Genomic DNA, 121,362 nt, shown 5'->3' with positions numbered 1-121,362 from the left:
AAGTTTGGAATACACATTCAGGATATACCAAATCTGGAAATGTTAAATTTGATAGGTACGGATATTTTTGAACCCTTCAGAACTGTGTGAGGATGATTTAGAGAGAGAATGTAAGCATAGAAAAATAGGGCCATAGACTTGAGGGTGTGATTACACCCTAGGGGAGCTGCTGGCCCGGATTAGAAAGAGATTATCCATGGCTCCAATTCAGGCTACTTAGAGAAAGGGGAGGGCTTAAGTGATAGCAAGAAGTCTTTATGATTTCTATCCTAAAGAGGTTAGGAAGCCTAAGGTAAGTGATGTTGAGACTCCAGTGTCACCCAGATAGACCCAAAGGGTAGACTTACCAAGAACTACATCCCCGGACTTCGGGATGTTGGCTTCTTTGTTCTGCATGAAGCCAGAAGGATGCTAAATTGCTGATTTGTTTTATAAATCTGTAAGGACCTCAAGAATGTAAAAATGACATGCATATTCCACATAATTTAGGATCACAGGGCCCAGGGAATCTGATTATAATGTCTAATTCTTCCCCGGCCACTCTATAAACAGATTTTCTAGTCAAGAATAGCTCCTACCTGAGTCAGCCAAGCCTCCAAAATCCTGATTCCTGAGCTTAGGGTTTTGGCCTCAATAATCTTGTTCCCCTTTATTATTTCTTTTTTAAAACTCTCAAAGAAGAGATTTTTGTTGGTAGTTTTATTCCATCTTCTCTGAGGCAAAAATGGTATCACGGTTAACTAAAAATTTAGGAACAAAGACCAAAAATATAATTGCAACGACAGTGGTTGCCATAAAGCTTCCCCGATACATGGTTTGGGGGAAAACCCTTATATCTCAAAGTACCTAGGAAATGACCACCTAAATGAGTAAGATTCAGATAAAGGCATTTATTTGTCAATAACTGATTAATTATATCTCTAACTGTCCATCACCTCTGGGACTCATTGAATGCCCCCCTTAGGACTGGACTGGGGGATTTCTTTTATCATGTAAGTACTCAGAGCTGAAATTCAGCTGGTTTGTACAGCAGACTCAAAGCAAAAGTCTTGCAATACCTTCATAGCAGTAAATTGCGGATGCACCATTTCTCCAAATCCCAACCTGTTCCTGCCCCTGTCCCTTCCTTGGGAGTCCCGGTCACCTCTACACCCAGTAATTTCACTGTGTGTCACAGGAAGGGGCTTCCGTCATGCGCCAGTGCTGCATCTGGAGTCGTTCTGACGGATTGATGCCCACTGGCAAAATAATTAAGCAATTCAGTTAAACAATTTGAATACCACCTCTCTTCACTTCTATTTTATTCAGTCACTTATTTTAAGCTCTTTAAAGGTATGATTGCTTTGTCCTGTAACTCAAAATTAGAACTAAGTGTGGGAAGTCACTGGAAAATCTAAAATAGCTATTTTAGTCATGTCTTCTGCCACAATACACAGGAGAGTCTGTGTGTTCATCACACACTGAGGGGCTACAGCATGGATAAAGCGGGCTGTGGTTCATGCCCAGCTGCAATTCAATCATTGTTTTGATTATTATTTTTGATTATTATGTCCTCTTGTTACTCATATCTGTTATCTGTAGGCATCAGAATTCTTGTTTACCTCCTTTGGTTCACGTTAGTAGTTTGTGTCTTTCTGAGAAGTGATGTCATTCCACTCTGGAGAAAAGAAAAGAGGCAATGCTGTGAGTTGCTCCTGAATTTGTCCTTTATAGCATGACACATTTATATTTCCTGCAGCTTGGTCCCTGCCCATAATATCAGAATAGCCATAACAAAGTTCAATGAAAATATAATGAAGTATGATGTGCTTCCAAACAAAAAAGCAAATTTTTACACATGCCCTTTGGAGATTAGCCAAACTGACACTCACTGGGAAAAGAATCAGTGATAGATCATATTGACCAAGCAGCAGAAAAGAGCCCTTCCTAGCTCACTTGTCTATTTGATGATTAAATGGTACTTTGAAGGCATATTCACAATCCACAATTGTTTTTATTTTACAATTCTTCTGCTTGAAAACCGCCTAACAAATGACCAAACTCAACATTAACGAATTCCACAATCCTGAGCACCTTGGGAAACACCATTAAATGAATCGAACAAAAAATTCTAGTAATGACTGATTTTCTTTATCAGAGATTTCGATATTCCTATTTAGAAAGTATTTGTAATAGCATTTCTCTCTACCGCATGTCTGGGTAGAGCGGTGGTTCTCAACCAGGGATGATTTTGACCCCAAAGTGGGTGGTAGCAATGTCTGGAGGCCTTTTTGATGGTCCCAGCTTGGAAGGGCGGAGGAGGGAGTGGTGCCGTTTGTATCTAGTGGCTGGAGACAGTGGGCATTGTCAAATACCTTTCGGTTCACAGGACAGCCCACCACAACAAACAATCATTGGCACAAAATGTCAGTCATGCCGAGGTTGAGAAAACCTGATATAGAACAGGCAACCTCTTTAAGGATAATCCCTTGAAAACTACAAAAGCCAAAAAGTAAACACTAGGGGTCAGTACGAAGTCATGAAATGTTGCTTCCGAAGCACTCTCCGACCTGTCAGAGTCCACACTGATTCTAAAACTTTTCTTGTATGGATTATAGGAAACAAGTAAATGTATTGATGTTAGCAATCAGGGCTTTTCACTATGGGGGAACAGAGATACATACAGGAAATGGGGCTAGGTGAGAATGAATCCTGTGGGATTGGATTTGATTTGTAGGTAGTGTAAATACATTAATATATTGTGTTATATGTCACATTTTATCCTATCTTGTCTTATTCTAACATGTTAATTTCCTAGCTCTGTTCAAACAAAAGGCTTAGAAATGAGGACTCTAATAAACAAGTAATAATTCTGGACCCCAAATCTTGTTTTTAGATAATACCATTCTCTATTAAAGGGAACTAGAGCTTCTCAGAAAACTGGCTGATTCCAGAATGAGATAGGATGAGCCTGGGATATCTTGTTGGGTAAGACAGTAAGGAAGCACTCAAAGCATGATACAGATGCCTCAAAAGAACACAGTCTTTTGAAGGGGCTTCTAAATTTGGGGCAATTTGTGCATGATAAAAAAAAATTAAAAAGCTGATGGACATAATATATTGAATTAATTTGAAAGGTACACATTAATGAGGGAGAAAAAAGCTATAATTTATAGGAGAATGTTAGCTAAATAAAATAGAAGAAGGGATAGAATGTTAAGATATGATTTCTTTTCTTTTTTCTTTTTTTGAAATGGAGTCTCACTCTGTCATCTGTCGCCCAGCTGGAGTGCAGTGACACGATCTCGGCTCAATTGCCTCAGCCTCCTGAGTATCTGGGATTACAGGCATGAGCCACCACGCCCAGCTAATTTTTTTATTTTTGGTAGAGATGAGGTCTCACCGTGTTGCTCAGACTGGTCTTGAACTCCTGTCCTCAGGTGATCCACCCGCCTCAACCTCCCAAAGTGCTTGGGGTGAGCCACCATGCCCGGCCAAGATATGATTTTTAATCCCAAATAGATTTGTTGCTTCTTCAGCAAGGATTATCAACAGAATGCAGAACCACTAGGTGTAATGTTGTTGGGGGAGAGTACTATACTGTTTCAAAACCCCATGGATTACTTATTAATGACAAAGGGAAAATTTTTCTTTTAAAACAGAAAGATCTGCCAGTCATCCCTGCACTGGGTGGTCAAACTTAGCTCTATCAAGAGCAGACTACCTGACATCATGTGTCCCTGATTTAATACACTGAGGATGACACATCACCCATGTAATCATCTTGCCAAAATGTTTAACCTGAGTCTCACTATGAGGTAACAATCAGATAAATCTAGGATGTGGAGCTTTATACAAGACTGCTGTCCAAACGTTTCAAAAATGATCAAGGCCAGGAAAAACAAAGGAAAACCAAAAAGTCAGGGACAGATCCAGATCAAAGTGATTAGTGAACTATATAACCAAACGCAATGCGAAAATCTTTGTTGGATCCCAAATTCTCCCAAAATAACTGCAAGTGGAATTTTTAAGACAATATAGAAAATTTAAGTATGTACTATATTTTATATGAAACATTTAATTAAGGCTTATTTTCTCAAGTGAAGTAACGGTATTGTGGTATGAGGGAAATGTTCGTATTCTCAAGAGAAGCATATTATGGTATTTAGGGAAAGTATCACGGTGCATGCAACTTTCATTCAAATTGTTCAGGAGATAGATGACACAGGGATAATAGATATAAACCATATGTAACAACATATTAACAATTCCTGAATCTGGATAAAGTGTGTGCCAGTGTTTACTATGTAGTTCTTTCAACTACTCTGCAATTTTAAAACTTTCAAAATAAAGAAAACGCAAGGTTTTTACACCATTCAATGCCAATTTTTTAAAATGAAGAAAGTTTTTAACTTTCGTTACCACCATTACTAGAATGGTACTTTTTTTTCTTAAACTCTATAAGCTTTGGAAGAACTTTAGTGTCTACATAAATGCATTTTAACATAGAAGACAGTGCTTTGCCTCCGCCCCATTCTGCCAAAGATGAATGGTCTTAAGTTTTAAAATATGAAATGAGATTTGCAAACTCCTGACCTTTAAGGAAGTTTCAAATGCTCCATTTGAGACACATGGCTTTTCCAGTCATTTTTATGGGTAGTTCATGGCTTGAACAATGACAGTCTGCAGTGACTTACCCAATGGAAGGAGACAGAACGGCCAAAGAAGCTCCAGAAGGGGTCCAGGCACACCTGCAGCTGCTGAGCCAGGATTTATGTTCAACTAAAGCTACCGACTCTGAGAACATTCAAATTAACTGATTAACATGATCCACTGCTTGCTATGCATGGCTCCCTTTCCACACAGGGGAAGCAATTTTATGGTAATCTTCACACTGTACAAGACAGAATTCAGATATTCACCCAAATTAGGGTCCCATTTCTAATTCATTTATTTTTCTCAGGGAAGCTTCTCTGAGATTTCACTCTGAGAAGATTCCATCTTTGATTTATTTCCTAATACGCTTTAATTTTCCTTCATAATGCTTATAAAAACATACGATTGTATACACATTTCTGTATTTGCTTTTTAAAATGTTTCTAAGTTCTTCAAGGACAGGGGTCAGATCTTTTTCATTCTCACTGTGTATTCAGTCCCTAGCCCTGTGCTGGGACCTATGCCTGGCACCCAACAGGCATAAATAAATATCTGTTGACCGAATGACTTTGGGGGTTGGTCAGGCTGCTCCCAAAGGGGTGTGTTTGAGACCTCAGGTGAGCAGAGACATTAATTTAAAGCTGAAGGGGCTCCAAACTCCCAGATGTGGAAGCCACCTTCAGATATCTATAGCCACAGGATGCAAGTGAAACTGCTGAAACGCAGGGACAGACTCCAAAAGACAAAGGATCGATGATAAAATTCCATATGATTTTACTCAATATTCAAATGTACATCTCCGTTCTTCCTTAGGAAATCACTGCTTTCTGTATTTGCTCATTGTTCCTCAGCCAGGCTTTCATAGAAGCTACAATTGCAAAGTAGACCAATGTGTTCTGCAGAAAACTGGCAGTCTTTGAAAATTATCAGAAAACAAACCAGCAAGCCAACGTACGTTAAATGCAGGAATAAAACTCTATCAGTGTTCAAGTTTTTCTCCTAGAATGTATACATATATTAACATTTTGGGGTTTGCCACTGCCTAAAACAGTAGCAAAGAACTATTAATAAAAGAACTGAGGCAGCCAATTGTATTTAATTCCACTGCTGTTTAGTAATGTAAATGATATCATACATTTTAGTATATATATAATATTGTCATATACATATATATGTACTCATAGTATCCATTTTTTAGAGTATATGATGGAATACACAGAGAAGATGTCCCACAGAAATTATCATAATGTTCAGATGTACTGCCACCTGGATGGGCTTGAGAACTATGAATACAAATGTATATGTACGCCCTTCAAGACTTCTTAGCCTGGGATCCATGAACAATTTAAAGAGGTCTGGGACACCATGTGAGAAGTTGTATGTGAATGTGTATGTGTGCCTTTTCTAGCGGGAAAGGTCGATAGCCTCCACAAGACTGTAAAAAGGAGTCTGTGAGTTTAAAAAGTCCATGGGAATCAAGAGCATTCCACTAATGCATAGCTCCATGTATTTATGCTAAGTGTGTGTTTGATGGTTTAAGCACTTTGCTACATGAATGTGTAGATGCACTGTTTAAGTCTCGGAAACTCTTTGAACAAAATATATCGTTGCTCGTTGAAATAAAATCATTGTGTCTTTGTGTTACCCTTAAAATAGAAACATTTTAAAATTGTATTTGTACTTGTATTTCAGTCCACCATTGTACAGATTGCTGGGTGTTTTTTTTTTATGATTTGGTAAATTTGAAGGATCCTCAGGCTCAGGGGCACTAACGAATTCCCAGAGTAGGCCATTTTTGGGGTGCGAGGTCTCTGCCCGTTTATTCTTTGAGCCTAAGACCATTAAAAACAAACAAACAAACAAACAAACAAACCCTGCTACATTTCTGGATCTGGCATTTTGCAGGTATCACATAAAGAAAATCCATAGTTTATATTCAGTGGGACTGCTATGATAAACAGAAGGAAAATAAGTTAACAGCATAAAGTTTTCTTTTGTTTTGTGAATGAAAATGAAAAGCATATACACATTCTGGCTTAAAGCCCACAGGATTACTTTTGACACCCTTTCGATTCTCTGTGTATGATGCGGGGAGGGGGAAAAGAGTCCTAATAAGATATTTTACACAGAAGCAGCTTTCTCTTATTCTGACCCAGATGCTACGACAATACTTCATTAAAGAGAAATCCAGTCTTTAGCTAGTGTTGTCATTCATTTTTCCTAATCTTCCCTAACGTTGTCTGAGTCCAGATTGTGTTTATGAGCAAGTATGACCACGCCCTACTACTAGGTGATAGATGCCTGAAAGATATGATTAAAAACAGGACTACTCTCTGGGCGTGGTGGCACACGCCTCTAGTCCTAGCTACTTGGGAGGCTAAGGCAGGCGGATCACAAGCCCAGGAGGTCAAGGCCACAGTGAGCTATGATCATGCCACTGCACCACAGAAGCCTGGTAAACGAGTGAGATCCTGTCTTCAGAAAACCAAAACAAAGCAAAACAAAACCAGGACTACAGAGATTAGAGCCTGAATAAAAATAAATTGTGTGGCCAGGCGCGGTGGCTCACACCTGTAATCCCAGCACTTTGGGAGGCCAAGGTGGGCGGATCACAAGGTCAGGAGTTGGAGACCAGCCTGAATAAGAGGAACATCGTCTCTACTAAAAAAAGAAAAAAAAGAAATTAGCCGGGCATGGCAGCGCACGCCTGTAATCCCAGCTACTAGGGAGGCTGAGGCAGAAGAATTGCTTGAACCTGGGAGGCAGAGGTTGCAGTGAGCTGAGATCGCACCACTGCACTCCAGACTGGGTGACAGAGCAAGATTCCATCTCAAAAAAAGAAATAATAATAATAATAATAGATTGTGTATTTGAAAATTCTCTCTCCTCGAATCGCTTGAACTCAGGAGGTGTAAGTTGCAGTGAGCTGCGCCACTGCACTCCAGCCTGGATGACAGAGTGAGAGTCTGTCTCAAAAAAGAAAAAAGAAAATTATCTCTCCTCTCAGTTTCTGTATTTTCTAAAAATAGCATATAAGCTGTAACTGAAATGATTTTTCACATTGAAAAAGGATATGTCTTCAGTTAAAATGGAAGTGGTCATAATTACAAAGACATAGACCACCTTAAGTATAGCCTTGGTGGATAAATGCTTTGAGAAAAAAAATTTTTACTGGGTTTTCTCACTGATTCCTCCTGTTATACACCTGATTCCACTCAGTTTGCTAATTAATTTGTCAAAAGACATGATAATGCTGTACTAATAAAATACAGATAATGTACACATTACACAATAATTTATATAATATACTATAGTAATAGATGATATCACAAGATTGAATATATGGATTCTCACAGATTCTACTAGAGCATTTTATAAAAACGAACCACACAAAAATTAAACCATTTATAAACCGGGAATTATCTCTGAAATCTGTATGCTAAAGGATTCATATTGTAGTTTTAAACCTCTTTCCTCACTTCATTAATTAGCATTTTATTAATTCACTGGGAGTTACAACATAATGAAAAGAACATTGTAACTTAAATAAAGGTCCCTAGTCAGTTTGGAAATTAAACTTACATGCCTGGGTTCTCTTTAAAAGTGAAGATGACAGGCCACCAACCGAGTGCTTTCACCTCCTCAAGGGAGCTGTACAATCGCAGGGTATTTGCTCATTTCACCCTTCTTATTTTACTTCCTCTGTGTCTCTTCAAAAGTCTTACCCAGTTTTAGAAAACTGGTGCCAGCCTCTGATGCAAGCGGATCATGACACAGATGAAACTGTTAATTAAAATCAAAAGCAAATAAATACCATTCCTCTTACTTTTGGTGTATTATCTTTATGCTTATTCTTATAGTTATTACCTACACTAGAATTGCTCATTAGTATAATGGTAGAATATGTGGCATGGGTTGTCACAATTCCATATCACAGTTACAGGAGTGGAGGGATGGCTTCTAGAAAATTCTATGCTTCATTAGGATAAGAGTGAGGTTGCAATGAAAGCCCATCGCTTTTATGACTCTTGGTTTTAAAAACAATCCTAAATAGACTACTTGTTTCTAGACAATATACTGTTATTTATTTCTCAAATTGGATTATTCCCTCATACAGAAATACATGATTTTCTACTCCGAACTTTTAATTATTCTCTAAAATTAACTACCAGGGTTTACTACTGATCTTTCAGGAGTCTCTTGGTCTTTGATAGCACCAGGTGAAGCTTGTGTTAAGGGTTCAATTTAATGATTGGTTTATTATGTTGGGCATCTGTTCTCCCCTCATGTCAAGATCAAAGAGATTAATTCATAAAATATTTCATCTAAAATTTTCTCTTTCATCTTATGCCAAAGTTTTCTTAAAACTGAGACACTCACAATGATTCAGCATACATCTGCCAGAACAGAGTTGCGCACAGAACTGCCCTCAGGCAGCCTCTGGGAGTTACCCCAGCAATAACAGCTGTTTCAGGGAGCTGAGGCTTTCCTTCTCGTGGGATGAAGTCTCCTGGTGCCATGTTGAAGGCTGAGATCCTTGGGTGGCGCCATGTTCCCTAGAAATGCTCAAACTACAGGATATGACTGACTTCCCAACAAACTTCCTTCACACTTTTATCTGTCATTGTACAGATCCAGGTACAGTTACACATTCAGAGAGTGAGTAGGGTGCATACAAGGTGCAGCACCTAAAGAGGTCAATGTTGATAAGGCATTTTTTATCAAGTGCAACGTAAGGAATTTCTTTGAACCACAGGCATGTACTAAAAACATCAAATGTTATTCTGCTTCATAGCTGCCTTTGCCTGGCTGTGTATTTTTCACACATTTTAAACTCTTTCGAAATGTATCTTTTTTTTTTTCTTCTTTGAGAAGAAGTCTTGCTCTGTCGCCCAGGCTGGAGTGCAGCGGCACCATCTCGGCTCACTGGAAGCTCTGCCTCCCAGGTTCAAGCCATTCTCCCGTCTCAGCCTCCCAAGTAGCTGGGACTACAGGCTCCCGCCACCATGCCCAGCTAATTTTTTTGAATTTTTTAGTAGAGATGGGGTTCCACTATGTCAGCCAGGATGGTCTCAATCTCCTGCCCTCGTGATCTGCCCGCTTCAGCCTTCCAAAGTGGTGGGATTACAGGCATGAGCCACCGTGCTCGGTGAAATATTTCTTTTTTTATTTGAAGTAAAGGCATTTTCCCTTAACCTATGCTATCTATCACACACCACTGTTAGTTTTTAAAGAAGCATTTATGTTCAAAAAATCAGTGTTTGTTAGGAATAATACTAAATAATATTTAGCTTTTTAAATTCTCTTTTTTGCTTTTTTAATGGTTGATTTGGGGGTCTGTCCTTTTGCCTTTTACAGATTCTCTCTCTCTGTTTTACTGGGTGGATACGTTCCTTCTGTTTCATTTTACTTGCCCTCATTAGGCAAATTTAATTCATAGAATTCTATTTACGATTTTAGTCTTTGGAAATTAAGAAATTTGGTGTATTCATGCGTAGTGGTTAGCTTATGTGACTTTTGGCGTGTCCTGTGTGCAACGTTCTTATATATGCCTGTTTTCAAGAAAGAGAAACTGCAGTCTAATTTTGATTACATTGCGTTTCCTTCTAGCAAATGAATCCCGTGCTGTTTAAAACAAAATATATTAATCAAAGATGTTAAACTACTTATATACTCAGCAATGATTTTGTGATTAAAGTTACACGCTACCAGGTTACAGTGAAAGAAAATTTTCTTATTCTTACATAAAGTAAAATTTCAGTTTGGAAGATAGGTCCATAAGGGAATTAGTGATATTCGAGTAGACACAGAACAATTTCTTTCTCCTCCAAGAAGCAGCAGAAAAGAAAAAACAAAGCAAAGCAAAGGAAAATGGAAGAGTGGAGGATGGCAGAAGGAGGATAAAAGATGAAGAGTATGGAAATGTACTGAGAGGGGTGAAGTGAACCAGAGTGTAGAGGGAGAAGGCAGAGGAACTCAAGGAATAAAATAATGAATGTAAAGACAAAATTACAACCCACACTGTCCAATCACCATTGAAATGCAAGTCCAAGGCCAGGCACAGTGGCTCATGTCTGTAATCCCAAAACTTTGGGAGGCTGAGGCAGGCGGATCACCTGAGGTCTGGAGTTCGAGACCAGCCTGGCCAACATGGTGAAACACCGTCTCTATTAAAAATACAAAAACTAGCCAGGCGTGGTGGCAGGCACCTGTAATTCCAGCTACTCGGGAGGCTGAGTCACAAGAATCGCTTGAAACTTAGAGGCAGAGGTTGCAATAAGCTAAGATTACACCACTGCACTCCAGCCTGGGCAACAGAGTGAGACTCTGTCACAAAAAAAATAAAAAAGAAAAGAAAAGCAAGTCCAGGAAAAAAATCAGAATGGTTTGAATTTCAGAAGAGAAAAAACGTACTCATGGAATACTACAGCTGATCAGTTAAGTGGTGGCATAGCTCATATAGAATTCAGATAGAAGATAATCAGTGGATTCATTCAGGGACAAATCTATGCATTTAGGGAATTCATTTATGAAAGAAGTACTAAAATTATTTCAACATCTCTTCTTCTTATCGACAACATTTATGTTTCTGTGACTAGAACCAAAGGCACCACATAAAAATCATGGCCAATTAACTTTCATGATTCTACCTGTTGGGAGTAGAAAGGACTGGCATCCTACGACCAATGATATTCCTTTCAGCAGAACTGGCTGCTTCGCCCTCCGGAAACATGTCCCTGGCAATGAAGAGCCTTCGGGAGGAGTATCCAATTTTTCACATCATTCAGTTCTTGGGAATCTGTTTATTCTTTTTTCTTGTTTGTTTTGTTTACATTAGAGAAAGAATGGCTTTGTGCTCAGTCTGTGTGTTCCATTTGAACTAACCATTCCAGAATTTTATTTTTGCAGGAAATAGTTTCTATAATTATATGAGTCTCATTTCCCCCAGTAACATTTTTCTTTTTTTCCTTATTTTCCTACAGACTTGACCAGGGACATAGGTGTAAATTAAAAATAAATAAATAAAAGCAGAAAGAAAGAAAAATTTTATCAGCATAAAAATGAGAAAATCAAAAAGTTGCAATATTTCAATGTATTATATACTTTCCCCTTGCTTCCCACTCCTATTTTTTTATTTTTATATTTTTAATTTCTTGGCTTGAGCAGCATTAATTGTCATCTTGTATCTCTTTGGCTGCTTCTGGAAGTACTTAATTTGGAAACTATGGTGACACAGATATCAGCTTAAGCACTAGGGGGAATTTGCAACAAATTCTGGGACTGTGTTATTAGAGTCTACCGAGTCATTTGTATAGCATGGGGCACGCAGAGTTACTCAATGAGAAATACTCTAGGCAACTAGTAAATGTTTAATAGTACAACATTACCAATACTTCCCAAGTAGTCACACAATACAGATTATTGTTTAGTTATGTCAAAATATAATTGCTATATCCCATCGAAAGCCATTAAAATCTAAATATGAGGTAGAGGAAATTGACAATCTCATTGCATTGCACAGGCATCATTGGAATGATTCACCTGACCAAAGTGACCAATGAAATGGATTAAAGGAAGTGGTTAACATTAAATTTATTGTAGCAGTAAATTTAAGCCGAATGGTAAAAAAAAACTTCTTTAAAGTTCTGATAGGAGCAGAGATTGAACTAATTGTGAGTTGAACTGTGACCCTGCCCCCGAAACTCACTTAAAAGGAGAGATATAATTCAAATTTTTAAAATCTGGGACAAATACTCAAAACTGTTTCTCTGAATCATTCCCACCTGATAAAATCAGAAATGCAGAATGAAGCAAGATGATATCCCAAGGGTAAGTAAGTAATTGTCGTTAGATAATTAAGCCTGCAGACAACATGACGCAGGAATAAAATTCTTCCCATAGAGATAGAAAGCAAAGAGGAAAAAGGGGAGAGACACAGCAAACGAAGGGATGACCCAAAGAAGATTCTTTGGACTCCTTGCCCAGGGCTCCTAGACAGGTGCACATTTTGGCTGCGTATTATAAAGTTAACAACTTAGCCAGCGTTTTCTTTTATAGAAAGAAACTTTTGATTCTCCTAACCATCTTGTAAAGGAGGCAATGTTGAATGTCTGTTTTGCAGAGGAGGAAATTCACCTCTGAGAGGTCACTGCCTTGCCCAAATTTGTCAATTACTAAATGCACCGATTTAGGATTTCAATCTGGATCTGCTGACACTAAATTCAGCGCTTTTCCCATCATGTTTTCAGTGGGATCCCCTGAGGGGAACCACGAATACCTGGAGGCAAAGGGTAAACAGAGCTGGATGATAAGAAGGTAGGAAGTGGGGAGAGGAGAGGAGCACAAGCAAAAAAAGGATGAGCATAAAATAAAAACACATTTTGCCCCTTAAGTGATTTCAAGTATGGAACTTCTTTGTAAACTTGACAATGTTTCATGAATGTATTTGTAAATGGTGTCCAGTCTTATACAAGGAAAACGAGGGCAACCACTCCCCTGCCTTTTTTTCTGCTTCATCTTCTGCCATAGGAGCCCTGGCTCTGGGGCTCAAAATGAAGGTGGGGGAACTGGTGAATAGAACAGGGCAGGATTGTGGTCACGAGTGGAGGTCTTTCATCCAAACTTCTGAGTTTGACAATTCAGTCTGACCCTTTCCACTTGTGTGTTAAATTATAAACCTAAGCCTCCGTTTCCTATCTTTAAAATGAAAAAAAAAAAAAAAAAAAATAGTGCCTCTCAGGGTTTAGGTGAGAATTAAATCGGGTCATTTCTGTGACATCCTGTGCAGAGTGCCTGGTTGACACAATACACCCGGTGAGGGCTAGCTTAGGTAAACAAGTTTTTGTGAACTAACTTGGTAACCTAATCACACAATAATATTGTTTTATTGGAAACGTCATTCTAAATTTTGACAACCTATAAATGAGGTTTTGAGTAAGTTATAAACTGCCTAAGAAATTGTGTTGATCTTAATTTTTAAATAAATGCAATTAATAGTATGCTCTAATTTTAATCCCTGGAAAATGAACCAAGGAAAAATGAGAGGGCTACCTACATGAGACGGTTGAAAGAAAAACACTGCTGAGAAGCACAGTTTAGACCGAGTGTGGTGGCTCATGCCTGTAATCCAAGCACTTTGGGAGGCCAAGGCCAGAGGATCACTTGAGCCCAGGGGTTTGAGACCTGTCTGGGCAACATGGCAAATCATCGTCTCTATGAAAAAGTACAAAAATATCCAGGTGTGGTGGCATGCCTGTGGTACCAGCCACTTGGGAAGGAGATTGCCCTGTTTCTCGTCCACTCCCCACATGTTATCTTTTCTGGCTTTTCTTCATTCTGTTTGTCCTTACTGGAAGGAGGCTCATGTTTGCAGTGACTCATTTAGACTTTTTTTGGGGGATGGAATTTACTGGGAGAGAGGCGTTTAGACATTAACCAAAGCAGCATCAAGAAAAAAAAAAAAAAAACTATTTGCATGGAATTTACATTCACCATATACCAGTGAGTAACTATCTGTAACTCATAATCATTTCAGAAACCAGGGATGACTGTCTTCATTTAGAGTGGTGAATCAATGTTAGGCATTCTAACAGGAAAAAATTAGTTGGCCATAAAGATCTATACTCATCTCTCTGCCCTACTCTTCACTCCTTGAGATCATTGTATCAAACTGTACTCACACTTGAGAATTTACCTACTTTTCAGAGATCTTAACATTGTTCTAAAATGTTCCGTTTTCATGACTCAACCCAAGGATATCAAAGTACACCCAGAGTGTTGAGAATGTAATTATGTAGCTAATATGAGTTTGTGGCAAAATTGTGCTCAGATTCCAATTGTGCCACCAACAAATTTAGTGTTCCTATAATAACTATGGGAAAGAAGCCTTCAATAGTAATAATATATCTAACATTAATCATCATTAATTACCAATAATAACTCAAATATCACTTTGTAAAAGAGGTTTTCCCTGATCATCCTACGTAAAATAAATACTTTCCAACCCTGTCACTATCCCATGTCCATGTTTTATTTTCATAGCATATAGTAATCATATTATTTCTACAATTGTTTATTTGCTCGTATATAAATATGTTTACTTACATATAAGAGCTGAGATTTTGATTTTGTAGCCATGGTCTTAGTGAGTCTGAGCAGACGTTTTAACAGCAAGCCTGGAGGGGGCTGAGAAGCCAGAAACAGGCCTCTAAGATGTCACAGACACTAACTTGTTACGAAAACTTAAGCAAATCATAGAGTCGCCTGGTCTCCAGGTTTCTTTCTTTGCCAAACGAGCTAGTAGTGCCGGCCCAGCCTGCCTCGCAGGCTCAGTGAGGATCCTGGGACCAAAGATGGAGACAGGGTGGAGGGGAGGACGAGATGTTCCCAGCAGGAGAGAAACAGCTGTGAGCAATGAAGAACCCAAGAGAAGCCCAAAAAGCAGATAAACGAAAGGAAGGCAGGGATTTAAAGAAAGCTGCTGAGGAGTGCTTAGGTTGGTCTAGATCACCACTTCCCAGGGCAAGAACACACAATGTGGCACAGCTGGGGCTACAAGAGACTCAGAGGAAAGTGTCAGAGAAGCAAGAAAGGGGCAAAGATGAGCATTGCATCTGCACGTTGCAGCCTTGAGTGTTATATGGAAATAGATTCAGTTGGTTGGCAACAGGTCCGAAGGAGATGCCAATATGTAATATGTCAGAAATGCATGTAGAACCACAACAAAAACCTGCAAGGACCAAAGGAGAAAAGCACATGACTATGTTTTGAACACCTAAGCTTTAAAAAGTACAAGCAACACATTCTAATATGTGGGCATTTACTTTATTTGGGGGTTCTGCTTATTTTTTTAAATGGACAGGCCGCCACAGGAAGTAGGAGTGCACGCGGTTACTTTAACCTCAAGCTTTCTACATGTGTCATTCTCAAGCACAGAGCCTTTCTCTTGTAACTACAGCTGTGGAAGCTCAGTGGTTTATCTGTTCCAGGTGGATGTCCTTGCTGGGTAGGACAGTGATCACATTCAGGTGATCCTCCATGTTGGGCATCTCAAGGACTTGTACAGGAAGGTCCTTAATGGAACCTCCTTTTAAAGTTAAATGGAGCATGTATCATCTCCACAGGTTTGCTCTGAGACTACAAAAGTAAAAACAGTGAAATAATAAAGCCAATCTCTTTTTCTTTTGCCATTTAGGACATAGAAAATTTATGTTTATATTCATCCTCCAAATTGCCTACAGTTGGTGGCAAAACAAAACCGTCCATCCATCTTTAGAAATATCTGTGATTGAACGTTATTGTGATGACATAAAGAGGGGAGGAACCTAAACAAAGCTGCTACTAAAGTCCAAAGTATTCAAGTTCCCTTATATATTAATTTCATTCGAGTGTACTTTTTTGACTTCCAGATGCAGTTAATTCACTTCAAAGAGCTGGGAAATACCCACACCATAAGATCTTATCAGGATAACGATTTTTAAAGGACAAATCCGTCCTTTCAATAACATAATTTAGAAGCCTCTCCAGCTCAAGTAAAATCTGACTCATCTTAACTAGTCTGCAACGTTGAGCTGATTCTGATAATTTCTGGAGTTACTAAATAGCTAAGAATGTGACAATGCACTAGGTGAGTTCTCATAATTGGACTACTTTAGGGAAATTTTGTTATGACCATAATGATACTTTGTTTTTCTCTTTGAAATGCTAGTTAACAGGTATATACACCTGCATTGTGTATATAAGCCAAATGGATGAGATTTTTCTGTGAAATAAAATATTCTGTTTTGTTAGCTACTTTCTCTAGCAAATCTATTTGCTGTGGGGTATGCTGACCCCTTTAAGCATCTCTTTATGAATCCTGCTAAAATACCCCATTTCCTACACGCTATGATTCCCCAACCGGGCTGATCCTTGGAAGGACCTGAAGGGACTCTTCAAAAATATGTATACTGAAGCTCATCTTACAAATCAGAATCCCCAGGAAGGTGGCCCTAGAATCTGCATTTTCAAAAATCACAGCCATGACATCTATATAATTTATTGTTCATTTTATAACCTCAAAATGTGAATGTGATTGTAATATTATTGGTAAGGGCATTACTACATACTTCCAGATATGACCCATGTGTTTGGCTAGAGGTTTATGTTTCTCCTTAAAGTAATTTGCTACTTATTTTATATGAAAAGTATTTATTCAGAAATAGAAAGGCTATTCTTACAGTTGACAAGAACAAATGTTAAATTTACCTGTAATTTCAAGCATTCCTTGGTGGGCTGGAATAAATGCGTTTGATAGCACAGTGGCTTAGTCATTGCATGCAGATCCGTTCCTTCTTGTTAAATAACATGTCTTATTTTGGTTGTGGCCTGATATTTGGGACATTTTTGGACACTCAGAAAAGTTGGGAAACCTGAGGGTGCTAAGTAGAAGAGCAGAGAGCCTGGAACCTTCCACCTTGACTGTGCATTTTGTTCACCAGTTCAGCTTGGCTTTGTAAGGAAATCATACTCATTTTACAAGTGACCTGCTGGTGCAGCAAACCACCATGGCACATGTATACCTGGGTAGCAAACCTGCACGTTCTGCACATGTATCCCAGAACTTAAAGTATAATAAAAAAAAGTGACCTGCCTGTTAGTTCCTCAGTTGTCTCTTGTTGTTTTTTCCTATTGCCTGACCTTATTTCCAGTTAGCAAGAAGTAAGTGGCTTGATAGTAGTTTAAGCGGTCTTAACCAAGGCTTATTTTAAACACTTTCAAGTTCTATATTTCATATCATTTTTTAATTGTGCAATTGTATTGGTAAAATAGGATTTCTATTTTTATACAGGGTAAAAGACAGTGGAAATTTTTAAAGAAAGATTCAACAACAAAATAAATATTTTATAAATCAAAATCTACTTTTTATTACGTATGTAGCTAGGATAGCCACTTGGAAATTAATTTGCCTCCCTAAGGCCAGAAATAATTTAGCAATTCTTAAGGACAAAAATTTTGAGGAATACTTTTAAGAGATAAACAAATTAAGCTGGAAGACTACAAGAGACCACCTTATCCAACCTGAAAGCCATTGCTTTTGTTTGGTCTTTCTAAGGTGCATTTTTTCTGGTTCTCTCTGAAGGAGATGGCATTAACCAACACCAGCTGATTGGAAGATGTGAGGTTCTTGGGTGATAAGAGATCCTAGATTTCACCCGTGGGAAGTGAAACGTATGTGTGCATGTGTCTTTATAGTAGAATGATTTATGATAAACTGTATTTGTCCATTCTTGTATTGCTCTAAAGAAATACCTGAGACTGGGTAATTTATAAAGAAGAGATTAATCGGCTCACAGTTCTGAAGGCTATACAGGAAGCACAGTGGCTTCTGCTTCTAGGGAGGCCTCAGGAATCTTCCAATCATGGCACAAGACGAAGGGGGAGTGAGGCGTCTCACATGGCAGGAGCAGGAGCAAGAGAGAGAGATGGGGGAAGCGCTACTCACGTTTAAACAATCAGATCTCATGAGAACTCACTATCGCGAGAATAGCACCAAGGGGATGGTGCTAAACCATTGATGAGAAACTGTCTCCATGATCCAATCACCTCCCACCAGGCTGTACCTCCAACGCTGGGGATTACAATTCTACGTGAGATTTGGTGGAGACACAGATCAAAACTATATCATAAACTATGAAAAATTCATGCTTCAGTCGGGTCTGCCTAAAATACAATTGAAATTGTTACAAACTAGCACCTGAAAGTTAGAATCCTAAACTCTTTTGTATTTTATATGAAACAAATTCTTGTATAAAATATATTTTATATTCTATATTAGCATGTATATTTCTATCTGTAATATCTTTTTTATTTTCCCATAGTTTTGCATGCATTTATCTATCTGTAAGATCTTTTTTTATTCTGCCACAGTTTTGATAGCACAGGCAATTCTAGAGTAGACTAAATAAAGACAGAAACAAGAGGTTTCCACTTTATTTATGGAAACATGTTTTATTGTAACTTACCAAGAGAAGTGGATGAGCTGCTTCTGCAAAAATTCCACTTGCCATGTGGACTTGATTGCAGCTGGAGTTACTGATTTCAGACAGGAATGCTTGAATATGTGAATAGACTCTTGTATCTTGATCACATAAGATAGAGTTAGAAAATGCTTGAAAATGGGAATTGTGGTATCTAGTACTTTAGTATTAACTGAAGTTGACAAAAAAAATTAAATACTATTAATTCCATTATTTGTACATGTTTATTTTATATGAAAAGTATTTATTCAGAAATAGAAACTCTAATTTTACACTTGACAAGAACACATTTTAAATTTACCTATAATTTCAAGCATTTCTTGGTGAGCTAGAATGAACATACTTGATAGCACAGTGACTTAGTTATTACATACAGATCCATTCTTTCGTATTAAGTAGCATGTCTTATTTTGGCTGTGGTCTGTTATTTAGGACACTTTCTGGGCACTAGAAGTAGAGGTTGGGAAGGCTGAGGGTGATAGAAGGGTAGTAAACCTAGAGTGTTTTGTCCATACTGTGAATTTCGTTGACCAGTTCTGCTTTACTTCTGAAAGAGATAATGTTCATTTTACAGGTGACCTGCCTGCCAGCTCCTCTCTATGTCGTGCATTGCTGTTATTTCTCATTACCTGACTTTATTTTCAGTTTGCAATAAGTAACTTAAATTCTTGCTTTTCACCAAAATGTGCAGCCTGACCATCTGAATAAACGTGGAGAGCAGGCGTCAGAGCAACACGAGAAGTAAAGGGCGACTTGGTACATCCCTGCCTTAGACAGAATTCATCCTATCTTCCCCACCAGCTGGCCCAGAGCAAACAATACTGACATATTAATTTTAGTACCGTTGACATCAGGAATATGTACTTGCTGTGTGTTTTAATAAGAATTATGAGCCATAAAATTTTGTCTTATCAGCCCCCACCATGGATGATACTGGGGAAGCCCACATCTTTTATGAAGTGACAGATGGCTGTAGACAAATGAAGGTATATGTTATACATTTCCCCCAGAAATTAACATATATCAATAAAACTCATAAAGTCAAACCATCTTTATACAATTTCAAAATATGATCTATTTGTCTCTTTGTGGCTAGCATTCCCATATTCATCTATATTTTTTGATCCTTGTATTTGTTGAACACTCACTATCATCTAGGGACTGTTTGAAGCAATTCCACCTTCTGGGTGGCTTTTGGGATTGCATTATGAAATGTCTGTGAGAATAATCTCCCTTTTGCACTTACTGTTCGTGGGAGAGAATAGCTCTTTTTCTTCAAGGCACATTGTGTCCAGCTTAACTATTTGAGTTTTTTACTTTGTCACCTCTTATTTCAAATCTCAACATGATGAATCCTTTTAAAGAAGCAGAGTAGGAGTTTGTGTATATATCTACATTCTAGACACAAAGGACAAATACTAGAAGAAATACTGTTTATTTCTGTAAACATTTAATCCTCATGGATTGAAGATGGACTGCTGTAATCGAAGTAAAAATGAAAGCAGAAACAATATCTACCTCCTCATTTGAAGAACTTGAAGTTCTTGTTAATTCATCCAAGTGGAGCACCTACAATAGAAAACAAAGAACCATTTTCAAAGGCTTTGGAAATGTTAGGCCAAAAGACCAGATAGTGACATAGCAGGCCATTTTCTTGCCATAAATGATACACTTTTTACATTTTTATGAATTTTCTGTTATTCATTCCACCTGTCCTTTTTCTGTTTCTTACTTTTGTTCCTCATTTTTTAAAAAATCATATTATTTTAAAGAAGAAAAGTGAGTTTGAAAACAAAATCCTTCAAGTGCTCTTAGGCAGTGTTCTGAGTGTCGGAAAGTTAAGAATGGGAGGTAGGCATTAACTCATATATATGTATATTCACCATTATAACCCTTGTGTGAGAAAGCAAACTGAAGGTTTAAAAAGGTTTTAAAATAAATTCAGGCTTGCTTAATTGTATTTCACATTGACCTCAAAATTATATGCTGGGTGTAAAGAAACAGGACAGAAGAAAAAGTACTTGCTATATTATTCCATTTATTTGAAATTTTAGAATAGGCAACCCAATCTATGATGGTATAGAAAAAGCAAACTGAAGGTTTAAAAAGATGTTTTAAAACCAATTCGGGCTTGCTTATTTGTGTTTCACTTAAATTTGTTCATCTGTGCTTTGCTAGTTGTAAAACATAGTAGGAACCTCATAAATATTTGATGAATGAAGGATGAATAAATATTGAATGGATAAATGAATGCATTTTAATATCATTTGCAGGCAGTTAATATTATTTATTATTCCCTGACCATATACAAATAGTGACTTGAATTCACATAATCGGTAATTATTTTCTGGTTACCTTCACAAATATTATCTGATTTGCTGTGCACAGTATCCCTTTGAGACTCCAGGAGCTGATATGATGTTTCTTCACTACTATTAACATGTTTCCTGTAGTACTGTAGTCACAAGGCAACTTGATATGGTTTGGATCTCTGTCGCCACCCAGATCTCACATCAAATTGTGATCCCCAGTGTTGGAGACAGGGCCTGGTGAGAGGTGATTGGATCGATCATGGGGGTGGATTTTCCCATTTGGTTTTGTTCTTGTGATAGAGTTCTCAGGAGATCTGGTTGTTTAAAAGCGCGTGGCCCCTTCCCCTTCACCCTCTCTTCCTCCTGTTCTGGCCATGCGAAGTGCTAGCTTCCCCTTCACCTCCCACCATAATGGAAGCCACGCAAATGCTGCCAGGCTTCCTGTACAGCCTGCAGAACTGTAAGCCAATTAAACCTTTTTTAAAAAAGTAAATTGCCCAGTCTCAGGTAATTTTTTTTGGAAATGGAATCTTGCTCTGTCACCCAGACTGGAGTGCCGTGCACGGTCTAGGCTCACTGCAACCTCCAATTCCCTGGTTCAAGCAATTCTCCTGCCTCAGCCTCCCGAGTACCTGGGATTACAGGTGCCCGTCACCATGCCAGGCTAAGTTTTGTATTTTTAGTAGAGACAAGGTTTCACCATGTTGAACTACGCTGGTCTCAAAACTCCTCAGGTGATCCGCCAGCCTCGGCATCCCAAAGTGCTAGGATTACAGGCGTGAGCCACCATGCCTGGCCCAGTCTCAGGTATTTCTTTACTGCAGTGTGAGAATGGACTAATACACAACTACTTGGCTTACTTGAGGTATAAGCATAATTTCCTAAGGTCTCTATCAGAGAACAGCTAAATCAAAAACCTGCAGATCTCTTCAAATATTTAAACACTGGGTGCTTTTATCATGTTTTGTGTAGTTCTTAAGAGTAGGAATGAAATACACGGGCAGCAGATACAGAACAGATATAATAACCGATATTAAAACAAACATGAAAGAGAGCTTGGTGTGCATGTGTCTTTAAAGAACAAGAAAATTATAATGGAGCGATAGTTATAGAGAGGTAGACACTAGCTCAATGTGAGCAACAGCTTTCTAACCTTTAGATCTGTCTGAATGTTTTTGAAAGTCTCCTAAGTGTTAGAAGACACAACACTGCTCCATAATCTAGAGAATGCATGAATGGTGCTCCCTGCCATTGCTTCCATCATCATCATCATCATCATCTTCTTCTTCTTCTTCTTCAGCTCCATTACCGCCAGCATCAAAAGAAAAGTACAATAATTAAGCCTACAATTTTAAGCATTTGGCTCAATCTTTGAGCGTTTTGGGGAAGAATCATTAAGAAGAAAAATATGAGAATTTTTCTTCATTTTGCATGGGAAGAAGAGAAGGAAAAGTTTATATTATTTGGTTCTGTTCTTACCCAGCCAGCTTGGCTGTCAGAGACAAAGAATTATTTCCACTCTAGACTCTCTGCCTGACTTGTGCCCACAGCACTGCAGGCCACACCATATCTCTGGTTGCAAAACCTGAGGCAGCACAAGTGCAGCCAAGGCTCCCAGCCAGTCTCTCACGATGAAGAAAGGGGGTGAGGACAGAGGGATTCTACCCTATGCGTCCACATCCCAAGATGATTGCAAAGATTCCCACAGCTTCCTCATTCTCAACTATGTCTCTGTCTCCACAAATATATACTTACCAAACACATATTATGGGTGAGTCACTCAGGAGCTATTCGAATGCATGGAAAGAGAAACAAATGAAACACACAACAGCTTTTACACTTAATTTTTCTTTTTCTTTTTTTTTTTTTTTTTTTTGAGACGAAGTCTCACTCTTGTCCCCCAGGCTGGAGTGTGATAGTGCGATCTCGCTCACTGCAACCTCTGCCTCCTGGGTTCAAGCGATTCTCTTGCCTCAGCCTCCCGAGTAGCTGGGATTACAGGTGCCTGCTACCTTGCCTGGGTAATTTTTGTATTTTTGGTAGACACAAGGTTTCACCATGTTGGCCAGGCTTGTCTTGAACTCATGACCTCAAGTGATCCACCCACCTCAGCCTCCCAAAGTGCTGGGATTACAGGCGTGAACCACCACCCCTGGCCAATTTTTCTTGTTTTTAAAAATAACATTAAATGCCGTATTCGATTACAGCTTCTCAATTAACTTCCAGTTTAAAACCCAAATTGGGAGAAGCCTTGTTCCACTAGTTAATTATTCCCTCTAAAATAAAGTACAGAGATAATTAAGGCAAATTGAAAGATCCCTACTAAGAAATATCTTCTCCACTCACCTGAAATTCTCAATTGAGTTGCAGCACTATTTACTCTTAGAAGTGTAATTGTGTGGATTGTAAATTCTTTCATTAGATTATAAGCCTCTTGGGGACAGAAGCCTTGTAAAATATTCTTTATGTGATCTGTAGTCATTTGTTTATTCATCCAGCAATTATTTAGTCAACGGGCAAAAATAGTTTTTTAAAGGCTCCTTAGTACTGGGTGCTAGAGGCACTGGTCATTTACGATGCACAGAGCACAATTTTGCACATTCCTGAACATTGTATACTTATCATCTGACTTGAGTTATCCACTTGTGTCTTAAAACACATTAATTTCAGTCCACCTGGCACCCAGATTGTGTTTTGAGAAAACGGAACACATAAGAGGAAGTAGAAGAGAGGAAGTTAAAAGGGCCTGAATTTTGGGAAGCATTTTGGGCTGCTGACTCATAGCAGGATGGCTCTTGGGAGCTAAGAATGTACAGGAAGGGACGGAGCTGGGGACTCCCAATTTTCCATGGGCCAGGTTGGCCTCATTGAGTGTGTCTCCTCCTTCCAGCCTTGGCTATCCCTTCTTCAACTGCTCCACAGAAGAAAGCTGGGGACACTCTTACCTTTTACACCCTTTTTCGAAGGAGGCAATTTCCTAGGAAACTTTAGGTGAGAGTGGACCTTCTCTTGTGTTTACAGAGCCCAGCATCCATAAAATCTCCATACCATGACAATGTTTGAAATTGTAACCTGATTGTCTTCTAGACATGACTGAAAGTGTGTTGCGATGCACCTTCTCTGTGTGAGATACACTGTTGCCTCTGGCTCCAAAGAGCCCCACAGCCAGGAGAGACAGGACAGTCAAGGGACAAAAGAAGAGATTCTCAGTTGTGTGGCCATAACTCATTTCTTTAAAGACATGAAAGCAGAATTGTGCATTTGCTGCACTGAAAGAGCCTCTTTCTCTACCTCCATCTGGAATACAAAGGCAAACATCAACAACAACAACAAAAATATAAATTGAAACACCACTATTTAACAGTTTATTTCAAATTAGGGCAAGACTTACTTTTATTTTGTCAACACAAGTGCTCGGAGAGGGACTTTGGGGAAACAAAAATAATGCAGATTTTATAACTAAATGCATTTCCAACTCTGCCATATTCTAATTTTATGGCCAGTTACCTAAGATCTTTTGGCCTTTATTTCCTTTTCTGGAAAAGTGCTTAAATAACAACTTCCTTATAGGATTAGTGCAATGATTAAATCATGTGATATTTACGGAGTTCCCAGGACAGTGCCTGCAAATGGTGGTCAAGTATGGCCATTTTGTTACTATTGCTGTTGTTATTGTTAGCTTAGTTTATTTCCCTTTGTCAGAGTAGTAACAAAAAAGACAATGTTATAATTTTGATTCCAATAGACACATGACTTCACTGCATCTTGCAGAAGTACACAAAAGGTGCTAAAAGAGAGGGTAAGTATGCACCAGCCAAAGCGAATTCCCATCCCCATTTCCCATTGGAAAAACATCTCAAAGTGCACATCCTTTCACAGTGGGTTGGCAGTGCCATCAACATAAATAAAGGAGTATACTATTTTATCTATATTTTTAAGGTGGGGAAAAATATAACTAAGCATATTATCATCCTATAGAATGAATATTCTACTTTCTTCTTTGGAGTCATCTTCAAATGTTTACTGAGAGACAGTTTCCTGGTCTAAGGTTTTTGGAACTGGCGGAGCACACCTGGGCTTAATGCCTTTCTGAAGTGGTTGCTCACAGCCAAACTAGGGTTTTGGAACTCTGAGTCTCTTCAGAGAGCTAACACAAAGCCATGTGAGAGAATTCCAGGAAGAACATTCCTTCATTCCTGCCTTCCTCCATTCACTGAATCCTCCCTTGCACTGAGCACTGTCTGGAGGAATAAGGCTAGATAACAACTCGGGAAGTTCAACATTGCTGCTGCTGCCTGGCGCCTGCACTGAAGTCAGTTGCAGATGGAATCAGGCAATGGGAGCCCATGTACTGTGTTCCGCATCTCCCTTCCTTGCCTGCAGCTGTTGTGTTAAAGAACCATGGTGGGGTCTATGGCCCGTTGGGATTAGTACTGGGACTAAGATGAAGGGAGACCCTAGGGAGTCCCTGCTATACTGTGTGGACCCTGTCCTTGCAGGGCCCTGAGATGCTGAGAGTGAGCTTCTCTTTAAGAATGAGTCACACTTTGTATAACATTTAAGGAGGCACTAACACTCAAGGTCATAGAGTACAGGGCTGGTACCTGAGAGTCAGTGTCTCCTTAAGGTTTGCACCTTAGCAGCCTCCTTTGCCTCACCCTATTCCTGGCCCTGCTTGAGACACCTGGTCAGGTCTTTGGATACAGCAGGGAGCAAATCTTTTGGTGGCTGTATTTCTGTCTTACGTCACATCACAGCTCCAGTGAGCTCCTAAAGTATCAGAAGTAAAGTGTTTCTGCCCTCTGCTGTTGATGCAAATGGAGCACCTCAGTCAAGCAAAGTCAAAAGGTCTGAGGAAAACAGGAAAATGCCTTGTTCATCCTGCAGGTTTTAAAACGGGGAAGACACTCATTATGAAAGATTCCTTTAAAAAAAAAAAACATGAAAAGGAAAACTTGTGGTTGCTGGGTTTGGGTGAGAATATGAATGGGAAAGTCATAATCCTTTCTTCTGAAAGATTTAATTTACGTTGTGTCTTGCCAGCATCCGGAGGCCCTGCAGCAACTCTCTCAGCATAGGGATGTGGTTCCAATAAAACTGCCTTAAGAATTACTACACAGACAAGAGTCAGCTTAAATACTTTGACTGGCTGGGTGGTTGACATTTCGCAGAGACCAGAAATTTTACCACTTGTTTGGAAAGCTAACACTCTGGTCACATCAACACAGAAATAAAAGCCTCTAAGACACCATGTGTCTCTGTTGCCTAGTTGTCCCGGGACTAGAAGGTCATGCAACTGGGAAGAAATGGGAGAGAAGGAAAATTGGGGGTCAGATAGGGTTCAAGTCACAAGAAAATATAAATAAAGGTAAAGGCATGGCCATATTTCTAAGAGCTTGCAAAATACCGACTTATTGGTTTTTCCTCTTCACTCAACTGAGAAGCCTGTCCCTTGCTAACTCATATGGATCATTCTAATTAGACCCACAGAATCCCAGAAGCGTGTTTGCTCTGCTGTAGGGACAATCAGTTGAAATGCCCAGTCTTGGGTCCTTATAATGGAAAGCTTAAATCAGGCAAATTTGAGTTCTAATACAAAACCTGTCTTTTGCTATGTATGTAGCAACTTACTTAACTTTTCTGCACCTGTATACATAAACTAGGGATAATAGAAGATACCTTACACTTCTACAGTGTTTGTTAAATGTGGCAATGAATAGACAGCCTCCAAAGAGAAAAGTCACTCAATAATGTTATCTTCATTCGCCCTTCTAAGAAATATAGTTTAACCCAAAGAGGAGTTATGGATTTGAAAAGAAAAGGATTTGCCCCCAAATCCTACAAGTGGAGAAACTGAAGGGAGCTTAGGAGGGCTACCTGACTTGCTCAAGTCCACACATCTAGAAAACACCAAATTCAGAATTAAGAGCCAATTTTCCTCTAATTTTCCAGCACCTTTCCCTCTAATTTGACAGATAGAGACAAAATGGCCAACTGAACACAGCCAGTAAGCATTGCCCCCACGAAGAGAGAACAAAATATTCAGTAAACCGACATACTTTGAGGAGATCTCTGGAGTAGCAACACTAACAGTTGATAGAGAAAAGATGCAGACACCAAGCCTGAAGAGGAGGAAGCTAGGAACCCTGCATGGGGTTGCTCAATGCTAGGGCTAATTTCTAGGCCTGAGCAGTTTCTAGGGAAGGGGTGAGTGTAGGGCTGGAGGGGCATCCCACTCTTGCCACAGACCTCTGGGATCTTAGCTACAAGAGATCTCATGCCCCTTATAAACATTTGAGCTGGCAGGAGGAGCTCCCTGGAGAGTAGGCAGAGACCCAGCTCCAACCTGGGCAGAATCCAGGGAGTTTTGCACATGTTGCAGCTGCAGCAGCAAGATGTCAGAGGTGCCAATCCCCAAGGGGACCCCATCTCCCTCTGAGTAGCTCTAGCCCCAGCTGACTGCAGGGCCAAGAGAGAGTGGGACCGGTTTCCCAGCAGGACTGGGGTACTTCTGTTCTGCAGGGTCTCATGCCTGACAGCGCCCCCCCCCCCCGGCCAGGGACGCTGCCTGGCCACTCCCACAGAAGCAGGTGCACAACACAGCCTCCACTACTTAGTAAGAGTGTTTTACCAGTGGCTCCACCTGAGTATTTCCCTGTGGCCAGGGAGCACTTCACATCTGTTGCCTGGGGTCCAGAAGACAGAGCTTCAGGCCAGTCCTGGCACTCCAGGGCTGCAGTGATCTATGGCTAACACTCAGTTGGAGAAGGACACCCCACCCCCACTCTCATAATACTGAGAGGGGTGAGACTCATGGGTTTGCAGGCTGGCATGGGAATAGGGTATGCCTCCCTACGTAAGACCAGACCAGGAAAAGTGTGGCCTGTCTCCTAGCCATGGCATCTGCCTGAGGGAGCCCCACAGCCCTGTTAACCCAATAAAAAAACACAGACACAGTACCAGTGTTTGGAGGGGGCTCTCCTGAGGCCCAGGAGTGAACCTAGTGAGGGGGTCATCTCTCTGCATCCCCACCACAGAGCATGGCTACTAACACGTGGAAACACAAAATAGCCATGCAACTGAGTAAGGGCCTATCTGCTAGCCATCACTCTTAAGCAACATCCACTGGATCACAGCCCAAATCACATCAAAAATTATTCTTCCAATAGACATTCCCACGACACTCAGGGCAAGAATCCAACCACAAATAAAGATCTTGTACAGAGACTTAGCCCTCTGAAAGCATCCAGAAATAAAGCCAATTGACTATACTCAACTTATGCCATAGGTAAAGAAACACCAGCCCTTTCAGATGAAAAAGAATCAGCTGAAGATCTCTACAACTCAAAAATGCAAGGTATCCCCTTATCTACAAATGATTCCACTAGCTTCCCAGCAGTGGTTCTTAAGCAGATTAAAATGACTGAAATGACAGACATCGAATTCAGAATATGGCTGGCAAGGCAGTTCATTGAGCTTCAGGAAAAAGCTGAAACCCAAACCAAGGAATCCAGAGAACCCAGTAAAACAATCCAAGAGCTGAAAGACAAAATAGGCATTTTAAGAAAGAACCAAACTGAACTTCTAGAACTGGGCAATTCACTACAAGAATTTCATAATATAATTAGAAGTGTTAACAGCAGAGTAGAATAGACCAAGCCAAGAAAAGAATCTCAGAGCTCAAGCACCAGTTCTTTAAATCAATGCAGCCTGACAAAAATAAAGAAAAGTAATTTTAAAAATGAATCAAACCTCCAAGAAATATGGGATTTTGTAAAGAGATAGAATTTAAGACTCATTGGTATTCCTGAAAGAGGGACGAGGGTAAGCAACTTGGAAAACATATTTGAACATATAGTCCACAAAACTTTCCCCAATCTTGTTAGATTGACATACAAATTCAAGAAACACAGAGAACCTTGGTGAGATACTATACAAGACCACCATCTCTGAGGCACATAGTCATCAGATTCACCAAGGAAAACATGAAAGAAAAAAAATCTTAAAGGCAGCTAGAAAGAAAGGGCAGGTCATGTACAAAAAGAACCCCATCAGGCTAGCAGCAGAACTCTTAGCAGAAACCTTAACAAGTCAGAAGAGATTGGCGGCCTATTTTCAACATTCCTAAAGAAAAGAAATTCCAACCAATAATTTCATATCCCACCAAACTAAACTTCCTAAGTGAAGGAGAAATAGAATCCTTTTCAGACAAGCAAATGCTGAGGGAATTCATTACAACTAGACCAGCCTTACAAGAGGTCCTAAGAGAGTGCTGAACATGAAAATGAAAAAATGACACCTGCTACCATAAAACTACACTTAAACACACAGCCCAGAGACACTATAAAGCAACTACACAATCAAGCCTACAAAACAACCTGATATAAACACAATAACAAAATAAAACTCTCACAAATCAATATTAACCCTGAATATAAATGGTCTAAATGCTACACTTAAAAGGCATAGAATGGTAACTGGATAAAAAGGCAATACCAAACTGTCTGTTGTCTTCAAGAAACCCATCTTACATGTAAGGACACCCAAAGGCTCAGAGTAAGGGGATGGAGAAAGATTTACCATGCAAACAAAAAACAAAAAAAGGAACAGGAGTCACTGCTCTTATATCAGATAAAACAGATTTTAAATCAACACCATTCAGAAAGGACAAAGAAGGGCATTATATAATGATAAAGGGTTCAAGTCAACAAGAAGACTTAGCTATCCTAAATATATATTCACCCAACATTGAAGCACCCAGATCCGTAACAAGCCCTTCATGACCTATGAAAAGATTTAGACAGTCACACGATAATGCTGGGAGACTTCAACACCCCAGTGACTCTGTTAGACCAATCATTGACACAGAAAACTAACAACGAAATTCTGTATTTGAACTCGACACCCAACCAATTGGACATAATAGACACGCACAGAATGCTCCACCAATCAACCACAGACTACACATTCTTCTCATCTGCACATAGAACATATTCTAAGATCAGTTGCATGCTTGATCATAAAGCAAGTCTCAATAAATTAAAAAAATTGAAATTATAACAAGCACAATCTCAGACCACAATGCATTAAAAATAGAAATCAGTATCAAGAAGATCTTTCAAACATACACATATACACAAAAATTAAGCAACTTGCTTCTGAATAATTCTTTTAAGGCAGAAATTTTAAAAATTGTTTGACGTTAGTGAGAGACATCCAGGATGCATGGTCTATATTCTCAAGAAGACCTAGCTCTTTCAGAGAGCCAACTCACCTCACTCAAAGGAGCCATTTAAAACAGAGACAGGAGACGGGGGATCACTCATTGAGGAGCTAAGGACTTGTGTGGAAACACTTGAGTGAGAGAAGGGGACAGTATTCATCTTGCTCTGGAGAGAGGTGAACTATAAAATGAATATTAAAATCTTCTCTAGGCTCAAAGAAACACACCTTGAATCAGGTCGTCCAGCAGTTTGAAGAACCTGACTTCTCTCATCTACAGTCTTAAGGAGGATTTGGATTCAAGGAGGAAGAGGAAAAAAAAAGGAATTCATAATGAAAGAATAAATGCTATCAACTTCTCAGAGACCCTGATGCATCTAGAGACACTGTTCACTGATAGACCCAAGGAACAGACACTTTTTAAAAGGTTAATATTCACTAAATGTCTAGTCACAGAACCAGAGGTTATTTGCAAAGAGGCGGTTGGGTGTGGTCAATGACATCTATGCTATTATCTTTAATGAAACATTTACAGGTTGCTCTTGCCTATAAAGTCTATTATCTATAAAGACTCTAATTAATAGTTAGGAGTGAGGTGGTGCATCTCTTCCTATTGTACAGGATGTTTAAAGGCACAGATCACTGGACATGGTCACCCCTAGAGCCCTAGTCGCATAGAAACCGCATCTATCTAGTGGTCCATGGCTCTTACACTTGGCTTTCTTTGTGCTACAATGGATGGCTCCCATCCGGTATGCCCTGATTTAGGTATAAGTGACAGGGATTTGTAACCTAGGGAATCTGTGAATGGGATTCAGGAACTCTTTGAACTTCTTAAAATTGTATACATAAATTCTTTCTGTGTGCATTTTTGGGTATCCCTAAATCTGATTTTCAAAAGGAGTGCTTATTTCAAAAGTAAATAAGCGTTACAATAACAGCTCCAGTGGCCTTGCGGGATGCCCCTGCCATCCAGCTTCTCCCCTTCCTCTGTCATCTCCTCCCCTCTGCTCTGGATGGTGATGTTATGGTTGTTTAAAGATTGTGAAGTTGAAACTTGAGAAGTCCTCCTCTTTTACATTCGTTCAGTCATTCACAAAGTCCTGACCAGTCAGGCTGCCTCCCAAATCTGTCACCTTCATTCACTATGTGCATTCCCAAGATCCATCTTCTGGGTTAGGCCACCATCACTTCTCACCTGGACCATTGTCCAGTTCTCCCTGTCAAGTCTCGTAACACTCTAGCCCCATACCCAGAAATCAGCAAACACACGCCTTCAGAAATTCAAACCAGAGAGGTTCGCTCCTCTCCTTAGAGCCCTTCAATGCCTTTGCAGTCATCTTAGAACCACAGCAAACTCTTCATCCTACTGTCCAAGGCCCTCTGTGGCCTGCTTGCTGCCCCTCCCCAGCCCACCTTTCACTGCGCTTATGCCCTCTACATCCTTGCAGAGTCTGAGGAGCCTGTGGTCTCTCACTGTGGGCCCTGAATCATGCTGTTGCATCCACTGGAACCCTCTCTCCTTCTCCTCCCATTCCTCCTACTCCTACTCGTTGTTCCACATCTGAGCCACAGCATCCCTTCCTCCAGGAAGTCTTCCCAAACTTCAGGACTGGTGTAGAAACCCCTGCTTCACACGTCCATAGCTCATCTGCCCTTACTCATCACATTTATCTCCCTGCTATACCTGTGGAAATTGTGACCACTCCTTCTAGCCTGAGACTAAGACTCTTAGTCACACTGAAGGGTATGGTTTGAAGAGGCACAACCACGGGGTGGGAGAACAGTATAATGTAAAATAGATTGCGTTTCAAATGTCTAGAAAGAATTTCTGTTCCATCCACATTTTCCTTTCCATTCTGATCACTTTTTCTTTCTTCTCAAAGAACTAATAATATAGAGTTAGGTTATTTTGTTTAAATTATACATCATTCATTAGAGTCAAACTATTAGTCACTTTAGTTTCACTAAAGTATTCTTATATTTCAAGGACAATAGAATTCTTGTTTTGGTTCACAATGCTATAGGCAAGGAACAAAGAGTATCAAGGAATGTCCAACTATGCAATTAAGTTTTGTTAGCCAGGCTGTTACCTGTTTTATTAGGTAAGACTTCTGTGGCTTTCTTTTTTGAAGGTGCTGCTGATATCTAAGAGGAGGTTTATGTTTATAAATACTATTCTAGCCATGGGTTTTCACACATTCTAGGGTTGTCTGCAGGAATAGAAATAAAACATTAGTGTCAAGAAATGTCCAAATGATTAAAGATACATATACTACCTTTCCCTGGATAACTAGCATCAATCAGTCAGTGAAGTTGTCTACAATGTGCCAGAGATTACAAAGGGGGCAGAAGCTGTCTCTTCTCTCAGTGAGTTCATACTTAAGAGTTCATTATTTGGAGAGATTGCAATATTATTCTTGTTATATAACCTCTCAGGAAGATTATTATAAGTAACATCAAGCCAAGGGAAATCACCTAAATGTCTAAACGACCCAAACATAAGAACACATAACCATTATGGACTTGTCCAAGTTTGTAAGAGGTGTGGTGTTCCAGGAAAATCTGAGGTCATCACCGATGCTTGATCAGTCAGTAGGAATGCCAGGGAAGAAGTGAGCCATGTGACGTCTGGGGCATGAGATGAGAGGACTCTGAGCACAGCTGAGGCACAAGTGAGCATGTTATGATGGAAACAGCACACATGATCCTGGGAAATTGCCTTGCCTCTCTGAACATTATTTTTCTTACGAAATAGGAATAACAATAATCATCAGAGTAACTCCCACCTTACACAAGTGTTCTGACAATTGAGATGAAGCCTGGGAAAGTGTTTTATAAGTGATGAAGCAGGAATGGCAATGAAGAAAATGATGGTGAAGATGATGACAGTAATGCTTCGCCTGGGCATTGAGAGAGGAATGAAACACACTTCTTCCTACCCCTCGAATAACCGAAGATCCAGTAGTGCTTCTTCTCCCACCTCAGAAATCCGGATTATGCCTTCATACGGGCTTTGGCATGTGACTAGCAGGACACAGAAAGTTCTCAGGAGCCTCTGGTTGTGGAGGTGGGAATTAGGGCTGGATACAGTCTGCAGTTGTACTCTGATTTTGTTTCTTTCTTAGGACTCTAACGGAGTTTTTTCATTTAAAATGAGAAAGGGATACCTACCACATGCCATTTTCTGTCCTTAAAGAGTTTATTATCTAGTGAGATACCACTCCACACACATGCACACACATACACATATAAACATGCACACACACAAACAGGACATGGCAAGAAATCTGAACCCAGCTCTCACGCAAGGATGCACAATGTGTTCTTTGAGTCCAGCTGAGTGGAAAGCTGTACAGAGAACGTGAACATGGCCAGTTTCTTGAACAATTAAACGAGTTTTATCAAACAAAGATAGAGAGAGCATCCCAGTCAGATGGGACAAGCTAAGCAATGTGAGAGTAGTGGATTTGGTTTCCAAATAGTACAAGGTACCTTCAGGTTAGAGTCTTTGGCAGGGAGTGGCAAAAACAAATAGGAAAAGGAAGATAGTGTAACATTGTGGGAAGGCTTTGAATATTGTACTAGGAAGTTTAAACTCTATCCTGAGAGGGTGAAGAGCTGTCAGTGTTTTATAAGAATATGAACTTAATCTGATCTGTGTTTTTGGTAGAAAACTGGCATTTATAGATGAAAACATAGAATATCCTCACAACTTTAAGTTTAAAAGTCAGAGAAAAGTAAGAGTCACAAGAGACAGGTAGATCAGATACAAGACCAATCTAGAGAAGAAATGCAGCCTCAAAAAGGTCAGTGTTGGTGAAAAAGAAGAAAAGGGGATATATTCAAGAGTAGTTTTCATGGTAATACCAAAAAACAGTTCCATTGTGAAAAAGAAGGAAGATACAAGCATCATCTTGATGTTTCGTTCTTGAGTTTTAGACAGTGAACCAAAATGAGCACCAAAGACCGTCTAACAAACTCAAGGAAATGAGTATTTCCTCTTAGATATGCTTAGTTTCACTCTAGGATATTCAGGTGGATTTACCAGGAGGCAATTGTGAATCAGGATGAAGTTAAGCATATAGGTAGTTGTCATCAGCAATTATTGAAGCCATGTGACTGTATGGAATTACATATAGAAGGAATTTTGAAAAAGAGGAGAAGAACCCTGCAAATATCTGTGGTTAATAAACAGATTAAAGAATTATGACCCTGAAAGATGAAAAGTCATCTTTGTATAGAAAAGAATCCATTACAAGGTCAGTGACATGGCCTGGCCTTATACTAAAGTGGTCTTTCCATTTCAAATCATGTTTCTGAAACTAATGAGTATATTTATTCTAAAAATATACTGAGCGCCTACCATATATCAAGTATTGCTCTGGGACTGTGAGGATAATAAACAAGTCAGACATGAATCCTGTCCCAGGAAGCATGAATTTCACTGGTAAGAGAGGAGCTGAACAGATGTTATATTTGCTACCATTGAACCTGATGTTTGACAACATTCAACAGAAAAGGTCGATGATTCCACAGGCACCACAGTTTCAGAAGCTGTTTCAAGCTTATGAAAGTTCCACTTTCATGATCTAAAGCCTAGATCATGACTACACAATATAGCCATTCTCTGAATAAGTTAGGACCCTTAAACATGAGGTGGACATACGGGCAGGACCAACCAACCAAAATTGCAAGGCAAGTTTGTATTTAGTTTGGTGTGAATGGTATGCTATAGTGTGAATGTTTGTGGTCTCCCCAAGTCCCTGTGTTGATACCTAACCCCCAACACAATATGGCCACCATCTGAATACATGTTCCCATCACCTGTTTCCTAAGGTCATGCTTTGAACGGTAGTAGATGGGAACGGTAATCAGAAAAATCAATTCCTCTCTCAAAACATGCCACTTAAATTCACTCTCCATAAACGTCCCTTAAAGGTGTAATAGTTCGGGTGCTGCAGGTTAGTGGTTAAATTATTTTGGTCAAGAGATTTTCTACATATTTCAAGTCATGTCAAATTTACTAATTTATATCATATTTTTAGATTCCACAGTATTTGTTGAAAATTAGGTATCTGCCAGGTCTGGTATTAAGCACTGCAGAGCCATGCAATAGGCTATCATTGATTTATATGGTTCCTATTCAGGTAAAAGTCTTTTTTGATGAAAATATAATTCAGTGGACTCTCATTGTTTACAAATTCATAAGTAAGTTCCATGATCTTATGATTCTCAATTTATTTTTCTTCTGTTTATAAAATTACAGATGGCTTATTATAAATATTCATATATACAAATCGTTTTCCCTCATGAATTTAAATCCTACTATTTAAAATTAGTTAATCAATCTATGTATCTGTATAAGCAATTTTATGTGTAATAAATGAGCCACATTGAATCAAATCAAACATATTATAAAAGAATTCTTGCTTGCTTGCTTTGCCTAGAAAACAAAGAAAGCCCTAGTTGTCCTACAATTGGTCAGAGGAAAACAATCACACTATACAGGTATATTGTATTTCTTTATTCTGATAAATAGAGAAAAAACTTATAAACTACACAGCATATGAAATATGATTCTGTAAATCACAACTGCCAACAGTTAAAAGATCTTTAATATTTGAAAAAACTATGTACATATTAAGTCTTATTAAAGAAAGGCCAAAATTTGTCAATTGAAAGCATTAATGAAATATTTTGGTTGGTCCTCAATCCCAATTCTATATTTTTTACCATCTAGATTATACATTGATTTAAAATCAAACGTATGAAGGTAAACTCTAATATCTTCATAGGTCAACAACAAAAATTTATCCTTCACACTTATTTCTAGAAAGCAGCTGGGCTTATTTCCTAGATTGTTTACAATGAAGCTAGAATATCTGCAATAACTGTAGAGTTTCAAAAAGGATCCCTAGGGCTACTTCTACATTCTCCTTCCCAGTTGAGCACTCTCCATAATTTCCAGATGGGTCATGGAGAAGAAACGAGTGTGGGAAGAAAGACAATGAAATTAGAAATGGGCGAGGCACATGGTGGTGGAATGCTAAGAGCAGGGATCAGGACAATCAACCAGGTGTCTAGGAAGGGACAAGTCACCAGTGTCATCTGCTGACCAATGGTAGGAAGAAATAAACTCAAAGGAAACACCACATTTTTCTAATTAAACTCAAATCTATTGACTTGTGGTGGTTCTTTGATGTTGTGGGGACTGCTGTAATAGAAACCAGTTGGATTTTCAAGGGCAAGAAACTTTGCCACTGAATAAGATGATGTCATCCTTCCTGATGACAAATAGGAATGGGTGGTCGGCTCTAAACAGCGTGGACTCAGGGAGTTGCTTTTCTACAATATTACTTCCTGTGGCAGCAGTAGCCTCGGTGCCCTCCTCATTGACCTCTATGTAAGATTTGTGCATCAGTCTTGATATATACAGACGACCCCCTGAAGCAATCCCAGAGAGATCTGCTTTGGATTCATCAAAGATATCTTTCAGCCCTAGGGGTCTCAAATATTGTTTCATTTCATAATTCTTCTCTATCTTGAACTGAGGAAAAAATACCTCAACATACTTAGAGGTCATTCGCCTTGGATTGGTCCATTCCATTAGATTCTGAAAGGTCAGTTTGTTTTCAATCTGTAAAAATAATTCAAAGATAATTTAGAATCATATGGTTAAGTGATAGATGAAACAATAGCTACAAAGATACATAGTTTTCTATAATTTATCCCTTCCTGGATATTTGTGTTCAAGTACATGAATCGGTCCTTGGAAGTCTTGAAACAGAATATGATTAAAATGAATAGTTCAAGTACTTTTTAACAAATCCAATGTTTAATTTGCTCTACTAGGAGAAGGCATGATTTATTTGCATCTTAGGGCAATTCCACTCTCTGTTCACCCATGAGCAGATACAACTAAAGTGGAGCAAAAGACAGGTGAAGGAACCTGAGAATCTGAGACCATCAGAGGGAGAAAGGAGCCCAGTGGTCATTTAAATCAGTGTTTCCTAGCCATCTCCTCATCATGAAAGATAGATAAAGTAATGTTTGCAGAGCTTAGTGGAGTAAACCAAAGGGACCCCATGTGGCCTGAGGCAAGGAGCCCAGAGCTCCAGCCTCGAAGGTTTGGGTGATCAATATCTCCCAGTACAGTTACCCATACTGTATCAAATCAATTTCTTGTTCTCAACAGATGAGGCAACTGAAGTGCAGGAGGCTGTAGTTCGATATGCCTGAAGGCAAAGCAAGCAACCTTAGTTACACAGCTAGAAGAGTCCTTAGCTCTCTCTCCAGCAGCATCGCTGCCTACAAACAATTCACAAAGCCAATTAACCAGCTCTTGAATACTGAGAATTGATCACAAATTCTCAACTTAGAATAAGAAGATTTTTCAGAAACACTGTTTAGAAATCTTACGTAAGGACATTTCTTCTCAAATTCAGGCTCAACTTCAATCTTAAACAACTTTTTACTGATATTAAATTCAACTTGTATTCTTATCAAGGACCTAAATTTGTACAGTCAAATTTAGTCTAATTTGAATTTTTTGCGTTAATTATCCAGTTTTGTGGTTAATCTGTAATATAATTTTACCCTGTTGGAATTTTTTTTTCATTTAGTGCACTGAGATCCAATTTCCTCATCATTTTCTGGTTATGAAGGATTATGCAGGTATTTAAGATTGTATAGTAAGTAGGTTTATAATAGTCAGATTCGAACATTATTAGGTAAATCTATTACAGAAAAGGAAAATTCAGACAGTAAGTGCAAGAACAAAACTATGTTGTTAGCTTACTTTGTCTGGGCTACTTTTTCTGTTGCAGATTATTTCAAGTTAAACTAATTGCTGTATGCTAAAATCGGATTATTATGAAGATTATCAAGTGAATAATAAATTTAATATGAGGACCAATATTTTATATGGTCATACTTTAGATTTAATAGTACCAATGTTATGACATTTCTCTTGCTTCTCATGTCAAAACAATTTAGATGAAAATGTAATGAAAGAAAGTTATTGCTAAAATTTAGTAGTCTTTGTCTATGTAGAAAGTGTCATTCCAAAGCTTTACAGTCATGTTTTTAAATCATAGTAATGTCCCTTGGATGGTAGGCATGTCTATTTCTTTATATTCATTCCACTGTCCTGTTATTCCACAGCAAATATTCATTATTGTCCAAGTCAAAACAAAACGAATACTTTTAAGTGTAGTTGTAACTTTTCAGTGTAGCTGACATACATATATGTGTGTGCACATACATACACACAAATATGCATATCTACACATACGTGTCTATCAGAAAAATTGACTAAATTCTATCAACCTCCCTTCCCTATCTCCCATGCTTGTTGTAAATATCAAACAAGATAATGTAAATGAAGCTCAGAACACATGGCCTGGGATGTAGTAGGTGCTAAATAAATGGCACCTATTATTCCTTTTAAATGAGAGAATAGAGAAGAGAGATGAGTCCAGGCCTCTGAGATTGCAGATCAAACTCGAAGAGCCAAGTTCAGGAGGAGGAAAAGCAGAAAAAGGACTGAAAAAAGATCAGGCTTTGAGATACAGTGATGGTGTCTGGCTTGCACGGCCCCCACCGTCTTCCCATTGCACTGTGTTGGTCCATTTCTCCTGCCACATCAGTCACAGGGCAGTCCCTAAACTCTGCTTTTCACTTGAGACACAGCAGCATGGAGGTATGAAACTGCCTTTGGAAATTACAACAGTAGGAAATCTGACATAGTTGACTCCATCTTGCTGCTAACCTCCAAGCTGTTGTTGGTCATTCTTTGGCATAGGCTAAGCTAACTTTGGAAGAAATTTAGTTTATAGTTTAAATGTAAAGCAAGAATCATAATAGCCCTTCCCAAAACTAAACCACCTTTGTAAAACTAATGAAAGACCGCATGGTTATGATTATGAGAGAGGCCTGAATTCCCCCACGATGTAGGCATAGTAAACATTAACCAATCATTGTTATGGAGGCCATAAAATTTGTAACTCCACGAATGACTCTTGTAGATAATATCACTATTGTAGAACCTAAGACTGGCCTTTTGAAATGTCTTTTCAGACTTTTACATTTCTGACACTAACTCCACTTGGACTCATGACTCATGACTCAACCGGTCCTGTGGCCCCCGCAGAGTCCAAAGGTGGACTCAGTGCATGAGAACAGTTTTACACACACTTGTGATTACATCCCCACCCAATCAACAGCACTTATTCCCTAGACCCCTGCCCGCCAAACTATCCTTGAAAACTCCTAACCTCCAAACCTTCAGGGAGATTGATTTGAGTAGTAGTGATCTCATCTCCCAGGTGGCATGGTCGGCTTCGCATCAATTAAACTCTCTTTACTACAATGCTGTGCCCTCAGTGACTTGATTTTTCCTGTGCAATAGGCAGGGAGACCCTCTTGTGCAATTACAGTGAGACCATACATTTTAATTCTCAAAGGCTCAGGTCTGTATCACATCATACCTGCCTAAAGATGCTCAGTCTAGCAAAATTTCAATAACACATAAAAGACTGTATTCATGACCGAACACCAAAAATACCTAAACTCACGTCTTTTTAATTCCATAGCTGACATTTGAGAGGGTTCCAACTTGATCAGTATTCAACTAAAATTATGCTAAACTGAGTTAAGTCAATCTCAGCAACTATAATGGTGTCTGGCTCGTACAAGGTACTCCTTAAATATTTGTCAAATCATTTAACAAGCAGGTAAGTCTGTAATATCTCAATACCCTGAAATCTTGCAGTTTATCAATGAAAACTGAATCAGCAGTATCCTAAAAGTCTTATTTCCCAGTAGTGAAAATGACAGTTGTAACTTACTTCAGAGAGGTCATTGTCAGGCAGCAGAACGTACATGTTTATGCCACCATTGTATCTGAGCTCAAGAACCTTCATTGACGGGTCCTCAATAACAGACAAATTGAACTTCCGCTCCTGGTGCATCATGGCCACTGACTTCCCAGAGCACTGAAAGTCAAGTCACAAAAAATTATTTATAATCCCACTTCATTTTACTTATTAACCAAATACATATAAGACTATTGTACTTGGTCAATAAATGATTGCTCAGTTGATCCTGCAGATTTTTTCCTGACAAGTTACCAACAGTGGTTGCATTGGTGCAAATCTTAGTAGTAAAGCCAAGACTTCAAGTTTGATTCCTTGAGTTTAAAATGTCCTAACTGTGTGACCTTGGGTGAGTTACTGTGCCTCTCTGTGCCTCCATTTCCTCATTTATAGAATGGGAGTGACTATAATCCCTGCTATACAGAATTGTTGTGAGGATTACGTGAATTAATATGTCTAGCACTTGGAACATTGCCTTGCACTCAGTCTTTTAACTGAAAAGTCTCTATAATAAGTAATGAAAATGTACTAAATAACATTAAAGTGAAAAATGAATGCTATAGGTTTTTTTTCTCTTCTCAGAAGTAAAATACAGACTAGTACTAACAAAATTACACAGTTTAAGACCAGGTACAGTGGCTCATGCCTGTAATCCCAGCACTTTGGGAGGTCCGGGGAAACTACTTGAGCCTGGGAGCTCAAGACCAGCCTGAGCAACATGGCGAGACCGCATCTCCACTAAAAATCAAAAATAAAAAAAAATAGCTGGGTGTGGTGGAACATGCCTGTAGTCCCAGCTACTTGGGAGGCTGAGGTGGGAGGATCACCTGAGCCCAAGAAGTCAAGGCTAGAGTGAGCAGTGATTCCACCACTGCACTCCAGCCTGGGCAACAGAGTGAGACCCTGTCTCAAAAAACAAACAACAACAACAACAACAAAAACACAATTTAAGCATGAGGTCTTGGAAAAATAAAAATTCCTGCAAGGTATTTGATAATGTCCTTCAAATTCACCAGGGCAAAAAAAAAACAAAAACAAAAAGTAGCTCTTATCTTGAGAATATCATTTATAGATTTAGAGACACCATTGAGGTACAATAAACTTTCTCCTAGTGATGTTATAATCTGCAAACTTGTCAACATTTCTGTAATATCCCCTTTTAAGAACAAACATCCTACATGGGGAGGACAGATAATTCTCTGTCCTTGAACTGAAGGTCCTTCTCTCTCTGGAAAGGTTGCCTTTTTTGACTTAGAGTCCAATCCTCAGAAAGAACATACATGAAATCTATCTGCTTAGTGAGACAGGTCCACAGAATTGAGCCTGATACACATGGGGACTGGGATGTGACAGACAGGATGTCTCACTGGGGCAGGGGAAGAATCACACATCCGGGTTATGCTGAAGAGATTATGTTACCAATTTTTAATATGACAGAACTAACATTGACATCAGAGATCCAGATTCCATAGCATGTTACATTACAAGCTGTCTGTTACAGCTACATTACATAGGGTGTGTGGACCAGCAGGGAGAGTGTTTAAAACAATGTTATTCTATAGTAATGCTTTTTAAAATAAAAAAAAATAGGAGAAAGGAATAACACAGGAAACAGGAATGCAGCTTCTGTGAAGCAAGGCAGGAATCCTAACACAATATTCCTGACTGCAAGAGCTTTGTTGTTTCTGCTGTACAAAGATTACTGTGTACAAACTGGTTTTAAAACCCAAGAATATATGTTTTATAAAGGTTGGTAATAAGATGTTTTAGATCAAAAACAGAACTAAGTGAAGAAATACATATGGCTTATTCTTGGAAATGCATACCTTTACTAAACATAGCTTTTCCCCTTGTAAAAGAAAACGCATTTCCTACTGTGACTCAGGAAAATCATTGATAGTAAATGATTTTAAGTGCAGACCCCATGGTTAAAATAATGAAAAATGAAAAATACACTTTTGTCATATGTTTTCTTATAGGCCTCCAATTATAATATCTTAAGACACATTCATGCCACTTCTTTCCATTTTGAATGTATTTTAAAGAATACCAATTTACAAGACACCTTTGGCGATGTTTCATAGCCTGCATGACAGGGAAAATAGAAAGTTTGCTTTGTAAAGCAACTGACCATACAATATTGGTAATGCAAAAGAAGAAATGAGTTTAAAACGGTGAATCCAGAGTTTACTATGTAACTATCACAGTCCTGCAAAGGAATACTATTGAGGAAAAATTCTAAATTAAACAGGAGATTGACAACATACCTTGGGAGATTTGAAACGGCAATTTGTGGTTTCACTCTTGGTGAAGGCTGATTGCCACTTGCCTTTGAAGTACACAGCGTTCACCAGCACCATTACAGCAGATGAGCTGATGCCACCGTCACCAATCACGTTCTTGATTTTGCCTTTTGAAAAAAAAAAAATTGAGGGGAGAAAGGTTTATTTTAATATGATTTTTAAAATGATTTAAAAGACAATTGGTATGAAGTTTTTTCTTATCACATAATAACACCAATAAGAATATTAAGAATAACCTATGAGCAATTAATGTGTCCAGCACTTTCTAAACCCTTTAGATGCAATCTTTGGTTTAACCCTCACATAATCCCTGTGAGGTAGGCATTATTATTGTCTCCATTTCCTGTTGGTGAAGCTAAGGCACAAAGAGATTAAGACACACAACAAGAAAATGATAGCAATAGGATTCCAACCCAGGAAGACAACCCTAGAGTCCCTGCTCGTAGGTACCAAAATGCCTTTACTGCATTGACTAGGCCACCTTTTGCTACTACAGTACTTCAATCCATTGAAAGGGTAATACCCTCCTTCATTCTACAGTAACGAGATTTTTGCTGGACGCTATGCACTATTCTGCGTATTTGAATTACAAATGTGAAAGACATAGCCTGTGCCATCATTGAGCTCCCAGTCCAGCACAGAAGCGTCAACATCCGAAGAGCAGTTGTAACCCACCAGTAACATCGAGGTCTGATCTCAGTGCACTGTGAGAGCACAGATTAAAGGCACCCAACTTTTTCTGTGGTGTTCTGCTTTAGCTGAAGGACAGTGGGGAGCAGGGAGAGCTTCCATAAAGCAGAGACTATTTATTCAAAGGCACAGAAGCCTGGAAGGGCAAGGTGTATTTGTCGGGGAGAATAAGTTGGCAAGATTGGAAGCAAGGGCCTGATAATGAAGAGGCTTGAATGTCTGGTAAGAATTTTGTATTATTTTGAAGGTGATGGAAAATAATTGCTCAGGATTCATTGAAAGACAAGAAAGGTCACGGTCATGATGGATCTGATTTGCCTTTCAAAAGGATGGTTCTGGTATTGTGTGGAGGATATGGGCTTCAAGACCTGGGTAGGGTTGTTTAGAATACTGGCAACATTTTAAAGGGTTTCCTCAAATAAATATTGAGTACATATGCATATGAAAAATTAGAGTAATTATGCATAGATTTGCACAAGAAAGGAAGACAGAGAAATAACTACTCTAAATAGAAAAAATTGTTAGCAATCTGATACCCTTATATTATATACTAAATAGAATCCCACCTAGCTTTTAGAAAAGGCATAATTACATAGTTTCTCTTGATTTATAAGTGTTATATTTGAAACATGTAATGGCTAAACATCAAAGTAACCCACTATGAATATAATGAGGAATGAATGAATAAAAAGAAAATTTATACACTGCATTCTTAGTCCCAGGACTAAGTGTGTGCTGCTGAAAGTTTGCATTTAAAGTGCGAGATATATTTATCTCATATTTCTGAGGCATAGCTAGGCTCAGTAAATGCAGGTACAATGTTTAGAGTACAAATCAAGGCCAGCCCTTAGGTAATGAAACAACTAGTAGCTTTGGAATTGGTTGATGAACAAAGCAAGCATTAATAAATTTCTTTATTTGCTTTGCACTAAACCAGAACATTAGCTGGAATTCAGTTTTTAGTTGTGACAGAGACTTACCAATAAAGAGCTGTACTTTTTCTGGAAGGTACTACCTTTGTTACATAAATTATTTTGGTAATTAAAGAACATTTTAAAATGAGAGATATAGTATATATCCTTGGAAAAAGCAATGTTATGAAAATATATTTCTTTGACGGTAGAATGTTATAACTTTAATAAGATTCAGTCCATAAAGGAAAAATAAAGTATGAAAATCCACCCTATCTTTAAAAAATAGGTTGATTATTAAATGAAATGCTATGCTGTGGTCATTGAAAATAATAATGTGGTCATTGAAAGTAATGTCAATAAAATAATAACTTAGTTTTTGTTCACTAACTAGGGTGAGATATTGAGGTTAATTTATCAAATTAACTCAGCTTGTTATTAATTTATGAAATGATCACAATAATATGTTTGTCCTGAAGGTTTTACCAATGAAATGAGAAAATGTAAAAGACTGAACTTCTGAAAAGTGCAAAGCATTCAAATTATTAAAATTATTCAAAACCACATTGCAGAAAAATACTAAAGCCATTTTAAGTAGCAGCAATCATTATTTTGAACTAGGAGCTCTTCCATGTATGTACAAAAGACTCCCAGCTTTTGTTCTCAGTATTAACATATAACTGACAAATCTTGTAGAAAAATAGGGTATTTCAATACTCACCATGTGTTTCACTTTCAACCCACTTATTAATTTTACGTCTAGTGTCTTCTAAATGATTTGTAAAGTCAACTCGCTCCACTTTGGCATCGTATAATTTTTCGGCACACTCAATGTAGTCCTACAAAGAAGAATATGTCTTGCATTTACAAATCATCACCAACTAAGTATATAAGAAATGTATTTTTGAACTTTTTATTTTCACTGCTTTATTCAAAGGTTCAACTCTGCCTCAAAGATAAGTATGTAAATATAGGGATATATGGAAATTGGGCTGGAAGGGGATCTGGTGAATTTGAAGTTGAATTTGTACAGCAAATACTCTGTTTAAACTTAAGTTTATCTGAAATGGATTTGAGGAGGCTAATAGAGAATAGATAACGTCCACCCTTTTACCACTGCTTTCTCATATTAAATAACTCAACAGCCTCCTAACCAGTCTCCCTTGCCTGTGTCATCCCTTCCTGCTGCAAATTTTTCAAGGCTACATTATTGCACTCAAGACAAAGCTCAAGCCCTTGAACCTTGCCGACAAGGCTCTGCTGATCCCCACCCTGCTTACGTCATAGCCACTTTCTCCTTAGTCTGCTCTCCCACCATACCACATTCCTGACAGTTTCTCAAAAATGCCATGTGTCATCTCTCACTAGAGGTGTTTGAACAACGTTCCTTCTGCCTGAAATGGCCCATATACCTCATGATTATGTCTTACCCATTGTCTAGTTCCAAGTATGGCTGTCTGTCCTTGACAGATATCTTCTCTAGGTTCCACGTACATTTTCTTTCTTTCTTTTTTTTTTTTTTTTTTCCTTTTTTTGAGATGATGTCTCACTCTCGTCCCCTTGCAGGCTGAAGTGCAATGGCGTGATCTCGGCTCACTGCAACCTCTGCCTCCTGGGTTCAAGCGATTCTCCTGCCTCAGCTTCCCAAGTAGCTGGGATTACAGGTGCCTGCCACCATGTCCGGCTAATTTTTGTATTTTTAGAGATGGGGTTTCACCATGTTGGTCAAGCTGGTTTTGAATTCCTGACCTCAGGTGATCCGCCCGCCTCAGCCTCCCAAAGTGCTGGGATTATAGGCATGAGCTACCGCGCCCGGTCCCACCTACATTTTCTAATAGTCTGTTTACCTTGATTTTTTTCTTAACAGCTGTTGTCATAATACATCCTTTTTACCTTTGAGATTGTCTGAGTCCTTCACAAAACAGCAAATTCTGTGAAGTCAAGACTATATATGCCTTGCTTATGATTTTATTCCCAGTACCTAGCACATTGCCCTGGACATAATAGTTGCCTAAGAAATACTTGCGGCCGGACGCGGTGGCGCAAGCCTGTAATCCCAGCACTTTGGGAGGCCGAGAGGGGCGGATCACGAGGTCAGGAGATCGAGACCATCCTGGCTAACCCGGTGAAACCCCGTCTCTACTAAAAAATACAAAAAATTAGCCGGGCGAGGTGGCGGCGCCTGTAGTCCCAGCTACTTGGGAGGCTGAGGCAGGGGAATGGCGGGAACCCGGGAGGCGGAGCTTGCAGTGAGCCGAGATCCGACCACTGCACTCCTGCCTGGGCGACAGAGCGAGACTCCGTCTCAAAAAAAAGAAAAGAAAAGAAATGCTTGCTGTTTTTAATTTTTAAAAAGTCACAATGATCTAATTTATCAATACATTAGTAATTCAACAAATATACACATATATATCTTTGTGGAAAGATGTTCAGAATTAGAAGACAAAGATGTATTACGAACCAGGTATTGTTAGTGGATTTCCTATTAAAGTTTATAGGATTTCATCCTAATAATGAAGATTCACTAGTTGTCCTTTGTCTATCCACAGGAAAAGACTAGCTCTCTAATGCAAGCTTTGTGTGTGATTTCCTTGGATACAGCTCTTTTCATCTACTGATTAATTCATTCTTCTATCCACACATCCATTCATCCACCCACTTTGACACAAAGAGTAGTTTTAAGTAGTCCATGGCCCAGGAAGGTTGATACGTGCAAGAGGTTGATACATGGAAGATGTCAGCAAGGAATAAAGATAGCAGTCGGAAGGGACAGGATAGTTACATAGATGTTGCTATTCTCTACCACTTCCAAGAAACTCAGACCAGACATAGGGGCTCATGCCTGTAATCCCAGCACTTTGGGGGGCTAATGTGGGCAGATCACCTGAGGTCAAGAGTTCGAGACCAGCCTGGCCAACATGGCAAAAACCTGTCTCTACTAAAAATACAAAAAAAAAAAAAAATAGCAGGATGTGGTGGCACGTGCCTGTAATCCCAGCTACTTGGGAGGCTGAGGCAGGAGAATTGCTTGAACCCGAGAGGCAGAGGCTGTAGTGAGCCAAGATTGTGCCAATGCACTCCAACCCAGGCAACAGTACCAGACTCTGTCTAAAAGAGAGAAAGAGAGAGAGAGAGAGAGAGAGAGAGAGAAAGAGAGAGAAACTCTAGAAGAGCTAGAAGCCACTAAGCATTTATACTTTTTAAAAAAGTCCAACTAGTATGTCATCTTGATCTCCTTCTAAGACTTGTCTATGTCCTTAAAAAATACATAAAACTTAAGTGACATAAAAAATAAAATTTGGCCAGGCAAGATGGCTCATGCCTGTAGTTCCAGCAATTTGGGAGGCTGAAGCAAGAGGATCACTTGAGCCCAGGAGTTCAAGACCAACCTGGGCAACATAGAGAGAACTTTTCTCAACAACAGAAAATTTAGCTGGGCATAGTAGCACGCACCTGAGGTTGCAGCTACTCAGGAAGCTGAGGTGGGATTACTGCTTGAGCCCAGAATGTGTTTCCTGCCATGGATACCCCTAAATGGGCTGACTGCTCCTCCATTCCATTTACAGCTCGACATCCCTACCAATGGACACATTCTCTTCTGTTTTGAAGCCTGTCAGTCTAGTGAACCTGAATATGTGGATTAATTGGGTAAAAAGTTGAACTTTGGAAATGGTGATTTTTCAAGACATCTGAGAACATAATAAGTAGCAACGAGAAACAAAACCCTCTTTGTATGACTCAGCAAAAAGACACAAGCCTTTGTTCAGATAATGGGTTTAACAAGATTCAGGTCCTTCTAACAGAGGCAGTTTCACCTACCTTATGAAAGCCATACACTTTTTCCGCAAAAAGACCATTCACAATGCTGAGATCATAATCCTTGTGGGATGCATTTATATCAGAAAAAACTCTTTTCAGTTGAGACTGGAACCCTGGCTGTTATTAAAAAGATGTATAAAAATTTAATTTTGGACTGCAAAGATATGCATAATCTCATTTACACATAAAATAGAACATGCATATTATACCATAAAACAATTTTTAAAAATACTTTAAAAACAGCAAACAAGGCCACATACATCTGTGTCTTACCCTTTCTCAAAATAGTGTCTGTGATCAAATGAAATAATTTACTAAATACTTGGCCTTAAAATAAAATTGTTAACAGAAGATAATGATTTTGCATAATATATATATTAAATAATTAATTTTACCAATGTAAGTTGTCTATGAATATACAAAGAAAAAGGCAAAACATTTAACGTCATCCTTTCTTGCCAAAATATGGCCAATATGTAAATAAAATGTTAGTAAATTAATAAATAACAAGTAAATTATCAAAAATTCTACTTGAAAAATCCACAATCTGGAAATCTGAATAAAGCATGTTTCTTAGCTTTGAAAGGATAGTTCCACATTCTCCAACCTCCATCTCTTGGGCTCAAGCTAACCTCCCCCATAGCCCCCCAAGTAGCTGGGACTATAAGCTAATTTTTGTGTATTTTGCACAGATGGGGTTTTGCCATGTTGCCTAGGCTGGTCTGGAACTCTGGGGCTCCAGTGATCCACCCGCCTCAGCCTCCCAAAGTTCTAGTATTACAGGCGTGAGCCCCTGCACCTGGCTCACCATCTCTTTTTCTAAAAGAACGTATTGTCTTTACCTGACTATTAGAAGAGTTTCCATATCCTGAAGCAGTGTTAACGTGAAGCACCTGTAAACAGGGCACAAAGAAAGCAATCATTAGAATCAGGGGTTACGAGAACAGTTTGCAAGAGGTTTTAAAAATAAAAATATTATTTCCCAATAAATGTGTCTAATTGCCATTCCAAGTTCATTAGTGTCTTAGAGCTGATTCTCCCCATGACTCTGAATGCACATCAACAGGCATACTTGGTTTTAATTTTTATTGCATTTTCTTTCTTTACCACAACTTGATTTTCTCTTAGGTTTACCAGGATTTTGGAATCTGTGTCAATTTACATAAATGCTATAGTGACATCGCTTCCGGTTAAATCATGCTTGTCCAGTAGTCAGTCCACACACGGATGTTAATGCCTCAGTGCACAGCTCTCCCAGTCTGACACTGAATGAAAAGCATATTTCAGCAGCGAAACTCTACAGTTTTCAATATAGTCAGTGAAATGTGACCACCATCCTCACTATACAATGGTGTAACTCAGAATACCTGTGGACTGGTCGGGCGCGGTGGCTCACGCATGTAATCCCAGCACTTTGAGAGGCCAAGGCGGGCAGATCATGAGGTTAGGAGATCGAGACCATCCTGGCTAACACAGTGAAACCCCGTCTCTACTAAAAATACAAAAAATTAGCTGGGCGTGGTGGCGGGCGCCTGTAGTCCCAGCTACCCGGGAGACTGAGGCAGGAGAATGACGTGAACCCGGGAGGCAGAGCTTGCAGTGAGCTGAGATCCGGCCACCGCACTCTAGCCTGGGCGACGGAGGGAGACTCCATCTCAAAAAAAAAAAAACAAAAAAAAAACAAAAAAAAACCAAAAAAAACCCTGTGGACTATTTTGTGATTTATGGAATGAATAAGCCTCTTTCTGAAGTGACCGGGCAGCTATAATTTTAACATTTGGGCCAATACAAATTAGGTCATCAATTCATGTGTTAATTTAATATTTCTTAAGTTTTACCTACCAGATTTTCCTCTTATTTTTTGTAATTTTGGAATCATGGAACCTATCAACATTTCCTACCAATGATTATTCCTACATTTCTTGAAATGTCATTTAACATAAAAAAGCACTGTTTTACTTAAATAGGCTCTAAAACCCTATGTCATCATCATTTTAAAAAAATATTTATTTTTATTATACTTTAAGTTCTGGGATACATGTGCAGAATGTGCAGGTTTGTTACATAGGTATACACGTGCCATGATGGTTTGCTGCACCCATCAACCCATCATCTACATTAGGTATTTCTCCTAATGCTATCCCTTCCCTAGCCCCCCCAAACTACTGACAGGCCCCGGTGTGTGATGTTTCCCTCCCTGTGTCCATGTGTTCTCATTGTTCAACTCCCACTTATGAGTTAGAATATGCAGTGTTTGGTTTTCTGTTCCTGTGTTAGTTTGCTGAGAATGATGGTTTCCAGCTTCATCTATGTCCCTGCAAAGGATGTGAACTCATCCTTTTTTACAGCTGCATAGCATTCCATAGTGTATATGTGCCACATTTTCTTTATCCAGTCTATCATTGCTGGGCATTTGGGTTGGTTCCAAGTCTTTGCTATTGCGAATAGTGCTGCAATAAACATAGGTGTGCATGTGTCTTTATAGTAGAATGATTTATAATCCTTTGGGTACATACCCAGTAATGGGATTGCTGGGTCAAATCCATATGAACACTTAAAAGTCTTTCTTTCTCCCCTTCCCTCCCTACCCCATGTTTTACGGAGTTTTCAACATGTAGAGCTTCCGCTAACTTTCAGCTTATTGAGAGTACAAACTCATAATTAGAATTTGTACTATCTCTAATATTTGATATTATCCCTTATATTTCTGTCTGATTGTTTATAACTACACGTTGTCTCACACAAAGGCCACGCTGTACAAATTTAGTTAAGGTAGTCATTTGTACCGACCAAATTTAAAAACTATATTTTGTGTATCAGGCATAATTTTGACCATATTAGTCTGATAGAGGATTTTCTCACAGCAATGTATATACAGAATAACAGTTATTAAATGCTTCCTCCTAAAGCTGACTGTTTTTAATCCCACCATCATTGCGCGCATCAACCTCACCATGGTAGCTTCTGACAAAAGAAGAGAACTTTTCAGCACTTGCCCCCTCTGTTCCTTTAATTCAAAATTATTTTTCGGAGGTTTATACAATTTAAAATGTGTAGAATTTGGGGATTTTTGTATTAAGTGGGTTTAAAGAAAAATTTGTTAAATTCATAATATAATAAAACTGGAATGCTTAATATTTTTTAGTTTAGAAACGTCCATACTTACAATAAAGTTCAAGAAGTCATTGCAGTTATTAAGTTGTAGTTTGCGGGCCGGGCACGGTGACTCACACCTGTAATCCCGGCACTTTGGGAGGCCAAGGTGGGCAGATCACGAGGTCAGGAAATCGAGACCATCTTGGCTAACACGGTGAAACCCCGTCTCTACTAAAAAAATGCAAAAAACTAGCTGGGCGCGGTGGCGGGCGCCTGTAGTCCCAGCTACTCGGGAGGCTGAGGCACGAGAATGGTGTAAACCCGGGAGGCGGAGCTTGTAGTGAGCTGAGATCCGGCTACTGCACTCCAGCCTGGGCGACAGAGCGAGACTCCGTCTCAAAAAAAAAAAAAAAAAAAAAAAAAAAGTTGTAGTTTGCATCATCTAATTATTTACAAGGGATTTTTATTTCAATAGTGACTATGCATGGCATGTTTTCACCTATGAAAGAATTCAAAATTCAAAATTTTGAACTAGGACCTCCAGCGACTGTGTAACAGAAACCCTTGAACAATTCCAGTTCAACAGCCCATGGGAACATCAGCATTTGATTTATAGAAGAGCTTTCTTAGTCGTTAGATCTGTAGATTTGATAAACTGTCACTGTGAGCCTATGGTATTGAAGGACATGTCACATCAGTCTACAAGAACATCTATGCATGTTATGATAAAGAAAAGACGATGAAAACACAAGAAGTCTTTTAATCTTCAACCTTTCACTATATTTTGAGAATCTTGCATCTTTGCAACAGCTCTACTTGAAAATAGAATAAGCTCTTGGCCAACGTGGATTTTCAATGCCCTTAAAAATATGGCAGTTATCTCTTCCCAATTGAAAGAATTCAGAGAGAGAATATGCTGAGTACTCTGTATCTTTAAACAATCCTGCCTCAGTATTTTAGTCAATTTTATTGTGGCTGCGACTTCATTGGTGAACAGTGGTGAACAGTGGCGTTGGTCACTTGCGACTAGGAAAGGAAGATTCAACAGGGACTTTCCACTCCATGGAATTATTTATTTGGGCTACTACAAGAAAGGAAATAAAAGCATGTATCTTTATACTTTGGACTATATCATTATAATTGTTTCATCCTATGTCAGAAAATAGATGAGGTTTGTCTCTAAGGGCTCCCAGAATGAAAAGTTTCAAATGAAAGTCATCACTGTCCATCATCTCAGTATAAGATGGAGAGAGAGATAAGCGGTGACCGGCTGGAACTTAGGTGGTCCCTTTGTATCCTTCTTTCCTAAAATGAGGGGTCAGGAGTTGATGGGACCAGCTCGTTAATCTTTGAAACAGTTCAAGGAGGAAGGTTTAACCAGTAAAGGCTGAGAACATATTGGAAGTCATATTTGATTATGAGATAATGTCTTAGCAAAATATACATGGCTATGTAAATTTATATAAATATAAGTTATAAAATATAATTTGACTGATATCTGCTCTTCAAAGTTTTAAACCTTCTACTCATTACAATCATGCATCACTTAACTACGCGGATTCTTTCTGAGAAATGTATCATTAGGTGATTTTGTCATTGTGCGAATGTTACAGTGTGTACTCATGCAAACCCAGATGGTATGGCCTACTACACAACTTGGCTACATGGTATGGCCTATTGCTCCCCAAATACAAACCTGTAATGCATGTTACTGTACTGAATACTGTAGGCAGCTGTAACACAATGGTAGATATCTGTGTATGTAAATACATCTAAGAATAGAAAAGGTATAGCAAAAAACTGTATAAAAGATGAAAACTGGCAAAACAGTATAGGCACTTACCATGAATGGCACTTGCAAGACCAGAAATGGCTCTGGGTGAGTCAACGAGTGAGTAATGAGTGAATGTGAAGGCCTAGGATGTTACTGTATATCGCTGTAGACAAGCACTGGACACTTAGGCTATACTAAATTTATGAAGAATAATTTTGTCTTCAATAATAAGTTAACTTTAGCTTACTTTAACTTTTTTACTTTATAAACTTCTTATTTTTTAAAAACATTTTGATTCTTTTGTAACAACACTAGGCTTCAAACACAAAGACATAGTACAACTGTACAATTAAATTTTTCTTTATATTCTTATCCTATGAGATGTATTTATTTAATTTTTTAACTTTTTAAACTTTTTTGTGAATAAGTAAGACATAAACACTTTAGCCTAGGCTTACACAGAGTCAGGATTGTCAATATCACTGTCTTTTACTTTCACGTCTTGTCCCACTGAAAGGTCTTTGGAGCATTAACACGCATGGCACCATCATCTCCTACGATAACAATGCCTCCTTCTGGAATCACTCCTGAAGGGTCTGTCTGAGGCTGTTTCACAGCTAACTTTTATTTTTCATACGTAGAAGGAGTACACTTCAAAATAACTACTAAAAGTATAGTATTGTAAATGCATAAATCAGTAATAATCACTTACCATTATCAAGCATGACGTGCTGTACGTCATTGCATGTGTTAGGCTTTTATATAACTAGCAGTCTAATGGGTTGGCTTATGCCAGCATCACTGCAGGCACGTGAGTAATGCATTTCGCTATGATATTATGATGGCTGCAACATCACTAGACAATAGTAATATCTCAGTTTCATTTTAATTTTACCGTACTGCCCTCATACATGTGGTCCATCATAGACCAAAATGTCATTATATGGCCTGTGACTCTACCTTGTAAAAAGAACCTAGTAATTTATGTGAAGCCTTGCAGAGAAAGGAATCTCCCCTTCTCATTGGCCAAAATTTATCTTAAGACAGACTGTAACTTTTTAAAACCTCCCTGCAGTTCTTTTCTGATTTTATTTTATTTTTTTAAATAGTCCTAAAGCTACCATTGGAAAGAATTATTTAGGAATATATGCATGGAACAAAAATATAAAATACCATGTTAAAGTGATTCAAACATGCTAACATATTTTCTGAGATAATGCTTGTGGCACCCAGGCAATAATTTTAAAATTATATGACTATCCGGAAGTCATTCTCCTGAACTTTTTGAATAAAACTTTAATAAGTTTAAATATTTAACATTATTCTTTGATCATTACTAGTATTACTCTCTTTTGATATGAATTTTGTTGATTTTCTGGTATTCCTAATTGAATGTTAGTAAACTGGAAGTGTCAAATATTGAAATGATATGTGTCTGTTTTTATCTTTACAAAGATTTAAGAAACTGTAGATTCAACAGTAAAACTACCATGACTAAAGATGCATAATGATGCTACAGATGGAGCATCCTAATCCAAAATCCAAAATGCTCCAAATTCTGAAATTTTTGAGCATCAACATGACACAAGTGGAAAATTCCACACGTGATCTCATGTGATGTGTCCTGGTCAAAACTTTGTTTCATTAAAAAAAAATTTTTTTTAATGTTGTATAAAATTACCTTGATGCTATATGTATAGGTTGTATACGAAACATAAATAAATTTCCTGTTTATACCTGGGTCCTATCCCATCTCATGTATAAACAAATATGCTGAAATCTAAAAAAAAAAAATCCCAAAAGGGAAAAATTCCAAAATCAAAAACACTGGGTCCCAGGCATTTTAGATAAGGGATAGTCAACCTGCAGTAAATATTTGTGTGTGATAAATATTAGATAAAACTTCAAAGGCCTTGTTTATCACAATTCTTCCTCTTCTTACTTTTCTCATCTAATTTTTTGGTGTTTCTATCTGAAATACAAGGTGTGCTATACTTTCATGTTCCCTCATATTCTTATGTAGGGAAATCAGAATTTTTGTTTCTGATAAGTGGTTAATGAATTCAGATGATGGCAATGAGGAAAATCATGGGTCTATACAGTGTAAGCAATTTCAGGACATTTGGATTAAGGATTTTTACAAAAAAAGGATACTAGGAATCATCCTTGGGCTTCTACCTGTATATTCATGCCAAATTATGAAATTATTATTTCTTCTTACAGAGTGGTAGAATAAGTAATATATAAATGATTATTTTTAAATGCTTTTTGTAAAACTCGGTTGCATTTTAGAAAATTCAAATTTGTAAACTTTTAAATAAGATTATAATCCAAACATATGACTTCAGAAAAATACATATGTGTGTATATATATTCATAATGTATTTCAATGGAAATGTCTTGTGAGAGAGAAGAAAGTCCAAACATATGACTCTCATACATATGTAATCCAAACATGTATAAACTGTATATAATATATAAAATAATGCATTTCAATGGAAATATGTGGGGGTGTGTGTGTATATATATATATATATATATATACACACACAAGTATATAAACAATGAATTTCAATGGAAATGTCTTGTGAGAGAAGAGAGGAGCGGGTAGCTTATGAAATAGGAAAATCACTTTTTAAAACTTTTATATTCAAACATTATAAGAAAGAAAAGCATTATTAGAGCTAAAAATGAAAAGAAAAAAACCGGTCAGTCTGAACCCATGACTTGGTCAGTAAATACGCTTTTCCAGCTCTTTCACTCAAATGGTGAGCAGCCTTCATGGCACTTCAACTGCATTGAACCTCCAGCACACTGATTCTTGACTTTACTCAAGTAAACATATATATTTGCTCTATAATATATATTTAATAGAGTAAACGAACCAGAGTTTCATGAGGAATAGCTGAGCTCCTCTTGGAGCCAAGATAACTCAAGATAAGCCCAGAATGTCTTGTCAGAAAGCAAAAATATTGTAAAGTTATTGGGAAGGATTGTTTCAAAAGATTGGGTTACAGAGATATCTACTGGCCCAGCTATGACACTTTGAGCATCAAAAGGAAAAAGAAACACAGATCCCTGGGGATGCTTAAAAGAGACACACAGTTGGAAGCCGTAAATTGAGTCTGGATTCATCTAAAATAGAAATGTGTGATTCATGGTGACGAGGGTCAAGTGTTGCAATGAGAAACAAACTGAGGCAGGGGAGAAGCTGAAAATTAATTTCCTAGAAGACATTTACAGAGGATTAAAAGTGTGCACAGATAAATTAGATGAATGCTTTTGTGTCTCTAGTTGCCTTTTCTCCTCTTACATAGTTTTTCATGCAAGATCATAATAGTAAGACTTATAAAAAGTCACACAAAAGTCACACATGAGAGTAATTGATGAGGCAGCAAAGAGTACAGAGCAAACTCCAGCAGAACAGTAGCTCTCTCAGTCCACTGTGACTCATGAGCTGTTGACCCTGGCCCACCAGGCACAAGGTGCAGGGCAAGGAGACCTCAGAAGGTATACCAGACAGGATCTGAAAGATTGCCCCTCACACGAAAGCACACAGTAAGTAAAAGCAGTGTCTTCTGTTGCATTAGAATCAAGCTTTAGTCATAGGCATAGTGCCTGCATATCATTGTCTAACACATTGAACAGTGATAACAGTAAGGTTTTTTTCTTTATTTGTTTTATCATCAAATCAACATCCTCTGTGCACAGGTGAAGACACTAGTGCCCACAGAGATGAAATGATTTTCCCAAGGTCAGAACTTGGACCCAATCTTCGAACTCCCGGACCAAGGCTATTTCCAGGATACCAAGTCATCTCACTTGGTTCTGAAACATTATGAATTTTTATAAATGAATACATTTTTATTTGTTGAATGTTTTTCAAGGGCTTTATATTTATTTATCAAAATACTGACTTGAAAATACTGAAGCTTCACAATGATGTACTTTGAGCTATAATTTCAGTTTGGTGGCTTCAGAGCAGTTCTCAACTGGAGACTGATTTTGCTTTTGAGAGTATTCTTTGGAAATACCTGGAAATGTTTTTGGTCGTCATGCTGGGGGAGGGGTATGCTGCTGGTATTTATTGATGAGAGGCCAGGGATGCTGCTAAACGTTGCATAGGACAGCCCCTCACAACAAAGATGTATCCAGCCCAAAATGTCAGTAGTGCCAAAGGTGAGAAGACCAGTTGTAGAAGATCGTCCTAAGTTTGAATCTCAGGTCCACCATCTACCAGCACGCAGTTTGGTCACCCCTCCACAAAATCAGGATAATATTCCCACTTCAGTGTGTCAACGTGAATATCAAATAATATCATATTCTTAGGGCTTATCCCGGATCCTGAACACTGATAAAGTTCTCAGCAGACCGTTGTTACTATCATCTCATTGAAGTGTAGTATCCTATGTTCTAGGTTGTAAACCACTCTAGCGCTTGAAAAACGGCAGTCTAAGACTCTGTAGTTGTTCTCTAGCAATTAGTATTTACTAAGCTATCCAGATAAAGGAAGGAATTATTCTAGCTTAAATTATCAACACAAATGATTTTCCATACGAACTGAGGTATGACAGGTTACAACAGGCACCAGATTCCTCTGGCAAGCCCTTCTGAACTAAAATAGTGGGAGGAATAGTGCAGCAAGGAGTGGGCATGGGGAGGTGGGGACAGAAAGGGACGACATCAAGGTCTCTGCATGCAGCCTGGACCTGGCATCTCACCTGCTGTTGAGCTACTGAGTTTCAGTGGCAATTTTCTGAGAAGGGAGGGAAACCTTGACCATTCTACTTCCCTGTAAAGTGCACCCAGAGCTGTGTGTAAGGGTGTGTTAATAAGCACTCCCTGAAGGTGGTGGTGAGGGTGGTGATGATGACAATGCGAGGACTACTCAGGTACACTGCTATTATCTGGAATGTACTATGATGTTATTTGTGCCCAGGTAACGAGTCCTGAATCTGGGACGTCATTGGAATCTCCTTCTAACTCTCCTATCTCAACCGTGTCTACGCAGGCAGTGGTTCTCAAACTTTCAGGTGCACCTGGAGAGCTCATTAAAACCCAGAGTGCTGGGACCCACACCCATAGTTTCTGATTCAGTACTTCTGGGGTAAAGCCCAAGCATTTGCATTTCTAACAAGTTCTCCAGGCGGTGCTGATGATCCTGGTCTAGAAAACACACTTTGAGAACCACTGCACTAAGGGAAAACATCAAAGCTGCAGTGCTTGGAATATTTCTGCTGCCTCTTGGCTCACAAACAAGTGCTGCAAGCTGTGTGCTTTCTTCACACCCAAAGAGGGCCTCGTGGAGATGTGTGAAGATGTGACACCTTGTGCCCTCATGATGACCTCCATTAACATGGGGACCACTGCAACGAAATGTTCTCGTGGGAAAAACAATTTGTCCCAATGATGAACTGCAAAAGCTGAGACTGACCTTATCAATCTGAGAGACACAGTCACCTCGAGCACCCAAGCGGACCAGGGCCAGGGCAGCGAAGAGGCTCAGAGAGGAAAAGAACACATTTCCATTTCCTTGATTATCATCCATCTCTCTGAACAGGTTGAAGCAAAACTCTGCATTTGCTGCAGCAAGGGAGGCCATTGTGAAATGGACTGCAGCCTAGAGGACAATGAGAAAATGAAATTAGCTCCTGGTACATCTTCTAGGAATATTATATTTTTAGATTTAATTATTTTTTATAATTTAAAGCTTCATTTTTTTCAGCCTTGGAGGTAATCATCACATAACTCTAACAAAAAGGGAAAAGTTCCCTTGGCCCAGTATCCTTGTCACTAATACCCTAAAACTATCTCTTCTCATTGGTGGACATTTCTATCCTCAGTGGCCTGTGAGTGGCCTGTTTCCGACCACCAAGCAAACACATTCATGGAGCTCACTATTTCTCAAATCACCCCAGATTTCTGAACTGAAAGAGAGCAAAAGTAAATATTACAATATTAGACAGTCTACTTGAGGCACTACAGCCTTTGCTTTCTAAACCATCTGTAATTCAATGCAATGTTAAATTTTTGAGGTTTAACACATCATTTTTAATCCATTCTCTCCATATGGCCTCTGCAAATTCTTAGAACAATCATACATTCTACTTTTTTTTTCAAAACTGTCCTAATTTTCAGTGTTATGCATCATTGGTCCCATAAGTGTATTAATTTGTTTAAAACCATTTTCTGATTTTTTTGGAATGCAAAATGTGATTATCAGAGTATGGATCAAGAACATGTACAAGACTTTTCAACACATAGGCCTATTTCTTGCCAGAGAACCCAGGGCGCAGTAGCAAATTGGAGATTGTCTTCAAATTCACGATGTTGTTTCTGAAATACAGAGGGCTGCCATTGCCATGGAATTCTTCAGGGATCCACTTGGGTAATTTTTTTTGCAGAATTTCTCCACAAGTCAAATTGATCTCAAAATCACAGTTGGGGTTGTCTCAGACTAAATGAACTTACAGGAATTCTCCAAATTATTCCTGTTGAGTGTCCAATAATATTACATCTGATGGTGTGGCAGGTGCCGGGTGTTGCAGATGCCAGGAGTCACAAACCCTTAGGGGACTTCATCCAAGTCCCAACCCTGTTGCTGCTGTTGCTAGTAGTTGTGTGAACTGGGTCAAGTCTTTAATTTCTCTGAACTTCTAAGTTTCACCTTGTTCAGTGAGATGATCTATGTACAGGATCTAGCATAGTGATTCTCAACAGAAAATCATACTTCCTTGTACCTTTTTTCCCATAAGAAGAGCACACATGGGCATCTGGGGACTGGCATGCTGTGGGTGAGGAAGGGGGTCACAAGGAGGGAGAGCCATGCAGTCTGAAAGGAGAATATTCTAAAATTGCCATTGTGTTGGCTTTGTCACAGTCGCAAATACTTAAGGCCTTTTAAATTGTGAATGAAATTAAAATAAGTTTTTTTTTAACTTTTATTATGTCAAATGGGAGTTTGAGTTAAAAAATAAAAAAAAAAAAACATTTTCTAGTACAATGTGTGATCCAGAGTAGACATTCAATGAATTGAAGCTGCTGCATTTACTATTTTCTGTAAAGTGGTAATAGCCTGTCCTGTCCTAAAAGACAGCAAACGTTTCCAGAAAGAATGTCCCTGAGGGACCCATACTCTGCACTGTGGAATTCCAAGCACAGAGAACACCACCGAGGCATGACACCCTACATGATGCTGTTTTCCAGGGTCAAATTTAGCTATGTAGAATTCGTTATAAGTCATACTCCTCAGTTACACCCAGGCACATAAGGTGAGAAAATCATTCACACCCCACATATCTTTAAGAAAGAACACGTATGTTCTTTCAAAAGTCACCCAGAAAAAAAGTGTGTTGATTTTATATCTAATCCAAGTCATCCAGGGTAAAAAGCTGTGGCAATTGTGATTAAAGCTACAGGAGAAACTATTTGCAACAAAGGAGATGAGAAACAATGCCAGTTAGGGCTGGGTACACAGGATGGGAGTTGGAGGGAAAAGGATGGCTTTATACAGTGAGTGATATTAGCAGTGCCAAAGGCCCTCAAACTTTTAAGGGATTCAAATCGTATTTTAGACTTAAAAATAAGTATTCCTTCTAAAACATGAAAAAAAAGATCAAAATTAACAAGTTTACAATTAAATATGTGAAAACGAAATCTATGCTGATGTTTCTATTTAATTTAGTATTCGTAAGAATTTCATTAATTTTAGAAGGAAATGGTGTGCTGGATTCTCTCCATCCTAAAGGATTTCCAAGGCTTCATGCTGGTTGCTGAAAATCAGACAGTAGTACATGAAATCAGTTGTTCTTAGGAAAGTAACTTCGAAAGCAAAGTCATATTAATCCTTTCAAAGTATTTACAGTGAAAATTATATTTAGTAGAAGATGGGGTGTATTGCAACGTTTTGATAAAATGTGAGCTAGAGCTTATAAAATAAGACCTGAAAGATTTTTAAATGACACTGTTCAGAAACGTGCTTGCACGGGTCAACGGGTATCTGGAAGCTATCATGTCCCAAAGTGCAAAAATACACTTTAAGGTACATTTTTCTTTGTTCAAGTTCCAATTCTTCTTGTTGTTTTATAAATTATGCCTTACTATTTTAACCTTTGGGGCAAAAAAACATTTTTATACTTTTGAATAGTATTCTTTAATCACTTTCTAAGCACCAACCACAAATTTTCACATTCTAAACTTTTAGGCATCCTATTTCCATGGTAAATTATTAATGAAACTATAATCTTATTAAAGAAAAGAGAAGCTACACAAAAATGTGTTCATTCAAGATACAGAATACATAAATGTTTAGCTTAGGTAAGTTTTATGGCAGAGAAATCATACTAGAAAAAAAATCATAACAGAGAAACATGAGCCAAGACATTCCTAGATAATTATAAATTCTCAAGTCATAACTCTTAAAATGATAGATGATACTAAATAGTATATACTTTAACATTCTTGTAGAGACATGTTCATGTATGTTTAAAATAAATACCAAAAAGTATGTTCCATTTCACATAATTATTTTTATTATCTTTCTCTATGCAGGTGCACTGTTTAAGTTCCAGGAATAAAAGTAAGATTTGTTTCTCCTCATCTGACATAAAGTCTGATTCTCACTGGCAAATAAACAATTATATTTAAGGCTGAACTGATCGTTTTACACACGAAAGTTTTCATCAGGTGACACATAAATAAAAATTAGCATGAAACCAAAACTGTGATTTTTCCTTTCACCTATAAATACTTTCACAGCAACTTAAATAGATTAAACATTAACAAAAAATAAACTAAGTTCAGGCAAGCCACCAAGAGCTACCAATTGACTTGAGTCCCAGTTAAACAACTAAGAAAATCAAAAAGGAAAACAAATTGCATTAAACCTACCTAAGGAAGGTGTCAGTATGACACTACCCAGTATTTCATTGTCTGGACATGGCAATGCAGGAAAGTTCTTTCCAAATTATAAAAGAACTTGGCTTTATAGTCTAATTTTCCATTTTGCTAAAAATATATTATATTCCTCTGTGTCTTGCATAAATATTTTAGCTTAACAAACAAGCAAGTGATTAATTTATAATTTTAAAGTTAACACAAATTAGCAAGTACTAATGGATGTTTTTACATCCCAAACTTCAGACTTGAGGGTCTAAAAGTCCACGGCAGCCTGAAGCCTATTTGATTCCTTATGGTCTATTTTAATCTGAGAACGTTTTTATCCCTTTCATCCTGTAGCCAATATATTATTTGTGTCAAAACAACAATAAAAATAGATATTTTCTCACTAAAGCTTCTTTTTAAAGTTTAATTAAAAGCAAATGGTAGTTTTTAAATAACACATAAGAAAATTCAGGCACAAAACACATTCAATGAAACATGAAATTATGATACTATTTTATGGACCTAAACTTATTACACCTAACTGATAAATTATGTGCCTTAAATGCTTGATAAAAATATTATCTAGTCTTAGGATACTTTTGCCTGTACATAGAAAACTAATTATAGTTCATGATACATTATTTTTTTAAAAAACTTTTACATTTACTGAATTAGGATATATATATATATAGGAAAGAAATGAATAATCACTTGAATGTGATTAATTTTTATTCTTATCAATAAGTCAAATACGATGCTACACAGATACTGCTGGGAGAAATATTTTAAAATCTTTGTATTTCTTTTAAAAACATAATTTCAAATTTTGATAAACCTCTAATCAAAATAGTATATTATGCACTTAAAAGAGTTCAATTCTAATCTCAAAATTTAGTATATTCCAACCTATAATGCCTTAAATAAGAACACAGGAAATATAGAATCTAGATTTGCACATAATCCCCACTTATCTCTTCAAAGATGGAACATAAATTTTTCAGCTGTCATCCGATTCCCATGGCATTCTCCCACGACACCACTTAAATCAGTCATAGACAAGCTGTAAGGTGGAGAAGCAGACAAGAGGACCAGTATCCGATCTGGATATTGTTTATGAGTTTAATGTCTCAGACACAAAGTAACCAAGATCTCTCTCTCTCTCTCTCTCTCTCTCTGTATGTGTGTGTGTGCTTGTGTGTGTGTGAGTGTGTCTTTTTTCGAAGGATCTGGCCAGACTTTAAATTATGAACTTCAGAAATATTTACCTTACTGTCTTCATAGAGGAAGCTGGCCGCTGGTTGGGTGAGTCTGAAAGAGTTCCTTGCATTACTCTGAAATATAAAGCCTCTGACTCAGACACTCCCAATTTTTTTTTTTTTTATGATGGCCATGATAGTTTTAAATAATGTCATTAAAATGAGTATGTTCAGGTGCTTTATAGAGCAATTTAAAAGAAGTCTGTAGAATATTAACTACAGCTCTAATTCAAAGTAGTCAAATATATATTTTTAATGAATCAAATTTTAGCATGAAATGTTATTTCATTTGATATTTAATATCACATAGTATTTTTATGTAGTAAATTTAGATATCCCTACATTAAGGCACAACTGGCACTTCCTACATGTGGAAATTCAATTACTGATTTTTGTTGTTGTTTATTTGATTCCTCCCTGCTCCAATTTTGGTGTTTGATGAACATGACTGAGCCCCACCTGAAATAATTCATATTCTGACATCTATAAATTCAGCTATCATAGAGGAGTAGCACTGCAGTCCCAGAGAGGTGAAGAAAGCAAAGTGCTATAGAATAGAGTGGGCCTTTTCTCATCCATAAAATAAAAATTCACACCAATTACATTTTCATTAGTATACACACACATATATATGTGTGTGTTGCTATTTATGTATATAATCACCAGCATAGTATTTACGCTGTATTTGGGGAGGTAGGTGAGCTGTCCCTCTCAGGAGAAGTAGGGTTGTACTTAGTGTTTCTAACTTTATCTTACACATTGTTTCCCACAAGTGTTTGCCCATACTGCCTTTATTTTCATTGTATGGTTAATGCTAAAATTGAGTATGCTGACTGTTTGAAGCTCTCTAAGGTGAATATGCTATCAGAGAGAGAGATGCATTAGATTATATTGAGCACATGGAGAAGGATATCTACCACCAACAGAAAAGAAATACGTTAGTGATAGGAACTTAGAAACCAAACAAATATCCAAAAATGAGTAAATTTGATAATTATTAACTCCAGAGAAAGCTTACATTGTGAAAAGTATATCATAGTACACTTTATAGATCAACTGTGGATAAAGTTATCATAGTCGTAATGATTTAAACCCCCCCAGTCCTCATTGGACGTCCATTGGGACCCACTTCTTCCCTTTGTCTACCCGAGCTTCTCACAGACCTTGGTTTATCTAGTATACCCAAAAACTATGCTTCACACCGGCACATGGTCTTTCAGTTTGCACTATCTTAAGGCACACAAGAAGGTTTCTGACCACAAAACTCTACCCTCATCTTCTCAAGACTGTCTGAAATCACCATGGTAGTAGCCATCAGTTCCCACACCACTGATAGAAGTAAGGTTTAGAAGGCAAATAAGTCAGGCACGAAAGAATACACACAGTAAGATGCCCTTCATGAAAAGATCAAACCAGACAAACTGTTCTTTTAAGGATGCTTACGTGGGTGGATAGACTAAGCCAAGGATATAACTGCTTTAGTTACCCTAGTGGGAGGGGAGGTTTTGTTGGTAAAAGAATGGGGAGGGAAGTTTTAGAGGTTCTGGCGATGTTCCATTATTAAGTTGTACGCATCTATTGAATGCACCTTTATGTAGCCACATTATATTTCATTATTTTAAAACTCAACAACAACAACAGCAAGAACAAAAAACCAAGAAGCCAAATGACCAAATGCCTCTGAGATGGCACATTGTGTATAACTGATAATTGATCTATTCCTGATAGCAGGTTTTGATGGACAATGGGATGGGACCCCAAGCCAAGGATACACAGGCGTCAGTGAAGTAAATGGGATGCAAAATAAGTCCAAGACTGACTGACATGGCCCAAGGAAGAGACCAAGTGTCACAGTGTTCTCTCCAGCAGAATCTAAACCCAAGCACATTTGTGTATGGTGATACAAGCTGCCCCACCAGAAAAGCATCCCTCCAAGGAGGCGACCTGGAGAGATTTCAGACCTCTGAGCATGATCATTGGCCATTTACATCTTCCTTGAGATTCGTTAGTGAACTTACCTCTCACCTACAACAGAAGATAAGAGCAATAATGCAAATCAAAAATTGGATAAGCAAATCAACAATGTACTCATGCTAGCATCTGATACCCAGAAGCAGTGATGGCAATCTGATCTCCTTTCTCTAGGTGATCGGTTCTCACTCACAATGTTTCCATTCTCAAGACAGTTCAGCCCTAGGTGTTTTTCCCCATGCACTTAGGAAGGTGATGAAGGAGAGCTTTGAAGGGAGCCTGTTTTACCACTACCTAATGAACCAAAGTCAGCATTTCTAGACAAAAATGTGTTCTAAAATTCTGAGAATTCAGTTTTAAAGGCTGTCCAAAGGTGCAGCCTGCACCCTGCACAGGCAGCTGCTTATTGATGGGTAGACCTGGCTTCTGGGATGGCTTCCCTATGACTCAGAGCACAGCACTGTCTCTCAAGAATCTTATAAGCATTTAGGTTTTGAACCATGTTTCAAAATAGTATCTGACTAAGGTGGTTGTTATGTGGTTCATTCAGTTTGTATGTGAATCAGATTTGAGGAGGCGATATTCCCATCTCTGTTTCTTATAATGACAATGGTTTTAACATAACCATAAAAACAAATTTCAGAATCAACAGTATTTGTCAGCCTGGGTCAAAACATACTCTTCTGTGAGAAATGCACAAATAGACTAACTAGACATCAAATCAACAAAGGCACGATAGCAGTGACAACAGTGACTTGGTGAGTTTAGGGTGCCATTTTATTGCAACTTGCCACTCATCTTATAGCCTAATTTCTTTCAACCCTATCCTGTGTAAATTTCCCTGGCATAATGACCTAAAATAGAATCTCACACAATGTTTTTTATCATTCTCTAATCTCATATTTTCATCTTGACCTCTGACCTTTTTAGCTGGCTTCTCTGTACTGCTTTCCGTCCTTCCCTCTTTTTCCCAATTTTCTCTGGCTTGGAATTTTCCAGAGAAACATTTGCGCTGTTAGTTATTGCACCTGGCTTCTCTAAATGCTTACCTGAACTGAGCAACTTCAGATAGGAGCTGAAACTTGGTGTGTTCATTCATTCTTGTCATCCTGCCAGCCTCTCCTCCACCCTTCTGATCTGGCAATGGAAAGCCATGTCTGTACCACCCAGATCCTTCCTCCTATAATACAGGCTAGAGTTTGTTAAAGTGGGTTTGCACTTTGAAAATTGGCCAGGTGTAGGGAAAGGTATGTTGGGCCCAGTTGGTTGCCTACACCTTTGCCATCAGAACACACCACAGAGGGGCAACAACACATTTCAGTTTCTGGCTCTAGCCTCATGAGGTTGAGCTGTACGTTGCACCTACCTTCACCTACTATGCACGGAAGTGATTGCAAGCCTGGTCCTTCTGCCTGAGTGTTTTCAAAACAGCCAACACTTATCCAAGTAACTGGGTTTTCTATTGTAAAAAGCTATTGGAATTAGAAGGTACCATCATCTTCCACTTGCTCACCTCTCAATTTTGTGTAGTTTTGCCTCTTTCCCAGGAGGGGGTCCTGTTAACTTGTCCAAAATCGAATAGAGTAGTTATTGCTCATCTCCATGATTGTTTATGAGTAGCATAATCATAGAGAAAAGTAAAGTTGCAGATAATCCCTGAAATTTAATTTTGATTTAGCAGTTTTGATGAACTTTCTGAAGGAGAAGGTTGTTATTAATATGAAAAAAAAAATAAGCCTACAAATGGATTCCCTGTTCTCCATATTCTAATTGCTGTGTTCATAGGCTGAATATTTTGAATCCCACATCCTTTCTATTTCTTACCTACTGAGGATATAAAGTACTTTAAAGTGGTGAAATGGTCAATAGGTAAAAAGCAAGTGACCCAAGTGACACACACCCTGGATAATCTTCTTGGAATTACCAAGAGTCATCTATAATTAAGGCTCTACTCACCATTGTTTTCTTCTTCACTTTAACTCAGACATCCCTCCCACTACTGTATTTGCAACAGTTGATTTACAATTAACCAGTCCCAAAGTGACATAAGTCTGAGAAGAAAGCAGTCATGTGGATTGGTGTGTTACATTAATTATTCTCCCTTGCCATACAATGATAATCGAAATTTCCATTGGCCTTGCCAGTTCATGCATATAGATGAGGAAACATGAATTGTAATAACCTACATTTTACTGTCTCTTGTCCTCACTTACCCAGGGCTGAAGCTTGCTAAGAAGTTTAAGGCTTCCCAAGGAAACAGATTTGTTCCTCAGCTGCAGCCACCACACGGGTCTTCTGTGCTTCTCTTCTCCTGCTCTGAGCCCTCATCAATGTTCTCAGTCTTCAGAGAGCACCAGTGTCTCTGCCAAGAATACTATTTCCCCATGCCCTCATAGACACCAAGCCACAGGGTTAGCATCATCACTTGGTCCCATGAAGAACTGAGAAGAAGAGCCCTTCCTCACTCTTTTGATACCAGGCACCAAGCAGGGAGGCTAATTGTCCCTGCATCTTCTATTGGTTGGCATCTCATCAGTTCCAGTGGCAGATGCTTATCCTTGGGACCGGTTGAATAACAGAGACTCTTGTGTTTCCTCATTCACCCACCTTATCCATCATTACTCATGCATTCTTTTTGTAGGTTCCTTGACTCAATTAAAATGAACAAGTGTAAGGAGACACTTTGTGAGGCTTCCAAACCATCATATCAGCCAACTACTTTTCAATCCTTTCTACTATTACCACTAAATACTCTATCTGTAAATTTTTATATGAAGGCTTTGTCCAAAGTATTTCTCCCCTTTTTCCCTAAATGAACCACTAGCCATACCTTCTCTCTAAAGGCATAATATAAAATAAATTTTAAATGTCCACCTTTCCCATCAACAGCCTTGAAAGCAAAACAAAGTGGTCTTATCTGGAGCCAAAGTTATTCTCTTCTCCAAAACTTGGGTGTCCTATAACACTAGGGAGTGATTTTTAAGTAATTAGGGGATGACCAACCTGAGCAACAGAGCCAGACCCCATCTCTCTAAAAATAATAAATAATTATTATAATTAGAGGAAAGCACTGCCTTTTCACAAGTCATTCTCATGCTAAATCTAAAAGAAACGTGATGGTTTTCCACATAGATTTGATGTCACAACTGCCAATCTCAAAAAGGTTTTATTCATAGTAATTCTCCAGCTACCTAAACAACTTTTACCATTTTTTTAAGATTTGTTTCTTAAATTAACTGAAATTCAATACATGGGTGGCCACAATTATAAGGCTATATTCTAGATACCAGGAGATAAAAACTCCTTCAGTCCAAAAACCAAAACTTATTCCTATTTCTTTCCCATTGTGTATTATAGTGTCTGTTAAGATACTTGGGGCTTAATAAATGTTACTGAATTAACGAAATGTGCTAAGGTAAAACGAAACAAGTGATAGGACAGAAAGGCAAGCAAATGGAAGTGCTCAGGATGAAAGAATTGGAAGTGGGAGTCTTAAGTAGGCCTCACAAATAAGCTAGCATTTGATCTGGATCAGGGAAAATGAAGATGAAAAGCATCCCAGGGGAGAGAGAACAGCATGAACAAACACCCACGGAATTAGTGTACATGATGTGTTCTGAGAATAGTTAGCAAATACCTAATAATCTGGCGTGGAGTGGTGGGGACACTGTAGGCTTGACTGTCTGATGATGATATCATTAAGAGACAGAGAATTCAGCAGGAGGACGATGAATGATGGGGAAAAAGGAAATAACAAGTTTGGCTTTGAATACATTGAAATTGAAATGCCCATAGAACATCCATTTGGAAAAAGTAGTTGAATATTTAAGCCTGTATATAAAAGAAGTGGCTGGTGATAAAGATGCTTATTTGGAGTCTCTGACACCTAGATGGCAGCTAAAACCTTTGATGTGACTTCCAGACAGAGTCCAAAGCAATAAAAGGAAAAACATTGGGAAGATCCCTTGGGAAATTCCCACACTCAAAGGATAGGCATAACAATAATCCAGACTTCCATAGAGACTTGGAAAGGCCAGACAACCAGCTGTGGCTAGAAATTCAATATTTGTAGAGGAGCTAAGTAGCAAGATTATGTGACTTTTCTATAGTCGTAATTGAAAGTCCAAGAGCAAGGTAGAGAAAAATCAATGGTTAGGTTGCGAATTATGAATGCAGATGTGGTGGACTAGAATTTAGCATTAATGAGAGTGCAGTTGAAATAGTAGACCATGAAGACCAGCCTGGACAGTGCACAGTAAAGAGGTGGGCATAACCCTCCTCACAATCTTCCAGAGATTGTTTCAAGACCATGGATATCAACACATCAGGTTCCCACCCCCAAACTCTTGTAACTGGTGAACATAGTGAGCCTTTATAGGCTGAATATAAAAGAAACTAAGAAGGCTTGCTGGACTTTAAGATTATAGACATCATTACACCAGAAGACAAGGTGTCATTAAGCATGTTTAATGGGAGGGTGGAGTACACAAAGGCTGTGATTGCAGGTAAAGAGCTCAGAATTTCAAAAGTGAACCATTTCCAAAAGATAAAAATGTCCAGGGGTGCCCAACAAAATGGAGTGCTGAACTGGTTAAATGGCTAGAGAGTAGATGGTATCCAGTGTGAACACTCGGGACAGGGATAAGCTGGAAGAAAAAACTGAGGTACAGATGTCAAAATCCTCGACGATTCTGAAGGAAGAACTTGGAGCTTGGCAGGTAGTCATGACCAAGCTTGGAAAGAAGGAGCAGATGTAGATGTGTAGGGCTTCAAAGGAGGAAGAATAGTAAAAGAAAACGACCGAAAGATGACTTAAAAATGATGGCAAAGAGCCAGAAGAAAAGTCTTTTTCTCTTCTTGGCCTAAATTAAGGTGCACATGAGAAATGAACAGCTTCCACATGAGAGGAGTTTAAGGAAACTACTAGGGATTAATTCAGGATTACATGAGGTGTCAGTAGAGGAGGCTGTGAACTCTGGTTACATAGAGCTCTGTATTTAGGCTGAAGATTTAAGAATTCTTTGGTGACCAAATACTAATGGCAAGGGCATGGTAAGGGGGTGCTAGATTTAGTGTAGTGCCCAGAAAATGGAAATGACCTGGGTATACTTCATGTTCCAAATTAAGGGATATTCTTTGCACATCCTTAAATATATAAGCCTATTCCCTGGAAGCTGATGCCATTTGTGTTTTGTTTGTTTGCTTGATATTATTTTTGTTGGTTCCAAATTCCAGACATTGAAATTTTTATATAAACTGTGTTTACCAACTCTAATCTTTCTAATCTATCTGTTTATTTGAATAAAATCTTGTAGTAGCAAGCTCCATGGCTTAATCGCACATTCTATCATGTGAATTCATTCTAAGTGATTGCATGTTAGGTCTATTTTTACTTCTTGATGTATTCTCTGTTGTTTTACTGTGGGCAGGACATAAAGGAATTCAATTACTCTACATCTCTTGTTTACATGTAAATAGTTACCCTCTCTTCTCTTCTTGCTTTAGTTCCTCCACCTTCTTCTGTTTCTCTTTTACTTTTGAAATGAATAATCTCAGCTTTCACTTGGCAATAAATAACATGATATAGTATTCTCCTCATGCATTTAAATGAATGCAGTCAATGGAACTTCCTGTAATCTTTCTGATCAGAATTCCAACTGCGGGAGGCCTTGCTGGTTTCCACTTATTTGTGCTACATCATTTCATCATGTTGTCATGGCCCCAAACAACAGAATAATAAACGGTACATTCTTGAAGAATCAAGTCTTAAAGAATCACTATTGTTATCAGTGCTACCTTTTCTATTTGAATTTTTTTAGTTCTATGAGATTCATGAACAAACACAGGGAGGTTTCCTAAACAAAATCCAAATCTAATTTTAGAAGCAAATTAAAGTTCACTTTCTACCTCAGGATTTCAACTTCCCAAAGAAATGCAATAATTGGTCCCATTTCATCTCCTAAATTATTTTATCACCACATTTTGAATGTCATTATTTGTCATGAAAAAGTAAATGTTCTAAATCTTTAAATTTATTAAGCTTTACCTTGACCAGTTTCAGTGGTCAGGTTCAATATAAATGAGGTGTTTAATTTTCCTACAAGCCTCTATTTTCTTATCCTTTAACATTATTGTTCTGTTTGTAAATGGGAGCTTTAAAACCTCTACCTATATTCTTCCATTTGCAGAGTGATGCTTAAGTCCTCACTTTAATTTTAATTAAATATGCAAATTCAGCAGCCTTGAAAGTAAATACATATCCAATTTTTCCTTTATTAATAGATAGTAAGCTAAAGGAAACTTTAGACATTATTTAAGTCAAAGTCTCCCATTTTACAACATGAGAAAAGTAGGGCTGAGAAAGTTTGTGTCTTTCTCAAAAAAGAAGGAGTTGATCCTCTCCCTTCTCCCGCCCTCCACCCTCAAGTGTACGCTTATTACCGAGAGAGGAAGTAATCTCTACACAACGTCCCCGCCAACATGCAGTTTACCTGTATCACAAACCTGCACATGTACTCCTGAACTTAAAATAACAGTTTTTTAAAAAGCAGTTGAAATAGATCCTAGGGTGCCTATGATTTTTTTTTTTTTTCTTTTTGAACCATGAAGCCTTCCTGATCATTTCTGGGCTTGCCTCCCACTAGATCCTTTTAAACTTATCCTTAGAAGTCAGAAGACAATACAGCTACTATCTTGACTTATTCATAAATATCCCCACAAAATCTGCTTAAAAAATCACAGTCCATCTGTTCTCATAAAGGTCTATGAGAAACAGAGAATTCCATACATAACCTTATCAAAAACAAAAGTAAACCCTTTCAACTCAGAGTAGTTTCCTTACTATTTTTGTAGTAATAACTTTTCAACTTATGCGAACCCTTAGAAGGATGCCTTTAATTTATGGGCAGAAGTTGCAATAGCATGTATCAATTGTGTCTTTAAGAAAAAAACAATATGTTCTGTGTATGTGAAACACACAAGAACACATGAAATAAGTATAAACTAAAGGGAAGTCTAATAAGATTAGGAAACTATTAAGAGTTTATCTTATTGTGGTCGTTTCATTTACAATTCTATCAATTTCATTATAAATAAAACATAAAATAAAAGTAAAACTAAGAATAAAAACTGGGAGCCATCAGGATCCAGTCTGTGCAGGAAACCATATTCAAAGAAAACACAAATCCCATGTCATTCACTTAGGCTTCCTTAAGGAGACCTCCCTAAGGATTTCACAAAGCATGCCAACTTCTTTTAGTACTTCCCACATTCTTTTAAAGTATTTCTTCCCATCCCCAAACTTTCACTCACATCAGCAACTAAATGCCCTTTTATCTCTCTTCAAATGCACTGTTTCCTCACCACAATTATGCCTCCCTTTCCCTTTTATCTCTTACTTTCTCGTACATGTTCACGCTATCCCCATTCCTACTGCACCCAGTGACATGTGACCCACCCACCCCACTCCACCACGCAAAATGCATGCACATCTTTGGAAGTTCAGTTTTTCTCCCACTCTGGCAACATCTTCTCAGACTATCAGCCCCCTTTGTTCCGATGAAGATGAATAAAATTTTATGGAATCTCTCTGTGTGAGTGTGTGTGTGTGTGTGTGTGTGTGTGTGTGCATGTACAGACTGGAAATAAAATAAGGTAAAGTTTGTAAGTTTCTCATAGAGTAACTATGAGAAAACTCTAAAAGGGGAAGAAAGGAAGGAAGACTGGCTAGGAATCTCAGGACTTGAGGGGCCACCTAGTGTTACATTTGTTGTTGTTGTTGTTGTTTTCCTTTACATTCCAGCCTAGGTGCTATTGCAAACCACACCCTGCTGCTATAATACTAACAGGGGCAGGGAGAGAATCTCTCTAACTAGAGGTCCAGGAAGAAGAAGAATCCTTTGGATGATAATCACTCCACTACAAGCAGATGCCACAACAGAAGTAACACCCTCTATCTTCCCCACTGACCTGGTTGCTGTAAAAGCTGTAGGGTAGAACCATAATGACAATCCCACCCTACACTAAGTAAACACAAGCAGAAGCAGCAGTGTCCTGCCTCCACCCTTTAATGGTGACTGGACACACAGATAACAGAGCCCTTCCCCTTCTACTCACACTGTGTGCACAAAATCGTGAGGTGGGATCCTATCAACTACCACCTTGAAGAAAGTAGACACTAGCAAAAGTGTAGCACCCCTTCCCCTCCCAGGTAGAGAGTTTGAGGACAATCACAAAGAAGTGGGAGATAGAGAAAAGAATGATTTAAATTTGTATATGAAGTCCTGATTTCACCACTGTTCCATTAATCTGTGAAAATGAACAGAATCAATAGAGCAAAAGCTTTGTTGACTAAATTATGAGATAGTTTCAGATTGACTGCTGGGTAGTGCAAAAACAGGGCAGATGAGAATAGTACTAGGAAGATTTTGACAATTAAATTGCCATTAAAACCAGAACTCACCGATTGCCATTAAAACCATTGCTGTCTATTTAAAAAGCAGATTAAACAGGAGTCAGAGTCTCATTATATAATACTCAAAATGTCCAGGACAAGATACAAAGTACTTGTCAAACCAAAAACCAGGAAAATCTCAATTCATGTGGCAAGATAATCAGCAGATGTCAACACCAAGATGAGACGGATTTTAGAATTATCTGACAGGGATTTTAAAGCAGCTGTTATAAAAAGACTCTAACAAGCGGTTTCAGACACTTTTATAATAAGTGGGAAAATAGAAAATAAATAATAGCAAATAGAAATTTTAGAATAAGAAATATAATAATAAAAATCAAAATGTACTAATGAAAATGATGGAAAAAATTAACTTTTAGAGAGCTCAACAGAAATTTTTCAATCAATTTTTCTTTTTCATTGAATTTCAAATTTTCTGTTCATCTCTCTTCAAGGGCTTGTGAGACAACAATAAAACATCTAACATGGTGTCATTGAAGTGTAACTCCAAGTTATTTACCCAAGAAAAAAGAAAGATTATTTGCACAAAAGTGCTTGTACATAAGTGTTACAGTAACTTCATTCATTCACGATAGCTAAAAACTTGAAACAAACCAAATATTCCTCAACGGGTGGTTAAATAAAATAAAGATAAATTGTGGTATATCCAAACAATGGAATACTAGTCCATTTTTTTAAAAGAGCAAATTATTGATACACTCAAAACCGTGAATGAATCTCAAAATCACTAAAGCAAAACCATAATCTGATCTATGGTAACAAAGAGCTTAGTAGTAGACTGAGGCCAGGCATGGGGGGAGGACAGATGGCAAAGGGACCTGGAGGAGTTTTGGGGGTGATAGAAGCATTCTATGAACTGATGGTGGCAGTGCTTTCCTGGGTGTGGCAATGGGTTTTTGCATTTGTCAGAGTTCATCGAATTACATTTTAAATCGACACAATTTGTTATACATAACTGTAGTTCAATAAAGCTGACTTTTCAAAACCTTAATAGGAAGAAAGATATGCAAAATGTAACGAAAAGATCTAATTATATTGCAAATGTATGAAACGAACTCACTGAAAGGGAAAAGGAGTGAACCTAAGTGATTTTGGAAATGAGTGGAGTTTGTAAGACTAAAGGCAAAAGAAACTGCACGTAAGCACTGTGGCCCGGTCAATAAAGGTGTTTCTCACAGGAGCACAGGTAAATAATTCTGATATCATTATAGTGGAATGGAAAGATTAAATAAATGGATGAAAGATGGTGCAAGTCAAATTTTCTCACTATTGGAGCGGAAGGTTGTAGAAAAGCAAGAAAAGAAGGGTAGAATGATCTACGTAATTAAAAAAATGAAGAACAGTCTCAAACCAATAATCTATACTTTCACTTCAAGAAACTAGAACAAGAGCAAAATAAACCCAAAACACACAGAAACAAGAAAGTCGTAAAGAAAACATCAGTAATCAATAAAAACAGTACAGAAAATCAATCCAAAGGATAATTTCCTAAATTAATCAGTAAGATTTAACCCCTAACAAGACTGTCAAAAAAAAAGAAAGAGAACATATAAATTGTTAATATCGGGAAGGAAAGAGACCTCAGACTTCACAGACACCGCAGATATTAAAAGAATTTTTTAATAAACACTAAGAATAACTTTATGCACATAAATTTAACAACTTAGGAGGGCTAGACCAAAGCTGTGAAAAACTTCAAACTACCAAAACTCACCCAAGATTAAACAAATAACCTGAATAGTTCTATACCTATTAAAAATTAAATGTGTAGTTTTAAACCTTCCAAAAATAGAAATCTTAAGTCCCAGATGATTTTCTTAGAGAGTTCTACTAAGTATTCAGAGAAGAAATAACACCAGTATTACACAATCTCTTCCAGAAAACGAGAGATAACACTTTCCAACTCATTTAGGGGGCCAGCATTACCCTAACACTATCATCAGACAGAACACAGAATGAAAACGAGAGAAAAATATCCCTGATGAATGTAAAGGAAAAATCCTCAATAAAACATTAGTAAATCAAACCCGGCAATACATAAAAATTATAACACATCACAACCAAGAAGGAATTATAACACATCACAACCAAGAAGGATTTATGTTAGTAATGCAAGGCCAGTTCAATATTAGAAAGTCTGTTAGTATAATCCATTAACACTCCAAGGAAAAGGCCAGGGAGGAAACACAGTCTTTCTTTTATTTCCCACAGACTCAACTGTAAGACCTGGACAGAAAGTGTAGATGGATATTTGAAAACTCTAAAAAGTAAGTATCAACAGACTGATCTGGGAAGAACAGAAGTCTATGTACAAACAAGACAATGGTGAGTTTTCCCCTCTATTATTCCCATCCTGAATAAATACATTTATTTATTTAACTCAGCCCACCCCAGAACTCTGAATTGAGTATTGTGAAGCAGACAGAGTGAAATCCAGGATAAGCCCTCTTGTTCTGGCTTCAGTAGCAGAAAAGAGAGCTCTAAAAAGTTCAGTGAATGTGGAGGAAATCTCTGCATATATTTTTTTTCTCTCCATTGCCTCTATTATTTCACCTCACAGTCCCCAACTGGACCTGTGTAGGTCCATGGTTATCCAGCAAGAATGGCCTGGAACGAGAGTCTCTACTCTTTTCAGCATAGGACAGGAGAAGGCTAACCATGCTGTGAACAAGATGTAGAAATGGAGACGAGAAAAGTAATGGATTTACGCAAAGTGTATTTAGCAGAACTTTCTGATTGGATGTGGAAGGTAATGAAAGACGTAGAATAATCACTTCAAGGTTCTTTGGTTTATATAACTAAGTAGATGCTTTGCTTTTTACCAAAATGCAGATAACTACAGGGAATTGAAAGTTGTTTTGATAATGTTACGTCTGAGCAGCCTGTAGATGTTAATGTCAGACAGATAGTTTTATCCAGTTCAGGAAAGAGGTCAGGGCTGGGGTTGGGAAGGTAGCAATCAGCATATAGATATATCTTTTTAAGATGGGAGATGAGAAGTCATCTTGTTTGCTTTGGGAATCATCTGGTGGAAGAATAATAGATGGTGAAGGAGAAAAAGAAGGATAATTTCAGAAGAACATTCCTGCAAAAGGTGCACTATAGTATGATCTCCAAGGGCATGAGCAAAATTTAGCCTTCAGTGCAAACTGGACCACCTCAACATAGCATCCCTGACCTGGAAAGTCCAGGAAGTGCTATGCCATGATTCTCGGTAAGTTTTACTTGTTCAACGATTTATTGAATGCTTACCCAAATGTAGGCCATGGGTATATACATTTTTGGAAAAAATAAAACGTGATGCGTTCTTTTAAAAGTTAGGAAAAACAGGAATTTGGTAAACAAACATACACACTGTAGCCAAGAATGTTAATACCCAAGATTCATTCCCCCTCTTTTTCTTTTAAAAGAAACCAAATTATTTTTAGTTGAAAGAAAACTAATGGAAAATGGGAGAAGCCATTGTGCCCAGTTTAAAAACAAACTAAAAAATTCCCTCTTCCCTTGCAGATGGGGAGGAACACGTGTCTAAATTCTGACCAATAGTCATGCAAGTAGAAGCTTCTGTCTGTGGCTTCCAGGAAACTTTTCTAAGAGTTTGTTAGGTGCCCATTTTATCCTATGCTCTTCATTGCTCTTCCCTGGAATGTAGGATGCAGGAGGTAGAGCAGCATCCTTGTGATGGGGGCGGCAACACTGAAGGAAAGAACAAAGGAATTACAGAGACATCTGTCCTGATAGCCTTGAGCCACTAACAGCAAGACCAGTAACCATTTTTTTTTTTTTTTTTTTGAGACGTAGTCTCGCTCTGTCGCCCAGGCTGGAGTGCAGTGGCCGGATCTCAGCTCACTGCAAGCTCCGCCTCCCGGGTTCACGCCATTCTCCCGCCTCAGCCTCCCGAGTAGCTGGGACCACAGGCGCCCGCCACCTCGCCCGGCTAATTTTTTGTATTTTTTAGTAGAGACGGGGTTTCACCGTGTTAGCCAGCATGGTCTCGATCTCCTGACCTCGTGATCCGCCCATCTCGGCCTCCCAAAGTGCTGGGATTACAGGCTTGAGCCACCGCGCCCGGCCTCAGTAACCACTTTTCTAACTCTAAACTTCTAATTACATGAGAAAATGCTGTTTTTCAGCTGCATGAAACCTGTCGAATTAATCCTAATATATTAAACACACGCTATAAATAGTAAGTGCTATGAAGGAAAAAAATCAGTTTCTAGAAAGAGAATAATGGGTTGGTAATCAGTTATTTAGATTGTAATGTCAATGGAGGTATTTCTAAGGAAATAAATCTAAGTCAGGATCTAAAATATAAGAATGGAGCTGGAGTGTATGAGCAGGAGAGGAAGGGAGAGAGCATTCTAGAAAGAAAGGACAGCAAGAAGAGTGGCATAGGATGAGGAAAGCCAGGGACTGTGTAGAGGCTATAGGCCGTCAGAAAGAATTTGAATTTTCTCCTAAAAGGGAAGTGAAGCAAGTGAAAGATTTTAAGCAAGAGATGGCTTGTTCTTATTTTACTTTTTAAAAAATAACACTCTAGCTGCTCTAGAAAACAAATCAGAGATGGACAAGAGTGGAAACAAAACAAACAAAAGACAAGTTATTTGAACAGACCAGGCCAGAAATAATAGGGATGTGGACTAGGGAGTGCCATCAGAGATGGAGAAAATGTATACCAGATAAATTTAGGAGGTAGAATCTTCAGGCTACACTGATGGATTTTATAAGGAAAGGGAAGAAAATGAAAAAAAAACAAGATAACATCTGGACTTACGGCTTTGGAAATTGAACAAGAGTTTGTAACATTTTTCTAAGAGATGGAATATTGCAGAGAATGAGATTTGGGGACTTAAGTTTGAGGTGCTTATTGGCTATTCACATATAGTTGAATCTACGGCTGTGGGAGGCGACTATGAAGGAAAGAACAAAGGAATCACAGAGAGGTCAGAAGATTTTATTTGTCATAAATAAGTTATGCAATTTGTTGATGGCCTTTTACATTTCTGGTGATAATTTTTACATAGATGTAATTTATATGTTTACATAGTGAAAAATATATCATTTTTTCTGTGATTTATGTTTAGCAACTCCTTTCCTTTAGATATGAGGTGATGACATACATACGTAATAATAATAATAGTGGTTAATCAAATATACCGCTGTTATATCTCTAAGTTCTCTTTTCCCAAAAGACGTGTGATACCCATTCATCACAAGCTGTTGTAACTATCTAACAGTCTATTTCTGAGCTACACTCTGCTCCATTCATCTGTACATTTATTTTTTTTGCCAATTAAAACTGTTTAATAAGAGTATGTTTCAGTGTTTAGTAGGAAAAGTCCTGTATAATTGCTCATCATTTTCAAAACATTTTTACCATTTCTACTCATTTAATTTTTCCAAAGGAATTTTAAATTTATTTTTTGAGAGAAATATCTGACTAGAGAATATAGTGAGTATAGTGGAATTATATATTTCTATGATTTTAGAAACACATCGAGTCACATGTTACTTAAGAATAGCCTTGGTGCTCGGGAACAGCCCCTCCTGAGAGATGAGTGAGAAGTTTCCTCTTGACTCTCCACTCAGCAGCCACATAGATAGGGACAGCCAGAGTTCAAAACCCCTTTGTCACTCTTATGTTTATTTGAATATGAATTAGTCAGAATACAATTTGTTTTTGAAATCCCCAGACACAGTAATTGGGCTAAGGCCCACAGAACAGTAGAGTGGTAACACCTTCTTAGTTTAGCAAACCAAATCCCACTGCCCTCACATCATTTTACCCGAGACATTGGGAACCATCGCTGTAAGTGATTGAGAAAAATCCATCCAAGTCTATCAGGTTAATAATCACTCATAAAAATTCAACTCTTGGGAAAATTTGTTTCTTTTCCCTAAAGGTTGAGTAAGCTTCACTCTAGGGCCTGCCTCTAATTTAGTTCATACCATAGAAATGGCATGCAGAGTTTCTGTTTTCATAACTTGGGAAATACTACACAATTGTATTGTAATGCAATTCTCTACAGTGACCCATTTAGTAACACAGGTCAAACTTGTTCTTTTCTGGGTTCATTGACCTGAAAAGCATTCCCAAGTCATGGAATTCTCAAAGAATAGGAATAGCATGGTGAAATGTTAGGATTTAAGACATTAGAAATGTCCTTGATTTAGTAAAGTAATTACTGCATGTTCACAGGACACGATCTGTAATAAAGAAAAGTAGCTACAATATTCTTTACCCAATGGCCAATAATTTCTGCCTCATTAAACCCAAGTCAAAGGCATCAATGAAAGCTGCAACTCATTCTTTAGCCCTTAACTTCCGTCTCTGACTTTTTATTATTTAAGGTAGTCTTTGTAAGTGCTTCATATTTCTATAACACTTTAACATCAGACACTCAATTTTTGGATTAATATCATCCTTTAGGCAGTACGTGATGAATTTGACCACTACCAAATTTAACTTCTGGCTATGACTTCATCAGAATTATTTTAAAAGAAGACAAACCTATTTTTAGATCCTCTCATAAATGAAAAGTGGATTACTTACCAATTTTTTAATATTATAATATTTAGACCAGCTCCAACATAAAACCATTTTAGATTGAAAATGATTAAATACTTACATAATACCAGCAGAAATTCTAAGAACAGTTTATTCTAGTGACTAAATTACTTTCTGGATGATGTATTAGTTGTTTCCATTTGTTAGCATACTATTTCTTCTTGTTAAAAAAAAATAGTAGCAGGAAAGTTGAAGCACAGAACATGGTAGAGATATAGAATTTTCAACAATTTCCTGTAATACTCAGAAAAATTATGTCAGCATTTTGATTATGAAAAGCAGAGGCTCATATGCTATTAGCAATGGTGCCCAATCTCAGTCCAGAGCAAGATTTTCATCTACCTTGTAGTCTAACCCAAATTCACCCAAATTCCACAGTTAGTGAAATACGTTTTATGCTACACTACAGTACTAGTGTAAAACTGTAGATGTTTTATGCGACATCTACAGTAAAAGGGGGGCTTTTTACTGATGCAATCTAAAAATAGGAATATGACCTAACCTCAAGGCAAATGTCATCTACGTCTTAATCCACAATTTTCTGCTAATATTATGAACATGCAGGTAATTAAATTTAATGTTTACTTTAAAATATTATCTTGTTATATTTATATAACTCCTGTTTTATGATCAAATAGTGGTGGTCGAGAAATAAAAATGAATCCAGAAGGCATTGCTGACTCTCATGAAAGATATCATCACATTAAATGACTCTTCTCATAAACATTTGTACAAGGAAAGTAAAAGATTAAAAAGTGCTCAAAACCACAGAACAAGTGAGTATCAAATGTGTTGACAAAGATCAGGCCTTCTAACTCTTGTTAGTTTTCTGCTCTCCACTCCCCCAGAGATGGCGGGGAAATAAGGCAAATCAGATCCTTGGCACATGCAGTTCTCCTGACTGTGCCTGCAGCTAGTATCCTCAATACATATAATCTCTTCCCATTTCCTTTCATCTCATAAGTATATCCAGGGGGCCTCAGTGTCTCCAAGCACCTGATATGCATACCAATGCACATAATCTGTAAATCAGACTCAATAATAGTGGAATGTTCTGGGCAAGAGAGTTCTGAATCAACCTACAAAGACTATCTCTCCAGAGATAAGAGAAAAATATTTCAATCTTATTTTAGAGAGCAGCCTGCACATTAAGCCAAAGAAGATAAGTATAGTAGAACTAATTTTAATAAATTTGCCCATTGAAATCCTTCATCCAATGGCCTTTTCCCCCTCCAATCAATAGATTCATTCATCCACTCATTGACTGAACAGATTTTCATCACAGGCCTGGTGGGTGCTGGGCCTGGCACTGCAGTGCAGGGTTACTGTGGAGCAGAAGACCCAGTTCTTGCCCTCCATGGGCCCACAGTCCACTAAGGGAAACAACTCACAAGCAATTACGTGGTGGCATGAAAAGTACCATAAGTGATGCTGTTTGGACAACCTGGAAATAGATGTCACTGAGTCCTAGAAGAATTAGGAACTGTTTCCACAGAAAGGTAAACCTGAAAGATAAGTTGGATTGGGTCAGGCCTAGGACACAGAGAGGTGGCCCCAGCAGGACATGACAGGTGTATTAGTCTATTTTTGCACTGCTGATAAAGACATACCTGAGACTGGGAAGAAAAAGAAAAAGAGGTTTAGTTGAACTTACAGTTCCAAATAGCTGGGGAGGCCTCATAATCATGGCGGGAGGTGAAAGGCACTTCCTACATGGCAGCAGCAAGAGAAAATGAGGAAGAAGCAAAAGCAGAAACCCCTGATAAACCCATAAGATCTTGTGAGACTTATTCACTACCATGAGAATAGTACAGGAAAGACCAGCCTTCGTGATTCAATTATCTCTCCCTGTGTCCCTCCCACAACATGTGGGAATTCTGGGATATAAAATTCGAGTTGAGATTTGGGTGGGGACACAGCCAAACCATGTCATTCTGCCCCTGGCCCCTCCAAATCTCATGTCCTCACATTTTAAAACCAATCATGCCTTCCCAACAGTCCTCCAAAGTCTTAACTCGTTTCAGCATTAACCTGAAAGTTCACAGTCCAAAGTCTCACCTGAGACAAGGCAAGTCCCTTCTGTCTATAAGCCTGCAAAATCAAAAGCAGGTTAGTTACTTCCTAGATATAATGGGGACACAGGAATTTGGTAAATACAGCCATTCCAAATTGGGGAAATTGGACAAAACAAAGGGATTACAGGGCCCATGCAAGTCTGAGATTCAGCAACACAGTCAAATTTTAAAGCTCCAAAATAATCTCCTTTGACTCCAGGTCTCACATCCAGGTCATGCTGATGCAAGAGGTGGGTTTCCATGGTCTTGGACAGCTCTGCCCCTGTGGCTTTGCAGGGTACAGCCTCCCTCCCAGCTTCTTTCATGGCCTGGTGTTGAGTGTCTATGGCTTTTCCAGGCGCACAGTACAAGCTGTCAGTGGATCTACCATTCTGGGGTCTAGAGGATGGTGGCCCTCTTCTCACAGCCCCACTAGGCAGTGCCCCAGTGGAGACTTTGTGCCCCTTTGTGTGGGGGCTCTGATCCCACATTTCCCTTCTGCACTGCCCTAGCAAAGGTTCTCCATGAGAGGACCACTCCTACAGCAAACTTTTGCCTGGGCATCCAGGAATTTCTATACATCTTCTGAAATCTAGGCAGAGGTTCCCAAACCTCAATTCTTGACTTCTGTGCACCTGCAGGCTCATCACCACATGGAAGCTGCCAAGGCTTGGGTCTTCCACCCTCTGAAGCCACAGCCCGAGCTGTACGTTGGCCCCTTTCAGTCACTGCTGGAGCAGCTAGGACATAGGGCACCAAGTCCCTAGGCTGCATACAGCACAAGGACTCTGGGCCTGGCCCACAAAACCACTTTTTCCTCCTGGGCCTCCAGGCCTGTGATGGGAGGGGCTGCCATGAAGGTCTCAGACATGGCCTGGAGACATTTTCCCTGTGATCTTGGGGATTAACATTAGGCTCCCTGCTACTTATGCAAATTTCTGCAGCCAGCTTAAATTTTTCATCAGAAAATGGTTTTTTTTTTTCTATCACATAGTCAGGTTGTAAGTTTTCTAGGTTTTTATGCTCTGCTTCCCTTATAAAACTGAATGTCTTTAACAGTATCCAAGTTACCTTTCGAATGCTTTGCTCCTTAGAAATTTCTTCCACCAGATACCCTAAATCATCATTTTCAAGTTCAAAGTTTCACAAATCTCTAGGGCGGGGCAAAATGCCACCAGTCTCTTTGCTAAAACATAACAAGAGTCACCTCTGCTCCAGTTCCCAACAAGTTCCTCATCTCCATCTGAGACCACCTCAGGCTGGACTTTATTGTCTATATTGCTATCAGCATTTTGGGCAAAGCCATTCATCATGTCTCTAGGAAGTTCCAAACTTTTCCATATTTTCCTGTCTTCTGAGCCCTCCAAACTGTTCCAACCTCTGCCTGTTACCCCATTCCAAACTCGCTTCCACATTTTTGGGTATCTTTTCAGTAACACCCCACTCCTGGTATCAATTTACTGTATTAGTCTGTTTTCATGCTGCTGATAAAGACATACATGAGACTGGGAAGAAAAAGAGGTTTCATTGGACTTACAGTTCCACATGACTGAGGAGGCCTCAGAATCATGGCAGGAGGTGAAAGGCACTTCTTACATGGTGGTGACAAGAGAAAATGAGGAAGAAGCAAAAGTGGAAACCCCTGATAAACGCATCAGCTCTCATGAGACTTACTCACTATGACAAGAATAGCATGGGAAAGACCAACCCCCTTGATTCAATTACCTCCCACTGGGTCCTCCCACAGCACATGGGAATTCTGGGAGATACAATTCAAGGTGAGATTTGGGTGGGGACATAGTCAAACCCCAGGTCAGGGGTAAGAGAAAACATGGAAGCTCTTCCAGTTACCAGATGAGCTACTGGTAAAAGGCAGAGAGGGAGAAAATGAATAGAAAGAAAAAAATAATAATGGAAAAAGAAAGCCTGGTACTACAATAAAAAAGAAAAGAAGGATTCTTAAAAGTTGGTTTTGGAAGGAAAAACCTACATATGCCCAGAGAGGCCTGTGTACTCTCGGTTAAACTCCTTTGTCATGTTTTTCTGTGAAGGAAAATAGATATTGTTTTCCAACTGTCAATTTTAATTGGAAAATTTTTAAACAATTTTAATTCTTTAAACAACAATGCTTCAGCTAATGGCATTACTGACCCTTGCCTACTCACTTTTTTAAAAATTCAGATTACAAATCACTTGGAGAAACACAATACATTTAGTAGTTAAACACCAGCTTTAAAAAACAAAAATGAGATGAATTAAAATATAAGATAGGATAGGATAGATCAGAAGAGTAGAATAGAATAGGATAGATCATGAAGCCTACTCATAGCAGGAGCAAATGTTGTTTTGTTTTGTGTTTATGCACCCATGCATATGATCAAGTAGAAAGTTATTAGGGGGTCATTATCAAAATGACTTGACAGCCACTCACCAAGAAGTGGGTCCACATCTAGTGATGATTCCACTCAAGGCTTGACATCCCTTTAAAATTCTTCTTAAACATTTAAGGCTTAATATGGAAACTCTTGGACCCTACCACACAGCACAGTTCTTGCTCTTCACGCTTTGGTACACTTGGACTCTGTGAGGAAGCCTGTGATGAGCTGGGCTTTCTGCCAAAGCAGAGAGTATAACCCTCACAGTGTTCATTCTTCTTGATGAGAGGGTAGAGGGCTAGAAGGAGGTGGGGGCATCGCATGCTGTCACCAAGATTGTCATGAGGATTTCCTTTGTAAGCTTTATAGCAGAGACCCAGATAATATGACCTTCTGGTCACTGGAGGGAGCAGGCCTTAAAGAATTATTTTCTTATTATAAGAAATATCCCTGAAATATCTTTCTACAATCAACTGCTACCTCTCCAGGGGCCAGGGGCCAGATACAGAGGATTTGAGACCAGCTGACAACAGACACATTATTCTTATTTAGAACCAGTTTCTACACATGGGTAGATTTCCCAGTGCTTCAGAGAATCAGAGCTTCTTTAAGAAAAGGGTTCATGGATTTTTGCTTCACTTTATATTACCTGATCTTTTCTAGACAGTAAAAAATTTGGTCACTATAAAATTGAAGTCCTAACAGGCAGAAAGTGAACAAGTATCTGAGGAAATAGATATTTGTTCTATTGCTGTTGGTGGTGTCTGCTTCTGGGCATAGTTGCTTTTGGGATAAGTCACGGTAACAATGCTACTAAATATTTCTGGGGGTTTATATCTTTGAACATTTTAAGATCACGTTGATCATGCCTTTGTTATCTGCTATATAGGCCAAAGTTGGCAATGACAATGATACAGTATGTGTGTTTGTGCATGCATGCATGTACTTTAGAGAGAGAAAGAGGGAGAGAGGGAGAGATAGACAGAGACAGAGACACAGAGAGGTACAGAGAAGCTAAGCGCCATGAGAATGTGGCAATATGACAGTAACACAAAGTATGAAGAAATGCTTATTAAAATAGAAGGACAACACACCCTTCTGATTCTCCTGATGAAGCTACTTGTACTTGAGGGAGCAGATTAGCGATCCATAGGCAATCAAGAAAGGAACCCTTGGCAAAACCTAGGAAGGTAAAGTAGATTCTGGACCGAAGGGGTGCTCTGCTATTATTTTGTTTAGCGTAGTGCCAGTGCTTACAGTTAAATGAAAGATTAAGCAATGCATTGTAGAAAGTTACAGAATGTGTTTCATTAGGAACTCCCTAGAGCAGAGAGTGGTCAACTTTTTCTGCAAGAAGCCAAAGAGTAAATATGTTTGGCTTTGTGGGCCATATATCTATCCATCACAATTCAATTTTTCAGTTGTGGCATTAAAGCAGACATAGGAAATATGTAAACAAATAGGCATGGCTGTGTTTCGATAAAATTTTATTTATGAAATCGGGTGTCCAGCCAGTTTTGGACCAAGGGCCAGAGTTTGCTAACCTCTACCCTAAAGTCCTGGGCAAACAACATGGTTAAATCTTGACAGATCTGTAACTGACTTTACAATTTATTGCGCCAGTTAAACCCAGCAACAGATAATAGCAAATTAGCATCTCTCTTGACTTTCACAAGCATTGATATTATTAGTACTATTTTGTTTTTTATTCCCATTTTGCAGCTGAGAATTGAGATTTCAAGCTATTCAACTGCTTTTCCAAGACTATATATGTTGTAATGGATGAGAGGGGATTTACACACCATTTTTTGACTTTACACGAATCAGAAAACCTGGAAGCTAAATTTTCATTTTGTGGCTGACTGAATTTCCTAGACAAAGAATGTGAAGCTCAGAGTGGGAGAAAATGTTTGCAATCTATCCATCTGACAAAGATCTAATATCCAGAATCCACAAGGAACTTTAACAAATTTACAAGAAATAAAAACAAACAACTCTATTAAAAAGTGGGCAAGCACATCAACAGATACTTCTCAAAAGAAGACATTCACATACTACTAGCTCTTAACATGGAATAGAAACTTTCAAAAATCGTGGTAGCAATTGAAATAGGAAAAGCTATAGAATTGAGTGAAGGAAGGCTTTTAATTCACTTTATTGCCAACTACAAAGAAATTAGAGCCTTTATAAGTGTCTTCATTTCTACTCACAGAACAGACACACACACACACACACACACACACACACACAAAAGATACCCCAAGACCCTGGAAACAACTGGCAAAATCCAAAATACAGGACAGAAATATGGGAGGAAAACAAAGTGCCACGCCTTCCCATCCTAGAGATCCTAGATGTTTATTAATGCCCTCTAATCTCACAGAATCTTCTTCTCAATCTCCTCAAATTATGCCAAGCATGAAGGAGGAAACCTCCACCTATCCTCCACCCTGATCTCTACCAAGATGGAGTGGAGACCTGGGCCCACTCTGTTGGATAAGAGTGAATGGCTGTTTGGCTTTAAAAGATCTTTAATAAGAGACCGGTTTCGGCTTATTACTGCATTGCTGTGTCCTCACTTGATCCCTCTGCTGAGTCCTGCACATGAGTCTGGAACTAAACCACTCACAAACTGGTATTCCGTGTTCCATGGACAGAAAGACAAGTTACTCTGTGATGTGCAGGAAAATCCATTCCAGTTTGCCCAAACGTTTCACACACCCACACGGTCTAATGATTTTCTGGTATCTGGTACATGGTAGAGTTTACAATTTGAGATTGAAACAGGTAAAAACATGTGGAAGAAAACATTTCTGGCCTTGGCTTTGTATCTGCTAGGGCATGTTCTTGTTAGTTAACACCTGTGTACGTTGAGGAAAAGCACCTACTTTTAAACCACAAAAGTTCATGTGTAAACACTAAATATATTAAGTATATGAGTGTGTGTGTGTGTGTAAACCCTATATATAATACTTATATTATATTGTATTATGTTGTAAGTGATGTGTGTGTGTGTATATATATATATATTTATGTATCAATGAACATTGTTACTATTTCTTTCCACCTTTCTTAACTCACTATAAAGACCTTATATAAGAACTTTATACTTTTTAGTCATGAAATGATTCATTTAATGTCAATAGTTGAATAGAAGTTTTTGTTTTAGAGACAGGGTCTTGCTCTGTCACCCAGGCTGGGGCGCAGTGGCATCATCATAGCTCATGGCTGCCTCAAACTCCTGGGTTCAAGCAATTCTCACACCTCGGCCTTCCAAGTAGCTGGGGCTACAAGTATACACCACCATATCTAGCTATTTTTTAAAATTTTTTGTACAGACAGGGTCTTGCTATGTTGCCCAGGCTGGTCTCCAATTCCTGAGCTCAAGCAATCCTCCTGCCTCAGCCTCCCAAAGTGCTGTGGTTACAGGCGTGAGCCACTGAACCTGGCCTAAATAGGGACTTAAAACTTTCTTCAAATTGCAGATCTGTTAAGCATAGCTTGCTTCACAAATTCATCTTTTTAAATGATACTTTTTCAAGCGAATTTTGCTCAGCTAAACCTCAAACTTCAGTGTCTGGTACTGAAACAAGCTAGTTATGAAACAAGAAGGTCAGTAGAAAGAAACGAAGCTATTCTCATTTTAGTCTTTGACTTTTGTCCCTATTCATGCCTCCTGCAATCCAAAAATTGCTCTTGACTTCTCATAAAGAAAAATTGAAAACAAGGAGCACATGAAATGAAATGAATCCATGAAAAATGTATTTTTCATCCATTTCAGAAGAAATAGAAGGAAAAAAAAAAAGTAAAGGCCTCTAACTATAGCCTGAAACACCACCTCAACTTAAGACCTCAGTTTAAACATTGCTGGGCACTAGAAAATTGTTAGGACATTTTCCCTGCCTGTCCTTCCAAAGTCCGTGATCTAGAAATACATTTGAAAATCAGGCTACAGTGTAAGAACAGTGATGGTGGAAGTATTTGTAAAGTGCTTTGCGGAGGTGGAAGAGTTACAGAAGGCTTGGAATGGAAATGATGCTGAAACTCCATCTGGCAGAGGAAGGAGACAGACTAGCGAGGTCCGCTGGGTAGAGGGCGGGGCTCCAAGGGAGGGACTGATACCTGCGTGTCCTGCCTGCCCCTCTAACTTGAGTCTCTCTCGGGACCACCGTAATGACTCGCGTTACCTCTGACCAGTGTCTTTGCTCCTCTAGGGAACATCCTTAGACTATAGGGCTCATACCTACTAAATGCCTCTTATGATTATCGCTTTACTGATGTTCTCCTCAGCATTACCAATGGCAACAAGACCAAGTTCAGAAAGGAAAACATAATCTGATTAGTTCTTCAAGAACAAAGAAGACAATCTGTTTTCATTTTGTAACAAACTCGAACCCAGCCTTTATTCATTCAACATAAATGAAACTACATATTCCCCTGTAGTGAAATTTATTTCTTCCTAATTCTATCCTCTATCAATCTCTAAACCACATTTCAGACAAATGGTAGACTTTATAACTCCTTAAAAAAATCTTCCAGAATAGATTTATTTAAACTCTGTCAAGAAATCAATGCAATTTTATTTATTAATGTAAGTAAACTACTATGTTTATAAATTAGCATTAAAAACCCTGCAAAAGAGTTTGGATGAAAATCTTCCAGATACAACTATGATTAAATACAAGATGTCCTGCTGTTACCATTTCTGTTCCAACAGCCACAAATTTTAGGATCCTTTCCCTTCCCATGAGCAGCCCACATTCTAGTTTGTCTATATTGAGGGCAAAAATATTAGCAGAGATGTCAAGGTTGTAAGTCATTGTAGAAGACAGTTGTAAGATGGAGATATTCTAAAGCTCAGCTGTACATGGTTTGGGATTTGTTGGAGAACCTATGATTGTGAATCATTCTCTCAAGTACTAAAAGTGCCTCATATTACTAAAAATTTTTTTGAAACCTCAAACCTCTCAAAAATGTTGCTCAAGTTACCAAATATCATTGATAAAAATAAAAATATAATTGACAAGGAGTGTCCAATACATAGCAGACCTCTTAGGGAATTATCATCATGGTTGTATTGTGATCGACCTGGGAGTTGGCATGTAACTTGTCACCTGGGTTGTGAATCATTTGCTAAATAAAAAAGTAAAACTAGCTTATAAATATCAATTCATTCATTCACATATATTTAATCAGTAGGTCTGTGACACCAGAGATAGAAAGCCCAGACACAGGTAGTAGATATAGTTGGTGTGTGAGCTATCTTTTATAAGCTTAGGGGTCTATTCAGCAGTCGGTAGGCATTTCTTCTTTCATAAGGTAAGGAATAAAGCTGAACTTTCTCTATTAAATATGTTGGCCAATGTTTTAGATGCTGCCGTCATTTGTCATTCTAATCCCCAAGATTAGTCTACAACAACCATGTGGAGAACAGAGATTGACTGTGGTTACCCTGGAAAGGGGTATGTGTCTTCCAGAATCCCAGATGCTAGAGGTAAACTGTTCCTTTGACAGCAGGTGAATGCTCAGGGCATGCAGCACCTCAGGCACTAGGGGCTGTCCATCCATCCTGGGGAATCTGAGCATACTCAGAAGCCTAGAATAACCCAGTATAAGTAAGAACGCCACTCACCTCCTCTCACTGCAGTCTGCAGCCTTCACAGCTGGGCTTCAGTTCCTCCTGCTTCCTACCTCCTAAGACTTCTCACTCCTCCCAGCACACCTCTACCAAGGTTCAGGGAAAATTCCCCAGACTTCCCTTTGGCTCAACTCCCAAGGGAGAGGTTGATGGCAGCAGGAGCAGTGGTGACAGCACTGAATGAAAAGTCCCTCCTTTATCCCAGACTGCACAAAGAGGAAAATCATGGAGGGAACATCAGGAAGGGACTCTACGGGGCTTTCCTGTCCAGCTCAGAAAGGCACTTGGCATCCCCCAACTCTGCAGGAAGCACAGAGGAGTGCCCCAGGGTATCATGTTGCTCATCCTTCCATTGACCAACAAACCAGAGAAACAAACATTCTAAAGACTTTCCTTTCACATTCCCATTCCAAATGTGTGTGCCTGGATGTAGGGCAAGTTGTAGCCTGGGAGTCAGGAATCAGAGCCAGCAGGTTAGAACCAGGGAAGGACGCAGGAGGGAGCCAGAGCCATGAGAAGAGACTTTGGACAATCCAATCCTCCACCCAGGACCAAGGTTAGATGCCTAGGTTTTATCTATTTCCATGACAGTCATGGACTAGGGTTAAAATGGTCTCCCTGAACGATGAAGTAACTCAAGTCACAGATCTCATGATAAGCTTGCAACATATAGTGGTTTTTACCAATATCAAGTGGCAATATACAGCTCTGGAGAAACACTGACAGCCCACAGCAGAGACCAGATATTCTGAGCCAGACTCAAGATATACCTTCCAGAAAGTGTGCCCTTAGATGCAGAATACATGAGGTGGGGTGTCACAGCTAAGGCTTAGAGGCACACAAACCTGGGTTCCAATTCTAGCTCCCCATCTTGGACCCATGTGACCTTCAAAAGGCTCTTCAACCTGTCTGTATCTTGCTTCACTTGTTTGAAAAATGGGGAAATTTTTCATAACGTCATAGTTAAGAGGATTATAGGTAACATGTAGAGTACTTAGTACATAGTAAGCACTTGATAAATGTAGCTATTATTATAATAATAGGTTGAGACAGGAAAATCCAGGATGTATGAGTACTCCACCTATCCATATATTGCCTATTACTCAAGGCCACCCAAAGTTCCACCATTTCCATCACCTTCCATATTATTATGAGCCTATATTGAGTTCTTCATTTCTTAATAATATTATTTTATTGTATGATTTTACTAAATATTTCCACTGATGTATAATTTTAGATTGTCACTCATAAGTCACTACTTATGTCACTTATAAGTCACTAAATACAAAATCTTTTCCTAAGCACAGAAACCAAGCCATGCTGTTTTAAAATCTACGTTGTGTTGAACATACTACAAGAAACCTGGTAAGCACTTGATAAGTAGGTACTTAATTAATTGCATTACAGGTACTGTTTTGGTTGGTCATCATAATAAATATCCATTGTAAACAGCTTAACAGTTCCTGCATTACCTTTCAGAAAAAAGACCTTTCATTTTTTGCACTGCTCCATCATCTGTATGGAGAATACAAATCTTACCTATCTCATTAAAATATTGCCACTTTAACTTTGATATTGAATACAGTCATGGCCCTCTGAGTATGGAGACATAAATATGAATCACTATACTCATATATTCACTAGTAAAACCATTTCAAACCTGTGGGGGAAGATGAGGTTTGGCAACACAAATGTCATTCTCACCCGCCTCACCCTATTCCCGATATAATGTTATTAGAAATGACATAAAATTTGTAATAAGGGAAACCTCCACTACTGTTGGTAAGGGAATAATGTCATTACCAGAAAATTCATGGAAAGATAACCAGAGTTCACTTGCAAATCACCATTACAATGAGCAATGACCTTGAGGGAGCAGGCGATGGAACCCCTGCCCTCCACACCTGAACATGAAGACAGAAGGGTGGACGTGTGGGGAAGATGGTGCAGGCAGCAAGACCAACCACGAAGAGCTTCATATGGAATCTCTTTTGCTTATAAAGTGATGGGATTTGAGGGCAGAGTGACAATGGATCCTAGAAATTCAGATGGATATAAGGGCAAAAAGCCCCTGAAGAGGGATTTCCTGAGATGACAAGACATGTCCTTACAGTAGACAAAAGTGGCCTTGAAAACCAGATGTGCAAAGAAATTCATCATTGGCAAGGTTTTGGAAGAATGAATTCCCAATGTGGCTTGTTATAAATTAGTGAATAAAGCAGGGTTGTTACAGTCAAAAGTGAACTGGATGCCTGGCTACAGAGGACTCTGCACCTAGATCAAGTGTTTGGAAAAAAACCAACACCACAAGAAAAAAGGAAAATAAAACGAAAACAATCAAAACAGTGAAGTGACTGCACAGAAACAAATTCTCCCTACTAGGCTTGCTCATCACCCTGAATCTCTTCTTCTGTCCTGACATTTACAACAGTGAATTAGTAAAGTTTAAGTACTGATGACATTTATAAAGGGATCAAAAAAAAAAATCAAAGTATGTGAGAGACCAGAAAAAAAATTGAAGAATATAACTAACAGGAAGAAATGAAGGAACACTTAAACAGCAGGATAGATATATCATGTTTATGGAATGGAACACTCAATATTATAAACATGTCAATTCTGCCAAATTTTCCATCACTTTTTTTGCTATTCCAATCAAAATTTAGCAGGTTTTTTGGTGTATATGTATTTGTAAATTGCCAAGTTGATTCTAAAATTTATATCAAAAGAAAGAAGGCCAAGAATAATGAAGACAATCTTGAAGTTTAAAAATGAAATTGGAGTCTTACATTAGCAGATGCCAACTATAAAGCTACAGTAATTAAGACTATGATATTGGTGCAAAGATAGGCAAATAGAGCAGCAGAATAGAAGAGAGAGGCCAAAAACAGACCAGCCAATTTCATGTTGCTTTCAAACAAAGTCACCATTAAGTAAAGGAAGAGGGACAAAGAGCCTTTTCAGTAAATGGTCTGGATCAAGTGGATATCCATACTTTTTTCAAAAAATGAAGTTTAATCCATATTTTACAGGGGTCACAAAAATAAATTTCAGAAGTCTTATAGATCTAAAGGAAAATGATTAAACAATAAGACTTCTAGAAGATAACAAAGGGGAATATCTTCGTCAACTTGGTTTAGACAAAAATGTTAATGGATCACAAAAAGCATTAGCTATAAAGAAAAAGAACAATAAACTGACTTCATTAAAATTAAGAACCTCTGGTCATCAAAAAAAAACTCCCTTAAGAGAAGAAAAAGACATGCCACAGAGTGGTAGAAAATACTTGTAGAGCTCCCAGATAGCTTCTAGATGGTGGAGGTTCCAGGAGGTTGGCATGCCCAGGGAGGACATGGAAGCTCCATGACCCTTCCGATAAACAAACAAACAAACAAACAAATAAATAAAATATTTCTGGAAAAGATCTACTATCCAGAATGTATCAAGCACTTCCACAAATCAATAATAAAAGTAAAGATAGCCCAGTAGAAAATGTCAAACAGGAACTTCACAAAAATTTGAACAGAAACTTCACAAATGAGAAAATCCAAATGTCCAAAAGCTTATGAAAAAATTCTTAACATCATTAGTCACCAGAGAAATGCAAATTAAGACCACAGTAAGGTACCACTGCACACCCATTAAAGTGAGCATTTTTAGTAAGACTGGTAATACAGGTGTTGCTGAGGATGTAGAGGAACTGGAACTCTCATATACTGCTGATAGAAGTATAAATTACAACAACTACTTTGGACTACTCTTGAGAAGTATCTTGTAGAGCCAACCTTAGGTCTCTGTTATAATCCAGCTGCTTCAGTTCTCAATAGAAATGCGTACCAAATTAGCTGCATATTCTGCTTATTTCATGGTTTGCACCCTGTATACTGAGTGTCAAATTTCAGAAATGGGAAGAACCTAGTCTCCTTAAAATTCAGTATGTGCAAGCAAAATCTTGACTTTTTTAATTATTATTATACTTCAAGTTCTGAGATACATGTGCACAATGTGTAGGTTTGTTACATAGGTATCCATGTGCCATGGTGGTTTGCTGCACCCATCAACCTGTCATCTAGGTTTTAAGCCCCACATGCATTAGGTATCTCTCCTAAAGTTATCCCTCCCCTTACCCTCCACCCTCAAGAGGCCCCAGTGTGTGGTGTTCCCCTCCCTGTGCCCATGTGTTCTCATTGTTCACCCCCCACTTATAAGTGAAAACATGGCAGTGTTTGGTTTTCTGTTCCTGTGTTAGTTTGCTGAGAATTATGGTTTCCAGCTTCATCCACGTCCTTGCAAAGGACATGAACTCATTCCTTTTTATGGCTGCATAGTATTCCATGATGTATATGTGCCACATTTTCTTTATCCAGTCTATTATTGATGGGCATTTGGGTTGGTTCCAAGTCTTTGCTATTGTAAATAGTGCTGCAATAAACATACATGTGCATGCATCTTTATAGTAGAATGACTTACAATACTTTGGGCATATACTCAGTAATGGGATTTCTGGGTCAAATGGTATTTCTGGTTCTAGATCCTTGAGGAATCACCACACTGTCTTCCACAATAGTTGAACTAATTTACACTCCCACCTATAGTGTAAAAGCGTTCCTATTTCTCCACATCCTCTCTAGCATCAGTTGTTTCCTGAGTTTTTAATGATCACCATTCTAACTGGTATGAGACGGTATCTCACTGTGGTTTTGATTTGCATTTCTCTAATGACCAGTGATGATGAGCATTTTTTCATGTTTGTTGGCGGCATACAAAAATGTCTTCTTTTGAGAAGTGTCTGTTCATATCCTTTGCTCACTTTTTGATGGGGTTGTTATTGTCTTGTAAATTTAAGTTCCTTGTAGATTCTAGATATCAGACCTTTGTCAAGACTTCCAAGACTACTGACATGACTGGGAGTCTAGAAAATTGATTAAGAAACCTCAGTGGTGTCTTTGTTCCAGATCCTATACATTTTCTTCATGAAGACAGTGCACATGGAAAGCCCAGAAGGTAGATATGAAGAATCAAGGAAGTAAGTAACCCTCAAATATTATTCCTAAATATTGTCTCCTGCATTTCAATTTTAAAAATTAAGCAAATAATAAATATACATTAATAAGGAATTATTTATATAAATCCTGCTGTATCCCATAAATGAATACAGTACAGCACTTAATAATTATTTTGTGGAGAATGCTTATTGAGAGAGATATGCTAAGAATATGTTAAATACAAAAAGAAATTTAACATGGTGTATGTAATATGATCCTTTCTAAAATACAAATTTAGATATATGTGAATATACACATAGGAAAATTCTGGAAGAATATTTGCATAATTTTAACAAAGTTTAGAGTTGAGGGAAGAATTATTAACAAGCTATTTCTTTGTGGTTTTCTGTATTTTTACATGTTTATGCCACTGTATAAATTTTTATAAATAGACCTCTTTATATTTTCAATGAAATTAAGAGTGTAGAACCTATTCCACTAATTATTGTTGGTATTTTTTCCCAGTATTTTCAGAACATAGCTTTTCACTTTAGAAATATTAAAACTGAGGTGCAAAAAGCTTCAGTCTGGGAAAGTAAGTAGCCATCAGTAAAAAAATATTATATCTAAAACTGGTCAACAGATAGTAGATGTAGAGTAGATGTATATTCTTGATCATCTAAGAATGAAAAATGAAGCCAGCAAAATAGCAATTTGGCCTAATAACACAGCGTAATTATAGAGCAAAAACAGATCCTGAAAGTTTGAGGACAAGAGTTTGAGGAGAAGCAGAATTAGCATTGTCTCAGAGAATCTCCTCAAAGGTACTTATTAACTACAAAGTTGGGGGAAGTAACTTGGCATTGGAGAAATCAGCAATCATCAAACTAATCAAGTGATCTTGGTAAACATCACCCACAATGAGACACACCAACATTATAAATACCTTGATGCTGTGCACTGAGGACACAATATTATGTCCTGCATTTTTGCCAAAAATGCATACCCTCATTTATAATTGGATAAGTCAATACTAATGGACAATCTACAAAGTGCCTAATCAGTACTCTTCAGACCTGTCAAGGTGACAAAACACAAAGACCAAAGAACTGTCAGAAAATGGAGGAGACTCAGAAGAAATAGTAACTAAATGTAACCGGAAATTCTGGGTAAGATCCCAGAACCAGAAAGGTGGCATTAGTTAGAGGGTAGGGGGCACAAATGGGTACAATTCAAATAAGGTGTTTAGTTTCATTAATACAGTTGTACCAATAGTACTTTTTACTCTAGATATTTGTACTATGTTTATGTAAGATGTTAATGTTTTGGTTAATGGGCTGAAAGATATAAGACCACACTTCGTACCATGTTTGCTTTTTTATACGACAAAGATTCTTCAAATTAAAACAGGCTTTAAAAAATGATGTGCTCAGAACATGAAAAACTAAAGCAAATAAAATTTCAAACATCTTTGAGCCCCTACTGTAAGCCAGATACTGTTCTAGATGAGGTCATGAGTGAGGCGGCCAAATTTCCCACTGCGATGTATACTCCTTTTATAGATCTGGCACACAATGAATACATAAAGGGGGAAATGGAGCGCTTACATTTATACTGAAAGAAAATTTAATGAGTAGAAATTTGTAATAATAGATATTTATAATGCCTAAGTGAAATAGCCCAAAAATTATTTTACCAGGAGGATCCAACATAAGATTTATAAATTAAATACCGTATACCTACCACATCCTCCTCTCTCTCCTACAACCGAGTCTGCTATCTAGTGTTTGGATGGTAAACTGCCATCCATAGTTCCCTAGAATCTGTACAAAATCTTTCCATGGGTTTTGACCTGCCAGTTAGCACGTATGAATTAAATATGTTCATTTCCTTAATCAGAAATGTCAAGTGTTCTCTACAGCTTTCAAATAACATTCAAATTTATTGATACGGGATTCAAATGAGTGCACAATCTGGTCTCTGTCTATCAAGTGTAAAGAAATAAGAACTCTGGGCCGGGCGCAGTGGCTCATGCCTGTAATCCCAGCACTTTGGGAGACTGAGGTGGGCAGATCATCTGAGGTCAGGAGTTCGAGACTAGCCTGGCCAATATGGTGAAACCTCACCTCTACTAAAAATGCAAAAAAATTAGCCGCATGTGGTGGCGGGTTTCAGTAATCCCAGCTACTTGGGAGGCTGAGGCAGGAGAATCACTTGAACCTAGGAGGCAGAGGTCGCAGTGAGCCAAGATCATGCCATTGCACTACAGCCTGGGCAATAAGAGTGAAACTCCATCAAAAAAAAAAATAAAGAAAGAGAAAGAAAGAGGGAGAGAGAGAGAGAAGAGAAAAGAAAAGAAAAGAAAAGAAAGAAAGAGAGAAAGAGAGAAAGAAAGAAAGAAAGAAGGAAGGAAGGAAGGAAGGAAGGAAGGAAGGAAGGAAGGAAGGAAGGAAGGAAGGAAGGAAGGAAGGAAGGAAGGAAGGGGAGAAAGAAGGAACTCTGGAATTTCTTCACCATTATATTTATTAACTTCATATGTGATCCTGGAGAAATCTTTCAAATTTGTTGGGTTTTAGATGATTTATGTCTAAACAAAGATACTTAGACCAAATGATCTCAAAGAACTGTCATGGCCGTAAGTATGATAAACCTATATCTCTCTGAGCCCTTTTACCCCTTCCCTAAGATCCTCCATTTGGGGTCCAATGCCCTCATCACCCTCATCCCCTGTCCTAATGATGTCCTGCTATGTTTGACCTCCTAATCCTACTCATGTATCAAAACCAGCTAAAGTCCTAACCCCTCTACAAAGCCTTTCCTGATAAAAACATTTTTCATCTAAATTCCTATACTTACCTTGACTATATCGTCTAAACCCAAAAGTAGGAAACATGAATTTGCAAAGAACTCTGACTTGTAAATATTACATAAACTTTTAAAGGGCTAAGAAAGAACAACTTTTGGTTATGTAGTTAACCAATTACTTTAACTTCATTAAAAAATACTATGATACATCAAAGCTAGAAAAATCAGTGTGTGGCTCCTGATGCCCCTTCAGGAAAATGATACAGCCTGGTGGTTATGTACCTAGGTTTTGGACTCAAAAGATCTGTAGTAGTTGTATTTTTCAAAGATATTTACAACAAAAGTTCCTATCCATGGTTTTCTAGAATTCTGCCACTTGCCCTTAAGAGTTAGAGTCTAATTAACCTCCCCTTGAATCTGAGCAGGTTTGGGATTTATTTATAACCCATAGAAGGTTGTAGAACTGGAGCTACTGCATGATTTCATATATATATGAAATATATATATATGAAATATATAATGTTTTATCTATTATATATAACTTATATTAAATAATATATAAAATATCCCTAGCCAGAACAACTAATCAAGCCCTTCACACACAAAAAAATAGAGATAATGAAATGACTGCTGCTCTCTTAAACCACTCAGGTTTGAGGTAGTTTGATATGCAGTAATAGTAACTGAAACGAAACTTGAGTTTAGATTCCGGTTCTTCCACTTACTGTGTGTCCTCAGGTAAATTGCTTAATCTCTCTGAGCCTGCATTGCCTAAACTTGAAAATGTGGTTGATTGTATCACCTACCCTCTTGCTGCTGTTACAGAACAAATGACAAATAACTATAAAACACTTAACACAAGCCGAGCACAGAGTAAGACCTCAATAAATATCAACTATTATTATTAATAATTGGTATTTTTTTTTATGATTCTCTGATGTAGCCCTTAGGATATTTGAGAACCCATGTTTTCCTTGCTTTATTTGGACAAAAGCTTAAGTGACAACTGTAAGTTACCCAGCTATGATCTCCTACTGAGCAACAGGTACATGTCTTTGGCAATTGCTGTACTTCCTCACTGTACCTTTTCTTTTATTTTAAACACAAATAAAATTGTATTTGTATATCAAAGGCTCTACAAAATTATGACACAAAGTTAACAGAGTTGATGTCAAAACACAAATAGGTTTGAAGTTATAGACGATAAATCACTTTGTTTCATTCAGCCTTCCCTTGATTACGTTAGCGAGCATCCCTGGTATGCTCCCAGTTAAATCTTAAGTATGATGCATCTCACTATATCTTTTCTACCCTGCTTCTGGGGAACTTATTTCAAAGGCATCGACCTCTGCAGCCACCTGCACAAAAGGGCCAGAACAGTTGTAAGTTCTTTGAGGAAGGCTGTCCCTGAAGCTAAGGTGTAGCTGTTGTTCTCATCAGCCCAAGCCACCGCCAGTGGTGTTCTTGCCTGTCCTCTCTCCTGGGGCGCTTTCCCCTCGAGCTGTCTACATAATGAGGAAATAAAAATCTTCAAAGGGAGCTAACTCACTTGGCTTGGTAGAGCTAAGCAAACAGGTTTTGGGGTATATTACAGGTTCCCCACCTTCTCAGAGACTGTTTAAACCTTATCCCATTCCTGATTTTCTTGTAGGCTGTCCTCCCAAGATCTACCCCAGAAAACTCCAATTCCAACTTCATCTTATAATAAAATACAGATATAATAATGTTAAATGGGACTTGTCTTATTTCTGAGTTTGTCTGCTGGTCCAAGGCAGATATTAGCAGATAATAAACACGCATCTTGCTGTAAACAGGGCTACCAGGGCATCCACTCAAGATAAGCCAAGACACCATGGGCCTGGTCTGATGACCCTGACCCCAAGACTCACATCCGAGGTACTGGAGAGGATGCTGGGGATTTTCCCCTGGAGGTTAGAGAATAGGGGTTTCTTTGGAGGAAAAAGGGAAACGGATACTGCCTCTCTCCACATGAAGGAGAGGGGGATAAATTCTCCACACCTTATACCATAGGCGGGGGAGCTGGATTTAAGAGAAAGAAAAACACACATACAGAGGGAGGTACTGTTTGGGTGAGGGAGAAAGGACAAGATGGAGGAAGGTGAACAAGAAGGCACAATCCATGTTGCTTCTGGGTTCTTCCTCACCAACATTCCCGCGCGCCGGAAAATGCAGCCCGCCCTGGGAAGATGCAGATCAACTGAGCATGCGCCAGGTGATGTCAATCCGAAGAGATCGAAACTTACCTGGCCACGCCTATGGAGACGCCCCTATCACGCCCTTATCCCGCCCACTGCCCTCCCCCTTCCAGTACCAATGCATAAAAGTCCGCTGCCGGCAGGAGCCGGCATGACTTCTTCGGCCCCCGTATTTGTGGACCGGAGAACATCACCCGAGAGCGCCGGCGCGACTTCCCTGGCCCCCCACACCTGAGGACCAGAGACCTTCACCCGAGAGTGTATGCATATTTGCAAAAAAACACTGCCACTTTCTTATGTACTTTGGCTTCTTGTTTAATTATTTAGCTCTCCTAAATTAAATTAAATGAAACAAAACAGTTGGTGCTGAAACCCGACCCAGGAGGAGACCCTTCCTCAACATCCCCTAGGGGTCTAACGAACCTCCTCCACAGCGAACCGGCTCCCAACCCAACCAGCCACGAACACCGAACAAGTGTCCCAGCTTTCCACTGGTGCCGCTCTGAAAATTTCTTCTTTGGTGAGTACTCCCCTTTGTTAACCATCTCCGTCCGTTTCCGTGTCCTTGGCCTGGAGTCATACGTACGCCCAAGGACGTAGCCACCCTGTGGCACAGTGAGGCCTTCAACCCGGAGACGTCCGTCTTGAAGTTCCTCAATTCTCCGTTAGTGGCTCCAGGAGCCCCCGGTCTCTAGCAGCGGCAAAGGACGCTTTGCCACTGCATGAGGTCGGTTTCCATTTCTGGTGGTTAAACAATGGGAACCTCACAATCCAAAATCCCTAGGAACACCCCCTTAAGGTGTCTCCTCCAAAACTTGGAAGCCTTACGTTTAGCTAAAGATTTAAAATGAAAGCGGCTAATTTTCCTCTCCACTGTGGCATGGCCGCAATATAAATTAGACAACCAGTCTCAATGGCCACCAGACGGCACACTTGACTATAACATTCTATTAGATCTCTCTAATTTCTGCCAAAGGCTTGGAAAGTGGTCAGAGATTATCTATGTCCAAGGCTTTTAGGACTTGCGCTCTCACCCAGACCTGTGCGCCCAGTGTTCAATGGCCCAGGTCTTGTTAGTTAAAATCCAGCCCTCGGCCCCCACACCACAAGCAGAGGAAGATTCTACTTCCATCTCATATGGGGCCGACGGCAGACGACCCCCCTCCCTATGGACTTCCTACTGACGCTCCTCCTTCAGCCACTCCTCTCACCCCTCCCTATGGAGCTCCCACCGCCCCGCCCGACACTCCTCCCTCAGCCACTCCTCTTACCTCTCCCATTTCCGTCCACACTCACTCCAAGACCGCGGTAATGGCCCCCATTAGTCAGCCCTCTACCAGTCAGCCTGCCCTAACCTCCTCTACCAGTCAGCCTGTCTTAACCTACCTTACTGGTCAGTCTGTTCCAACCTCCCTTGCTAGTTTGTTGCTCCCCAACACCCCCCACCCCCCAAGAAGTTGCCGGAGCTGAAGGCGTGGTTAGAGTCCACGTCCCCTTTTCCTTGGCTGATCTTTCCAAAACTGAAGAACGACTTGGCGACTTCTCAGCCAACCCCACCTAATATTCCAAAGAGTTTCGATACCTAGGCCAGGCATATAACCTTACCTGGCATGACTTACATGTCATTCTTACTTCCACTCTTAACCCAGAGGAAAGAGAGTGCATTCTCGCAGCCGCCAGGCAACATGCAGATCAATGGCATTTAACCGACGCCACCGTCCCGTTAGGAGAGATGGCTGTCCCGTCCATAGAACCAGATTGGGACTACCAACCACAGCAGCCCGGCCGCCATAGGAGAGACATTATGGTTCAATGTCTCTTGGCCAGTATGCAGGCAGCCTCTAACAAAGTGGTCAATTTTGATAAACTAAAGGAAATCATCCAGCACCCAGATGAGAACCCGGCTTCCTTCCTAAATCGCCTTACAGACGCACTAGCCCAATTTACTCGGCTAGACCCTACCTCCCCAGCCGGAGCAGCTGTCCTAGCCTCCTATTTTATCTCCCAGTCAGCCTCAGATATTCGAAAAAGCTAAAAAAGGTTGAAGATAGGCCTCAGACTCCCATACAGGAAAATTGGCCTTCAAAGTTTTTAACTCCAGAGAGGAAGCAGCTGAGGCCGCAGAGCTAGACAAGGAGAAAAGAAGGGCTGTGCTTCAGGCGCAAGCTTCAGTGGCTACCGTCCAACCTGTGTTGCTCACTTTGCCAGCAGGGAAAACCAAAGATAAGTCTCCCAAGGGCTCCTGCTATAAATGCGGAAACCCAGGAAACTAGGCAAACCAGTGTCCCCAGGCCAAGCTGGCCACTCCGTCTCATCCATGCCTTAAGTGTGGCACAACTGGGCATTCGGCAAAAAGGTGTCCAAATCCTCGCCTGCCTACCACGCCGTGCCCAACCTGCCAACAGGAAGGACATTGGAAGTCTGATTGCCCCGCCAGCAGGGCAGGCATTGCCCCTCAACGTGGTGCCTCTCCTCAAAGGCCGGAAGGCTCCTTCCAGCTCCTACACCTGGATGACGACTGACAGTGCCCACACTTGGAGACCCTGTCACCCTCGCCGAGCCTAGGGTAACTCTTCAGGTAGCGGGTAAGCCAATTTCTTTTCTCATCAATACGGAGGCTGCCTATTCTGTTTTGTCAACCTATGGAGGTCCTAGCCAGTCATCCACTATCTCAGTAGTTAGGGTAGACAGTAAACCGTCTAACCCTCGCCAGACCCCAATGTTAAATTACTGCCTGGACTATGCATACTTTGCCCACTCTTTCCTCATCATGCCCTCTTGTCCCACCCCCTCTTGGGACGAGACATCTTAACCTAACTCAAAACATCTATTCCCCTTCCCTTTCTCCAGGTGACCAGGTTCTACTCAAGGATCAACACCCTCCTCAAATTTTCCCGCTTCCTCACCATTCTTCATCTTAACTTGACTGACTTTTCCCTCATAAACCCCATAGACACCCTCCTTCCCGACCCATCCCCCAACCAGTAGGTTTCCCAACTTTTTACTCTCATAGAAGACCTAGCTTGGCAAGGTGCCCTTTGTGATTTCCTAATTCCCACACTAATCCTCTGCCTTATGTTACGTCTTGCTCCCATTTTAATAAAATTTTTCCAAGCCAAGGTCCAAGAGATCACCCGAGTCACCTTCAACCAAATGCTCCTGCATCCCTACACCCAACTGCCAACCTCAGACCCTAACTACGCCCCCTAACAGCAGGAAGCAGCCAGACAGACAACGACAACCCAAATTCTTATAATCAATAAGAGGTTGGACTGTTTGGGTGAGGGAGAAAGGACAAGATGGAGGAAGGTGAACAAGAAGGCACAATCCATGTTGCTTCTGGGTTCTTCCTCACCAACATTCCCGCGCGCCGGAAAATGCAGCCCGCCCTGGGAAGATGCAGATCAACTGAGCATGCGCCAGGTGATGTCAATCCGAAGAGATTGGAACTTACCTGGCCACACCTATGGAGACGCCCCTATCACGCCCTTATCCTGCCCACTGCCCTCCCCCTTCCAGTACCAATGCATAAAACTCCGCTGCCAGCAGGAGCCGGCGTGACTTCTTCCGCCCCCGCATTTGTGGACCGGAGAACATCACCCAAGAGCGCGGGCGCGACTTCCCTGGCCCCCCACACCTGAGGACCAGAGAACTTCGCCCGAGAGTGTAGCATATTTGCAATAAAACACTGCCACTTTCTTATGTACTTTGGCCTCATGTTTAATTATTGAGCTCTCCTAAATTAAATTAAATGAAACAAAACAGGTACTTGCCACTGGGAGAAACTGACATCTCTCAGGCAACTGGATGTTTGCTGGGATGCGGAAACCTTGAGCCTTGTGAAATAAGGAGATCAGGGCTGGGCACGGTGGCTCACACCTGTAATCCCAGCACTTTAGAAGGGCAGGGTGGGCAGATCACTTGAGGTCAGGAGTTCAAGACCAGCCTGGCCAACATAGTGAAACCCCATCTCTACTAAAAATACACAAATTAGCCGGGCATGGGGGTCGGTGCCGGTCGGTGCCTATAATCCCAGCTATTCAGGAGGCTGAGGCACGAGAATCCCTTGAACCCAGGAGGCAAAGATTGCAGTGACCCTAGATCATGCCACTGCACTCCAGCCTGGGTGACAGCAAGACTCCATCTCAAAAAAAAGAAAAAAGAGAGAGAGAGAAAAGAAAGAGATAAGCACTAAGTCAATGATGACCTCCCAGCACAAAGGCTAGAGGAGTACTATCAGACACAAAAGCTGAAACAGAGAGGATGCATCTGTATGGTGGATGAGAAAGTTTGTAAAAGTCAAAGGTTCTAGGAAAAAGCTTAGCCACAGGGAGGATCTGATTTCTGCAGTGAGCAGTGTAGTGCCGCAACTAAAGTAGTGTTGTTCATCTCAAAGACTTAGTTATGGGACTGAAAGAGAAGCTATAGAGAATCAAAATTAGAACTCAGGTCTCTAAACTGCAAATTTAACCCCACCCACAAATGTACTGACTGTTACTATAGCAACAGCACAGAGGACAGGACATTGACTCTGAAACCGGGACTTCCTAGGCTCAAATCTTAGCTCTGCAACTAACACTGTGATCCAGGCAAACCAATGACATTGTCCAAGTCTCTGTCTTCTCATCTTGGACTAAAAATAGCAATAATACATGCCACATAGAGTTATGGGACCAAATTAGTGATATATGTAAAATGGTGCCTGGCATGAAGTTATAATACTGCAATAAATGTTAGCTCTTGTTTCTGTTGTCATCATGGACTTCCACAAGGACAGATTACATCTTTTATTCATCCTGTGTTATTGCCTCATCCACAAGGAGGAGCTCAATATACACTGATTGACAAAAGGATTATAACTTTAATGTAAAAGCTGAATAAAATTTCAATGAATAATTGGCAAAACTGGTTACCTTATTTAACATTAGGAAACTTTGTTTTAGAGATGTCAGAAGATTCTTGATCATCCCTAACAATTCTTTTTTTTTTTTTTTTTTTTTTTTGAGACAGAGTCTTGCTGTGTAACCCAGGCTGGAATGCAGTGGTGGGATCTCAGCTCACTGCAACCTCTGCCTCCCGGGTTCAAGCGATTCTCCTGCCTCAGCCTCCCGAATAGCTGGGATTACAGGCACGCGCCACCACACCCAACTAATTTTTGTATTTTTAGTAGAGACAGGGTTTCACCATGTTGGACAGGCTGGTCTCAATCTCCTGACCTCATGATCTGCCTTCCTCGGCCTCCCAAAGTGCTGAGATTACAGGCATGAGCCACAATGCTTGACCAATCATCCCTAACAATTTTACAAGATTTAAATCGTATCCTAACAAATCAGCAACCACTAAATGATAAGCTCTCTGTTATCAACACCTTGAATTCAGTTAGACAGTCTGGGCTTCCCCTTTCTAAACTGTAGCTTAGATCTTCTGGGAACCCAGCTCAACACAAGTTGTATTTTAAACCATCTGATATATGTAGTATGCAGACTCTTTCATTTCCTTTCTAAGAAGAGAACGTGTATGTAGAAATAAAACATTTTTTTCTATACTGCAGCCTGAAGCCACCTTAACTTGTTTATAGAACAATCTTATTAGAATTGTCAGTGGAGCTCTGTCATGGGCCAAGTTCAGTGCACTAACCCCACCCAGCTTATCTCATTCAGGCCATTGCTCTTCACTTTGCAATTCTAGAACACAGTAGGCAGGCACTAAAAGCATCAAAACAGTTAAAGAATGAATTCTGTCATTCATTCAACTGATATTTATCGAAGATCTACCATGCTCCTGGAATTGTTGTTGCTGAGACAACACAAAAATATAAAACCCCTGCCCTCATGAAACTTACATTCTAGTGGGGAGAGATTGCCAGTAAACAAGATAAATAAATAAAGTATATGTCAAGAGAGAAGTAAATGCTGATGAGAAAAGTAAAACAGCAAAGAGGGATTGAGAGTGTGTACTGAGGTTGCAATTTAGATAGAAGCTCAAGCTCAGAGCCTGATATCTCTGAGTGGGAATTAGGAGCATGGCCAGGGTCCCAGATGGACCCCTGGGATTATGCAGGAATTCAGGTGGCATGGGAACACAGGAAGAAGTGCTGAGGGAGCCTAATGGAGATTATTTGCATGAGGAAACAAGAAACATCCTGGACAGAATTTAAGCTCAAGTGAAGAGTCAGAGTCAGGCTGTCCATGACCAAAAGACAGTGGTTCAGGCTGGGAGATGAGGGGTGATTAGGCAAACAGCCCTCTCTCTGCTCAGGTCAAGCTCCTCCCCAGACCACAGTCTGAATCTCAGGAAGAAAAGGCACCATGGAACAGTTCAAAGAACTTCTGCACCATCTAAACAAGACTGGGAGGTCAAGTCAGCCCCAGTTGGAATGACAGAATAGGAATACAGCCAACAGATGGTGAGAGTCTTCCCACCCCAGCTTCTACAACGAGCCCAGAAATACCTGACAACATCAAATTCTCAAGCCTTATGGGCAAGAGCAGCAGCTCCAGGAACTCAGGGACACCTGGCCAGAAGCAGTTCTAGACATGGCAACATCAGGAGGGTCGGACCTTCATGGACCTGTCAGCTAAGTCATAGGCTTCACCATTGTTCTGTGAGTTCAGGACATGGAAGCAGATTTTTCACTGAGTAAAGCATGAGGAGTTCGGGAAGAGGGGTCAATCTCAGAGAGGGTTTGGGGGAACCAGGAGAAGGAGGAGTGGGATTCAGAAGAACACAGTTATCAGTGGGATTTAATCCAGACTCTTAGTTTGCTGTTGTCTGGAAGACACAGGCTATAAGGGTGATACAAATATTTAAGTAACAAAAAGCAGAATTTACAAAAACAAATCTCTGGCTCAGATATAGAACCTGGAGTCTCTAAATACTGCATGTTCTCTTATAAATGAGAACTAAACAATGGGTCCACGTGAATGTAAAGATGGAAATAATAGACACTTGGGACTCCAGAAAGGGGGAGGGTAAGAGGGCAATGATTGAAAAATTACCTGTCAGGTACAATGTTCACTATATGGGTCATGGGTACACTGGAGCCCAATCCCCAACAATTGACAATATACTCTTTTAACCCCTGGATCTAAAATAAATGTTTAAAAGAGAAAAAACCTGGAAACCCTGCCAAATCCCAGTCTGGTAAATTCCCAACCAACAGTTTTTTGTTTTGTTTTGTTTTTTGTTTTTTGTTTTTTGTTTTTTTTTGAGATGGAGTCTCGCTCTGTCGCCCAGGCTGGAGTGCAGTGGCCGGATCTCGGCTCACTGCAAGCTCCACCTCCCCAGTTCCCGCCATTCTCCTGCCTCAGCCTCCCGAGTAGCTGGGACTACAGGCGCCCGCCACCATGCCCGGCTAATTTTTTGTATTTTTAGTAAAGACGGGGTTTCACCGTGTTAGCCAGGATGGTCTCGATCTCTGGACCTCGTGATCTGCCCGGCTCGGCCTCCCAAAGTGCTGGGATTACAGGCGTGAGCTACCATGCCCAGCCCCCCAACAGCCTTATTACCTCTTAACAAAGAGACTTTTCAACAGTGATGGTCAAAGATGCTTGGAAACTGTGCTGGGAAATCCTTGGCATGGTCATGTCATGGTTATTGTAGGTGACTATGACTCATGTTCAAATTACTGGACAATTCCATCACCCAGTTAAGCACCTAATGGTGCCTGTCACTGTGACACCCAAATTGTCAGAGATGCTACATACACATAACCAAAATAAACCACCAAGTCCCTATCTTAGGAAGACAGCCCTCACTCTTTGAAATTGGGTCCACTAAAAGGACCCTGCCTATAACAGTCTTCTCATGACACCAATTACCCAATTGTCATTACTACCCTAAAGCTGTCTGCTCTGCCTTATGAAGACACGGACTGAGGCTTTGTGTTATTCACTGTATATCTCTGTGACTTAACATGGTATCTGGGCCATAACTGGTGCTCAATAAATGGTTGTTGAAGAAATTAATCTGCTGGGTAGGGTGGTGCACACCTGTAATCCCAGCTACTTGGGAGAATGAAGCAGGGGGATAGCTTGAGTCCAGTAGTTTAAGACCAGCCTTGACAAAATTGTGAGATCTTGTCTCAAAAAATAAATGAAATTGAATAAGGGTGTCAATGAATTTTTAAAATGAAAATCTTTTAAGGTCATTTACTCTTGTCAGTAAATCTATTGTTGGCTAGAGGTGTATGTTCCTTTTTGGGTCCTGTTGAGGCCAAGCTGGGTACCTCATTGATCTCTGCTTTTTCTGTTGACACAAAGAAAGAACAAGTGCCATCACTGGATAGGATAAAAGGGGAAGCTTCCTCTACAAAACTAAGGTACCATAGGAAGAAGACAGAGGGCAAGAGAGTGTAATCTGTAAAACTACATCAGTTTTCTGCATAAAATGTTTCAAAACATGGAAGAATATAATAGAAGTGGAAAAAATTTAGAAAATCACTCATGTATAGATGCCACTGGCCTGAGTTTATGACAAAATGAAGTGGAGAACTGAGAAAATAAAGACTCCTAAATATCCTCACTTGTGTTATTGAGTTAAAGGGAAGTTGGAAAAGATTCAGAACAGCCAAGATAATATTGAAGAAGAGCAAAGTAAGAGGATGCCACAACCTGATTTCAAAACTTACTATAAAGCTTCCTAATAAACACCGGCGCAGAACTGGGTGACTAGTAGAGTGTCAGGGGGTTGCCGTTGCCAAGATAACTAGGGCTTCTTACTAGCAGCCCTTTTTCCTGCTGCCTTTTGTAACCAATGACCAATAGATACAGCAGTCTCCAACCATGGCATAATATCCAGTAGTATTTAGGTAAGGTGATCATATCATTTATCCTCCAAATCAAGACACTTTTGAGAGTTTTCGCATTTCAGCAAAGCTATTGATCATTACACCAGGACAACAGGAGTAGACCAGGACCAAGGCAGGAATCCCAGGCTTATATTCGCCTGTTAATTCAGATATTTCAAGGGACAGCATGTGGGGAAGGAACTAGATTTTCCAAAGGCAGGAGTTTCTGAGATTTTTGTTCCCAGAAAATGTTCCCCATTAAGTCCTCACTTTTGCCATTCCATTCTTTTCCTGAAAATTTCTGAGGAAAAAAAAAAAAAAAAGATGACAGATCTAGAAGTAGTAGAAGGAAAAACTAGACTGAGCAGTAAGTACACAGAAACTTACTGTGCCACTGCCCAAATGGTGACTTCTTTTCACTTTGTCTTTTAAATTTACATCAGGTTACCCCTGGAGGGGCCTCTGAGCAGAAACACCTCATTGAAGTTGTCTTTAAGTTGTCTTTCGTGTGCACTATGCCCTTTCCATGCCCCACTGGTGCCCTGTGACTAAGAATCTGGTTTGATGCTACTGATGGCCTGTGGGGGAGCACCGTGCTTCCTGTCCATTAGAGGCGTGGGTGTGAGTGCTGTCACAGGGAAGCAGCAATTTTCCTGAGTCACTATGATATCATAGGTACAAAACATGGATTTGGGGGCTCAGTATTTGTCCAGTAAGAAGGAAAAAAATGTATTAATAAACTCAAAAACTTTAGGTGTCAGAAGAAATGAGAACAATAGAGACAAAAAAACAAATACTATTCATGAACAAATGAGGAAAAAAAATAAAGACTTGTCTTTTGTGTTTTGAAATCCAGGTCAAGGAGATCTTCTTTCCACTTTCTGTCCAACTTCCTGTTTTAAATTTAAAAAAAGAATTGTGGATACACAGTAGGCATATGTATTTATAGGGTGCATGTGATATTTTGGTGCAGGCATGCAGTGTGTAAAAATCACAACATGAAAAATTGGATATCTGTTCCTTCAAGCATTTATCCCCTCAATGCATAATGGATAAATGCTTTATAAAATATCCAGTTATATTCTTTTAGTTATTATAAAATATACAATTTAATTATTATTGACTATAGTCCCCCTGTCGTGCTTTCAAATACTAGGTCCTATCTATTTCTTCTAACTATGTATTTTTGTACCTATTAACCATTCCGCCTCCTCCCCAACCCCCCACTACCCTTCCCAGCCTCTGGTCACCATCCTTCTATTCTCTCTCTCCATAAGTTCACTTGTCTTGACTCTTAGATTCCACAAATAATTGAGAACATGCAGTGTTTGTCTTTCTGTGCCTGGCTTATTTCACTTAAAATAGTAACCTCCTGTTACATTCATGTTGTTGCAAGTGACAGAATCTCATTCCTTTTTATAGGTGAATGGTACTCCATTATGTATAAGCATTACATTTTCTTAATCCATTTATCCGTTGATGAATGCTTAGGTAGCTTCCAAATCTTGGCTATTGTGAACAGTACTGCAACAAACATGAGAGTGCAGATATCTCTTAGATATATTGATCTCCTTTCTTTTGGGTAAATACCCAGTAGTGGAATTGTTGAGTCATATGGTAGCTCAATTTTTAGTTTTTTGAGGAAACTCCAAAGTGTTCTCCATTGTTGTACTAACTTACATTCCCACCAGCATGTATGAGGATTCCCTTTTCTCCATATCCTTACCAGTATTTGTCATTGCCTGAATTTTTAATAAAAGCAATTTTAACAGGAATGAGATTTGATTTGCATTTCCTTGATGATCAGGGATGTTGAGTACCTTTTCATATGTCTGTTTGCCATTTGTATGTCTTCTTTTGGGAAACATCTGTTCAATTCTTTTACCCAATTTTAATCAGAGTGTTAGATTTTTTCCTATAGAGCTGTTGGAGCTCCTTATATATTCTGGTTATTAATCCCTTGTCAGGCGGGTAGTTTGCAAACATTTTCTCCCATTCTGTAGGTTATCTCTTCACTTTGTTGATTTTCTGTCTGATATTCTGTCCAGCACTGAAAGTGAGGTGTTGAAGTCTCCAGCTATTATTGTATTGGAGTCTATCTTTCTCTTCAGCTTTATATATTTGGGTGCTCCAGTGTTGGAGGCATATATATATATGTGTGTGTGTATATATATATATATAGTTTTTATATCTTCTTGCTGAATTGACCCCTTTACCATTTATAATAAGCTTCTTTGTCTCTTCTTACAGTTTTTGTCTTGAAGTCTGTTTTGTCTGATATAAGTAGAGCTACTGCTACTCTTTCTTGGTTTTCATTGGCATGGAATACCTTTTTCCATCCCTTTATTTTCGGTATATATGTATCTTTATAGGTGAAATGTGTTTCTTGTAGGTGACAGATCATTAGGTCTTGTTTTTCATCCATTCATCCACTCTATGTCTTTTGATTGAAAAGCTTGGTTCTTTTACATTCAGTGTTATTATTGATAAGTAGAGACTTAACTCCCACCATTTCATTACTTCTTTTCTGGTTGTTTTGTGCTCTTCTCTTCCTTCTTTCCTTCCTTCCTGTCTTCTTTTAGTGAAGATGATTTTCTCTTGTGGTATGCTTTAATTTCCTGATTTTTATTTTTTGTGTATCTGTTGTTGTTGTTGTTGTTTTTAAGGTTACCATGAGGCTTGCAAATACTATCTTATAACTCATTATTTTAAATTGATGACAAGTCAACACTGGTTGCATAAACAAACACCCGTAAACTGGTTGCATAAACAAACACCCATAAAGAAAACTAATAAAACTCTACACTTTCACTTTGTCCTCCTGCTTTTTAACTTCTTGTTGTTTCTATTTATGTCTTATTGTACCATCTGTGTCTTGAAAAGTAGTTACTATTTTTAATTTTTTCATCATTTGATCTTTCTACTTAAGAGTGGTATACACACCGCAATTACCGTGCTTTACTAGTCTGTTTTTTCTTTTTCTCTTTTTTTTTCTGAGACAGAGTCTTGCTCTGTTGCCCAGGCTGGAGTGCAGTGGCACAATCTCAGCTCACTGCAACCTCTGCCTCCCAGGTTCAAGTGATTTTTTTGCCTCAGCTTACCAAGTAGCTGGGACTACAGGTACATGCCACCACGCCTGGCTGATTTTTTGTATTTTTAGTAGAGACAGGGTTTCACTGTATTAGCCAGGCTGGTCTCGATCTCCTGACCTCATGATCCTCCCACCTCAGCCTCCCAAAGTGCTGGGATTACAGGTGTGGGCCACTATGCAGGGCACTATTCTGTTTTCTTTGTGGTTACTATCACCAGTGAGTTTTGTGCCTTCAGATGATTTCTTCTTGCTCATTAACATCCATTTCTTTCACATTGAAGAACTCCCTTTAGTATTTCTTGTAGAACAGGTTGGGTCTTGATGAAATCCCTCAGCTTTTGTTTGTCTGGGTAGCTCTTTATTTCTCCTTCATGCCTGAAGGACATTTTCATTGGATATATTATTCTAGAATAAAAGATTTTTTTCTTTCAGCACTTTAAATATGTCATGCCACTCTCTCCTGGCCTGTAATGTTTCCATTGAAAACTCTGCTGCCAGATATTTTTGGAGCTCCATTGTATGTTATTTGTTTCTTTACTCTTGCTGCTTTTAAGATGCTTTCTTTATCCTTGACATTTGGAAGTTTGATTATTAAATGCTTTGAGATAGTTTCCTTTGGGTTAAATCTGCTTGGTGCTCTACAGCTTTGTACTTGAATGTTGATATCTTTCTATAGATTTGGGAAGTTTTCTGATATTATCCCTTTGAATAAACCCCTATCTCTTTCTCTACCTTTTCTTTAAGGTTAATAACTCTTAGAATTGCCCTTTTGAGGCTATTTTCTAGGTTGGTATGCATGCTTCATTCTTTTTTATTCTTTTTTTCTTTTGTCTCCTCTGACGGTGTATTTTCAAGCAGCCTGTCTTCAAGCTCACCAGTTCTTTCTTCTATTAAATTGATCAATTCTATTAAAAGGCTCTGATGCATTCTTCATGATGGCAATTGCATTTTTCAACTTAAGAATTTCTGCTTGATTCTTTTTCATTATTTCAATCTCTTTGTTAAATTTATTGGATAGAATTCTTAATTCCTTTTCTAGGCTATCTTGAATTTCTTTGAGTTTCCTCAAAACAGCTATTTTGAATTATCTCTCTGAGAGTTCACATGTGTCTCTTTCTCAAGAATTGGTCCCTGGTTCATTATTTAGTTCATTTGGTGAGGTTATGCTTTCCTGGATGGTCTGGATATTTATAGATATTTGTCAGTGTCTAAGCAATGAAAAGCTAGGTATTTACTGTATTCTTTACAGTCTGAGCTTATTTGTGGCTATCCTTGAGAAGACTTTCAGAGTATTTGAAGGGATTGGACCTGAAGCCCCATAATGCTGTCAGTTTTGCAGACTCACAGAGGTACCACTCCGGCAGTCTTGGATAAGACCTGGAAGAATTCTCTGAATTACCAGACAGAGGCTCTTGTTCTTTTCCCTTACATAGTCCCAAACAAACAGAGTCTCTGTCTGTGTGTGTCTCTCTGTCTCTCTCTCTCTCTGTCTCTCTTTCTCTCTATCTGTCTCTCTCTCTGTGTCTCTCTTTCTCTCTCTCTCTTTCTCTCTCTCTTTCTCTCTCTCTCTTTCTCTCTCTCTGTACTGAGCCATCTTAAACTGAGGGTGTGGTGATGCAAGCATCCCTGTGGCCACCACCACTGAGACTGTGGTGGGTCAGCACCTGAAGCCAACATAGCACTGGATATTGCCCAAGGCCCTTTCCTTCACAGCAACAAGTTCCTCCAAGCTGCAGGCATGTCCATAGATGCTGCCTGAGAGCCAGAGATTGGAGTGAAAAACCTTACCAACTTACTTGATATTCTACTACTGCTAAGCTGTCATCCAAATCACAATACAAAGACTTTCTTGCTCTTCCCTCCCCTTTCCACAGGCAGAGGAGGAGCCTCTCCCTGTGGTCACCACCACGCTGATCCACACAGGTTCTGCCAGGCCACTGCTGATGTTCACTTAAAGCCCAAGGGCTCGTTTGTCCACTTGTGATAAATGCTGCCAAGCCTGGGACTCACCTTTCAGGGCAGTCAGCTCCTGTCTGTCTTGGGGTGGATCCAGAAATGGTGTCCAAGAGCTTAGGCCTGGACTCAGGGACCCCAAGAGCCTACTTGTTGTTCTACTCCACTGTGGCCAAGTTGGTACCTAAGGTGCAAGACAAAGTCCCCCTTTCCTTTTCCCTCTGCTTCTCAAACAGATGGAGCCTTTCACTGTAGCCACCACAGTTGGACGTGCTTGGGCTCATCTGAAGTCAGCACATTTCAGAGCCCAAGGCCCACAGCGTACTACCTGAGTATTGCTGCTGGTTATTCAGGAACCAAGGGCTCCTTAGTCAGCAGATGACGAATTCTGCCAGGAGTGGGTCCTTCTCTTCAAGGTAACAGGTTTCCTTTTGTCTCAGGTTGTCTCTAGAAACGTCCAGGAGCCAGGTCCTGGAATGGGGGCCTCATAACTCTGCCTGGTGCCCTAACTTACGGTGGCTGAGCTGGTATCCAAGATGCAAGACAAATTCCTCTTTGTTCTTTGGTTCTCCTCTTGTTAAATAGAAAGAAAGAATCACTTTTGTTGCTGTGAGCTGCTCTGCCTGAGGTCGGGGGAGGGGTGACACCAGCACTGCCTTAGAAGCAAGTGTCTCCCTAGGTCACGTGCCACCCTAGACCTCCGGCTCTGAGCCCAGCCTAGCACTAGGAATTTCCTAGGTATTGAAGTCCTTGTGTCTTACATTGTCTTTCAAGCTTACCTAAAACCCCAAAGCGCTTTAGCCTGTGGTGGCAAGGTTTTGCCAAGAAACTCTAGTTCCAACCACTGGGATGGGTGACTCCCCTCTGGCTAGGGCTGGTCCAAATGCTCACTTCGTGCAAGAGTGAGCTGGCTGAGCCCAGCACGGCCTTATTCCCTGCTAAACTTTATTCTCTACTGTGATAGAGCAGTACCGAATTCCATGTAAAATCCCAAGTTGCTGCACTCTCCCTCCCTCAAGGGCATAGACTCTTTCTCCATGTTGCATGGCCACTGCGGAAGAGATGGGGAAAGGGTGGCATCAGCAATTCAAGATTGTCTCTCTTGCCCCCCTCATTTCCTCTTTCCAAGACATGAAGTTAAAACCAGTTACTGTGATTGCTCACCTGATTTTTGGTTCTTGTGACAGTGCTTTTTTTTTTTTTTTTTTTTTAAAAAGACTAAGTTTCACTCATGTTACCCCAGCTGGAGTGCAATGGTGCGATCTTGGCTAACTGCAACCTCCACCTCCCAGATTCAAGAGATTCTCCTGCCTCAGCCTCCCGAGTAGCTGGGATTACAGGTGCCCACTACTATACCCGACTAATTTTGTGTATTTTTAGTAGAGACGGGGTTTCACCATATTGGCCAGGCTGGTCTCGAACTCCTGACCTCAGGTGATCCACCCACCTCAGCCTCTCAAAGTACTGGGATTACAGTTGTGAGCCACCACGCCCAGCCATGACAGTGCTTTTCTATATGCAGATAGTTATTAGAATGTGGTGTTCCAGCAGGGGAAACAAGTGGTAGAGGCTTCTATTCTGCCATCTTGCTCTGCCCACACAAAACTCCCAATTTCCTTCTTTAAAAATCAATATTCTTGGCCAGGCATGGTGGCTCACACCTGTAATCCCAGCACTTTGGGAGGCCGAGGAGAGTGGATCATTTGAGATCAGGAGTTTGCGACCAATCTGACCAACATGGTGAAACCCCATATCTACTAAAAATACAGAAAAATTAGCCAGGCACGGTGGAACACTCCTGTAATCCCAGCTACTTGGAGGCTGAGGCAGGAGAATCACTTGAACCCGGGAGGCGGAGCTTGCAGTGAGCCAAGAATCACGCCACTGCACTCCAGACTGGGTGACAGAGTGAGACTCCATCTCAAAAAAAAAAAAAAAAAAGAAAAGAAAAAAAAGAAAAAATTAGCATTCTTAATTTTTTTGAAGAAGTTTTAGTTTTAAAGAAAAATAGAGCAGAGAATATAGGGTTCCCATATATTCCCTTAGTCCCTCCCTCCCAGTTTTTCCTGCTATTAACATTTTGCAGTAGTGTTATACATTTGTTATAATTGATAAGGTAATATTATTATTAATTTAGATAGTTATTAACTAAATAGAGTATTGTTGACTAAATTCTGTAGTTTACATTAGAGTTCAATCTTTCTGTTGTACATCCTATGGGTTTTAACAAATGTACAATGGCATGCATTTTCCATTACAGTATCATAGAAAATAGTTTCACCGCCCTAGAAATCCTCTGTGCTTCACCTATTCATCCCTCCCTTCCTCTCCGCAGTCCCCTGACAACCACTAATCTTTATATTGTTTCCACAGTTTTGTCCTTCCCAGAATGTTCTAAATTGGGATCATATAGTATGCAGCTTTTCAAACTGACTTCTTTTACTTAGTAATATGCATTTAAGTTCCTCCATGTCTTTTCATGTCTGGATAGTTCATTTCTTTTTACTGCTGAATAACATTCCATTGCATAAATGTGCCACAGTTTTTTAATCATTAATGCATTGAAGGACATTTGGTTGCTTCCAAGTTTTTGGCAATAATGAATAAAGCTGCTATAAACATTTGCGTGCAGGTTTTTGTGTAGACATAAATTTTCAGGTCATTTGGGTAAATACCAAAGCGTACAACTGCTGGATTGTATAGCAATAGCATGTTTAGTTTTGTAAGACACTGCCCCAAAATACCACTTTTTATACCCATAAGCAATGAGTGACATAGTTTCGGTTGCTCCACATCCTCAACAGCATTTGATGTTGGCAGTGCTTTGGATTTGAGCCATCCTAATAGGTTTTAATTTGCAATTCTCTAATGACAGATAATGTACAGCATATTTTCATTTGTTTATTTGCCATCTATGTACCTTCTCTGATATGGTGTGCATATATTTTGCCCAGTTTTAACTAGCTGTTTTCTTATTGTTAATAGTGTGTGTGTGGGGTGGGGGGGCGGGGGTTAGGGTGGACAGAGTCTTTCTCTGTCTCCTGGGCTGAAGTGCAGTGCTGTGATCTTAGTTCACTGCAGCCCCTACTTCCTGGGCTCAACTCATCCTCCCACCTCAGTCCCCCAAGCAGCTAGGACTAAGGCAGGTGCCACCATGCCTGGCTAATTTTTTTTGGTGGGGGGCGGGGGATGGGAGACAGTGTTTTTCTGCTTGCCCAGGATGGTCTCAAACTCCTGAGCTCCAGCAATTTACCTGCCTTAACCTCCCAAAGTGCTGAGATTATAGGCATAAGCCACCATGCCTGGCCTCTTATTGTTGAATTTTAAGAATTCTTTGTATATTTTAATACCAGCTTTGTTTTTATCAGACATATGTTTTGTAAATATTTTTTCCGCTCTGTGGCTTGTGTTTTTATCCTGTGTCTTTTGAGAGCAGAAGTTTTTAATTTTAATTAAGTCCAAATTATCCATTTTTTAATGGATCACACCTTTGGTATTGTATCTAAAAAGGCATTGCTAAACCAAAGGTCATCTAGATTTTCTCCCATGTCATCTTCTAGAAGTTTTGTAGTTTTTCATGTTATACTTAGGTGAATTATCAATTTTGAGATATTTTTTGTGAAGCATGTAAAATCAGATTCTATATTATTTTTGACATGTGGATATCCAGTTGTTCTACCACCATTTGTTGAAAAGATTATTCTTTCTCCAATGAATTGGCTTTGCACCTTTACCAAAGACCAATTGATTTTATTTGTGTGGGTCTCTTTCTGGGCTCTTTATTCTGTTCCACTGATCTATTTGTTATTCTTTCAACAATATGTCACTGTCTTGATTACTGTGGCTTTATGTAAGTCTTGAAATCAGGTGGTAGACATCCTCTGACTTTCTTCTTCTTCTTCAATATTGTATGGGCTATTCTGAATCTTTCTCAGCTTCCCTTTAACTCAATAACACAAGTGAGGATATTTAGGAGTCTCTTTTCTCAGTCCTCCACTTCTCTTGTCATGAACTCAGGCCAGTGGCATCTAGACACATGAGTGATTTCTTAATTTTTCCCCATTTCTATCATTTTTCTTTCATATTTTAAAATATTTTATCCACAAAACTGCCTTTGTTTCACAGATTTGCTTCATCAAAGATATCTATAACTTCTGGTCAGAGATTCCAATCAGCATGAGATATCATTGTTACTAACAATTTTGATATGTCTGCCACAAAAGTAAACAGCAGTATGCAACCTAATGCCAAGTCTAACGTGATGCCAAATTAAGTTTAAGCGAGGCATCAAAATAAATTATGAGATATTAGACTATATGTAGATGATTGAATAAAACTGGGTAGGAGACTCTTTAAAACTTGTGCAGGTCATAAGGCAAAACATACTTCAATAAACTCTTACCTTGTCCCTCCCTGTTTGCCCATAGGCCATCTTGGGAGGTGACCCACTTTGTGCCTAGCTGCCACCAGCTGGAAACATTTTTGGAATGAAGAATGACCTGCCCAAGGAGGAGGGACCAGGTGGGCCAGGTAGGCAAGTGGGAAGGGGTGCGACCACCTGGGTCAATTTCTCTCTAAGCCCCAACAACACTCAGATTTTTTCTCCTCCTGGAGGGTGTGGCTGTCTCTGCTAAGTCACTGATTCATGGACTGAGATTCTGCCACGTAATGTGGTGCCTGAGGAAGCAGGCACTGCGGACGGGGAGCAGAGAGGAGAACTGAGAGTGGAGGGAACACCAGAGTGTATCGTAGCGGCTCACAGTGCTACTCCTTCCAAGTGCTGACCACTGGCCACACAAAACCAGTGGTAGCTTCAAAACCATACAAAACTAGGTGGAAGGCAGGACTTGGCCCTCAGGCTGCAGTGTGCTGGCCACGGCCCTCGAATAAGAGCTAATCTAGATCCACCGTAGCAAAGCCCCAGAACCATGCTTCCATGGGATCAGGCTCTGTCGCCAGTAAAATATTTTTAAAAAGAAAAATATATTTAGTTTGGTGCAAAAGTAATTGCGGTTTTTGCCTTTAGCAAAAACATGTGTACATACACACACATGAATATATTTAAGGAAATAATGACTGAACACTCTAAAATCTAATAAAAAATATTAACCAGTAATGCCAAGAAATTAAAAAAATCTCAAGCAAGAGGAAGAGATCCTGACAAAAAGGGAAGGGAATTTAATCATTATGGTTATGGGGAATGTTACTGGGGCCAGCAGCTCACCAGCAGGAAGAGTACTGCCCATGGAAGGGAGCAGAGGGGCCCTCTGTCCAGGGAACCCACAACAGCTCCTACAGGCAAAATGTCAGGTCCAGAGCATGACACCAGCTTGTAAATCTGCAGGACTGTCTCATTCCCTTGTCAATTTCTCCCTTACTGCTTCTCCTTAGGAGTCAGAAATAGCAGGTGGGTGAGGGAACAGCCACCCCTCTCTTCCAGATCCCAGGCTTCTCCCTGCACCTGTTGCAGCTGGTGGGCGGGAAGAAGATACACTATTAAATTAGGCTTGTGGTTAGGATCAGTGCTTCTCAAACTGTCATGTGCACAGAAATCAACTGGGGAGCTTGTTAAACTGCAGGCTCTGATTCCTTCCGTGGGTTTGGGTTGGAGCCAGAGACTTTGCCTTTCCATTTCTAACAAGCTCCCGTGAGACCAGTATTGTGGTCCCCAGACCACCCGGGGAATGGTAAGGGTTTAGATTACTATCTGGGCCCAAATCTTTTAATTCCTGAATCTGATTATGTTTGTGATGTGGAACAATCACAGATTTTCTAGACTTTAGGTGTAACCAGAAAGCCATGAGGACTGCCAGAGTTTTCATGCTGGGGCTAGGGATGGATCTCTCTCTCTAAGCAGCTCTACAGGGACAATAGGAGGGAAATACAAGGCTGCTTTTGTGGCTTATTTCCATGAGTCTTGCTGGTTTGTTACATTGTTTATACTGGCAGACGCAGAGTTTCTGTTAGCTCTTTGAAGGGTGAAAATTCACCTCCCTGCCCCCTCGGTGCCTCTGATGGTTAATTCCATGTGTCAACTTGGCTAGGCCCACAGGTATTTGGTCAGACACCAGTCTGGATGTTGCTGTGAAGGCAATTTTAGATAAAATTAACATTTAAATCAGTACACTTTGAGTAAAGCAGATTACTCTCCATAGTGTGGGTAGACCTCATGCAATCAGTTAAAAGCCTTAAGAGAAGATAGATCAAGGTCTCATGAGGAAGAGGGCACTCTGCCTCCAGACTGCCTTCAGACTCAAGCTGCAGTATCAATTCTTCCCTGGGTCTCAGGCTTGCCCTGCAGATTTTGCACTTGCCAACCTCCACAATTGCATGAGCCAATTCCTTTAATTAAACTCTCTCTCTCTCTCTCTCTCGCTCGCTCTCTCTCCTCCCCCCCCAATATATGGAGAGACAATAGATAGATAGATAGATAGATAGATAGATAGATAGATAGATAGATAGATAGATAGATAGATAGATAGATAGATTATATAAAGATAGATATATGTATGTTTTATAATTGACAGTGGTGAACATATATATAGTGGGAACATTAAGAAAAAGTCTGACATAATAAAAACCACAACACAGGACTCTATGGGCTGTTTTCCAGTCAGAACAACCCATATCTCTCTTGGCGTGTACTCTCATTCAATAAACTCTCTGCTCTCTTAACTAAATTGTCACTTGGCCAAATTCTTTCTCTCAAAAATGACAGAAACAGAGGACCCCCACACTTCCAGGTAACAACCTCACAATGTTTAGGGTGAAAAGTAGATACCAAAAAACCATTCTTATTTTTCCTACACCCATCATTGTTGTTTCGTGTCTCTCCATGTTACCACAGTTAAATCCACTATGCCTGTGGACTCTTGAATTATCCTGTGACGTTAGCCAAGGCAACTTCTTGTCTTTATGCCATGTGACAGATGGGCCTGGTAGACAATCACTGGGACAACCACATGCAACAAGACAGCCATTCAGTGCAGCAAGGAAGTTGCATGCTATTTTAAGTAGATATTCTTCAGTCTTACACTTTGCTGAGATTGTTGCTTGTTTGCAATTTTATAATATCTATATTGAAGATTAAAGTAAGCCATATTCTTCAATGCCCCAAGGAGAAGGGAAAAGGTTTCATTAGCTGCCAGCACTGTCTATCCTAAAAGAATGTTGCCTATCACCTAGGAGGGAAGCAATGGCTGACCTCCAGCCACCTCTTCTAAGATGGGGCTAGGGAAGTTAGAAGTGGGGGACTCCTGCTCTACTAAGACTTCTGAGGAAGTTCCAGGAGAAAATATTCACCAAGAAGGCACTGAGAAGGCAGTAAATGCTTTATAGACACTTTTTATCTGATTATTGCTCTATGTTATCCTGAGTATAAAAGGAGGCTTCCTTTAAAACAAAAATCTTCTGATTGACTTATGCCTTTTTCTGGTTTGAACCTTTATTTGCTGAAGATGAAGGTGGGTAGGAAAAGGAGGGAGAGAAGGAGGAGCAGAAGTATGAGGAGGATTGGAGAGAAGAGGAGGAGGAGGAGGAAGAAGAAGAAGAAGAAGAGGAAGAAGAAGAAGAAGAAGGAGGAGGAGGAGGAGGAGAAGAAGAGAAAGGAGGAGGAGGAGAAGGAGGGAGAAGAGGGAGAAGAGGGGGA

The 121,362-nt window shown here is 39.3% G+C and overlaps 1 protein-coding gene across 2 annotated transcripts; it reads right to left on the bottom strand.

Annotated features, from left to right (window-relative positions):
• Nucleotides 1-35,699: 35,699 nt before the first annotated feature.
• SERPINB7 (serpin family B member 7) lies at nt 35,700-90,052 on the bottom strand. 2 transcript variants are annotated; one of them, XM_025365373.1, is made up of 8 exons: nt 89,871-90,052; nt 58,093-58,278; nt 48,631-48,681; nt 47,789-47,905; nt 44,691-44,808; nt 42,333-42,475; nt 40,039-40,185; nt 35,700-36,827 (listed from the first exon to the last, which is right to left on the bottom strand). In XM_025365373.1, exons 2-8 carry the CDS (start codon nt 58,258-58,260, stop codon nt 36,429-36,431), a joined length of 1,143 nt encoding a protein of 380 aa, XP_025221158.1. In that variant the 5' UTR covers nt 58,261-58,278; nt 89,871-90,052; the 3' UTR covers nt 35,700-36,428. The 2 variants fall into 2 exon arrangements, with proteins under 2 accessions (XP_025221158.1, XP_025221157.1); XM_025365372.1 differs by lacking the exon at nt 89,871-90,052 and adding an exon at nt 62,807-62,849.
• Nucleotides 90,053-121,362: the final 31,310 nt, after the last annotated feature.

Source organism: Theropithecus gelada, chromosome 18 (assembly GCF_003255815.1).
Source record: "Theropithecus gelada isolate Dixy chromosome 18, Tgel_1.0, whole genome shotgun sequence".
Classification (NCBI taxonomy): Eukaryota; Metazoa; Chordata; class Mammalia; order Primates; family Cercopithecidae; genus Theropithecus; species Theropithecus gelada.
The sequence above is the reverse complement of the archived record's forward strand: the minus strand, read 5'-3'. Positions and strand labels throughout refer to the sequence as shown.

Coding starts and splice junctions, on each gene's coding strand:
- SERPINB7 (XM_025365373.1), bottom strand. CDS start 58,260: ATGGCCTCCCTTGCTGCAGCAAATGCAGAGTTTTGCTTCAACCTGTTC. Junction 47,906..48,630: donor GAAACTCTTCTAATAGTCAG/GTAAAGACAATA, acceptor TTTTAATAACAG/CCAGGGTTCCAGTCTCAACT. Junction 40,186..42,332: donor GCCGTTTCAAATCTCCCAAG/GTATGTTGTCAA, acceptor CTTGACTTTCAG/TGCTCTGGGAAGTCAGTGGC.